The sequence below is a fragment of the Saccostrea cucullata genome, unplaced genomic scaffold (genome assembly GCF_032062105.1).
Source record: "Saccostrea cucullata isolate Sc308-1 unplaced genomic scaffold, CSIRO_AGI_Scuc_v1 ctg978, whole genome shotgun sequence".
In the NCBI taxonomy this organism is placed as follows: domain Eukaryota; kingdom Metazoa; phylum Mollusca; class Bivalvia; order Ostreida; family Ostreidae; genus Saccostrea; species Saccostrea cuccullata.
Window position 1 is genome coordinate 1 of NW_026940388.1, and position 121025 is coordinate 121025.

The following is a 121025-nucleotide window of genomic DNA, read 5'->3' on the forward strand; positions in this document are numbered from 1 at the left end:
TTTCACCTACAAAGAAAGAGGCAAATCATTGGTAAATTATAATAATACTTAGTAGTCTGAAAAGCAAGATTACCAAAATTGTAATCCTTAAGAGCAATTTCAATATTTAGTTTCTCTATTTGGAATATCAGAATGTGGTTGCAGTCATCAAGTTTGACCCCCACAGTAAAACGATGCCTCAATACAGAATTTTCTGCCACACAACAAGTTATTCCAGTACAGTAGTCAGGTATGTTACATTTGACTGTAGATGGTAAGGCTGGCAAGTTAGATGTCAGGCCTGACTTGCACTCTGAAACAAAAAAGAGACTCATTGGCCACATTGCTCACCAGAGTAAGTTTGACCATGTTGTTCTTGACCCGATTTTCCCCTTTTTAAATCCTATTGTGACTCCATATATTCCCCAAGGGGTCATGATTAGGACGATTTAGAATCTACACTAGCCCAAGGTGCTTCCACAAAAGTTTCAGCTTTTCTTGCAGAGTAGTTCTTAAGAAGATTTTAAAGATTTTCATACATATTTAATATTTGATTTTTTTTGATTATGTTAAACCTGGATTCCCTATTGCAACCCCCATTACCCCAGCGGGTCATGAATTAAACAATTTAGAATCTATACTATCCCAGTATGCTTCCACATAATTAAATTTCAGCATTTCTGGGTCACTGATTCTTGAGAAGTTTTTAAAAGATATTTCCTATAGTATATATTTCAATAATATTTAACTTGATTTTCATATTATGGCTATGTCCTACTCCTGGGGATCATAAATTGAACAATTTAGAATTTACATTTCCCCAGGATACTTCTACATGAGTTTCAGATTTTCTGAGTCAGTGGTTCTTGAGAAGATTTCAAAGTGTACCTATATATTTAAATGTAAAACCTGGATTCCCTATTGTGGCCTTGCATTATTCTCAGTGACCATGATTTGAACATTTTATAATGAACACTTCCCCAGGGTGCATTCATATAAGCTTTAACTTTTCTGACTTAGTGATTCTTCAGTAAAATTTCTTTGAAAGAGTTTTCCTACATATTTTCAGTGTAAACTTGAAATCCCTACCATGGTCCCGCCCTACCCCGAGTTCATGAATTGAACGATTTAGAACCTACACTACCTCCATGATGCTTCCATTATTTATATATTGAACTGACGACAGATTTTTCCATTATTTCCAGAACATGACAAGGAGCACACGGTGGGTGTGACTGGTCAGCAGGGGATGCTCACTCCTCCATAGCACCTGATCCCACCTCTGATGTTTCGGAGGTCCGTGTTTGCTCTGCTCTATTTTGTATTGTTTTATGGACTTTGATATTGAATGCTGTTCGTTATCTCCATATCTTTCTTTCACTTAAGTTTCAGCTTTTCTGGCTAAGTAGTTCTTGAGAAGAATTTTTACTTTATATTTCATTGTAAAACTTGGATTCCCTATAGCGGCCCTGTCCTACATCTGAGGGTCATGAATTGAAGAATTTATAATTTACACAACCCCAGGATGCTTCCACATAAATTTCAACGTTTCTGGCTTAGTGGTTCTTAAGAAGATTTTTAATTACCCCATCTTATTTTGGTCTTTTCATGATTATCTCCCCTAGGAAGGAAGAAAAGCCCTTTATTTTTACATTTATATCAAACTAACCTTTACACAAGGATGTTTTTTTTTTACCAACTTCGGCTAAAATTGGCCTAATGGTTCTTGAGAAGATGAAATTGAGAAAAGTTTACAAAGGGAAGGACAACTAGAAAAAAAGTCGTTGCGAGCAACGAGAGGTCTTCCGTCCGATTCTGAAAAAACCCCCCGCAAAATCGAGCTGAAAAAGTTATGAAACTTTCATGGAAACAAAGGGGATTGAACCCGGGTCGCCAGCATGAAAATCCAAAGCGCTTACTATTACGCTATTGGGACCACAGCTCTTCTAAATCTACTTTTATATACTTCTGAAACAGTACATCTGTCTTAGAATAATGAAAGGCGGTCACTATTAATAATTTTGCACCAAACGCCACAAGTAAATCTTCGCGCCTTTTCTTTGGAATGTCCAATTAAATAGGTGTGATAGCTTCAATGGAAATAAAACAGAACGTTCTGATAGCTAAAATTTCAAGGTAAAGAAATTGTTTTCAACACATTTACAAATTCTATGCATAAATGGATAAGTAACATCAAATCAGCGAAACTGCTATAATTTTTTTACTTTTAAAAATTTTCTGTTTATCCCCATACTGAACTGTCCCTTTTAGTTAAACTTTCATGAAAAGTTTGAAATGTTTCGCCGAAAAACATGTGTCGCCCTAAGACGGCCAAGGAATCAGATACCATTTATGTTCAATAACTTAAATCTATCTTTGAGACAAGAATATTAATATAAACTCAATTCTTCTAAAAAATAGTTTTACTATGTTTGTCTTTCCTATTAGTTTAATATGACTCAAGTGTGCATGAGCAAAACAGTGGATACGTTCAATACTTACTATATACATCGATATTGTTTCTTAAAACTATTATTTGTATCTATGATTTAAGATCTGTTTTTTCCACAAAACAAATGATAGTAGGTATGTTTTTCATTTGCACATTTAATCTTTTCTTTTTCTTCTTTGAGAACCAGCCAAAACCAATTGTAGAAGACGTTTGAGACGACCATCGATTTAAACTTAGATTGACACAGAATTGCAATGTAACTAAATCGTGATAATCCCAGTATTCCTTTACATTTCATTTATCCTTATTTACTTTCGTTCAAGCAAACGCTTGGTTGCCTCTGAAAACCCCTATTGCGAAATGTCGGAGTTGACATAGGCAGCAGCCATATTGGACCCGCTTCAGATTTTTAAATGTTAATATCTGGAGTTAGGATTTATGAATGTTCAAACAAATTATATATTTAGCATTATAAGAACGGTTTCTATTAACATTCCAAAAATAAATGAAAAATATTGAAAAACAAAAAAGTTAGAAAATACGGACTTTTTAAATTCGCTTCCGATAGCAACCGGAAGTACTAACGACACACGAAAAGGTGATTTCACATATTTAAAAGTCATCATCTATTATCTCTAAGAAGTCTCCAGTTAATATCTTAGACCATTTTCGTAAAAAAGGGGGGGACAAAAATCCATTTTAAAATCAGAAAAATGTCAATAACTTGGTACCGAAGGTGAGTATTCCAAATTTTCCTTCTGATGAACAAAGTTCATATAATGACACATAATTCCTGAAAGTTTCATAGAAAACCACCGAATAGTTTTCGAGATATCGCCTGCACAAAATTTTGGGAAAAAAAAAAATAATAACTAGAAACTCTTGTTGCTAGACCAACAAAAACGGTCTTCCGTTCTCCTCTATTTATCTGCATGAATGAGATTTTATGTGTTAAAAAAGGCATATAATTTAATAACATTTACAAAAATCATTTTCATTAATTCTTTCTTCTATGACGACTGGAAGTGACGTCGGACGCATCTTACCCTATATCTGTTGCCCAATCTTCATGGTTTGTTATTCATATAAGTTTAGTGTCTTGATCTGTTGCAGTTTAAGAGATCTCGTAATTTTAACTTCTCATTTTGAGGACAAGAAATCACGTGACCGGAAGTATTTTTTTGAAAAGATATTTGAGGTTACTCTAGACATTTCAGTCTGAATAACATGTCCTAAAATCATTTCTATTACTCTTTTTATAAAAGGGATCTATGGGATAGTATGAGATTAAATTTAGGCAGTTTTTCTCTCATAACCGGAAGTTGTCGTTACTGTTTCCAGTGGGACTGACATATTTCAAAACTATAAATAAGATGCTATAATGTATTACTAAGAAATATTCCATAAAGAAAAGTTGAAACTTTTGATTTATTTGATCACTTCCTGTTACAACCGGAAGTGACGGCGGACGATGTCAACCCAAATGGATTTGCCTTCTCATCAAGATCTACCATATCTATAAGTTCGGTGTCTTAATCTCTTACTGTTTACGAGATCTAGCTATGATTACTTCTCATTTTGAGGACAGGAAATCACGCGACCGGAAGTGAATTTTAAACAGATATTTGACGTTATTGTAGACATATACAGTCTGAATAACATATCCAAAAATCATAACAAATACTTTATCTATAAAAAATATTTATGGGAAAGAAAAATACTCAAATGATGTAGTTTTTCTCTTATAACCGGAAGTTTTTGATTCTGGTGGGACTGATATATTTTAAAACTACAAAGAAGATACTATAATGTGATGCAAAAAAAGTTTCATAAAAAAAATTGGAAATTTTCGATTTCTTTATTCACTTCTTGTGACGATCGGAAGTGACGGCGGAAGATCTTATCCCTGATGGTTTTGCCTACTCATGAAGATCTACCATTCCTATAAGTTTGGTGTCTTAATCTCTTACCGTTTACGAGATCTAGTTATGGTAACTTCTCATTCTGAGGACAGGAAATCACGCGACCGGAAGTGAATTTTACAAAGATATTTAACTTTACTGTAGACATTCGCAGTTTGAATATCATATCCAAAATTCATTTCAAATACTTTATCTATAAAAAATATTTATGGAAAAGAATAATACTGAAATTATGCAGTTTTTCTCTTATAACCGGAAGTTGTCGTTTTTGTTTCCGTGGGGACTGATATATTTTAAAACTACAAATACGATACTATAATGTGATGAAAACAACGTTTCATGAAAGAAAAGTTGAAATTTTTGATTTTTTGATCACTTCCTGTGACGACCGGAAGTGACGGCGGACGATCTTATCCCTAATTTTTTTGTTAACACATCAAGATCTACCACTCCTGTAAGTTTGGTGTCTTAATCTCTTACCGTTTACGAGATCTAGCTATGATAACTTCTCATTTTGAGGACAGGAATTCACGCGATCGGAAGTGAATTTTACGAAGATATTTGACGTTACTGTAGACATTTGCAGTCTGAATAACATATCCAAAAATCATTACAAATACTTTATCTATAAAAAATATTTATGGGAAAGAAAAATACTGAAAACATGCAGTTTTTCTCTTATAACCGGAAGTTGTCGTTTTTGTTTCCGGCAGGACTTACATATTTCGAAACTGCAAATAAGATGCTATTATGTGATGCAAAAAAAATTTCAATAAAGAAAAGTTGAAATTTTCGATTTCTTGGATCACTTCCTGTGACGACCGGAAGTGACGGCGGACGATCTTAACCTAAATGGGCTCGCCTACTTATCAAGATCTATTACTCATATAAGTTTGGTGTCTTAATCTCTTACCGTTTCTGAGATATGACTCGGATAAAATCTTTCTGAAAAAAGCGGAAATCGGACATATCTGACGACCGGAAGTGAATTTTGAAAAAATGAAAAACGCCTGAGCGTATTTTGGTTCCTATCATCCCTGAAAATTTCATGAAAATCCGTCCAGCCATCTCTGAGAAATCCTACTGACCAGAAAAGGGGAAAAAAATAAAAAGAAACAGTAGAATCACTAGAAGGTCTTCCGTCTGAAACGGAAGACCTTAATAAGAAACAGTAGAATCACTAGAAGGTCTTCCGTGAAGACGGAAGACCTTAATTAATACTGATCAGGAAAGCTCACTTGAGATTTCAGCTCAGGTGAGCGAAAATGAATCATAAAACCGTTCAAAATGCCCAATTACCATTTATATAGTAAGCTAGGCAATAATAATAGATACTATATGCTAAAATTAGTTGACAGCGATTTAGCAGTTTACTAGAAGAAGCTCAAATCATTTAGAAGTTTGAGCTGACAGATGCAGAGCAAAAAAGAACAGGTGGTATGATGTCACTTACGAGATTTATGACCTAAACAACAACAAATGTCAGTTAGCAAAGAGATGATCAACAAACTTTGATCAGAAAGGCTTATATTGTTCAAGTGAGCAGAAACTCAAATGCTTGGTTTGAGTAGGCTTAAATTTTATGAACCTACCATTTTTCCATCCTTTATTGTTGGCATGGCTGTATGTTGTAGATGTAAAGGAACATGGGTTCTTGTTAAGGTATGACCTTATGCCCAGCATGTCCAAAAGCCTGTCCTTATTCAACTGTGACAGAATGGAACCCTCTGTTAGGGAAAGATCTCTGTACCACTCTGATAAACTGAAATCTGATAAAGTTATGCCAATAAATGTGTATTACTCAACTTTACTGTCGGTTTGATGCAAGCAAAATTGGTGTGATCCAACTTTCCAAGTCACCACACTCTGAATTCATAATAAACCTCTATCTGAATTAAACTGATGACGTAGCACAGAGTGCATGTCATTTCTTCTTGTGTATCAAATAGTTTCTTGAAGTTAATGTTTTAATTAATTGACAAGAGTTGTATATTTGATCCCAAAAATTTTTTAAGCTAATTTGTTAATTATAAAAGGTATGTCATCTCTATTATTATAACATTAATTTGACCTGAAGAGTTGTATCATTTGTCTCATTGACAGAAGTATCTCGACTGATCTGATGATCTGCAGCTGTCAATGAGATTTGATATGACTTTTTCAAGTTATTGTTGTAATAATATATATATATATATTTGCCTTTTTCATTAGCTTTTTCATGATTTAACAAGAGGCCTCTTGGTCATATCTCTCACCTGAGGACAAAAACTAGGGAGAAATTCAAATCAGCTCAGTATTTTAGAAGTTTACTATGGGGTGGACTTGAATTTCAAACCACTCAAGAATGCCACCATATCACTATAGCATACATTTATAACTTTGCTGTTCTTGAAAAGAAAATTGAATGAGATTTTTTCCGACATGTTACAATGCAAACTAAATTGAACAAACCTGAATCTATACACATTAGGATCACTTATCATGGATTTGCTGTTCTTCAGAAAACTTGTAAAGGTGTCTTAGTATATATTCCTATGTACAATTTAATCTCACACTGTGTCTCCATCCTACTCCCCAGAGTTCTGATTTGAACAACCTTGTATCTACATTACTCGAGGATGCTTCCATATAAATACTATAGATCACTTAATTTTCGCGAGACCTTATTTTCGCGAGACAGTTATTGACACTTTATAAGCGAGACAAACTTTTCACGAATTGTGGTCATTGCTCTATATAATCTTAAGGAACTCTATTATACGCGAGAATGAAATTTTCGCGAGCATACCGTCTCGCATATTACGCAAAAATAAAGTCCTCGCGAAAGAAAAGTGATTTACATTATTCAAATTATGGCCTTGTTGATTTAGAGAAGGTTTTTAAATATTTTTCCTACATATTTCTTATAAAATTTTGATTGCCCATTATGGCCCTACCCTACCTACAGTAGTAGTGAAATGAACAAATTTGACTTTACAGTATCTGAGAATGTGCTTAATATTCATATCACCTTTTGCTTTTCTTGGGAAGAAGATTCTTTAAAAAAGTTTTCATGTATATTCCAGTGTATTGGTAAATTTTGATCTTCCAATGTGGTCCCACCATATCTCTGGGGAATCATAAATTGAACAAACTTGAATCTTCACTACCTCAGGATGATTCCACATGAGATTTGTCTTGAAAATATGAAAATGTTTTAAAGATACCCATAATTTTTCACATATTCATAATTACCCGCGCTTTGAAGAGGGTGTGGCCCTTCAATTAACAAACTTGAATCCCTTTTACCAAAAGATACATTGTGGAAAGTTTGGTTGAAATTGGCCCAGTGGTTCTTGAGAAGAAGTTGAAAATGTTATAAGTTTAAGACAACGACAAAATACAAATCAGAAAAGCTCACTTGAGCCTAAATTCCGCTCAGGTGAGTTAAACAGGTTCAGAATGGTCTACTTTGAATCATGTGATAAATAACTTCATACTAGCTGTGGAAAATCCTTCTGTCCAGTCACAGATTTTCTTGGGTAGAAGTGTGTTCTTGAAGATGTCAATGTTAATGATACATTGATTGTCATCTGAGGCCTCAAAACATGCCTTCAAGCCCATGGATACTCTAAACTGTCTTTCAGTTGGCATATCTTCTATCTTGTAGCTATGTAAGAAATATTTTGAAACTCAGTAATCAATATATATATTTTTTCTCTTCATAGTAAGAATAAACATTTTTTTTTATTGATAATAGCCACACTATATGCATGTGTATGTATGAAACACTTACTCAATACGAATCACACTGTTTAAGTAAAATTTGTTCTCAGTGCCTGAAAACAAAAAAATACAAAGCTGCCCAAATTCTACCCATCTAATAAGTATATTGTACAGTTAGTTTGTAAAATAAAATAATACATTTGTGGTATATTTGAGTCCTGTTGTTAAGGTATCAAAGAATATCATACAAACCAAATAACATATCATCCAAGCTGATGTTAAACGACAATTTCTCAATTCCTACAAATATCCAGTAGTTACAAGCATCGACTGTGACATAAGTTTCAAAAGACCTCTGTAGAAAGTCAATGTCCATACAACAACTGACTGCAGTGCATGTGTCCTTAATGAGACAGGAAACAGAGTCTGTGATTGGACTGGTCAATACGTCCATCTGGCAATCTGTAAAGCAAAACAGATTGTCTAAATATTGAAATGTGCATGCCTGCATGCAAAGTCTATTGATGTTATTCTTTTAAAAAATCCGAACTAGTCTCTGGATATTTTTTTTCAAATTTTAATGCAACTCAGGAAAACCAAAGTTTAAATATATAGCCTGTTTATTTCAAACATTAAATATCTTAAAATGTATGATAATGTCAGATCTGCAAACATTACAAAATGAAACAGCTAAGGAAAGTGTCCTTGAAGTGTCCCTGGCTGGAGATTTTTTTACCATTTTATTTTTACTTTTAAATTATTCTAATAGATAACGTAAGCAAAGAAATAGATAGGCCTAATATACAGGCAAAAGCTGTAGGGGCTTTGGAATTCTTTTTGTAATATTGAAGACTAACAACAGACAGTTACACAATTTTGGATTTCAAATTTTTGATGGAGAAAACACAAGAGGCCCATGGGCCACATCGCTCACCTTAGAATCTTTTGTCATATTGTTCTTTACAAGATTTCCCCCTTCTAATACATATTGTGGCCCCGCCCTACCCCCGGGGGTCATGAATTGAACAATTTAGAATCTACACTACCCAAGGGTGCTTCCACATCAGTTTTAGCTTTTCTGGCCCAGTGGTTCTTGAGAAGATTTTCAAAGATTTTTCCTATAGATTTCTATGTAAAACATTGATGCCCCATTGTGGCCCCGCTCTACCCCCGGGGGTCATGATTTGAACAATTTAGAATCTACACTACCCCACAATGCTTCCACATGAGTTTCAGCTTTTCTGGCCCTGTGGTTCTTGAGAAGAAGATTTTCAAAGATTTTTTCAATATATTTCTATGTAAAACTTTGATTCCCCATTGTGGCCCCGCCCTACCCCCCGGGGTCATGATTTGAACAATTTAGAATCTACACTACCCCAGGGTGCTTCCACATCAGTTTCAGCTTTTCTGGCCCAGTGGTTCTTGAGAAGAAGATTTTCAAAGATTTTTCCTATATATTTCTATGTAAAACTTCCCCATTGTGGCCCCGCCCTTCCCTCGGGGGTCATGATTTGAACAATTTAGAATCTACACTACCCCAGGGTGCTTCCACATCAGTTACAGCTTTTCTGGCCCAGTGGTTCTTGAGAATAAGATTTTCAAAGATTTTTCCTATATATTTCTATGTAAAACGTTAATGCCCCATTGTGGCCCCGCCCTATCCCCGGGGGTCATGATTTGAACAATTTAGAATCTACACTACCCCAGGGTGCTTCCACATCAGTTACAGCTTTTCTGGCCCAGTGGTTCTTGAGAAGAAGATTTTGAAAGATTTTTCCCATATATTTCTATGTAAAACTTTGATTCCCCATTGTGGCCCCGCCCTACCCCTGGGGGTCAGGATTTGAACAATTTAGAATCCACACTACCCCAGGGTGCTTCCACATGAGTTTCAGCTTTTCTGGCCCTGTGGTTCTTGAGAAGAAGATTTTCAAAGATTTTTCCCATATATTTCTATGTAATACTTTGATTCCCCATTGTGGCCCCGCCCAACCCGCGGGGGTCATGATTTGACCAATTTAGAATTTACATTACCCGAGGGTGCTTCCACATAAGTTTCAGCCTTATTGGCCCAGTGGTTCTTGAGAAGAAGATTTTTTAATGACCCCACCCTATTTTTGTCTTTTCTTGATTATCTCCCCTGTGAGGGGACTTGGCCCTTCATTTTAACAATTTAAATTTTCCGTTACCCATGGATGCTTTGTACCAAGTGTGGTCAAAATTGGCCCAGTGGTTCTTGAGAAAAGGTCAAAAATGTGAAAAGTTTACAGACGGACGGACAGACAGACAGACAGACAGACAGACGGACAGACGGACAAAATGTGATCAGAAAAGCTCACTTGAGCCTTCGGCTCAGGTGAGCTAAAAAGGCTTATTTGAGACGCATCAATCAAAAGATATGCAATTACGAGTATACATACCTGATTTCCATCCATTTACATATGGACTGTATGCTGGACCGGCCCTCTGACAAGGTATTTCCTGGGTGTATTTGGCAATACCAAGCTCTTCCAACAACTTTGCAGCATTAAGGTTGGACAACTGAGAACCAATGCTTGCACCAATGTCATTGTACCAGTTTTTCAGTGAGAAGTCTGAACAAAAGTAAGCTGAGTTGTAATTTTCATGCACTTATAATCTTTAACGGGTTTATAAATAGGACAAATCTTAAATATCACTGGAAATTTGTGAATTGTTATGACCCCTCTTAACAACCAATATAATTTGGTTCTTCATAATTTATAAGTTTTCATTCTTATTATTTCAGAAGTTGCCATTTCGACTTTGATTGATTGATTGCATACTGTTTAACGTCCCTCCCCAGAATATTTCACTGATATGGAGACGTCACCATTGCCGGTGAATGGCCGCAAATTTAGGCCTATGCTCGGCATTTACGGCCTTTGAGCAGGGAGGCATCTTTATCGTGCCACACCTGCTGTGATACGGGGCCTCGGTTTATACGGTCTCATCTTAAGTACCGCCCCATTTAGTCGCCTTTTACGACAAGCAAGGGGGTACTGAAGACCTATTCTAACCTGGATCCCCACGGGGCATTTTGACTTTGAAGAATAGTTTAATAAATATTTGGGGGCTATTTTTATGCTTTATTTTTTCACAGTTTACTAGGGGACAGTTTTTATAAACTAGATAAGTGTACTTATTCTTTAGGTGCAATTTATGATATCATGCAATTTATTGTTCATCTATGTTGCAAACAAAAAGAATAGTTTTTAAATACCAACTCTAACTACTGTAAATGTTAATACTTTTGGATATTGTTAATTACAATAATTACAAGCAAAAATTCAGTGTGTTTTTTAGTTCTGCAAATATGTATTTTTTACATTGACAAAGTCTGCTTGCAAAAATTTCAGTATTATAAAAGATTATGTAATAAGCAACAGAAGATGTCAAAAGTTTGCTTTTTAATTCAATTTGATTATCTCACAAAAATAATGAGTCACGAAAATTTCCCGATTTACAGATGACATTGCTCTTAGAGCACAATGACTCAATTACAGCAAAATATTTTAAGGAGGAAATCATACTTTTGTTTACTTCAGAATACATACACTGTAACAAGAGGTCTGTGAGCCAATTCTCACCAATAATACCCCTGCACTGATGTGAATAATTATATACTCTCATGTGAATTTACAAGTTATGATGTTTCGGAAATTTTGTAAAGACAGCATTAATAAAGAGGCGGTTGTCTCCAGATAAGTACCAGTTGGTAAATACAAAAAAAAAAAAAAAAAAAAAAGAAAAATAAAGAATCCATATGGCATAAATGTCAAGCATCTACCTTTAGTAGTTTCTTGGAAATCTGTGACAAAATTTTGGTATACACAGTTTTACCAAAAACAAAGGGAGGTAAAATTTTAAGAATCTGCAATACCAAGTTGCTGAGAAAACTGTGACAAAAATGTGGTACAGAAAGATGGATATGGAGATAACGAACAGCATTTAATCTCAAAGTCCATTAAACAATATACAAAATAAGAGCAGAGCAAACACGGACCTCCGAAACATCAGAGGTGGGATCAGGTGTCATGGAGGAGTGAGTATCCCCTGCCGACCGGTCACACCCGCCGTGTGCTCGTTGTCATGATCAGGAAATAGCATAAAAAATCCGTCGTGAATTCAGTGTATAAATAATGGACTAACAATTGGTATGAAAAACGTCAGTCAGCATTTGACTCAATGATAAATTGTATTTGCTGACAAGGTCATTGTATCGACCATAGAACTTACGAAATGATGACTTTAAACGAGACTGTTTATATTCTTGTTTCATCAACTTGCTTGTCAGTAATTTACCTCGTTTAAGAAATTGTTTATACGTAGAGCATGCTCTTGCGTATCGAATCAACTGAGATATATATATACTCCGTATGCAGGTGATGAAGGTATATTGCTGCATAAGTAAGGGAAGTTGACGATAGAAAAGTTAAAGTCATCACGTTTATCATATAGCTTGGTTGTTAGATTACCATTTGTGTCTTTTTCAAGTAGAATATCCAAGTATGAAGCAGAAGTGTCGGACTCTGTGGTATCTTTTATCTCAAGCTCACCAGGATATATCGTATCGACGTAGGAATGGAAATTATCATTATTAATTGACAATACGTCGTCGATATACCTAAATGTCGAGTTGAAGGCCAAAGCAAGTATTTTTTTCTTTTCACGCATAAGATTTTGCATGCATAGATAAACAAGAATTTGATACTGTACTTGTACAAAAATGAATCCAACAATATGACATGCATGTAAACAGTGTCAAAATTTCAGGCATCTGCAATGGGTTGTTGCTGAAAAAACTGCAACAAAGATTTGTTACAAACAGAGAAACAGAAAGAATCTCAAGCTAGGGTATAACAGTAAATCTCTCCAAGAATCACAAGCCAAGGTATAACTGTAAATCTCTCCTTTAAGGGATATAAATATTGCCTTAATGAGATATATAACCTGAACTTACACATGTGTTATATTTGAACCTGTTGCTTTTTATACCCCCCGCTTGAAAAGCGGGAGGGTATATAGTAATCGTTAATTCCGTCCGTCTGTACGTCTGTCCGTCCGTCCGTCTGTCCGTCCGTCCTTCCGTCTGTCCGTCCGTCCGTCTGTTACGCTTTGGGGTACCCATCTCTTATCCGCAACTCCTCTTATACCACTGAGTGAAATTTGATGAAACTTTCACAGAATCTTTATTACATATTGCCCTTGTGCACCTCCTATTTTACTTTTTGATCTGACATATATTTTGGATTTTCCAGAGCAAAACATGGACACTGCCATTTTATTCATATGGGAGGCGGGGGGTATCATTTAGTGAGCTAATTGCTCACAGTACCTCTAGTTTGTTTTGTTTTTTACTTAGGGGGAATCAACAGTTGTAGAATGTAATATATTTGAAATACAGTACTTGAAGTGGCAAAACTTAGCTTTCCCACAGTAAAGCAAACCTGGTATGGTATAAGTTAAGTCCCAGCTACATCCTGGTTTAGGAATGACCACTTTGTCCAGTAACATAACATCGTAGACACAAGTATTTTCTTCCAGACAGATCTTTACTCGCATGGATAGTTTTAGAACTGTCTTATTTACTTCATCAATTTGGTACCTGAAGACAATAATTATTGTTTAGTTAATTATACGATAAAACATCTTCAAAGGATGTTTGCAAAATGGTTAAAATAATCTTATTAATAATATTTTTTCATCAAAGTATAGATTAAACATGAAATATAAAAGGGATTCCTTACAGAATATATACTAAATTTGCAAGTTTGAAGTAATCCTGGCTGCCTACAAGTGAAGAAGAGTAATATATCAGAATTGTTTGATTTAGTGATCATTATTTTCTTGATAGATTTATTATTGTATTTTAGAAAAAAAAACACCTCAGTTAATGAGAACAAGATTGTAAATTATTTTTTAATGTTATTATTTTTATCTTTTAATATTGTACATATTATCATCATTGCATTAACAAAGCTGTAAATTATTTTTTTAATGTAACCATTTTTTATTTTTTAATATTGTACATATTATCATCATTGCATTAACAAAGCTAAACATACCATAGGAGTAAGAGAAGAGTGTCCTCTCATATGCATAATTTTCTATTCCCACTTTAAGTGTCTGTAGACAAAGGTCAAGGTCAAGGAAGAAGTGAATCGTTTGTTGTAGAGGATCCTGTAGATCTAGACAGCATTCTATAGCGGTACACTGACTCTTTATGTGACAACTCAGGGGTAAACTATTTTTAATCTCTGCTAAATTCCCTATTGCAAATGGGCAGTCTGAAAAAAAAAATCAGATCAAATCAAATCTTTGAATGAAAGTTGGCAACAAACCTCTTTTTCTGTTAAATACTTATCTAAATCTGTGCTTATACATGCTACATATTCAACATTTTTGATTGACTCCTTTAAATAATTTTGTTACCTAGCTAGTTAAAACATGTTAAAACTTCAATAAAAATACCTATTTTCCATCCATCATGGTCTGGAGATTCAGCTTTGTAAGCAGATGAGATTCTGTTACATTGTTTTACTTTGGGCAACAAAAAGTTGGTTATTCCTAGCGCTTCTTTCAAGATGGAAAGTTGGGTTGCTGATAATACAGATCCAATGGAGAGAGATGTTTTCTTGTACCATTCACTTAAGGAAAACTCTGAAAAGGTAACGTGTTCAATTGATTATCAGGAACTAAAAGGTCACACATTAGGTGGATATCATTATATGTACGAGTACAGTGAAACCTTGTCCCATGTACTAGGACATAACTTTGTCAAAGTAGACAGTACTAGTGTTTCAGATCAGATATAGCACAGTATAAAGATAAGAAACCTATGTATCACATCACTCACCTAAGCACATGGGCAAGGTAATAACACAAATCAGCTTAGTATTGAAACGGTTACCGGATGTGGGTGAGTTTATAACTATTTGAGAAAGCCACTATTAAAGAAAATTAAAAAAAAATTCCTACACATCAACTTTGTAAAAAAAATTACCTCCCATTGTGGTCTCTCCCTCCCCCTTCCCACTGGGGCATGTTTTGAAAAATTGAATCTTTACTACATGCGGATACTTATATGTCAGTTTGACTTAGCATAATTTTTCTATTCTGGAGAGGATTTTTTTCCCCTAGGATACTTCTATTAGTTCCATATAAAAAAATCACTAATCATAGATTTGCTGTTCTCCAGAGAATTTTAAAGATATTATAGTATACTAGTATATTTTAGTATGTAAAAATTAATTCAACATTGAGTCCCCACCCTATCCCCATTCCCCATGAGTTTTGGTTTGAACAATCTGTACTCTACATTACCTGAAGATGCTTCCATATGAATATCACCAATAACATGGATTTAATTTTTTTTGTAATTTTAGATTTTTTTTCTACATATTTCTCTATAAATCTTTCATTGCCCATTATGGCCCCACTCTATCCACAGGAGGTCAAATGACAACTTATTTTACACTTCCTGAGGATGCTTCCATATGAATATCAGCGATCAAGGCTTTGCTGCTCTTGATAAGGTTTTTAATGTTGGTTCCTAAGTATTCCTATGTACAATTTTGATAATCTGTTGTGGCCCAACCCTACCCAAGGGGTCATGAATGATGAAAATTGAATATACACCCACTGAGGATGATTTCACATGAGTTTCATCTTTCCTGGCCCAGTGGTTCTTGAGAAGATTTTTGTAAAAGATGCCATTAATTTCTCACTAACTCATAATTATTTCCCCTCGGAAGAGCGTGTGACCCATCATTTAAACAACTTCAACCCCCTTCATCCATGGATACTTTGTCGCAAGTTTGGTTGAAACTGGCCAAATGGTTCTTGAAAAGTAAAATGTGTACGGTAATGACGACAAGATCGGACAAATTTTGATCAGAAAAGTTCACTTAGGCCGAGATGAACTAAAAATAGAAATTAATGAAATTGGAATGAAAGCAAAGGCCAGATTATACAGTGAAATAATTTGAACATATTCCATCACACAGACTTTAATGTTTTAATCTCAAAACTCGTGAATAACTAACCAGAATGGTCTAATGACCAGTTACACTCAAGTTTTGGAAGGTACAGATCTTTTGCAATGTCCTGCGAAAATACACATGGGTTGTTTTTCTCCAAACAGACTTCCACTTTCATGTTCACCAAGTACCTAGCATATCCAACAAGGTCCTCAACACTATATCTAAATGAAAAAAATACACATCATTAGGAACACCTGACTATCTCAACTGCATCATCAAATCAAAATGAACAATAAGAAAAACTTGATAATCAGTTTATTAAAAAAAAACCAAACCAATCAATACTGATTAAACAGAAATTTAAAATTGGAGATGTTTTTTCATTGTTTTCGTTGTCAACAATTCTCAACGAAATTAGATCCCACATTAACTTTGAACATGGACTTTATTTAACTAAATATAATAGGCAGAGTATACATTTACAAAATTTAATGCCCAGGAAACCCTTTCTTATGGCAAATCAACAAAATTTTAACCCAACAAAATGTGTGCTTTTACAGTAATATGCAGAATATTTTTTATTATTTTCATACTATTTTTCCAATATACATTGTTAAAATTAAATTCAATGGATTGTTTTATCATTAATAATTTTAAGAATTATATCATTACAAACATACTCAATCTTTATAATATTCTGCAGCCAAAACTGTCTCCTTGTTCCTGAAATAGATATCAGAACAATAATGAAATAATTGCAACTTAACAACAAGAAGTCCTTGGGCAATACAATCACCAACTTAATTGTAATTATGAAATTGTTTTTCTAGCCACAAAATGTTTCGTTTTTATCCTTTTATATAACTTCAGAACACTAATAAAACCTCCATGTTCAAGGGGAAACTCATACAAATTCTAATTTATACTTTATGTACATCTTTGGCATACCTGCAACCTAGCTTATTTGAGATGTTCAAATTCATGTAAACTGCAATATAAGGAATTAACCCACATTCTTCATTTTAAGGTTTTTATGTCTATCCCTCGATAACGAATTCTTTTAATATTAGTTTTTATGCAATTGGAGGAAAGTCAACTTAATAAGAGCTTTATAAAAATTTATTAAATTTATACTTTACCGAAAGTGTAGTTAAGAAGGCTAAATTTTCCTCTATACTGCTCAATTCCAATAACCAGTGTTTTGTTACATGTATCAAGGTCGAGATAAGTTTCAAAGTTTCTTCCTACTGACATAACATGTACACAACAGTGAATTTCTGTGCATCTAGAAGAGATAGAGCACAAAACTTGTAGACCTGCCAGGCTTGGTTTCTTGTACAGTTGTGATTTTGGACATTCTAAAATAAAAGTACAAATTTGAGTCCTAAAGGCACAAATGCTTAAAAGTTACATTCGCCATGCTTTTCTTCTCAAGAAATTTTAAAACCTCTTTATTCAAATATTATTATTTCCTAAATTACTTGAATTATAATATTATTATACAGATAATACAGATATGATTAATCATTGCCATCCTTGACTAGAGATGTATTTTTTTCTCATCATATTCCAAAGTAAATCTCTCATCCCCAATTGTGACCGCCCCCCAAGGCCATGACTTGAACAAACTTGAATCTGCATTACCTGTGAATCCTTACATTTTCACTGTTAATGTTCACCTACCATCAATCCATCTCTCGCTACTGCTGGCTTCAATGTTTATAGTGCACTGTGGTCTTTTCAAGTACCCAGCTATCCCTAGATGTTCCATCAGCTGATCTATCACGGTTGGCAGAAGATGTTCCGTTGATACACCGTAAGATTCTTTCCATTTATCTAGTGAAAAGTCTGCAAAGAAAAAATCAATTTTTTCAAGAAACAAGATTTGTGTGTAAAACAAAAATGCCAACAAGACATGTTTGTGAAACACGTATGCCCCCTCTTCCTTAATAATTTGATTTTTTTTAAGTCCAAGGGCATAACTCTGACTCATAAATATGTTCGCACCCGAACAGAACTTGAACTAGATATTCTTGTTATAAATCTGTACAACAAATTTCATTTCAGTATGTATAACTACTGTAAAGAAAATGAAAGGAAACTTAGTGGACCAACAGACTGATCAACCAACAGACAGCAGCAAAGCAATAAGCCCTCCCTTCGTCGAAGAGGAGCGTTAATACAAGTAAATATTATGCAGATCACATTGGCGATGTTAAACAGGAAATCCAAAACCACATCCATGTAAATTTGTTTTAAGGGTTTATAGTCTCTTAGAAGAGACATGCTCTAAAATACTAACTGTTCACTCATCTTGAAAATGTAGGCTACTTAAATCTAAAAACCCAAAGAAAGTTTGGTAGTGTACAACATAGCTGCATCATCTGCGAATGTTTAAACATGACAGTGTAAATACTAATCTACTATAAAAACATAAACAAGAGGCCCATGGGCCACATCGCTCACCTGAGCACTAAGGGTAGGAAAAAGTAGAAAATGGCTTTTTATTGTAAAGTTTAAATCCAAAAGTAGTCCCATGACCAATCATGGATTTGCCATTTTTAGAAAATGATTTTTAAAGAATTTTCCCATATACTCAGTATATATCTTTAAAAACTTTGGTTGGCCATTTTGGCCCCGCCCTACCTCTGGGGGTCATGATTTGAACAAACTTGAATCTACACTACCTGAACATGCCTCCATATAAATATGATGAATTATGGCTTTGTCATTCTTGAGGAGAAGATTTTTAAAGAATTTTCCTATATATTTCTGTGTAAAACTTTGGTCGGCCATTTTGACCCCGCCCTACCCATGGGGGTCATGATTTGAACAAACTTGAATCTACACTACCTGAACATGCTTCCATATAAATATGATGAATTATGGCTTTGTCATTCTTGGGAAGAAGATTTTTAAAGAATTTTCCTATATATTTCTATGTAAAATTTTGGTCGGCCATTTTTGCCCCGCCCTACCACTGGGGGTCATGATTCAAACAAATTGAATCTACACTACCTGAGGATGTTTCCCCATAAGTTTCATCTTTCCTGGCACAGTGGTTCTTGAGAAGAAGATTTTTAAAATATGCCACTAAATTTTCATTAATTCCCAATTATCTCCCCTTGAATGAGGGCGTGGCACTTCATTTGAATAAATTGGAATTCCCTTCACCCAAGGATACTTTGTGGCAAGCTTGGTTGAAATTGGCCCAGCGGTTCTTGAGAAGAAGTCGAAAATGTGAAAAGTTTACAGACAGACAGACAGACGGACAGACAGCTAGACAGACAGACGGACAGACAGACAGACAGACGGACGGACGCCGGACAAAATGTGATCAGAAAAGCTCACTTGAGCCTTCGGCTCAGGTGAGCTAAAAACATAAACCAGTTGTTCAGAAAAAAATCATTTGAAACAAGTATGATATTGTTTATTTCTAGATGCATCACCCATGCAAGTTAGGTCCATGTTCAGCTTATAAGTACTTTAGAATGGACCTGCTCCTGAAACTTTTAACTCTGACGCCAATAGTTATACAGAATAACACTCAGTCTAACCTTTAAATTTAGTGCATTTGAAGCGTTAAATATTTACTAAATGGTAAAGCCAAATACAGTACAAGTTTTCTGCACAAGGAAAGAAATTAAGACAGGATAAACAATTATGCATCTTTTCTTTGATTTTGTATGTCTCTGTGTGTGTGTGTGTGGGGGGGGGGTAAAAAAAAAGAAGACCCCAGAGTCTTGAAGGTCAGCAGAATATAATAATTTTCTCAGGCTATAGCCAGTTTATCACCATATTGAAATGGAACCCTGACCTCATGTAGCAAACATTTATTTTTATTTTTAAACAGATTGTTAGGGACATCATCAATTTCATACAGTTTATATCCTTGAACAACAGAAGATTACCAGGGTACATGTAGGTAAATTCATAATAAATTTCAATTTATCTCCAACTTAGTCCAAGGCTTGATCCCTGAACCCACGAACATGAATTTGATAATTTTGGAAAGGGCTATAAAACATCAGACAAACCTGGTATTGCTTCTACAGCAAAATCACACACTTTCTTGGGTAGACGCTTCTCGTGGAAAATATCTATATCCAGTAAACAGGCAGAATTTGAATCAAAGCAAACACTAAATCTGAGGTTGACAAGATACTGGTTCTCAGCTGATAAATCCCAAATCTGAAATCTGTCAAGTTAAAGAAAACTTGAAACAGTTTGTTTTTCAAAGTTTTTAAACTCCTATCTGACACACATCTGGTTGTGGGATCACGACACTTTGCAAAATGCAAATTTAAACTGAATATTTCATTTTTGAATACACCAGTTCAGGGAATTTTCAGGAAAAAAGCCAAAGAAATCTAAAGTTAAATCTGAAAAACATTTTTTTCAATGATTTTCTGACCTTGACATAAACATAATAGACAGGGGTCATAGGGCCCTAGAGATTTAGGATATAACAAGAGGCCCATGGGCCTTATAGGTCACCTGAGCATTATGCAACAACTTTCCAGTGATTGAATTTGATTCATGTTTTAAGCCAGATGCCATGGCATTCACAATTTTGAAAGAGGCACCATTGATCATCATAACAATACACTTAGCAGTTGCTTAGTTTGTTTACTTAATACCCATATGCAGGGTAAGGGAACACAAAATGCATTTCAACTAATCAGTAATATTCAGCAATAATCAGTAGTGCCCCTACCATACATGAACCCCTGACCCTTAGGCCTTGATATTTGATTAATACCAAGGAGCAGATTTCAAACCATTCATTCATTTTCAGTATGTAAGTACAACAACAACAACCCCTCTCTCTATGGTACCCCTGACCCTGGGGCCTTGAAATTCACAATTGTGGAAGATATGGGCCCTTGTCCATCATAACTATATTGGTAGTTCATCTGCTTAATACCCTGGAGCAGAGAAGAAAATTTTCAAAGGTTTAATGTATTTTCACTATATAATCAATAGAGCCCCGCCCTAACACCAGAACCCCTGACCCTGGGGCTATAAAATTCAGAATTAAGAAAGAGGCATTCTTGCTCATCATAACCATATACTTAGTCAGTTTATTTATTTCCTAGGAGCAGAGGAGAAGATTTTCAAAGAATTCATGTATTTTCACTATATAATCAATACAGTCCCACCCTAACACCAGAACCCCTGACCCTGGGGCCATAAAATTCATTATTTTGGTAGAAGCACTCTTGCTCATCATAACTATGCACTTAGTTAGTTTATTTTTTTCCTAGGAGCAGAGGAGACGATTTTCAAAGAATTCAGGTATTTTCACTATATAATCTATAGAGCCCCGCCCTAACACCAGAACCCCTGTCCTTGGAGCCATAAAATTCATAATTTTGGTAGAGGCACTCTTGCTCATCATAACTATGTACTTACTTAGTTTATTAAATATCCAGGAGCAGAAAAGATGATTTTCAAAGAATTCATGTATTTTCACTATATAATCAATAGAGCCCCACCCTAACAGCAGAACCCCTGACCCTGGGGCTATAAAATTTATCATTTTGGTAGAGGCACTCTTGCTCATCATAACTATGCACTTAGTAAGTTTATTTAATACCTAGGAGCAGAGAAGAAGATTTTCAAAGAATTCATGTATTTTCACTATATAATCAATAGAGCCCCGCCCTAACACCAGAACCCCTGACCCTGGGGCCATAAAATTCATAATTTTGGAAGAGGCACTCTTGCTCATCTTAATTATGTACTTAGTTTATTTAATACCCAGGAGCAGAGAAGAAGATTTTCAAAGAACTCATGTATTTTAACTATATAATCAATAGAGCCCCGCCCTAACACCAGAACCCCTGACCCTGGGGCCATAAAATTCATAATTTTGGTAGAGGCACTCTTGCTCATCATAACTATGTACTTAGTTAGTTTATTTAATACCCAGGAGCAGAGAAGAAGATTTTCAAAGAATTCATGTATTTTCACTATATAATCAATAGAGCCCCGCCCTAACACCAGAACCCCTGACCCTGGGGCCATAAAATTCACAATTTTGGTAGAGGCACTCTTGCTCATCTTAACTATGTAATTAGTTGGTTTATTTAATACCCAGGAGCAGAGAAGAAGATTTTCAAAGAAATAATGCATTTTCACTACCTACTTATTTAGCCCCGCCCTAGCACTAGAACCCCTGACCCCAGGGCCATGAATTTCACAATTATGGAAGAGGACTCATTGCTGATTACAATCATGCAAACAGTTTGACTGCTTGATGTCCAGGAGTAAAGAAGAAGATTTTTAAAGATTGCACTAATTTTAGTGGTTTTGGCCCCACCCCACAGGCCCCAGGCGGGGCAGGGATCATGAAATTCACAATTTTTGTTCCCCTTCAACCATAGATGCTTTATGCCAAATTTGGTTGAAATTGGTTCAGTGGTTGCAGAGAAGAAGCTGAAAATGTTCAAATGTTAACGCACGACACACAACGCACGACGACGGATGAAAACAGATAGCAATAGGTCACCTGAGTTTACTCAGGTGACCTAAAAAAATTAAAAAGGCTGTTGTCAAGTTGAGATTCCATGTTTATGATAACTGAAACTACGAAAATCTTTTCACATTGAAACAGTTAAATCTGAAGCCCCCTCCCCCTAATTGTGTTTTGTTTGTTTGAAAAAAGGGTACACGAATTCTGTTGTATTAACACTTTCATTTCATTCAACTTTCTCAAATAAAGCTATTGATAATGAGAGAAAATGAGTTTCTTACTTAATGCGAACAACATTGACCAATCTGACATCTTTTTCCACTCCAAAACTGTACTCCTGCATGTAGATCTGAAACTGGAATTTGTCAATACCAAATCTGATGGTGAAGTTACATGGATCTATGTCAAGGTAGGCATGGAAGTTGTGGTGGATTGGTTCTGCTCCGATACAACAGTCAACACCTGTACAGGACTCTGTGATCTGACAAACCATGTTGCTCGGAAGTGTTGGAAGGGAAGAAATGTCCTTTGGGCATACTACAAGCCAGAAAAAAATATTTTACTCATTCATAATCATTTATAATTCTGTTTACCTGAGAGATTTTTTTTTAATAGTGCCAAAATGTTATAACCTTTTTTGATTCCACTGATATTTGGTACAAAGGCAGAGCCTACCAATGAACAAGGGGGATCATTCAAAAATGTAGGAAGACCAAGTGCCTCTTTCAGTTTATCAAGAGCAAGACCTTTTATTTGATCATAAGCTGTTATTGCAGCGTTGTCCATAAACTGCTTCAGGGAAAAATCTGTCAAAGAAGAAAAACTCTTTATTATAATTTCCCTCTTATATACGGGAATAGTACTCAAATAGGACAACCACTATGTTTAATATAGTTTTTATATTTATTTGATTAATGGTTAACAAATAATTTATAACTTAATTCACAATTCATGATATAGTCTTAATTAACACCCACCTTGGCTCAAGAATGATGTTCCCCAAATGCATGCTTGCTTAGACAATTTGAATTGATCTAGGATATTTGTGTTGATGAGACAATCTCCTCCATCTTCAAAGCAGATTGCTAGGTCTACTGTAACCACATAAACACCTTCCCCTTCATTGTCCCAAATGGTGTACCTTTTGAGTGAATACAATATTATTCTTTTGCACTGGTTAACAGGTATCCTTTCCAATTACCAGACAAGAAGAAAATAAAGGATCTTTATGTTGATATTAATAAAATTATATCTTAAATACAAATTACTTCTAATCTCAAACAAGAGGTCCTTGAGTGACAATGCTTACCTGAATCACTTTTTGTTCTGTGTCAGCCCCCCCCCCCCCCTTATAAACATATATTCATAAGTGTAATTTTTATTTACAATTATGGACCCGCCATATATACAGGAGAAATGATTTGAACAAAAATTAATCTACACAACCAGAGGATGCTTTCATTGATTTATCATAGCTACGTCGCTCTTAGAATAGATGAATTTTTAAAAGTTTCCCCCCGGTAATCCCTACTGGGACCCTTATCCTAACCACTGGGCCAAGATATGATCAATTTAAAATCTACACTAGCTCAGACAGATTTCATATAAATTTCAGTATTTCTGCTGCAGTGGCTCTTGAAAAAAATGAAAATGTAAATCTTTGATTTTCCTATTATTGTCCACCCTATCCCTATGGGCCATGATATGAAACATTTACGATCTACACTTCCTCTGAGAATTTCCACATATATATTTTCTAACTCAGTATTTCTTCAGAAAATATTTTTTTATAACTCAGTATTTCTTCAGAAAATATCTTTTCAATAATGCAGAATTCCCTTTATCTGGGGGTGCATTGTAACACAATGGATTAAAACTGGCCCAGTGATTTTCATGAAATGAAGTCGAAAATGTCATACATTTACAGAAAGAAGAATGGAAAGCTGGTGATCAGAAAAGCCCACTTGAGCTTTCAGCACAAGTGAGCTAAAGAACCTACCACATCTTGACAATGCCCATGATGACCACCTCCTTTCTTTTTCCTGTAAATATTAAAAAAAGATTTTCTAAACACTCCCACATAAATATTGTAAGTTGACGAATTATCGTTATAGCCCTTGTTTGAAAAGTGGGAGGGTATATAGTTATCAGGATGTCCATCCGCCTGCCTGTACATCCATCCGTTATGCTTTCGGGTACCCATCTTTTATCCACAACTCTTATTACGCTGAATGATATTTAATGAAACTTTCATAGATTCTTTGTTACATCTTACCATTGTAACCACTTATTTTACGTTTTGATTGGAAACATTTCGGGTTTTCCATAGCAAAACATTGATACTGCCATTCTTTTTATAATACTGAAGGGTACCAATCTATTATCCGCAACTCTTCCCATACCATTGAATTGAATTTAATAATAGTTTCACAGATTCTTTATCACATAATTCCAGTGTGCATGTCTTATTTTACTTTCTTGTCTGAAACTTTTTTTCAAATCCCCCAGAGCAAGAGATGGACTTCGCCATTAAAATCATGAGGGAAGCGGGGGTATCATTTAGTTAGCTCTCATTGCTCACAGTACCTCTAGTTTTATTTGTGTGTATATAAATAAAATGATACAAAGTAAATGAAATGAGAGGTAGAACAAATATTGATTCCTAAACCTCACTTCATCTTTTTTTCATAACCTTGTAAATTACACTTATGTCAGACCCCCTTTTCATATTATGCACTTTATAGAGTAAAATTGCAAAATATTTTCATAACAGAATGATATGAGGTATGGATATGGTGAAGCAAATCTGAATTTTTGGAACAAAAAGTTTTTCTTCTAGAGTACATAAAACATAAAATCTACCAATTTTGAAGGTAACGTTAACTTATGTTAGTAGGAGCTGCAAAAAATATCTCTGTAACAATTTTATCATCTTCTCTGGTTAAAACCCTGAAAATACATTGTAACAAACTGATCCAGAGTAAGGATCGATTATCATTTTCGATTAGTTATCGATTTCTTTAGATCATAATCAACAATGGTATAAAGTCAAAGTTTTCAATTATAAAAAGTATGGGGTAGATGTTAGTGCATAAACAAATGGATTGAAACTTATATATTTAAGTATAATACAATATATCTTTGAAAGTCTTAATAAATTTTATCTTTCTGCTTTTTATGATGACAAATAAAGCAATGTGGGGAAAGCAAAATCCTAAATTTATACCATACTCAAATCCCTGGAGAGAAACAGTCTCTGTAAGCTTCTCTATACCAAAAGTCAGTTTCTGGTTACAGAAGTCTATGTCCAATTCAATCTCAAATGTTCTGCTGACTTTTCCAACCTCCACACAGCATTTGATAGCTGTACATGTGTTTTTGATGTAGCAGGCAGTTGTTCCTCTTATTGTTGGCAATGACATTTTAGCTGGACAGTCTACAAAATCAAATTCTAAATATATATATATATATAAATTTTATTCATAGTACTATCTCATGGAAACTTTAACACAAATTGTCTGATACACATTGTACAGCATGCACTCATATTAAAAATCAATACAGGAGAAAGTAATGCACAAAACATTAAGCTCATGCAAATATTTGAAGACAATAGAAAACAAGAGGCCCAGGGGCCACATTGCTCACCTGCGCAACTAGCTAGGTAAAAGCAAAAATCAGTTTAGTATTGAAAAGTTTAAATATATCATAAAAGTGTGTAAGAGGGAGTAGGAGATTTGAACAAACTTAAATCTACACTTCCTAAGAATGCTTTTGAATAAATATGACTCGAAATGGCTTTGTTGTTTATTGTTATGATCCACTTTAATGATGCTTTTAAATTGATGATCAATCATGGCTTTCCCGGGGGTCATGGTTTGAACAAACATGAATCTACACTACCTGAGGATGCTTCCATATAAATATGACCAATCACAACTTTGCTGTTCTCAAAAAGAAAAATTTTAAAGATTTTTTCTTTGTAATCCTACTCTGATCACCCACAATGACCTCACCCTTGCTTCAGGGTTCATGATTTGAACAAACCTCACTACCAGAGGATGCTTCCATATAACTATGAACAAACAAAGCTTTGATTTTTAAATTTCCTATGTATTTCTATGTTTAACTTTGATACCCCATCGTGTCCCCACCCTACCCAGGGTTATAATTTGAGCATACTTGAATCTTCATCTCCCCTTGGAAAAGGGCGTGGCCCTTCATTTGAACAAGCTTGAATCCTCTTTACCTAAGAATACTTTGTGACAAATTTGGTTGAAATTGGTTCATTTGTTCCTAAGAAGAAGATGAAAATGTGAAAAGTTTATGACAAGGCCGACAACGACAACAACGCAGACGACGACAGGAAACGGACAAATTTTGATCAGAAAAGCTCACTTGAGCCTTCGGCTCAGGTGAGCTAACAAGAGGCCCACGGGCCTTATAGGTCACCTGAGTATTGTGTAACAACTTTCAAACAATTAAATTTGGTTCAACCGGAGGCAATGAAATTCACAATTTGCAATTTTGAAAGAGGCACCATTGCTTATCATAATTGTTAACTTAGCATGCTTACTCTATTTACTTAATACCCAGAGGTAGATCAGAGTAACAAAGAGAAAATGCACTTCCACTTTATAACCAGTTGTGCACCTCACCCCAAAGGAACCACTGACCCAGGGCCATACATTTCAAAAAATTTTGCAAATTTTATCATAAAATGGTTGATTAATACCAAAGAGCAGATTTCAAAGCATTAATTTATTTTCAGGATATGTATCCCCCCCCACCACCCACCCCCCTTTGACCCTGGGGGCATTAAAAACCACTTTGCTAGATGCACCTTTCTTCATCATAAATATATATATACTTGGATCATTGGCTTAAAACCCAGAAGCAAAGAAAAATATTTACAAAGAATAAATGTAATTTTACTATATAATCAATAGAGCCCCGACTTAACACCAGAACCCCTGACCCTGGGGCCATAAAATTCACAATTTTGGAAGAGGCACTCTTGCTCATCATAACTATGTACTTACTTAGTGTATTTAATACCCAGGAGCAGAGAATAAGATTTTCAAAGAAATAATGCATTTTCACTATATTATCTATAGGGCCCCGCCCTAACACCAGAACCCCTGACCCTGGGGCCATAAAATTCACAATTTTGGAAGAGGCACTCTTGTTCATCATAACTATGTGCTTAGTTAGTTTATCTAATACCCAGGAGCAGAGAAGATTTTCAAAGAAATAATGCATTTTCACTATATAATTTATAGAGCCCCGCCCTAACACCAGAACCCCTGACCCTGGGGCCATAAAATTCACAAATCTTGAAGAGGCACTCTTGCTCATCATAACTATGTGCTTATTTAGTGTATTTAATACCCAGGAGCAGAGAAGAAGATTTTCAAAGAAATAATGCATTTTCACTATATTATCTATAGAGCCCCGCCCTAACACCAGAACCCCTGACCCTGGGGCCATAAAATTCACAAATCTGGAAGAGACACTCTTGCTCATCATAACTATGTGCTTAGTTAGTATATATAATACCCAGGAGCAGAGAAGAAGATTATCAAAGAAATAATGCATTTTCACTATATAATCTATAGAGCCCCGCCCTAGCACTAGAACCCCTGACCCTGGGGCCATGAATTTCACAATTTTGGTAGAGGGCTTAATGCTCATTACATTCATGCCAATAGTTTGCCTGCTTGATGTCCAGGAGTAAAGAAGAAGATTTTTAAAGATTTCATTAATTTTAGTGGTTTTGGCCCCACCCCTCAGGCCCCAGGGGGGCGGGGACCATGAAATTCACAATTTTTGTTCCCCTCTACCCATAGATGCTGTATACCAAATTTGGTTGAAATTGGTTCAGTGGTTTCAGAGAAGAAGCTGAAAATGTTCAAATGTTAACACACGACACACGACGCACGACGGACGACGGACGAAAACGGATAGCAATAGGTCACCTGAGTTACTCAGGTGGCTAAAAATGCGAAAATATACATTCTTAATAAGCATCATTTTTGTGTAAGGAGTATATGCATTAGAGTTACACAACTGCCATTTTTATGTGAAATAAAACGATTAAATGGTTTGAGGGATGCTCACTCCTCCATGACACCTGATCCCACCTCTGATGTTTTGGAGGTCCGTGTTTGCTCTGCTCCTATTTTGTATTGTTTTATGGACTTTGTTATTGAATACTGTTCTTTATCTCAATTTCCTTCATGAGACTCAGAAACAGGTTGTGAAATAAAAAAAAATAACTTTCCCCAAAATTGATGAAGTGAATGTGGTAACAATTCACCTTAATATGCAAGACTGCTGGAAACTTCAAATTTTCAGTGGGTATCAATTCTTCGCTTTTTTTTTAAACTGACTATGATCAAACTGTTAAAATTTTTCACCTGAGGACCACCCACTGATGTCCACTTTGTTGACACTATAAGGTGGTTCTGTCCTTTCACATGCTGGACTCCTCAAGAAAGAATTAATCCCTAGCTTTTTAAACAAAGCAGTAGCTAGTGCTGTAGACAAACTTCCATCAAATGACAGACCATGATCATCCATCCACTTCATCAGAGAAAAATCTATGGAGAAAACATTTCTTACAACGTTTAAAGTATTAAGGAATAGCAATTTTAAAACAAAAATATCAAAATATACAAATCCCACACGTAAAGATGTATGATAATGCATTTTTTTTTTTGATAAAAAAAAATTCCCACCTTTGATATTAAAATCCATGGTGAGGTCACAATTGAGAATGGGAATAAGGACTTCTTTTAATATAGGAATATCCAAATCACAGACTGCAGGTTCTAAACACACAGAAACCCCCATGTCTAAAACATATTTCTTAGATACTTCCAGCTGAGTGGCTTTAAATCTATAAGAGAAATTGTTATATGACTTACATCTTTATTACCATCATTTTAAGAAAAGATACTACAGACAAAACAAAACTAAACACACTTACTTGATGAAGACAACATTTCCAATATTCATGGAGACTTCTCTACCTAGATTTTATAAGAAATAAGAAAATTAATAAACAAGCATAGACTTTTTATGAGGTCAATCCATTGAAATAATGAATTCACAGTGAAGCTTATCAATAGAACACAAACCCTTGGCCGATCATGCTAGCTGAAATGTAGATTATTTTAAACAAAATTTGACTGTATTCAATTTTTTTGGCTCATAAAATCAGTACTTAATTATACCTGGTTAAGCAGCCATGTGTATTTAGTGCTAGTTCTTTTGAGAATAAGATAAATGCTGAAATAAAGAAAACTGAAAACCCAAGAGAGAAGAGGAGACAAACATGAAAAATGATTAATTCTCTTGTTACCGACATGTCCTTATATACTGAGCAAAATAAGTTTAGCAATTGTTTTTCCATAGGTATAATTTTAAAAATATTTTTCAAAATTGTTTTATTTTGTTTCTACATAAAATCAATTTTCAAAAAGGTAACAAAAGACACACTTCTTTTTTTAACTTGACGCGCAGAAACCGCGTCGTCCAATTTTGTGAAAATTCAACAATACAAATGGACATGCTCGAACGCGCATGGTCCTGGAAGAATTTTTTACTTGAAAAGCCCTTCAAACACGCTTTTTAAAGAAAACCGGTGAAAAATTGCAAAAACGTCTAATTGGGAAACGTCCAGGACTTTTAAAAAATGAACGTCAAACAACTATAGAGATGCTAAGGCCTGTTGCTCACAAAAAGATGTCGTTGAACACTTTCTTGTGCATCCGTTAACCATATGTCGACTTTTAAACCGATCCCGGACCACATGACATATAAGTGATTATCAGCGCTCAGGACGTTCACGAAAAACGACGGTTAGTCAAGATCGTCTTACTGTTACAACGTCGAGACGTTACCGTTTCATGGCTGCTTCTTAAAGTTACAGAAGAATTACGCCATGCAACTGGACTGAGGTTATATGCACAAAGTGTAAGAAACCAGCTAGGTTTAGCAAATCTTCGAGCTCAAAAACCTCTCGTAGCAGTACCACTAACTCAACGTCATGGACAATCCCGCCTCGCATGGGCAATGTCCGTCCGCATACCGCACGACACACAAACTCTCCTTCGTCAGAATGATGTTAGGATCTTTGATTGGCTCGCGATATTGCCAGATTTGTCAGCAATTGAACACGTTTGGGACATTCTTAGTCATCGATTAAGACAACGACATAACGTCAACAACGTAGGGGAACTGACCCTTGTCCTGCAGCAGGAGTGGAACCAAATCACTATGCTAAAATACAAAACCTTATAAGGAGCCTGAGACCCCGTTGTGTTATTGTTATTGCTGCAATTGGAGGCCTTACACAATATTGAAATTGAATCTTACTTTCCAAACCCGTACGTATCAGTTATCAGTTTCACGATATTTCTTACAAAACAATACAAATTTGCCTCATTTTGATTTGTGGTGACACGCTCACTTAAAAATTTAATTGTAAGTGCTGTGTCTATTTTTTAAACTTTTTTTTATGATAAATATCTTAAATTGCTAAACTTATTTTGCTCAGTATATACTGAACTTACAATATAGCTGGGCAATTCAAGTAAACAATTATACCCTGCCCGTTTTGTACTCCAACCTATACAACTGACTTTAAAATGAATTCAGAACACTTATATCACTAGTAGTACCGGGGTAAAGTAATTAACTTTCATTTAATACTACAAAGATATTATACCCCAGAAATTGTTGAAATCTAGCAATCCATAACTGAATGTTTTCTTTTCAATTCCTCCAGAGATGACATAGTTACACCTATCAAAGTGTAGGAAGATATGAAGTTTGAGGTTCAGCAGACTGAAGTCCACACAGCAGTCTATCCGTGTACAGTTAGAGGAAAGGCTGCATCTCACTTTGTCTGAGGTAATCTGGGGTAAAACTACCCAGTCCAATGGACACTCTGTAGTGAAAAGACATAGACTTGTTTAAAAGCGATGTTCAATGGACATTCTGTACAATTAACAGAAAAAAGATTAACCATTTATCATAACTTGAACTAATTACCTCCTCTATTTCTTATCACTGGAAATGAAACATATAGAATATCCATATAAATTCAACTCACCATTTTTCCATCCATGAACATTTGGAAAATATAGATCCCCAGATGCATCACAAGGTGTTTCTAAAAGGTATTGTTCAACACCCAGTTGCTGGAGCAGTAAAGTCTTGGCATTGTTCTTTAGATCACTCACTGAAGGTATGTCCATTTCTTGTAACCAATCAGTAAGTGAGAAATCTGTAGACGAATAGTATTTAGGCTGTTTAATAAAGGAAGAAAACTCTGTAACTGCTCTAATGTATTCCGTTGTATTTTCTACATAAACATAAATTCACAACATCCATTTTCTATCGTCTTTAGCAGAGACTCATCTTTTATTACATACTCTTGCTTTCTCCAGTGATAATGGCTCTGATTGTTGGTAGCCTGGTATTTCTTAAAATGGGGATGTCAATTGAACACTCTCCTCCATTCAGACACACAGAGGCATGAACATTGAACACATACACATTCTCATTTGTTATTGGCTTTACACTTAACCTAAAGAAGAATTTAACATTCAAGCTAGCATTTATAAACAGATATTTACATTTCCAATGTTTTTGTCCAAGATAAAATTACAAACAATTAATGTACTTTATTTCTTAATAAATGCATTGGTTCATCAATAGGCGCGGTTAAAAATCATGAGCAAATAGAGACAGAAGCGGGGCTTGTAGCACCTAGATTGGCGGAATTAAGAGCATGTAAATATAAGGAATAACTGTCAGATTTTTTGCTTTCATGACGATTATCAATCGATTGGGTTTCATAATAATTCTATGCATAAATGCCTTCGGCGTTTATGCAAATTATCACACAAGCCACTCGATTGATCACATCATGAAATAAAAAAAAATTAGACAGTTATTCCTTACATGCTAAATGGCTGTTAAAAATATGAAAGTACTTGTTCAGTTTATACTACTTATTTTAAATTTTGCTTGTTCAACTGAATTTTGATTAGTTCTTTTACATAGTTTATTTACATTTAAAACAATTACTTTGTTTCAAAATTACAAAGTAAACAAGTTTATAAAATGGATTTCTTTTATTCATAACTGTATAATTACTAATTAATCAAAAAATTAGACACAAATGCTCCTAAACGAGAAACTTAAACATACCTTAGTTTGATAAGACCGTCAGCCACACTGTAAGTTTTCACTTCTCCCCACACATAGTCATTAAGTTTGATGGTCTCTTTTATGTTTTCCATTCCTATTTGTAGTTCCAATTTGTCCAGGTCCAGAAGAGCAAACACATGTAACCCAAGGCCAAGGACAGGAATATCAGCACAGCACTCTATCCCTGTACAGTAGTCAGGTATATAGCAGGACATTGGGTCAGGGATCTTGGATGGTAGGTAAAGGATGGTCTTTGCACATTCTAGAAAAAAAATGCAAATGTGTGTATTCTGTAGATCACTATATTACATGCATCAAAACATCTATTTTTTTTTACAAGACAGTCATTGACTCCATTTTAGTGAGACAAAATTTTCATGAGTGGTGGCTAATGCTCAATAATCTCAGGGAATAATAAAATATGTGAGAACGAATTTTCCGTAGGAAAACTGTCTCACATAAATACACGAAAATAAAGTTCTTGCAAATAAAAAATTATTTACAGTATATTCTTTATTCCTGGTTTAATAATCTGTCACTTTATTTCAATTATTGTCACAGCTCTCGCTCTGTGATTTGGTGTTCGAATCATGGCCAATACTAATTGAAGTCAAAAAAATTAGTCGCAACTGTTCTTCGCAAAAGCACTTGGCATTTTGAAGTGAAAGTCTCTGGGTCTTTTGGATGAAACCTAAAACCCCAAGGTCTTGTGGCAAGGTAGGCATTGGCATGGTAAAGACCATTACTGTTCAATTAATGGCCTTGATTCTGAATTCTTTGTATTATTTCAGAATTTTTTTTCTTGTATTATTTTTATATTAAATTTTATTTTTGACTTGGGTGTGTAAAGGTCTTAATCTGTAGTCCTTCATACAGTGAAGTCTCTATGTAAAAAAAAACTCAAACAGGACATAAAACAGCATACAATCAATCAATCATAACTCACATCAAGAAGTAGGTTCACTAACTCCATAAAATGGTCCTGTTTATATACCAATTAACTGACCTAGTCCCAATGTCCTATTTCAAACATCAATATAAAGTAGGGACTTGCATTTGGTGCTTTTATTTCTCATAAAAAATCATAAGTATTGATAAACAGGCTTAATGAAACTGAAATATTTTTTTAAATTAAGAAGAAAATGAGTGAATTAGAGCATCTTCTACTTACATGTATAATGATTAAAATATGTAATTAAACATTTCAGATCAGAGGTTAGGGGCTATGCAAAATGTTCAAAAACGGCTTACATTTTTGCCATTTATAAAGAAATTTTCAAACTTCATGACATCATAATACGTATTAGACTGAAGAGAAAATCATATCATTTTTAATTGTTATGTACTCATCAAGGGTTCAACTGAAATTTAACATATTGTCAAGTAAATTCAAGCAGTTCTAATTTTTCAGAAATTCACAGGGCCAAAAGCCGTATATACATAAGTGAACTCTGTTCCTTCAAAGTAAATAAATACATTTTCTGTCTATATACTTGAACATCATAGTTTATTTACATTAAATTCTTCTGATTATTTCTTTCAAAAATACATTTTTATTAAATGTATCTTGTCTACAGGGGTTATAGAATTTACTACCAGAAGTAAGATTCAAAGAAACTTTGGTTTACATACTATTGTGTATCCCTTGTATAGAGGGTATGTATGGCATCCTGGTTCTGTCACATTTGGGTCTTTGGAAGAAGTCAGTCAGATTAAGCTGGTCCAGCAGTAACATCACAGCGCCCTCTGCCAGCTGTTCATTGAGATCCAGTGATTTCTCCCTCATCCAATCAGTCAATGAGAAGTCTTAATTCAAAGGAACTTATAAACTGAGAACTATTTTCCCTTTATACTAAATAGCTTGAAATGGAATACAAGTTCATCATCAAAACATGTGACTGTTGCCAAAATGCTGCATCATCTTTTCCTCATATTCTAGATATTTGCAACCAAGCTGTTCTTATATATAAACCTATTCACTAATCTACTAAAAATATGAATCTAAAGATCCATTTCCCAAACACAAGTTGGGTCAAAGAAGGAATTACGTTTAGTTAAAGCACTGCTACATTAAAGGATTATAAATATACCTTTGCGCAAAGCATACTCACTCCTTATGTCAATCAACTGTCTCTGATCACAAAGTGGAATTTCCTGATTTTTAAGAAGATGAAGACCATCATTTGTTGGAATACATGCAACCTTCACGTCAAAGTCAAAGCAAATGAGTATTCTTAAATCCACTATAAAGCCTTTGTTTCCTGGAATTTGCTCTATCTTGTATCTGTTTGATTATAAAACAATTTTAAAAAATAATAATTACCTCTGAATATAACATGACATAAAAAATGAAGCTTCAAAGTACAAAAAAAAAAAAATTACAAAAAATTATGTCCTTTTCAAGGAAAGAAAGATGGTCCTATCTCAGCTAGAACCCTTTTTTCTTATCTAAATAGCGTTAAACTGTGTTATCTAGAATTTTAATATTTTGAATACCATGAATTCGCTGGAGTTAGTTAAGACCCTTTTTCTTTTGTTAACTTCAATATTTTGAATCATCAAAAATATCAACCTTTTTTCTGGACCCCATAGGGTTTGTGATGGCTAGGTTTAACTGTAATAATTAGACAATGACAAAGAAAAATAATAAAAAGGAATCATTCTAGGCAGACCCATTTTGATAAAATCCTATAATTTGATACATTTGGCATATTACGGATCAAAATCTGAAAGTTCAACTTAATCCAAACTAATACCAGGAAGATTTTGATGCAAAGCATTTATTTTCATGAACTCATTAACCTACGTAATTTCTACTGGAGGTGGATTTCCAGAGCCAAGTGTCAAAATCTGTTGCTTTCCTGAAAGTAAAAATTATTGACTATTATTAATGACACACAAAATTTATCATTCATTATAATAATGAAATGAAATATCTTGCGGATTGAAAATAAAAGCAGTAAACATTTTATTACTGCACACCTACCATACTCATATTCTAATATATGTGTTTTCAGAAGCATCTTATTTCCAAAACCAATGTCTAAGGAGAAATCACATGGGTCTAACTTGAACCAGAATGGGATGTTCTTGGTTATTTTGGTATCTCCCAGGGGTATGTTGAAAGTCAGCTGAAGACAACAGTCAATTCCCCAGCAGTTAGGAGGCTGTTCACATGTTACCATCTCCTTCAGCTGTTCTGGTAAATTCTTTCGCACATCAAACTCAGCTGGACAATCTACAATCATGCAAGAGTGAAACAGTTATTAATGTTATTATCAATAAGGTTATAAATTAAAGATATAAACATAAATTCTAAGAAATATAACCAGGAAATCCACCTGCAAACAAAATATGAACAATATTACTTAACTGAAAGATGGCAACTTAATTCATTAGTGATATGTGTGCCAGCTGTTTCAGTAAATACCAGTCCTTAAAAAAATTGAATATATATCTCTTTCATAATAAATTAAAATCTCTGTGACTAATTCAACCCAGATATCATGATAAGTCACAGCCGTTTAATGTTTTTTCTTTGCATGAATATGCTAGCTGTTATTCAAAATGTTTCTAATAAATTTTTTTCCTACTAGGCATGCACAAACTAGATCATATTAGAACTGTTTATCATCTACATTATGTTTATTTCATACTCAGTGAACTATGCTACATTTTCAAGTACGTTCTGAAATATCTTTCTCAGCTTTGGTACACTTGCTCTCAAAGTATCAAGATTTTCACTCTTTATATCTTCGGATATATGATGGTACAATCAATGCAAGAATTTCATAACCGTGAGTCTCAAACTAAACTTTCAAAAATAACATTGGATCAAGTTGAAAACAATTCCAACTGTATTAAGTATCATTATTGGTTCAATTTCCTGCTTCTTTAAAGTTAAGTTTGAAAAAAAAAATTATGGTCAGAGCATTGTATGTCAAATATTAACATTCACAATACAATTACATGTATTTTCATCACTTACTTTCTGGAGCAGGTGGAATACCGGGGCATGGTCCTGATGTTATTACATCCTGCAAGATTAAAATTTATTCTTGAAAATGGTTACCTATTGATATCAAAGTAACAAGCTATAGGATATAACTATCTTTCTTCTGAAGAAAAACCACCAAATGTAGTTATGCTTACATTCAGATTAAACTTTTTAAGTACAAGCTCAAAAGCTTCCTCTGTCATCTTTCCTCCAATTTTTTCAAGCAGTCCAGCAAAGGAGCCATTTCCTAATTACAGGACAAAATAAATAAATCTTTCTCAAGTTTCTTATGAGTAATTCATTAATGCTTTGCACTCAAGAAAATATATTAAACAAAACATATCCTACATATGAAATTTATTCCATATAAAAATACAAACATTGCATATCCTAAATATCCTCCAAATTTGTAAGTATGGAGGTTATATGTAATGTAATGTAATTTACAGAAAAACTCTTTTTCAAAATAAAATTTACTTTTGTAAATTTCCGAAACTTGTATCTCTGAAAACTTGTACCTGGAAAAACAAAGTCCCTGCATACAGGAATAGGAATCCTCAAATCTGTGAATAAATATTTGTCTAAAATGCAATCTGCTGGTGAAGACAAACAAATCATAAGTCCAAACTGCAAAATGAACACTCCTTCATCAACATTTCTGCCAATGCTGTACCTAAAATGATATGAAAATATTTGATATAACTTATTTCTTCCTCAAACCAAGTTATACTGTAAAATGACAAAGTCCTGAAAAGTTGTCTTTTAATTACACCAGAAAATGGTTAACTCCATTACAGACAATCTCAATGTACAGCGAGCAACTGTCAGAAAATCAACACATATGTATGACCAACCAAAAGGTGTTTTCCTTAATCATACTCACATGACTTTCACATTTGAGCTTATTTCTGCAACTTCATTTGTTCCTATTTAAAAATTGGATAATTTTACAAAGCAATGATGATTTAGTATCACATTTTGATCTTTAAATAAAAATAGCTTAATAATTATTTGAAATGAAGGAAAAACAACAACAACCCCTTAATATATATTTCTTTTCGGTGAATTTCATTCTCAGGGAAATCACAAATGCATTTCTTTTGTAATAATTTATGGTTACAGGTTTATAGACTGTTTTTAGCTGTATCTAAATTCTTACCCCAATTGTAATTCAATAGAACTTTTGTCCACAGGTATTTTTCAAAACCAACTTGTACAACAAAACTGCACGGATCCAATTCTATGAATGCAGACAAAGTTCTACTGAAGGAATATCCCAGAAGTTTTACATTAATGTCTGCCCAAACATCTATCCTCAGACAGTCTTTCTGAATTTTATAGTACAGAATATTGGCAAGGTTTCCTTGTAGTTCCTCTAAAGTAATCTTAGCACAGGCTGAAATTCATAAATTAAAATCTTCATATAATAACAATATTAAAACCAACAAGGCCTATGGACCAAAACCTTCACCTGAGCCATGCTGTTCAACCAAACAGATCCCCCGCCCTCATCCTGGTTAGAATGCCTCCCATATATTCACAATGTAGCACATTGCAGAATCACATCAAAACGATTTTGAAGAATGTAACAGATTTGTAATGAGAATAACTACCAAATTAATAATAACAAACATTTTTTGAGGTTGTATATGTCCTTCAATCTAAAATAATAATCCGTATAAGGATAAAAATTTTAACTTAATTTCGTAAGTTTATTCTCACTTCAACTTTACACGCCATGGTGACATTCCGAACTGTCTGGATTGTTCAGGATTCTTCTAACATTTCGTGTATTTAAAAATTAATGAAATTTTCACAGAATCAAGAGGAAAATATCGCTAAGCGATGGTATCAATGAGATTAAATTTGACCGTTTAATATTAGAGGCAAGGTCAGATCAAGGTCATTACCTTTTTCCTGGACATTAAGAATAAAAAAAATACTGTTTCCAATCATGCGATCCCTACTTGTTATTCAAAAGATTGAATGTTTTTCTTTTTGCATAAAAAGATATTACCATATAAAGCCTATATGATAATATATATTACCAAACTGACATGGATAATTTAAATAAAATGGATATTTGCTAATCCGAATTTCCTCTACTTTTCCTAAATTTTTAGGATTTATTACTTATTTTTATATGCTTCCTATATTTAACTTTTTCCAATTTTCACATATAGTAAAGTTGTCGTATACAGGTATAAAATGAGACAAAAACTAAAAGTTTTGATCGTTTACTTAGAGAGAAATAACACATTTTTACAGATTTTTGGCTCAAATTTGTACTTAGATTTGAAGCATTTACAAGCCAACATAGTTCTAGTATGTGTGCAAAATCTTATTTATTTGATATATTTTGAAACTTTAGTCCCTTATTATTAATTTAACTTACAATTGAAAATTTCATCTAGTCTTTGATTGTGAAAAAATTATAACTAAATTCAATGTTCTATAATAATTTTGAGAGGCAGAAAAGAAGATATTTTCCTACGCCTCCATTCCGCCAATAATATAGTCCCTGCTGGTTTTCAAATGCAGTTTACCATTTCTATTTTAAGTTGTATAATTGTGAAGAGGAAAGAAAAATATGGTCTTTTAAATCTCTTACATCTTAATATAAAAGACATATCAACAAATGTACTTTGATTATTCCATCTAGTCAGAAACCAGAGATGAACCCTACCTTAAGGTTATCTTCCGTGTTTTTCTTTGCTACATTGGCTTTATATGTAAGTTTAGAACAAATTCTATGTTCATCTGAGGTAGCTTTCTCGAAATCTGATTGAAATTTGCCTTAACTCTGAGATTAAAATATGGAAAAGTAATGAAAATAACAACATATGATCGACATATTTCAATCAAAAAGGTTCATTTGCGCCTTTGGCTTGGTGAGTTAAAATACAGTATGGAAGACTTTCATAAGATTACATAGCCAACCTCAACATATGTTTTTTTTTTCTTGAAAAGCAAAGTCCCAAAACACAGTTATAATCAGTTGTGTCAATTTGTACATTCCTAATTGCAACATTTCTGCCATTTAAGGAGAATGGACACAGTTTCAGTCAAAAATTTTCAAAATTCTTTCTTCATGTTTTTATACTTACAAATATTAAACTAATGTATTTCTGAATCCAATCATCAAAAATTTGAATTTCATTTGTTGAGATTGATTTATTGTACATGTATATTGTTAAACGTCGGTTAGCAAAAAAATTCCACTAAAGAATGAACCTGCTCAAAAAACTTTTAACCTGGTCACGTCACTACTCCAGAAAAGTAGGTCAAATTCATCATCCAAAGCAAGTCCAGTGGTGTGCATCCTTAGATATATTATACTTGCAAGTTTTTTTTATCTTATTTTAGGATTTAACTTGCTTAAAAAGGTTTAACATGGTCCTTCCTCCATAAAATTTAAATTCAGAATCCAATGCAAACCTGGTAATTTAATGTGTATGAATCCTTAGCACTATCACCCATGCAATATAACGTTTTAATATAATTATGCTGAATTGAGACCTTGTCTAAAAACTTGAACCTCATTAAAATATTACTGAAAGAATTTCGATATGAGACGCCTATGCCAATGGCATTATAAAATACCAAATTCATTGATGTGAGCTAAATATATCAAGTTCAATTCCTACACAAATCATCCAATGAAAGGCGTTCATTGAGATCTGATCTTGAACCATCTGTTGATAACCTTCTCCGTTCCAGCTCTGCAATAATCTGACCATGTGTCATCTTATCTGGCTTAGGTGATTGAATATCCTCATTAAGCTTGTCCTGAATAATATAAAACATTATTTTTGAAAACAAACTTAGCAACATTTATATGTTTAAGGTAGTTATACCACCTTTTAGTTGTTATTATAAAGATCCCCTATTCCCAAAAATGTGAGTAGTTCACTTTTAAATTGTAGCTTAGAATCCCTCTTGAGAATTTTTCACTCATATGGAGACGCCACCACTTGCCGGTGTAGGATTGATTCCTTACTCCAAGACTCTAGAGCAGACTGCGCCACACAGGCTACAGGTGGGTAGTTGAATAGCCCAAGTGTCTCAAGTGGCCTGAATTTGTAAATACTAGAACACACAAAACTTACCTTTGCCATTTTTAATAACTTCAGAAATTCATCTGTCAGCTCAGAGGTAACTTTTTTAATAATTGCTTTTCCTTGCTCTTTCACTTGCCTAAACAGGGCTTCTTTCATGAAGAGATTTTTGAAATTCACTGCAAGCATAATATGAAATATTTAAACATAATGAAAAATATAAAAGCATTATTTTTAGATTTGGCTTGTTTGCATTTCAAATTCCAAGGCAAGAGATGTTTGTTAAACCCTTACGCCCCCCCCCCCTCCATGGGCAGACATGAGTTGAAATGAACAGAACCGGCAAAAGGAATTTTTGTAAGTCACAGGTGCTAAACTCTAGAAAAATCATTTAATCATACCCAAAACAGATCTTTATCTAGATATTCGTATGATAAATCTAATATATATCTGTACATAATCTCATTTCAATAGAAGCAACCTCTATCTGCACAGAAAATGAATGAAAACTGCACATTATTGGAATTTTTCTAAATGCAAGGGATATAACTTTGTAAAAATTGCTCGATGCAAATTCTGCAAAGAAAATGAATAGAATCTAATGGTGGACCGACAAACAGAGAGACAACAGCAAAGCAGCATGCCCTCCCTTCTCTGAAGTGGGGTATAATAAAAAAATATTTGTTGCCTTATCAAGTCATACTAATCTAGCGATATATCAATATTTAACTTTGCTTATAATGTATCATGATGCATTTTTCAATTCTGACATAAATTTAGGTTTTAATGTTTGAACTGATTGTGGAGAGGGCTTATATAGGCTATGCCTGCTGCCCAATCCCTTTATGTATTTTCACATAAAATATGTTCAAATCAATTCAAATGTTTGAACTGAGCTAGACTAACAGTTTCTCTTCTACCTTAACTTAAATTGCATAAGGCCTAGAGTGGGCAAAAATGCTCCTGAGTCACATTTACCACTTTTTCCTATCAAAAGAAAATTTGAAGAAACCCCTTCTTTACAGTGGCACCATTTATTATAAACATGTATGAAATGATGTTTATCATACTTAATCTGATACATTTGGCAGTGTTTTCATGTTCTCTAGGATGCCTATAGATTTATTGTAAATATTAAGATACCTCTAAATCATATGTATTCATATTGTCATATTGTTTGATGATTCTTCTGAACAATCCCTCCAGATTAAATCTTAATGACAGTTATGTCTAGGAATTTCTATTAAGATGGTCAAATTACATTACCACAATATTTCTACGTCATGTTGTTTAAATGTATGCTTACACATGATTGATACCAATATATGGTTCTTGATGACGATCAATTTTATTGTATGGCTGTACTACATGCACTTGTAATAAGATTTTTTTTAGCTTAACTCTGCAGCCAAAACCTTTTTATTGTGCGTCAGGATAGAATCAGTCAATGTCATTAGATAACAGATGTTATATGCTTGCCTTCAATTTTTCTTTGGACATGCAATGAAGCACAAAATTTTGAGGCAACATGAACCTAAAAGATTATCAACCAAATTTACCAAATTTTATGCAAGGGTTATTTTCACCTTAATTTATCAAAATTACATCAATATTATTTGTCAATGCTGCTATTAAATTAAGAGTTGTGCCCCTTTTCAGTGAAATTATTATCAGTAGAAAACGAAATGATGAGTGACGGAGATTTACAGAGATTAAAAAAATCCTACATTAACAGTAATCGATCTCTGTTATAGGTTTGTAAGCTGTTTTTGGTACTTTATTGATAAAACAAAAGACTTGAGTTGGCTTCTGACAGCATTTTCACAAAGGTCATACCTTCTTTGGACTTGAAGCGGCAAAATCTTTTATACAAACTTAATAAATAATAACAAAAAACTTACACTGAGGCCACACCAACGATCCATCTGGTAAACAGGTTGGAACAGGTAGAACAGCATTGTCCAACAAGTTAATAAACACCAGGCAGTTTTCTGCATCATTAAAGCTACACAGTCCAACTCCAAATGTTGCCAGAGTTGCATTAGTTCCTTTGAAAATTTTGTATCTACATAAATAATAAAGGAGAAAAGTGAGATTAGAAATATAGTTTTGAAAAATGAGAAGTGAAATTCATGGCACTGTTTGAAACTAAGGCTAGTCCAGTATAATGATCAAGGTTAGTACATTTGCCAGGACTTTTGTACTAAACAAGTAAAATTTTACTTTCAGCTCTACTGAGCAAAAAGCTCACTTGAGCTTTTCCGTTCACATTTTGCCTGGCAACCATATATTTTTCTAAAAGAACTCAGGTTATTTTCAAACAAACTTACTAGAAACCTTGGATGAAGGGAATTCAAGTTTGTTTAAATGAATGACCAACCTAGTGCCAAGGGTAGATTATCATGAATTAGTGAAAAATAAATGTCATCTTTTAAAGATCTTCTCATGAAACATTGGGCGGAAAAACAAACATTTGGAAACATCCTCAGGTAGTAAAAATTTACCGTTTACCGGGAAATATTTCCACGTTTTTCCCCTTTTACCATACTCAAGTTCGTGAATTCAAGGAACACATATAATTTCTGTAAAGTAACTGTATCCCAGGAAATTTTAAATGGGGCAAAAATTATCTTGTATACATTTTTCAAATCAAGACCCTGGGATAGGGTGAGTCAACATTTAATGAGCTATCAGTATTACACAAGAATGTCTTCTCAGACCAAAGCTTTAAATAAAATGATGTGGTCCAAGGTTTCTTTTAAGAAAAAAAAGATCTAAAATTCAAATCATGCTTACCTGATGATCAACTCTACTCCTCCCAGCAAATCCAGTTTGTTTCCTGAATTCAATTCTCCTTCAAATCCTAATTAAAATCACGACAATCGATACTAAATTCTCATGTTCGTTAACTTTTAAAGCTAAATGCATTCAATTGTTATAAAATATTATCATACAATTACCATCATAACTGATATCTGTTGGAATCTCAATTTTGTATGTGTATGAATCTATTCCAAGATTAAACAACATTCGGGGGGAAGCACATGGATCAAAGCGTGCCCACACTTTGAAAACTTTTAGAAATATGGCAAACTTCATGTTGACACAACATTCCAGTCCTAAACACATGCTATCAAAGGTGCAGTAGACATTATGTTTTGGCATGGTGAAGGTCATCAATGGACATCCTATGAAGTATAATACCTGTTATATAAAATATCAGCAGAGAGAAAATTGACTGGTGAAAGTAATATGATATTAACTTAGAAATACACATATTGACACCTTTGTCTAATTTTACTAGTCTTTCAATCAGCTGTGCTCTTGATCCCTTTGTGTCTTTGCCTCTTTCAAGTAGTTCATTCACAAGCTGGTCTTCAGTCATTTCATAAGGATTTCTACATGTTGTATTGTCTATGATATCCTATATGTCAAACAGAAGTACAGGGTTATACTTGTTTATGTATGAGTGTTGTCCGGTAAAATCGTGGACAAGTTTTCTAGTTTGAAAAATAATCACTACGACGTTCTGAAAATTTTACTAATCTTTAGTACATATTTTTTATGAATAAACACAATAAACACAGCAAATTTCAGATAGTTATATGCATAAATAAACAAATTATGAGATTTTTGTTATGTATTGTTTCGCTTTACGGCGTATGGATGATAACGTCTAAGTGTCTAAAACAACATCGCGTTTCATAAAGCGTTTGCTAAAAATAAAGTTGGATGAGTCCCTCTATAATTTAGGAATTTCTGTGTGCACGTACTCGGTTCTCCAGACACGGTTGAGGAACCAATCTGGCACACTCTTGCGATCTTTTGAAGATTTATTAGAAAGTTACGGACAAAATTCTCACTATCAATCAAAATATCCAAATGCGTTGAAAATTTAAAAAAGACGACAAAATAGATCATGAAATTGTATGAGCATAATTTTTACCCCAATCTTATCTATTTAAAACTTTTATTTTCAATTAATACTCGTGTATTCTTTGATAAAATCTTGATTTTTTTACCTTGCGCCGTAGGGCCGTACACTGTGCATATTCAAGCTTAAAACATCTTTGTTTTTGTGTTTTTATCAATCAAATTATGAAGCACTTAAATATGATAAATAAACATTTACTTAAAATTTTAGCTTTATGCGCCCATATGTTTTTTTTTTTTAGAAAAACGCTTTGTCCACGATTTTACCGGACAACCCTAGTACACTGTTGAAAAGTTTGTATTCTGTATGCATTAATGAAGCCTAAATGGATTCAGGGTTTGATAAATATATAGTTACTGTGCTCCATAAGCCAGAGTTGTGTTTACAGTAGATTAAAGACATCTCTTCAAAAATGCTAAATTTTGTCATTATAACAACCACAAAATTCACAAAATGCTAACTTTAAACAGAAAAATCAATCCCAACAGTAAATTAATTCCTCTGAACAAAATTATTCATCAGATATGAACATTCTCAGCATAGACAAGCTAGATCCATGGGACTAGTTAACTTTTCAACAGATAGAAGTATGCATGTCTAATAACGTAAGATTTTATCCTTCAATTTTCTTTGGTAATGCAGTATTAACTTCTGAAAATTTAATCCATAAATTGTGCATTTTTCAAGCAATTTTCCACACATATTATTTGTTGTAGAGTCTAAAAATAACTTGTTTTAAAACTTTAAAAACTCAAATCATTTCATCATCAAGGGGAAAATAGCAGCATACCTTTATCCCCCTCATAACTCTTGCCATAGCATCCTTGCTTTTTGTCATTCCAAATCTTTCAAGAAATTCCAAGATTGTGCCAAATTTCAGACGTCTGATTTTGAATTTCTTCAAAAATTTGTCCGCTGTCTTCAAAAGTGTTGTAAAAATCCCTGAAACAGTCATTTTCCTCTAAATTTCTTTAATCAAAGATTTCCAACAAAGAGTTTAAAGCTTCAGAAGTATATAAAGTAAAACTTCCAATCTGGTTCCAGAGAATTTGACTGGGTTAGACAAGTGAATTCATTCTACATGTTGTTGACATGGGTTTGCTGGGGGCACCTATGGTATATCAATCAATAAGTTTATTACCTTTAAGATGTTAAAAGTACCTTTTATAGGGAAAATGGATCTTTTTACATTGAGGGTACCAGTGTTCATAATGGCAGCACACTGATGATCATCTTCAACAAACTCTAAATCTGGGGCCTTGGGAATGTTTATGCGTGATTGCACTTTGTAGAAAAAACCACCTGGTTCATCTGAATAATGTAACAATTAAATATCAAAATATGAAAGTGATAATATTTCAAAATAAAAAAAACAAGAAACAGTGTCTTGACTCTTAAACCCTTAGTATGGTGCTTAAGGCCCAATGGGGCGGGGGATTCATCATGCCATCTTCCAACATGGCAGTGAACATTAAGTCAATGGCTCATACAGCCCAGCAAAATTATTTTAAAGCACTTTTTAATTTCATTTTCAAGTCCCTTTAAAACACTTTCAAACATTACAATCATGCAGATTAGGAAAAAAATACAAAAATATGGAGTTTTTTTCTTAATTGATGCAATAGCACTTTATCAAATTAGCATCGAAGATTTGAGCATTTAACATGCAAATTTAAACACTTTCTACTACTTTTGAATTTTCAAGAACTTTGAAGGACTGAGTCAAAAATCAAGCAATTTTCATGGACGGTATGAATCCTGTAGCCATCAATTTGTTAACAAAACATTTAAGACTGAAGTCTTTTTTTCTGGGAATTATCATAGGCGCTCCCCATGTATTTCTGTAAATGGCGTATGATAAGTATAGGTGTACCCCTCTATACTATAAAATAACCGGTTATTTTATAGTATAGAGGGGTAGACCTACATGTATATATATATATATATATATATATATATATATATATATATATATATATATATATATATATATATATATATATCATACGTCATTTACAGAATTACATGGGGAGCACGTATGGGAATTACGTTTAGCAGGATTGATTTCACACACCTGACTTTTATACAAACACAAAAAAAGAAAGAAAAAAAGATTTTTTTTCTTTTTTTCTCGATCCATATCAATATTTTCATAATTTTTTTTCAGTTCAAAATGTATCAATTTCTGATATTATCACAATTAATAAAGTACAGCAAAACTCGGTTATAACGAAGTCGCTGGGACCTATGAAATTACTTCGTTTAATCCCGCTTCAGACAAATTTGTAGATTACTGATTTTTTATTTTACTTTATTTCCTCAAAATGACTGATTTTCGTTGATAATGCTGGAGATTCTCAAAATAAAGAAAAAAAATAGATGCAGATGCAAATGTAAACTATTTAACCACTCATCAGGCTCATGTGTTTCAATAGCATTAATAACAGTTTCTTGACCGGAAGTCCGAGAGTTACTACACTACGCCAAGTTAGAGAAAATTCGACCGCTGTATCTGAACAACAGGCAATTAAATATGCCCAAGAATATTTACTTCGCTCAGATCAAGACATTAACAAGAAAACATTGATGTAACCATCAATTGTCGCCCGGGAAATATATAAAGTGAACAATGAATTAAACGAGTATTGATCATCAAACCGCTTCTTCAATAGTGAAAAGGCATGCGTCTAATTGATGGAGACGATGGTAGCGAATATTTTGAAAACTTGCAGTCAGCTAAAAATCAATCAAAAACGATACCATTTTAAACTTGATGAATTCCTCAAGTAAATGTTGGCTGCATAAATATAAATTGAAGTTAGACACACGCATCACCTATATTTAAAAATGTATTCATTTTCAATTTTAGAATATAAAACACGAACTGTGCATAGTACGTTTTTATCCGAGAAGTAAAATTCGATGTTCTAAAAAAAGGGACCTGTCGTTTTTTCGAAAGTTAATGATAAGCAACTTTATATATCAAATATGAAAAGCATATATATTTTTACAGATTCACTTTAGGAAAGTAAATATATTATGTATCTCGTAATTTTTGAACGGAAAGGACATTCTGATTAACAATCTTTTCAATGTTTAGAAAACCTTTAATTATAAATAACTACTCCCACCCCAATCCCCATATACCAACACTTAAACTTATATGTATAGAGCAGCCCGGTCCTCCGGGCTGCAATAAACCTAATGCATGGTAGAAATCGGACTGCGTACATTTATGTTGTACATGGCGGACTAGGATGTTTTGATTAAATTGTCGGAAGGGGGAGTGTTTTATTTAAATGTTATCTGTTCAGAGGGATAAAAAACCAACTTTCGGTAATGGAATGAAAACCATTCAACCATTAAATAACTGATCTGGCAAAGTAAAAGATGTCCTATATTGTTTGGTACATAGTTATATCCCGTATATAATTTTTCACCCTAAAAGTAGAGTGTTGCGTTTTCATTGACGGTGAGTATATGAAAATCGGGATTCTGTTCGAAGCGAACGTTATTGTAAATAAAAATGGCGGCTAAGAAACGGTTTGCGTATGTAAATTTCTTGTCACTTGTTTAACAAGTTGAACTTGTTATGATATTTAACGTCGATTGTTATTGAACTAAAACTTGATGTATTCATAATAGACTTAAAGATTCTTTTTAATATTCAAAAAGGTCTTGAAACGGGATAAATTCGTAACACAGTCAGTCATACGGGGTGTGAAATGGAAATCCGTATTGGGACTCGGCTTCGCCTCGCCCAATATGGATTTCCATTTCACACCCTGTATGAATCCGTATTAGGTCCCTAACTGACTGTGTAGCTAATAATATCCGTACTTCGTTATAACCGTATAAGAAAGTCATTAATTTTATATAGCTGGGGATCCAAGATGACTTCGCTATATTCGCAAATTCGCAATATCCGTGTTCGTATTAACCGAGTTTTAATTTTTAGATAGCAAATTAACATAAGTACGAAATGGACAATTTTATGGCTGTCACATCTCTCTAGGTATGATAATCATGAACAGATGAGTGCAATCGAGATTAGGTTCAACCGAATATTGCTACTGTTACATAATTATAAATCAGTTACACTTTCATTTTCATAATTAAACAAATTCTTAAAAGTCAATATTAATACTTAATTCATATTTTGTTTCTTTATTCAGGAGTTGGACAAGTAAGCAATGAAATTGCACAAATACAATAAAACATGTTTGCTGTTGCTTTCTTTTGGGTAATTGGATATTTTACTCAATTTTAAAGCCTTATTATAAAACCTATATTTTGAGTTTGTTCCTAAATTAAATTTACTCAAAATAGTAGATTTTCTTGAAACTGTGCATTTACTGTCAGTGTACATTTTATTTGGTATATAGAATTTTTTTCATTATTGATCAGAAATTTATACACAAATATTAAATCAACTTTCTCTTTGATGTTTAAAATATTTCTGTCATTTGTGCAAGTAAAATCCAGAAAGGTCATAAACAAATGAAAAACATTATTAGGTCTATTTCTCCATATTTTTTTTTTAAAAGTTTGCAATAAAAAGGGGTCTGGCCATTCATTTTGAATAAAACTTGTTCCATTTATTCAAAATAATATTCATAATTATAAAGTTTAGTTGAGAATTGCTCTTTGTTTCACAAAAAGTTTCCAATTTCACACAATTGTAAATGACACTAGAAATATGTCAACCGACTATTAAACAGACATCTATACAGAACACCTTATTCTTTCAAATTCCCCGAAATATTGACATTCAAGAAATGCAAGTGAGGGTTGGAAGAGAATTGAATAATTCAGCTTACTTTTTATGTCTTTTGTATCATCTGGATCAAAGCTGTTATCAGAAAAATCTGGAATAGGGAAAGCCAGTTCTGTGTTGGAAAGAATGGGGTCTAGATTTTGCTCATCTTTTCCATTCAGACCAACTAAGCTTCCAGCTTTTAATGTAACATCCTGAATAATATATAGAAGATTCAATTACAAAAATATTATTCAAAAAGACAATAAACTATTTATATACTTTCCATCAAATATCTTTTCAAACACTGAACGTGTTGTCTCCCTTTTTCATTGAATATATAAATTAAAAAAAAAAAAAAAAAAAAAAAAAAAAATTTTAGCTTGATATGTTGATTATGGAAGCCTACGGAAGCCCATTTAGGACTTATCAAAAAATATTTTTGAATTCGTTATAACGATTTTTAAAATTCGTTATAACGAATTTAATTTGTTAAAACAGATTTATTGAATTCGTTATAACGAATTTCATTTGCTATAACAGATTCATTGAATTCGTTATAACGAATTTAATTCTTTATTACAGATTTATTGAATTCGTTATAACGATTACTTCTGTTATTACAGATTTATTGAATTCGTTATAACAAATTCAAGAATTTGTTTTAACAAATTTTTGAATTGCAGCCAGTGATCAGAAAAGCTCTCATGGACTTTCAGCTTAGGTGAGCTTAAAAGTACTTTGATGAACATAATTTCAAAAAGCTATACTGGAGTTTCTACTAATACATACGGAATCAAATACATATGGAGTCTCTATGTACATGTATATGCATTAAGCACATCATTCAAGTAACAAGAACAAATAACATGATTAAAATAAATACTAGTTAAAACTATTCTCATTTTAAATACCATAAACACAAGCTTGTAGTCATCACAAATTTGTTTCCATTGAGGCACTTCAGGAATGATGGAATCAAGATACTTGGTAGGGTCAATATAATCTCCATCCTTCTGAAAGGCTAGATGAATATGATTGGCACAATTTGATCCGGTTGCAATACCAATGGTTTGACCAGCTGCAAACTACAAACAAACATCCATGTTGTTAAGAACTGCACACTATCAATTGCAAGTATTTCATATTGCTTTTGTTTAAAATAACATTTAAAACTCCTTGATTTAACGTACCTATTTAACTGTGAATTTATAAAATTTTACTGTACAGAAGGAAGATTTACTCACTGTGTAATTAGATATCATCAACTTTGGAAAAATGTCTTTGTAACAATGATTTGAAAATAATTACCCATCTACCCTCTTCAGTTTCAATGGTGGATTCAGGTTTTATATTTGTTATGAAGATTGTAATCCCTTGAAGTGAACCTCCTTCAGGTTTAATGACTACTGTGTCAGTAGCCTCAGCATCAACAGTTATAAAACCACTAAATGGAGCTACAATCTGTGATATATTGTATTAAGAAAGGAAATTACAAATCTGTAAAAGTACACTTCTGTGTCATTAATTACGAAATATGTGTAAGTATGAGTCTAAAAGCTCATTTTAGCCGCAAAATCTTTAAACAAAGTGAATTCTGAAACAAGTTAAATGTTGTTCGCCATTTTTTAAAAGTTACACTAGGAACCACGTATCAGAAGATGCAAACTTAGTATTCCCTGTCAAATTAGTTTATTGAAAAAAGCTCATAGAAAACAAAAGTAAACATCAGTTCTATAAAAATGTTATTTGTAATGTATGTTTTTGTGATCTTGACCTTTGGGCCTCAAAATCAATACTAGGCCATAAGGAGGTGTGAATTGAAAGCTAAAAGGCTTTTCAAAAAATATCAATCTGAAAATGAAAGTGTAATACAGAGACAAAGTGTCTGAAATTATTATCCTGGCATTTGTCTTGTTTGAACTCAAGAATAATATGGGTTTCTTTAATCCATAGAAAGATGTTATTTTAAAATTAATTGGTAAAAAAAATTATGACCTTTTTCTTTCTGACCACAAAATAAAAAAAGGTATTTATTAGACCAGAAGGAATTGTTATAAAAGTATGAGATTTATTGCATGTTTTGCCAGATAAAACATTTGAATATTGCAAGGAATTTGAATTGTCTTATTGTGGTCCCATGTGGCCCAGGGGCCATGATTTACAACAAATCCTACTCCAGGAAGTGTATAAGTGGGCAACTCATTTCAGATAATAACCCCATTTGTATGTTAAGATTTCTTTAAATAAATTTGTTTTATGTTTTGGTTAACAAAGTTTGGAAAACTGAATATAATAAGATCATAGTATAGGTCCAAATCAAAACACTGAATATCACCAATATGTATTATCAGTAATAAAGATAAACATATCTTGCATTGATACTTTCTTTCAAGCCAAGTAAATGTATGTCACTCGTCAGTATTTCAGAAAAGTTCACGCAGATCCTCTGTTTCTAAACTATTTATTAAAATTCAAATTTAATAACATTTTTAAATTCAATAATGTTAATGTTTTAATATTCAACGAAAAAACAGCTCAAAAAGCTACAATTAAATAGAATTTTGTTAATGAGGGAATATTTCTTGTGGTGGAAGGATATTTAGCAGATAATTCTGCAAATCTGCACATTTATTAAATTTAATATCTTGGAACTTTAGCCTCAAATACTTTTACTCGGAGAATATTTTCCGTTATGATATTGCTAGGAATATTTGATATAGATCTAAATTTATATTTTTAGAACAAGTTTTACACCTTCTTTCAACAAATTTTGCCCAAAAATAAAGATATGTCAAATAAGTCTTGATAAAATTTATACAATATCTTGCCTGAAATTCACATATTTTGACAAATACTTCAAAATTAACATCACTGACACCAACTTTTTCTTTCATTATTTTAAAGTACTCGATACTTGTGACTGATCAGCAATATAATTTACGCGCATTAATTTCCAAGATTTGTTCAGTGATAAATATTATTCAAACTATTTTATGTAAAATAAAATTAGATTTATTTGCCATGGTTACATCTGATAAGATATGATAAAGTTTAAAGTAATTTACCAAAGAGTTAAAGTTAAAGTGCAAAAAGGTCAACTTAATTATACCGTAGATCAGTAAGATGCATACTGACCCCCTATTTTCTCTGCGATTTTGAGTCATACTTTATGAGTACTTATCCAAAATATACTTCTCAAAAAATCCTTGATTTAACAAATTTCACGAGTGACATACCTAAATGCAATTTATAAAAAAAAAATCAAAGGGAAGATCAAGGTCATTTTTATGCAGTTGTATAGAATTCTACTCATATGTAACAACAAAAGAAATTTGATGAAATATCTTGAATAGTTTATTTAGAAAAGAGTTTTCAAATGTTTGATACATGCAGATGGGCAAACGGAAGGACAGAGGGACAGAAGACATGCATGCCCTGGCCATATTCATAGTAAGGCATAATATTTACCGGATCTCTTTCTTCTATTAATAAATCAAGTCCTTTATGCTTGTAATCTGTTTGGGAAGGATATAATCCACTTCCACATCCATATCCCTTCAAGCGCCGGTTTTTGGGGAAACTTGTATGCACTTTAGGTCCAAATAAGGCATCAATTATTCCTCTTGCTGTGTCATAACTAAATTATAATCAATAGTTAATTATTTTTTTTATTTTACTGAATACTGTAGACATACTTTTTTTTCCAAGTTGATGTTTATATTCACGCTAACTTTGCAGTCTGCGCAATTCATCCTCATGGACTTTTTAGTCCATGAGGATGAATTGTTCAATTATTTAGTCGGTATACATAGCATGTCAGAAAGCAATTAAATCAAAATTTGTTAACAAATGTGATGTCTACCTATTGTCATTGCCTCGTAGCTGTGCTACAAAAACACAAGCGGGTAGTTCAAACGATAATACAATCATTACTATGTCCATGCAATATCTGCTTTTAATAAAAAAAAATTAGTAATGGAGGATATGGAGATAATGAACAGTATTCAATCTCAAAGTTCATAAAACGATACAAAATAAGAGCAGAGCAAACACGGACCTCCGAAGCAATAGAGATGGCATCAGGTGCCATGGAGGAGTAAGCATCCCCTGCTGACCAGTCACAGCCGCGTGTGCTCCTTGTCGTGATCAGGAAATAACGGAAAAATCCGTCGTCAACTCAGTGTACAAATAATGGACTAACAATTAGTATAAAAAACGTCAGTCAGCATTTGACTCAATGATAAATTGTATTTGCTGACAAGGTCATTGAATCGATCATAGACCTTACGAAATGATAACTTTAAACGAGACGGCTGATATTCTTGTTTCTTCAACTTGCTTGTAAATAATTTACCTCGTTTTAGAAATTGTTCAAACGTAGAGCAAGCTCTTGCGTATCGAATCAACTGAGATATATACAGTCCGTATGCAGGTGATGAAGGTATTTTGCTGCATAAGTAAGGTAAGTTGACGATAGAAAAGTTAAAGTCATCAGGTTTATCATATAGCTTGGTTGTTAGATTACCAGTAATGTCTTTTTCAAGTAAATTATCCACGTATGAAACAGATATGTCAGACTCTGTGGTATCTTTTATCTCAAGCTCACCAGGATGTATAGTATCGACGTAGGAATGGAAATTACCATTGTTAATTGACAATACTTCGTCGATGTATCTAAATGTCGAGTTGAAGGCCACAGCAAGTGATTTCTTCTTTTCACGCATAAGATTTTACAAAAATTCTGCTTCATATGAATATAAAAATAGGTCCGCTAACAATGGAGCGCAATTGGTACCCATGGGAATTCCAATAGATTGTTGGAAAACCACATAGATATTGTCAATCAGAAACTCAAGCATCTCTTTGATGTCAACTTCAGAGTACTTGTGTGTGCAATCAGAATGTGCTTTAACAAAATAATTTTGCAAATGACCAATGACCAGGTAAGTAAATTAATATTATATTGTTTGAAAACAGTACACACTAGAAAAAATTTGAATGAATGTTAAATATCATCTAAACTGATGAAAGTACTTTCCATGAACTTTATTTAAGGTAGTTCATTAAAGTACTTTTAGAAGAAAGCAGTTAACAATATGGTTGCAATTGGCAGTTGTAAAACTTCATTTTAACTTGAGGCATCACTGGTTGTACATTTTACAGTTTTAGATGCTATAATTCAGCAGTATTTTGTACTTCGAACTTAAGAGAAAATAAAAATGCGCTGAAATATGACCGTGTAGAAATAATATATGTCTACAACACTCATAAGAGGATAATATTCTTATTTTAAAAAACAACCTGGAAAATTCATATAAAAATGATATTAATTTTTTTCAATTATACTAAAAAAGAAAAGAATTCGGTAAGTACCCATTCTTCAGAGTGGTATATGCATCTTTGATGTCGTGAACCAGTCCAAAAAGGTTCTTATACTGCCTAACAAAGTTATCAGCCAATCCTATTAAATCATTGAAAGGGTTCATCAGCGTTGCTTGAATACTTTCTAGTGTATGAACTGCCTCTTGTTTCACATCTTTCTGTAATTATACATTGTGAAAACATTCATTTTACTAGAATAGACTCCAAATGCAAACACAGATGTATCAGATCTCAGAAACACTGTAAATACGTTTTCAAGGAAAACATAGCTAGAAAATTTCAACAGACTGATAACCACACATGGCAACAAAATATGGCATATACTTTACAAGAGGCCCATGAGTCACATCACAACTTGAGCACTTTGGTTAAGGAAAAGTAGAATAATTCATTTTTGAAAAGTTTTAACTAACAGGATCCCCCGGTATTCATGATATAAGCAAACTTGAATGAATACTAACTGAGGATACTTTTCTACTAATGTTTCTAATCATGGCTTCGGGAAAAATATAAGATTTTGTTCTTTATATTTCTAAGTAAAAACTTGGATTTTCTATTGTGGCTACATCCCACCCTTCTTGTAAATATTTGAACAAACTTGAACTTTTACACTGTGTAGAACACAGCACGTTCAAGGTAACTAATGCATTAAAAAGTGTAAAATTAATAACAGGTATATTATTTTCCGATGGAGAAACACTAGTACTGCTATCCATATTTCACTGAAAGATTATTAATGACCCGTAGATATGAAATTTTTCAAAGTTATTTATTTTTGGCAAGTTTAAGGCAACATATACAATAATTGAAAGGGCCCTTTGATAAAAAAAAATGCCGCAAGTGTATGTAAGCTATTGTATTGTAAGTTAGCTCACAGTACCTCTAGTTTGATTAAATTTAAATCTACACTACCGAAGGGTGTTCCTGTATTAAATTGCCTAATAAGGCCTTACCCAATCAAAATTTTCTTGTTCTTGAGAAGAATTTTAAAAAAGGATTTTCCTTAAGGTCTTTCCACCCTCACAATATTAATGGTTCAAAGTATGAAAACTGCATTTATTTTCATTGAATATAGCTTAAATTTACAGATTACTGCAAAAAATATATAGGTCGGCATATTATTTAAGATGGAAATCATATATTAACAGATGTATATGACAACATAAAGAAAATCGTACATTTTTTGTAAACAGTATTATAAAAATTAGGTCAAACCTGTTTCAAATGCATATTTTTTATGTTAAAAGTTCCTAAATACTTGCTACTTATAAGATAATTTTGAATTGTGAAAATCAGGGATATTTCGTAATTTACATTAGAAGTACAATAAGCAAAATTTGAATGAAGATACCTGAGATGGAGTAATTGCCCTTGTAAACATTTTTATAAGATTAAATAATTGTTGAAATGAATAAAATATACAATTTTGAAATTCTTCTACTTAACAATATTTATTATTACACCTATTGAAAAACATTCTTCCAGAAGACATTGTTCTATTGGGTACGTATGAATTTAAATTACTAACAGTTTTTTCCAAAACCTATGACATAGGAGGATGGAATTACCTTAATGTATTCCTATGCATAACTTTGATAGCCCATTGTGGCCCAGGGTAATGATTGGAACAAAACTTCGATTTACACAACCTGAGAGCAGACCCAAGAAAGTTTTAAACTTATTTGGCTCATTGGTTCTATAGAGGAACATTTTTAAAGTCGCTTTTAATTTTTCACTAACTCTTGATTATCTCCCCTTGGAAGGAGGCGTGGCCTTTTGAACAAATTTGAATCCCCTTAAGATATGCTTGAAAAAGGCCCAGTGGTTCTTGAGAATAAGACAAAATGTGAAAAGTTTACACACAGACAGATGCGACCTTTCGTATGGTTCACACAATGCATGCAAAAGAACATTCATTTGGAGGAGTATGAATCACTCTGATCCAATGACAGACAAAATATACTCTTAGGATTTTAAACAAAGATCAGTTTGATCTTTTCTGAATTTTGACGTTTGATCTAGAAATACTGATTCAGCTGGTTTAAGCCCGAGGCACTCTAATGCTTATAAGACAGAAAAAAATATATTCCAGATCTAGACAAGCAATATTTCATGGACAGTTTGACAAAGAAACCGGTGGGAAAGCGTATATTATAATGAGGCAGGTTAAATGACATGTGAGTCAATGATGTCGTTTTATAAGTTTAACTATAATGGGAAAACTAACCAGTGTCATTCTGCCATTTGTAAATGTTTTAACCCTATCTTGCGAATCTTCTATATCCTCACTGATCCATCTGTCTCCAGCACTTTTTAAACTGGAAAATACTTTATCAGCCAAAGGCTTGTATTCATTCAGCAACGTTTGAATATCAAACCAATAAGGCTTATCATCTAAAAAAAACAAGATCAGTTTTTAAATTAGCACTTAAACCGATAAGGTTTTTCATCTAAAAAAAGAGAACAAAACAAGACCACTATTTAAAAGTACAAGTGTTAAAAGTAGAAAACAATTATTATTAGCACTCCCGGAAACTGACATGTATTCTTTGATATGCAATATTTTCAACCTTGTACCACAATACTTTTCAGTTACTATTTCTTATTCTATCCATATACACTGTACAACAAGCTTGAGTTACTATATATATATATATATATATATATATATATATATATATATATATATATATATATATATATTATTTTTCTTTGATTATTCTTTATCAAGTATAGTTACGCCATTTTGAGAGAATGAAACAATGTACGATTTCCTGATTGTCGTAATTTATTAGCATAATTAATTCGTTCAATTATGTAAATCGCACTTCACCCGAGTATACCCGATAGACCGGACGTATTTCATAGCGGTCCGAATTTCTTTCTTTAATAGTGTTCTTATAAATTTCCAATTCAACATGTAACTTGTAAATATATAGAATACGGGTCACGGGTCTTTGGGATATTACTTTAAAAACGTAGGTTCCGTGTCACGGTTGGCGTTGGCACGATAAAGAACCCTCACTGCTCAATGGCTCTGAGTGCCGAGTATAGGTCTAAATTTGAAGCCCTTCACCGGCAAACGGTGACATAAGAGTGAAAAATTCTCGAGGGGGACTTAAACAATAAACAATCAATCAATAAATAAATGCAGGAGAGATTAAAGCTTGGAATGGCTAAAACTTATACATTACCTCTAAGGAAAAAACAAGCCTCTTCTATTTTCTGCTTTTGTTGCAATAAAATCATAAAGGCCTGATAAATTCTACACAGAATAGAAATATAATACAAAATGAATGTATGCATATTTGAAATATTTTAGATGTTTTCCCTAATATATTCAAGAAATAATGTGCACAAAATGCATATTTTACTGTTCAAGATATCAAAATCATATTTTTCAAATAAAATAGCCCAAATGACCTCAACAAGGTGAAGTTTCTCTTCATTTACTTCAAATCAATTTAAGTTTTTTCAAGTCAGCTTAAATGATGCAAAATGTCCTCCCTCTTCATAAAACTTACGAAAATACTCCTTTTCCAATGCTTGTAATTGCTGCTTTTGGGTTTAACACTATCTTTGGGAATCCTTCAATAATATCTCTTATGCTCTCATACATGACTTTGGCTTGATGAGGGATAAGAACTTTAATAGTCTGTTCTACTGCCTGAAAAAGATACGTTAAATGCTTTTTCTAAAATTATACAGCTTATGTACATCATGTAAATTAGAACTTGATTTAGTTTGGTTTTACAATGACTAAAACATATTCACAGTCATTCATTACATGTACTCACCTATAAGTCGGTCCGCCTATGTCGGTTGTATTTTTTACTAGGTTAATTTGGAGGGATTTGCCATTGACCCGCTTATAAGTCGGTGCAACTTTTAACCAGACTCGTTTGACATTTTAAATCAATGCACTGAGGTTTACAGCTTGTTTACATTAATATTTTTCGAAATAACGCCAATATTTAATTTTACATCATTAAACAAGTAAGGAATGCACACTGAAGATAAAAACTATAAAAGTAGGTAAATACTTGTCCTTAATGTATAATCTTCGAATGCATAAATGATTATACGCAAATTGACTTTGTTCTTCATTAATTGTCGGAAATATATATAAAATGCTACATTTCACTGTCAAGAAAAATACCAATCTCTTTATGACTCGCCTGTAAGTCGGGCATAGAGTTTTGGATCAAACTTTAACTCCCCAAAAACCGAATTATAGACAAGTATATACAATAAAACAGAAACTTACATTTACAAATCCCATCACATGGGTTTTTATATCACCAAACAATTTTGAGACTTTATGCACAAAATTGATTGTAGGTGCAAATTCTGAGGGCAAGTCTTCAGGGTCATAGCGACCAATTAAAGCCAGAGCTTTCGTAGAATTGTCAATCAAGTATGCCACCTGTACAATTAAAGAAACACGAAAGATTAGAATAAAGGCACAAATGTATCATCTTAATCAGAGAATTGTCAAATGAAAGTACTCAATGTTCCTTTGAATCATTGATTTCGGTTAAATTTTTGTCTAATTGTTCTACAAAGGTAAAATGCTTTAGTAAGTAATTTTATTTTTAAAAAGGAATTACATATTTCTATGTAAATCTTTGATCACAATTTGTGGTCCCACCATACTAAGGGGATCATGATTTTTTCTATATATTTGCAAAATTTAACAAACTTTAATATTGGTATTAACTTGAACATTTGGTGATTGGGCTTTCATTGTATATTCCTTGTGATAAGAAATTTTCATGGGTACAAAATACTTTTGACCTTTAGATCATTGAGTATGCTATAGACTTTTAAACATTTTAACAGTCAGTACTAGGGATTTATGTTTCACAGGTCAATTCTCTTTGACAAGACCTTCCCTTGGATATCACAATTTTGACATTTTCACCTTGGCCTTGTATTTTAACCAATTCTTGAAAAACCTTTGCTCATACCCTTTGAACAATAGATGCCAGGGCTTTCAAATTTACAAGTGTATTTCTTGTGACAACCTTTCCTTGGCTGTATCCATTTGGATCCTTCGATATTGCCCTTTGTGGTTGACCTACTTTTGAAAACCTTTATATTTTGCATTAACTTTAAAGTGATTGGTGCCAGGCCTTTTTTATTTCACGTTTTTCCTTATGATGAGACTTTTTGTGGTACCAATATTCTTTATCTCTTGACCTTGAACTTCCAATTGCAGTCGAAAAACTTCAACCTTTGCATGAGCTGCTATATGGGGGAATCGGTGTTTTACAAACACAAATTGTTTTTTTTTTTTTAAATTTTTGGCTATAAAGAATTATGTTAGACTAATAAAAATGTCCAATCCACAAGCCCAATTGGCTAGTGTCTCAGAAAAGTTTTGTGAACACTATTATGATCAAGTAATCATGCATTTTATTACTTTTGCATTATTATCATTATACAAAATTTATAGAGCGCTTTATATAATAAACGCAATTACTCTAAAGCGCTGTACAACATAGTTCAAAACTAACTTGCCTTTTTTGGAATAATTGTAATGGCAGTAACTAAATCATCAACTATTTTCTTTATGCTGAGCTTGTTAGATATCAAATCCTTGAACAGCTCTACACCTGCTCTAATGCCCTTTACAATTTTTCCCAGCTTCTTTGAAAAATTTAGAGCCAAGTCGATAATTTTTTTCATTTCATTTCCCTGAAAATTAATTAATTTTTCAATTAAATTACAAATTATATATATATATATATCTTTCTTCTACAAAATATTTATTATTTAATATACACACACAAAATAACTAATTAAAATATGAATTGTTATTAATATCTTTGATTATTGTATTTCAAAGTAGACTGTCTTTGGAGACCAAATCAAAAGGCTGTCCCTAAGACCGGGGTAGAGGAAGGTGTTAGATTTCCCTGGTAGAGGAGGAATCCCAAAGTTTTAAATGTTCCCTACTATTTTAATTACTAGGTACAATCTTGTTATCAATGTTCAGACTAAAACTCTCTCTTTGCAAGATTACCCTTTAGAAAATTATCATAAAAGAACTCAATTTTAAACATTTTTATGTACAGAAAGCTAAAGAATAGATGACGCTCCAATATTTTGTGTTAATGTTTGCCACCAAAATTTCTTGTAGAATTTTTTTGGCCGAATTTCTTTAAGATCATGCAGTCTTTGCCGTGTTCAAACTGCAGCAACCTATTTTTCTAATTAAGAAAACGTTCGATATAGAGCTGTTTATATGAGTACAAGGCTAGAGGAACAAATAAAGGTCAAAAAATTAATTTTACGTGTACATGAAAAATGACAATGCAATATGTTCAGTTGCTTTGGAGTGTTTTTTAAGATTCAATTGATCTATTTCTCTTTCATAATTATAAAATGTAAATTGCACACAAAAAGGTTTTATTACCTGGAATATATTGAAGTTATATTCAAAGTCGCCTTTAAAACAAACTCTAGCAACAAAGAAATCAAAATTATATCCAAACATTCCAACATGTACTCTGGCATATGCCTCATCATGAACACGGACCTTCAGATGACCTTGGATTGGAGCTAAAAAAAAAACAAGAACTGTCATATTCCGACTAACACCCCTGCTGTGTAATTGCTGGGTAGCTAAAGAGATAGTGTAGCTTAATATTATTTCCAATAGACTCTCCCCATCTGCTAAAACAATGAACTGTAAATTTGTATGTTCAGTTTTTGTCAAGATGTAACTGGTTGATGTTAGAAACAACTTGGATTGTGGGCAACATTTGTGTTGAGTACAAAATATATGACTAAACATGAACGTAATTTCTTAATCCTGTGATCATGATATTGTCCAAAATAACCTTTGCAAAGGGTCAAGACAAACCTCCATGCAAGTTTACTTTAGGTAGGACTTATCTAGTTTTTAGCTCACCTGAGCCGAAGGCTCAAGTGAGCTTTTCTGAACACATTTTGTCCGGCGTCCGTCTGTCTGTCTGTCCGCCTGTCTGTAAACTTTTAACATTTTCGACTTCTTCTCAAGAACCGCTGGGCCAATTTCAACCAAACTCGCTATAAAGTATTCTTGGGTAAAGGGGATTCAAGTTTGTCCAAATGAAGGGTCATGCCCTTTTCCAAGGGGAGATAATTATGAATTAGAGAAAAATTAATGGGATTTTTAAAAAATCTTCTTCTCAAGAACCACTGGGCCAGGATAGATGAAACTCATGTGGAATTAACCTCAGATAGTATTGATTCAAGTTTGTTCAAATCATGACCCCCGGGGCTAGGGTGGAGCCAAAATGGCCGATCAAGGTTTTCATAAGATTGTATAGGTAAAATCATTAAAAATCTTTTTAAGAACCACTGGGCCTGGAAAGATGAAACTCATGTCGAATTATCCTTAGGTAGTGTAGATTCAAATTTATTCAAATCATGACCCCCGGGGGTAGGGTGGGGCCAAAATGGCCAATCAAAATTTTACATAGGAATATATTGGAAAAATCTTTTAAAATCTTCTACTCAAGAACCACTGGGCCAGGAAAGATGAAACTCATGTGGAATCATCCTTAGGTAGTGTAGATTCAAGTTTGTTCAAATCATGACACCCGGGGCTAGGGTGGGGCCAAAATTGCCGATCAAAATTTTACATAGGAATATATAGGAAAAATCTTTAAAAATCTTCTTCTCAAGAACCACTGGGTCAGGAAAGATAAAACTCATGTGGAATCATCCTCAGATAGTGTAGAGTCAAGTTTGTTCAAATCATGACCCCTGGGAATAGGGTGGGGCCAAAATGTCCAATCAAAGTTTTACATAAGAATATTTAGGAAAAATCTTTAAACATCTTTCAATTTAAAAATGGCCATTAAAGGTGATACTCATGTGAAATTATCCTCAGGTAGTGTAGATTCGAGTTTGTTCAAATCATGACCTCCAAGGGTAGGGTGGGGCCAAAATGGCCGATCAAAGTTTTACATAGGAATATATAGGGAAAGCTTATAAAATCCTGTTTTCAAGTACTTCAAATCCATGCTCAGTTATATTTTTATGGAATCATTCTCAGGTAGTGTAGATTCTAGTTTGTTCAAATCATGATCCCTTGGGGGTTAAAATTTAAGCCCCCCCCCCCAAGTACTGATCTGATATGTGCTTTTTCCTAGCCAATTGCTCAGGTGAGCGATGTGGCCCATGGGCCTCTTGTTTGGTCTTGGACCTGCTCCAGAAACTTCTACCTGTTCACTCATCTAGAAAATATATGTCAAATTCCCATATCTAAAGGAACTCGAGCATCAATGAAGTGCAAAATTAGTAAGCATAGGGTTTAAATTGTCTTTAAGAATGATTGTTCCAAAAACTTTAACTTAGTTATTCATCAGGAAAATGTAGGTTAAATTAAGCATTTGAAGCAAGAACAGTAGTGTGCATCCTTAGATATATCGCCCATAAAGGTTTAGTCCAGGTACTGTAGGCGAGTTATCATAAAGAATGAACTTGGTCCAAAAACTTGAGTCTATGGTCAATCATCAGGAAAATGTAGGTCAGATCTAGCATCCATAGAAAGTTTGGTAATGAGCATCTTTAGGAGTATCATTTGTGGTTTTTAACTTTTGCATATCTGAATCTTCATGGTGTTAATTTCTAAAACAGAAGTAAGCATTTTTATTTTTGCATACCTATAGCTACATCCAATGAATTGAACATGATTACTCCAAATGATGCACCAATATCTGATGTACCAAGTTCTTTTCTCCAGTCCACTTCTGGAACTTCCAGTCTAAAACTAATTCCATCCCACACACTTCTGCGAGTTCGCTGGGGACCAGTTGTAAGATCTATTACATCCACACCTGCATTATATGGATCATCCAGACTTGTTGTGTTGTCGAACTTGGTCTCTTCCCTGAAAAAAGTCTTTGCTTTCAAATTTATCAAATTAACAAAATAAGTAAATAAAAGAACCACTACATCTTCTTCTCTTTCAGATTTAGATAAATTGCTATTACACCAGCGTTGCCTTACCCTTTTTTATCCTATTAAATATCAACAATTAATAGTCAATGCTAATTCAAGCTAATATTGCCACTGCCAGATTTAAAGTAAGGCTTTTGTTTTTAAGGATATTACAAATCTAAGTTGAACACTTTGCAAATCTCAAGGCATTTTTTGCATTAAAAAGTTTAGTTGTGCATGTTGAATGAGGTGGTATATTTTAAGAAATGGTCAATGTTGATGTTACAAATAGCAATTGCTCAGCTGGCGTATTTCATGTTCACGCTCTGTAGCATATAAACTATGCCTGCATAAGAAAATAGTTTTTTTTTTATCATTACATATCACTGAATAATTTTGTTTTCTACTTACATTTGCAATTCATGATATGCCAAGAAAGATAAAGGAAGTGCTGAGATTTGTGAATGTCTGTCGCTATTTAGTACGTCTAGTACTGTTGCCCATTTTTTGTCTTTTCTTTTTGAATAAATATTCAATGATTAGTTTTTTAGGTGACTTGAAAATTATCACGATGGTTAAATATACCTGGCATTTATTGGAGCAATCACCTTTCCCTTGGGATGAGCCATAAAGAGAAGAGATGCTTCGTATCGTACTGCCTGATCCTCATCATTCAAAGCTAAATGCAATAGGGTCTCAGCAGCCTTGAAGTAAAAAAAATTATTTACTGAATAAAATTCAATGTAAGTACTGGACAAGAATTATATGACTGAAAAACAAGAGACCAACTACCATAACCATTAATGCTACTTTTTTAGTGTTAGTAGTTTTTATTTGACATTTAAATGAAAATCAATGTGTAGGTATGAGTTGGTCTGAAAATGAAGAAGGACAATGAGCTACAGTGCCCTTCATTGAAAAAATAGTAGATTTATCAAGCTATGATTTAACTTTCTATAAAAGAAAAAAAATTAAGATTCATTTCTTATCATTTATTATTTATCTTTTACTGATGAAATTCAGCAAGAAAATCAGTACTATTCCTGAGAAGAAAAATGTTACGTATTTTCTTACGTATTCCTTGTAAAACTTTGCCCATTGTAGCCCGACCCTACCCCTAAGGGTCATAATTTTAACAAAGTTAAATCACACAAGTTGCATATTTTCAAGCACAGTGGTTCTTGAGTTGAAGATTTTAAATGCTCCCATGTTTTTCATAAATCATAATTATCTCCCCCTTGGAAAAAGGTATGGCCCATCCCTTAAACAAATTTGAATCCCCTTTACCCTATAGTGCAGGTGTGGCAAGTTTGTTTGAAGTTGGGTCAGTGGTTCTTGAGAGGAAGATAAAAATGTGAATAGTTTACATTTACCACTACGACAGATAACCGAAAAGCTCACAAGAGACTACGGCTCAGGTGAGCTAAAAACAAATAGCAATTGGTCACAAGTGACTAAGGTCATCAAACCTTATAATGTCCATATCTAGAAGTTTTAAAACTGTGGGTTGTATAGTTAAATTTAATACAATTGAAGAATCTGTTTTAAACAAAAGGTCCATGGCCCTTTTAGGTCACCCGAGTATCATTTAACAATTTTCCAACAATTGAGTTTGGACCGAGTTTTAAAAAAGAGGCCATGAAATCAAAATTTATAATTTTGAAAGAGGCACCATTGCTTATCCTAACTATACATTTAGCATGCATACTTTGGTTACTAAATACTCAGAATAACAAAGAAAAAAGGCATTTCCACTTTATAACAAGTTGTGCACCCCACCCCACAGGAACCACTGAAATTGGACCAAATATTTCAAAAATCTTGAAATTTATCATAAATTTTATTTTTCATAAATCGTTGATTACCACGGAGCAGATTTCAAAGCATTAATTCATTTTCAGACTATGTACACCCCCCTCCACACACACACACACACACACACACACCAAGGGGCCTTGAAATTGACCATTTTGGAGGAGGCAGCTTTCTTCATCATAAATATGCACTTAGATCATTGGCGTAATACCAACGAACAGAGGAAAAGATTTTCAAAGAATCGATGCATTTTCACCTTATATTGTGATCATTAGAGCCCCGCCCTAACACATAAACCCCTGATCCAGGGCCCTGAAATTCACAGATTTGAAAGAAGCATCCTTCCTCATCATAAATTTGTATATACTCATTAGTTCATTGGTTTAATACCCAGGAGCAGTTGAGAAAGTTTTTATATAAATAAAATTTTCACTATATAATCAATAGAGCCCCTGATTCTAAGGCTATGAAATTCACAATTTTGGAAGAGGCAACCTTATTCAACATAAATATGTACTTGGTCAGTTTATTTAATAAAAACTTGGCACAGAGAAGAGAGTTTTTAAATAATAAATGTATTTTCACTATATAATCAATAGAGCTGTAATATCAATAGAAATAAAATCTATATAGCCCCGCCCTAGACCAAAGAACCCATGAAATGTGGCCAAGAAATTCACAATAATTTTGGAAGAGGCAGCCTTGTTCAACATTACTTTTTACTTTGTTTATTTAATGCTCAGGAATATAGAAGGCGATTTTGAAAGAAATAATGTACACGTATTTTCACTATACGCTCTATTTAGCTACGCCTGAGCTCTAGAACCCCTGACCCAGGGACCATAAATTTCACAATTTTGGTAAAGAATCAAATATTGATTACAATCAATCAAACAGTTTGACTGCTTAATGTCCAGGAGTACAGAAGAAGATTTTTAAAGATTGCATTAATTTTTAGAGGTTTTCCCCCATCCCTCAGGCCCCAGGGATGCAGGTACCATAAAATTCACAGTTTTTTGTTTGCCTTGACCCATTGATCCTTTATGCCAAAATTGGTTGAAATTGGTTAAGCAGTTGCAGAAAACAAGCTGAAAATGTTCAAATGTTAAGGCACAACGAACGACAAAAACGAAAACAGATAGCAATACGTAACCTGAGTAAACTCAATAAAAAATAAATAAGTATATACTAGTTACATGTATTACCAAGACTGAGATAAAAAACAATGATAATTGTTGCAAAAATAATATCTACAATCTACGACGGACGCAATTACATGGTCATGATGATAACTTCGGAGAGCATGACACCCAGCCCTCTTTATCCACGGTGAGTTCGTGCTGTTGATATGAGACAGAATGTAGTCATAGGATTCATCCAGCCTGGCATTCCCTAGAGTCTCCAGTAGGATCACTTTTTGATAATCATAATCCTCCATTTCTTTGAATGTCATTAAAGATCTTCTTTGCCTGTATTCCCAAGGGTCTGGAATTTGAAACAGCAAATTGGCAAGGCATTGGAAATGACCAAGAATGTATAAACATATATAGCTTTCAGAATACTCCTTCATATGCATTTTATTGCCCTTCAGAATGGCATTGCCGACCATAGAAGACAATGCACAAATGCACATGTGTTATCTAACATTTCTGCAGCAATATTGTATTTAGCATCAAAACTTATTACAGTAAAACAGTTATAATTTTTAAAATTCTAACCATGCAATCCCAGCTTTCCATGAAAAAAAATTATGATTTTTTGGGCTTCCTCTCTTCTTCCCACTTTGAATAATTTGTCACATACAGCTCCTAGAGCCAACATACATTGACCGAGTGTCTCATTGATGTAAAATTCTGTTGGGAATTTCTCTTGATGAAAAACTGCATCTTCTAATGTTTTCAGCATAAGCTGTATAAATGAAGATAATTAACAATTGCAAATTGTATTCTCTTTAAACATAATTTTAGCAATATCTTTTTACAATGAAGCACATTGAAGTGTTAATTTTAATTGAATGCAGTACTAGTATTTGGGTCTTGAGCATCAATTCTTACATAATACAACATGCCTAATAGCAACAAGAAAGAAAATTTTTTCACACTATTTTAAGACAGCCAACGCAATGCAACTGTTAATAAAATTTTTGCTGATATATAGTTTATTAAGGAGAGAGAGAGAGACCTCTGTATGTACAACTCATGTATTGCAAGTAATATGTAAATAATAATGAATCTATTATGTTTATTAAAGTTATCACAACTCATGTATTGACTGAACATGTGTTAACAGGGTGATAATGTAGGCTGCCAATGTGATTAGCAAGTGTATTAAGCTGTTTTACTGATCTTCTGTATACAAAGTTCCTATTCTATCATTTTATATACCTCAGATGGAGCTTTATCCTTGATTGCAACATGAGTCAAAACTCTACTGACAAGATCGTGATCAGGAGTGGGACTCAGTAGAACTTTCTCTGCCAGTAATCTCTCAGACAATTCTGTGTTCATTGTTCCAAAAGCATCAACCATATTCTCTGTAGCTTTTCTGTACTTAAAAATCCTAGGATTTGGGAATAAAACAATCAATACACAAATCAAAAGCACTGTTTTGCCGTGTGTTTCCTTATAAGATGAATTATAACAATGACATTAAGATACATATGCAGATATATCCTGACAAATGTCACCCTTAAGATATTCAGTCTTTCTTTACAGACCACAAAGTTTATTGGTTTCACCTGAGATGAGACTCAAATGAGCCTTTTTTTATCATAAAGTGTCACCTAGAAACTTTGCTGAGACTATGGAATGGCTATGTTATGTCAAAAGGTACTTCATAACAGAACGAGTTATTACAGTTAGTTTACTTTATATCATTCCTACATACATTTTAATTACAAATTGATCCTTTGAAAATTAAACTTACGATGGTGGCAAAACCGTAAAGTAGAATTCAGCTATTTTTACTACTTCTTCATCTGGCAACTCCAAAAGTTGATTCACAATGTTCCGAAAACAGAATCCACTGATTGGAGAACCTTTAAATATTTATTAAAAATATTATTTAATTATAAATATAGGAATAATGTTTGGGATTCGGTGGCATATATAGATGCTCATATTATACTATAAAAGATATTTTTTTTAATAATTTTTCAGTTTTGATATACATGTACAATGTAAATAGCATATTTCTTATTTAAAGTAAGAATGGTAAGAAGAATCTTCATACCTTGTTCAGGCTGATTTTCTATACAAGTCAGGTTTGTAATGATATGTTTTCTACATTCGGATATATTCAAATGTTTGTTTGTGCGTTTTACCTGAAAAACAATATTTATACAGGGTGATCCAAAATATCTGATACTACTTTGACTTTCAATAACTTTGTGAAAAGTTGTTCTACATATTTCATTTATACATCATTTTAAACTTCTACTGTTCATATATTTCCAGACCTCGACGAAAATTATTCATAATGTTTATACATTTACACATACTCAAGGATTGAATTGGTCTGACATGAATAAATTCCCTTCGAATATGGACTACCTTTGCTCTACACTTCAATAATTATATACTTTATCCTGCAACCAGCACTTACATAAACTGAATAAAGAAAAATCCAATAAACCAAAGCTATATACGCTCGAGTTCAATACACATATACAGCCAAATACATTAATGATTTTCAATTCCATGTACATTGCATCACTTATGTCATACGGTATCAAATTCTCATGCAAAAGTATATTTCCGACGTTACATTAAGTCAGTTCCTGTCCCCTCCTCAAGCTCCAGGTAGGAACACTCTATGAAAATCAAAATTTTCATGCTCCTTTCAGCCATTAATACTATTTAGCAGAATTGATGACACAGTTCCATATAGGAGGGTTGTTCGAAAAATTCGTGGACGCTGTCAATCTTCGCTATAATACTTTAAAAAAAATTAAAATAAGCACAATGCAATATTTTAAAAAATATTTGTTTTGTTGGTCTTTTAAGTTTTATTACATTCAACAGAAATAATTTTATTTCATTTTAAAATCAACATGTTTCCTACACGTGATGCACACTTATCAACGTAACGTCAACACCTATAGCGTCAAAAATTTCTCAAAAATACTATACCAACTTTGGATTGATTGATTGATTGTATACTATTTAACGTCCCTCTCGAGAATTTTTCACTCATATGGAGACGTTACCTAATCCTGGTGAAGGGCTTCAAATTTTGACTTTTACTCGGCACTCAGGCGCCATTGAGCAGTGAGGGATCTTTATCGTGCCAATGCCTGCCGCTGACACGGGGCCTCGGTTTTTAAGGTCTCATCCGAAGGACCTGCAACTTTCACTTCAAAGTGCCGAGCGCATTGCGAAGGAACAGTTGCTACCACTTTTAACGACTAGGTCAGTCGCCGCCGAGATACGAACTCACGACCTCCCGATCACGGAGCGAGCGCCCTACCAACTGAGCTACCGTGAACGGTACCAACTTTGGATATTATCACCTTACATAAAAAAAAAATGATGGGAGTCCACGAGTTTTTCGAACAATCCTCGTACAAAGCTAAATATGATCAAAAGTTTATGACTTATGTACATGTATAATGTATGAGGACAAAGTTCATGAGTAACTCAGATGACCTTAAAATGTTGGCAGAGCTATGGCCTGCCAAAAGGAAAAATTATACTGCTTAAACTTCACAAACTTCACAAACTTTACATTAGTTCACTTTAAAAGATAATTAAGATGAAAAAGAATTCTTGAGCATTAGGCTAAAAAAAACTTACGGTGCCAATACGTATTGAAGCCATTAATAATACATCACTAGGCTTAATCCATTCTTTCTTGTCAATGTGTCTTGTTAGGAAACTAAGCCTTCCTTGGCTAGTATATGACATTTCTGGGTACTCTGTGTTTTTATAGAAATTTTTGAGAATCATTGGTTGAATACTGTTAAACTCATATTTTGCATACTTTAGTTTTGTATATCCTCTATATGATGTGTAATTTCAATTACTTCAATATTATTTACAAAATGATACATATTTAAACGTGAATAATGTAAAACGATCTAAGGAAATTCACACCGAGTTCTAATGCATAATATAATTTACTATATTATACATGATTGTTTGAGCTGCTTACAATTTTAGATTCATATAGAATCTCTATCATTTCTTAATGCTTTCATAATTATAGAGAATTAAATTACCTTCTGTACTGAATTCATTTACAGACTTTACTTTTCTCATTCCATAAAAAGGATCAAAGCTAAAATTACAAAAGAATCAGCAGTTTAAAATGAAAAAAGGCATGTGGACAACAGTCATCAGTTAACTATTAAACATTTTCATACCAAGGGAATTATGACATTATAGCATCAACGTCTCTCATAAACATAAGTCACCGGCATTTCATAGAGCTCAAAGAACACAATCTTCATTTAAGGAAAAGTCCCAGAGTCAACCAATATTACAGTTCTGAGCATCCATAGACCAAACATTTATGCAGCAAGTTTAGTCCAGATAGTGCTTGCAGATTTGTCCTTAAACTGGTCACTAATCCAAAAATCGAAATGCACAGCAAGTCTGGTAGTTTGTATCCATTAATGCATCATTCGCACAAGGGTATGCCTTATATTAAGTTTGGAATGGATCATTCTGATTAAACAAGAGACCCAAGAACCACATCACTCACCTGATCGCTTTTTCCCTATGTATATTCCTATGTTATATTTTGATCCCCCATTGTTGTGCCACACTTACTCCCAGGGATCATGATCTGAATTAACTTGAATCTACACAATGCAATGGAAGTTTCATAGAAGAAAATTACTGGCCCAATGGCTCTTGAGAAGATTTTTGAAAGATCGACGACACCAAATTTTCACAAATTCTAAATTATGACCTCATGAAAGAGGATTTGGTCCTTCATTTGAATAAATTTGAATCCAATTCAGTAGAAATGTGATGTTTGGTAAGTTTGGCCATAATTAGCCCATGTGCTCTTGAGAAAAAGTGAAAAATGAGAAGTTTACAGACGAACAGACAGATTGATTGAAAATTTTTTAACGTCCTTCTTGAGAATTTTTCACTCATATGGAGACTTCACCACTTGCCGGTGGAGAGCTTCAGATTTTCTCCAATACTCGGCACTCAGGGCCATTGAGCAGGAATGGAATTTTTTCGTGCCAGCACCTACTGCGACACAGGACCTCGGTTTATACGGTCTTAACCAAAGGAACGGTCTCCATGTCCCATAGAGGGATTTGAACCAGAGACGTTAGGCTCAACTCCTTACTTCGCGACTCTAGAGCAGACGCTCTGACCACTGCACCATGGGCGCTTGAACAGACAGAAGACAGACACCAGATGAAAATGTTATTGGAAAATCTTAATGGTCAGGTCATTTAAAAACTCAAGGATACTTTGTGGCAAGTTTTGTTGATATTGGATTTGTATTTCTTGAGAAGAAATTGAAAATAAAAAGTTTACACAGGGACAGACTTGGGATCAAAAAAGTTCTTTTGAGAGTTTGGCTCAGATGTTTTAAAAATGGATTATGATCTGTCTCTTAAATGTTCAGTCTTCTCTTACTCTGGAGGTGTCTTGGGAGATGTAAAGTTTTCCTCAATAAGGACACTATGAATGGTTCCAAGGTATGCATGGTAAGTCATTGTCTGAAAAATAGCAAGTTAAATATGACCAAAATCAAAGCTCGTCGGATTTTACAGTCAATTCAAGGTGGTGGAGAAAGTTTTCATCCCACATAACCAGTTTATTTCATATACTCACCGTCAATAGAAACGCAACACCCTAATTTAAGGGGTGAAAATTATGTACGGGATAAACTTCTGTATAAAGGGAAATTTTCGCCCCCGTTCAATTTTCGCCCCTTTCGCCCTACCCTCATTTGGGCGAATTTAAAACGGGGCGATATCAAAGAATACAGTATAATTTCTTTTTAAAACTATTACTGGGCGAATTTAAAATGGGGCAAAATTGTTTGCATGTGTTAAAGGACGAAAATAAGACGGGGCGAAAATAACACTGTATACAGTATGTACCCAAAAAGTCAATAATTTTATTAAAAAATGCTAATTTTCGATTTCTGTTCAGGGGGCTAAAAATTAACTTCCGGTAATGAAATGAAAATCATTCAACCGTTAAATAACTGATTTGGCAAAGTAAAAGATGTCCTAACTTTTTTTGTACATAGTTATATCCCGTACATAATTTTCACCCTTAAGGGGGCCGACTATAGTTTTTTTGCGTGAAATCTACAATAGCGAAACTCTTCATTTTTATACCATATATAACTTACATTAACTTCAGTGTACATGCAAAGTTTGGGGGAGGTCTACCGTCCAGGTATTTTGGGGGACCGTCTCAAAATACAGGTACATTTACTATAGGATTATATAGGGAAATGCCAAATTTTATCACTTTAAAGCAAATTATACAAATACTACAATAGACATTTTGTTCAAATTATAATATTTGATGTGTAATACTATATTATACAATATATGTAAGAAACACAAAATTCTACCAGAGGGGACATCTCAAAATGCAAAAAATTTGCAAATTTTACTATTTTTATAGAGTATTACAAAATATGGCGTACACAATGGATTCACATAAAAACATAATAAAAATATTAGAGATATTCTCAAATTTCTATGTTTTAAATTTCAAGAGCGTATGTTTATTACTTTTTCTTTAATAATATTATTATTATCCCTTTCTTTAAGAGCTACAGATTATCATAACGTCAAAAACACACTGCAACGACGTCAACCTACCTATCAATTGCAAAATCGGTTAAAAATAAGTTATATCAAATTGTAATTACATTTCTATACCTATAATTTCTTAATTTTGTTTAATTTCAATAATTAAGCGAAAAAAGTTGCATTAAAACAGTAAATACGCTTCATTTTACTATGATGCGCGAAATATTGCGCAATGGAAACTATAGTCGGCCCCCTTAAATTATGGTGTTGCGTTTCTATTGACGATGAGTATATTCAGCAGACTTAAGTTTTTGTGCAATATCTTATTCAACCTGATATTCATAAAACTACCTACACGAGCAACTTGCACACTACTCTATTTTTTCATAGTTATATATTACATGTATACATGTAAATAAATAGTATATGCTAAATTTATATTTAGCCTATGCATTTCATTTTGTGATAGGTTGGTAAATGTCATTCGTCAGCACAATACATTTTTAACAAGACTTGGTTTTAAAATATTATATAAATTAAGTTAAATTGCTGCTAAGTGTCTTGAAACATTCTTTTTTTTACACTTTAAATTTAAAAATTTGAATACCAAAATCCATTGAGAAAAATATATCTAAAAAAAATAGAAATGCACTAGTGTTCAATTTTGTGTCACAGACAAGAACATATCTTTGTGAATCTTATTTTATTAAACAACTGATTTACCTTTTGATATGAGGCCTTGGCATTTTTCACAGGATGGTTAAGTCTTCTTTTTTTGAACTCTACTCCATTTTTAACTGGCATCACTGCATATGTTGCATTATGTTCTCCTATATAAAATATTGAAAAGCAAAATATTTACCCGTATTCCTTTTGTTGCCTTAATTGTCAAGCAGTGAAAAAAGAGAATAAGCAGAATAACTGAACAACTTAGATTTGGCTTGTCCTCAAAAACAGAATTTTAATTACCTGCGGTATACATCACTCGTGAAATCATGTTTGTTCACTTTATAAAGATGCAAATGATAATTTACAATCCATGCCTTAGAATTGCAAATAAATGTTTTACTAATGCAATATTTTTCAATTAAAGTTGTTGCTGTGCCTTAGCCACCATGTTGCCTGATTATTGGGACGTTAGAATTTTTTGACATCTACTAGTATATACATGTGTATATAGGGTTTGCAATGTGCGGATAAAATGACCAGAGTGTGCATCATTGTGGATCTAATATAAGGTTGGTTGGTTGTGTATTGGTTAAAGTCCTTCTAGAAAATATTTCACCCATTCGGAGACGCCAACACTTGTAAGTGGAGAGCTGCAAATTTTCTCCTATACTCGGTACCTAGGGCAATCGAGCAGGAAATGATCTTTTTCGTGCCAGCACCTACTGCTACACGGGACCTCAGTTTATACGGTCTCATCCGAAGGACCAGTCTAATTATAAGGGAGTAAAACCAATAAAAATACCTTTTAATCGGCCTGCTTGCTCTGAGAGTAAAAACCATTTTGAGCAGCAAATACTAGTTGTTGTTGGTATTAAAACTTAAATACATGTGTAAAATATAAAGATGAATTATTAATTTTTTTATGAAAAAAATAACTGACTTTTTTTTTTTTTTTTTTTTTTTTTTTAATTCTCAAAATCACTGTAATAAAAAGGTCTAATGGATTATCAGATTATTATATATTCAACCATACTTTAGTAATTCACTTATTTCATTTTTATTTAAAACAGACCTTCATTTCCATCCTCAGAAACATGGTAAATAAAAACACCATCCCTGTTTTCACCGGGCACCTACAGAAGAAAAAATGACTGATCATATCAAGATAAAAAGTTATCAAATGCTGGTCAACTTGCTTGGTTTCTTGCGTTCATATAAAACTTGTACATATATAGAGAGAACAAGTGAAAAAAAAAATCTTTTTAAATATAAATACTCAGATGAGAACTATCCATAGGACATAGCTGAATGCCTTAATTGTCTATGGCTCATAAATGATGAAACATGAACATTTGTAATACAAGTAGCTGAAGTTCCGCAAGAATATCTGCAACATTTTCTTTAAAAACTGATTATACACAATAAATAGATCATCGGGAAGGCTATGCCAAACCAGAAGTTTCTGTCGAAACTGTAGCTCTACTGGTGTATACTTAAAACAAGGGAAGAGAAAAGTAGCAGTTGGGACTTGAAACTTTAAAACAGCAATAAATAGAAAAATGATCCTTACCGCTCATCGAAATAAAAACCGATGCACAGAATTATGTATCTAAGTATAGTCTACTTGTTGCCAAGTTATATTGAAATCAGACCAAATCTGTAGGAGGAGTAGCATTTTGAAAGAATTTCACAGAAATTTCTATTCTTTAATAACCATGGTAACACAGTTCATCGAAATCAAAGACCGATGTATAGAATTATGTATCTTAGTGTAGTCTACTTGTATGTCAAGTTATATTGGAATCGGACCAAACCTGTAGGAGGAGTAGCATTTTGAGAGAATTTCACATAAATTTCTATTTTTAGTAACCCTGGCAATACCTTTCATCGAAATCAAAAACCGTTGCACAGGATTATGTATCTTAGTGTAGTCTACTTGTGTGCCAAGTTATATTGACGTCGGACCAGAACTGTAGGAAGAGTAGCATTTTGGAAGAATTTCAAAGAAATTTCTATTTCTAGTAACCATGGCAACACCGTTCATCGAAATCAAAAACCGATGCACAGATTTATGTATCTTTGTATAGTCTACTTGTGTGCCAAGTTATATTGAAATCGGACCAAAACTGTAGCAGGAGTAGCATTTTGAAAAATTGTTTACAGACAGACATACGGACAGACAGACAGACAGACAGACGGACGGACTACGGACGCATTACTATCGCATAAGCTCTTCTGGTCTCTGAACAGTAGAGCTAAAAATGACATACTTGATAAATTCTCACCCTAAATTGTGTTAGTGCAAAATCTTGCAAATTTAATATTGTTATACAGTCATTTCATTGGTAAATTTAGGTGAAATGTGGATTATATACAGGGGGGATGCGCTTATAGAATTCTTGAAAAGTAATCCTTATTAAATAGGAATTAACTTATTAGTACTGGTGATGTTTCTACACCGAGTTACAGGTGATAAGACCGGATTATAGAAAGCTGTTGTAGGTGTTTATTCACCAGAGCTGTTCTAAAGAAGAGTATTGGTGATAATTGTTGGTGGCGTCGATTCACCACAATTTATTTCCAGAGTTATACAAAAATTTCACCAGTAATTTTCTTTAATAATATTAGGGTAACAAATAGTTTAATGGTGTTTGAATTTATATATTATTCATTTCCTTGTTTTATCAACAATTCCAAATCATCTTTATATTTTAATAAACTTCATAGTGTCTTAGTATTCTGGATTTCTTTTGTGAATTCTTCAAACTGAGGAGGTTACGCTACATTACGCATTTGGCTCTTTAAATATCCGAACCCAAACTTTGTTGACGTTTCGAGCCGCGTCACAATATTGACAATAAATTGAAGTTAATAAAAATATTTATTATGGTTTGTCTAAAACTATGCAAAACACAAATTTTGATGGAAGGCAGGAAGGAGACGGATGAATGGAATGACCGAAGGACTGAAGATTGACATGAAAAACACCATATGCCCCTAATATGTTAATAGAGGAACATAACAAAAAGTCTATGCTGAGACTGTAGCTCTTCTTTTTTGCATATTTCTAGAGAAAAAAGTAAAATAAAAGTTGCACTTGATTTTGAAAGTTTGCAACAGCAAAATAAAGAATTATTTATCTTAATGTAAGTCTACTTGTGTGCCAGCTAGGTTGAAGTGAAATTTGAGGAGTAGCTATAGGCAAAAGTTGCATTTGAAAAAATTACCGAATTGTGTATTTTTTTTAAACCAAAGTAAGACCATTCATTGTATGTAGAAAAATATATCTTGGTGAAATCTACCTGTGTGCTAAGTTATACATATATTCAAATCAGAACGAAACATTTGGAGGAGGAGTTTTTTGAAAGTATTTCACAGAAATTTCTATAATTAGTAATCATGGCAACATATCTCATCAATACCCAACTTATGTATCTTATTATGTATCTTAAGTGAAGTCTACATCTATGCGTAACGTGTTGCATTAAAATTTGACTAAAAATAAAGGAGGAGTAGCATTTTGAAAGTATATCAAAGAAATTCCTATTTCAGTTACAACAGAAACAATGTTCATCAAGATCAAAATTGATGTGGAGATTTATGTACCTAACTGTACATATCGTCTACTTATGTGCCAAGTTATATTGAAATCAAATCAAAAATGTAGGAGGTGGAGCTTTAAAAAACTGTTTACCGAGAAACAAACAACTAGACAGATGGATGGACAATTTAATGTTATGACATATGCTCTACTGCTCTTCAGAAGAGTTAAAATGTTGTATAAAAATGATTGAAATTGACAATACATTGATAATGAATTTATCAATTATAACTCTAAATTAAGTTCTTTCCTTACCTCTCCTGCTTCATGGAGTTTGGATGCAAATACAGAAGCAAGGTTTTTCTTGATGGCCACCACTTCTTCCTCTTCTCCTTTTGGATGAAACACATGGTTCACTACTCCTCGTGTGGATATTACAAAGGAAAACCTATTTTATAAAAAAAAATCAAGTCTCCGTAGTGTTACTACTTTGTACATTTAGCAGTTATAAGTAAATTATATGGTTTCTGTCCTTAATGTGACCTTTTATCAATATTTTATCTTTTGCAATACCTTGATTTTATTTACGTATTCTTATGCTTATATGCAAACTCATTGCAGCTTGTTTTTGCTAATTTTGTATAAGTCCAATAAAACACTTTCATAGAGATGAATAATGTCATTTATTAAAATGACGGTATAAATGTGAACAACTTAACAAACAAGAAGGGGATCAGATTCAAAAGCTTTGATTAGCAGTTACGTAAAAATATGATAATGTCTGATTCCCCAAAACTGACTAGAAAAAGTATCTGTAAGACAAGACATTGAAAACTTCATGAAAAAGTTAGCGAAAAGATGGCACATCAAAACAAAATAGGCCACAAGATGTGACATGCAAGTCACATCCATGTTAGATATGACATGCAGATCACATTCGTGCTTTATTTTCTTAAATAGGGATTATTCCATGGTAACGGAATTTTAAGAAGATAATCCTCTATTGATAACATTATAATAGTATGTACACACCCAAGTTTGCTCAATATCGTCAACATACACGCAAGTTTCATCCATTTTTTCAATATCATAATTACATGTACGTACATGAGTAAATCATACATTTAGATCTCTACATGCGAAATTTTTTTCAACACGGTAGAACATATCATTTTGGGTAAAATTGTTCTTTATATCTTTTTTGTTTTACCAAATGCGCTTTGAAATAGAATAGCCAAAAGTAATGCTTTAATGGCATAAATGTATCTTTTGCAGCTTCCAGTTTAATTTAATCAAACCAGAGGCTAAAAATAATGAAGATTCTAAATCGATTGATAAAATAAGTATTAGATACACAAAAATGTGTGAATTACATTTTGTATGGTTTTCAAAATGTTTTCAAGAGATATGGAATAGTTTTATTTCGGACTAACACATAGCCAAGGTTCATAAACAATTACTGTACATGTAATACCTACCATTTGGAAAAGTCATAGTTGGAACTCTGTACATCTAAAATATAAATAATTAATAAATAAATTGAATGTGTTCACAAATTGGAATGTATTCATTGTTTGAAAAAATTCTGAATTCTAAATGAAATATCAGGTTAATAAATCTTACTTGGATGCTGCACTGGGGCAACATTTAAGGTGTGCACTTTTAATAGCAGTTCTTGTCCTTCATTCAAGGAAAGGATATTGGTATAACTGACCTGTAAAATAAATATCACACATAGGTTTGATTCTAACCGTTAAGTCTGTTCTAAATTCTAGAATATTGTATTTTCATTCTAATATTGTTTCTATATACCCCGGAAATCGTACTCAAAAATAGGGCTCCCACCCACCCGAGGGGAAATCTAACAAAAGAGAAGATGAAATTCTAATTTGACAAATTAAACCTCAAAGTGTGACATGAATGCAAAAATTGTCAAGTCAGCAATAGCCAATGGTTAAATGGTATTTTCAATTTCTATTTGTTTTCTCTGTAACAACTCTTTGAAAGTTATAGTTAAGTTGATTTCTTGATCATTCTACGGGAATGTAAATTTCGCCAAGGAGGCCATATGTAAATCTCGATCGTGCGTCTGTCTTTGCCTCTGACGCTAAGGAGGCCTAATATGCATGTAAATCTCATATTTTGTTTGACTCTCTTTCTGTTCGACGTCAATGGGCGGTGACTTTTGAAATTGACATGTGATGCTTTGGGTAAATCTATCAGTCTACATTTTAAAATCTGAATTTACAATTTTATTTCACAATTAAATAGAAATTTAAGGAATCACTGTCTAGTAAGTAGAGTATGCAAGGGACATCAACCATAGTTGGAAACGTGGGATAATTTATGCATAACGCGTATTTCCCGTTACATGTATGCAAATTATCTCATGTTTCTAGCTATGCCCCGGCATACTCTACTAACTAGACAGTGATTTCTATCAACTCTCCTTATAAACCCTTGGCATACAGTGCTGACAAAAGCAGGGATTGTTTTCGTCTCGTTATCAAATTTTTATCGGTGGCTCCATATTCTTACATATGAATACCTGTAAAAAAAAAATTGGGATTCATTGAATGAAATCAGGAGGAAAAAAAAATAATTGACTTAGTATAGCTTGATATCATTGACCTTAGTTATGTATAAGAACGTAGATTCGGATCATCATTTGTTAGTCATGGCAAAACAAGAACAGCAAACCCAGAAAGACGGAACATTGCGTATTGGTTTATCTCAAATAATCATCGCGTAATTTCACGAAAAGCACCACTCGCGAAATAAAATTACTCGCTTATATTTTTATGGCGTTGAAATGTATGTAAAATCTCTAAATCAAATGTCTTCTCCCGAATTATTGTTCTCGCGATTTGATTGATTGATTAATTGTATACTGTTTAACGTCCCTCTCCAGAATATTTCACTGATATGGAGACGTCATCATTGCCGGTGAAGGGCTGCAAATTTAGGCCTATGCTCGGCACTTATGGCCTTTGTGCAGGGAGGGATCTTGATCGTGCCACACCTGCTGTGACACGGGGCCTCGGTTTATGCGGTCTCATCCGAAGGACCGCCCCATTTAGTCGCCTTTTACGACAAGCAAGGGGGTACTGAGGACCTATTCTAACCCGGATCCCCATGGGACAGTTTCGCGATTTGACATCTAAGGGTCATTTCACAATATAAAGTATTCGCGTAAAATAATGAAACTATAATATTGACTAGAATGTTGAAAAACTTAAAGACACAAATCAAAATTCTACATCAAACTTAAAGAAAGATAGAATTTGAAGTCTAAATACTGCAGAAGACCTGGATAATATAAAGAATGTGATACAGGCGAAGTCATTTTCAAAAATACGTGTTCAAATTAAGACAAAAAAGATAAGATTGCAAACTTAAGACATAAATTGTTATCTAAACAAACTATCAGAAATTAATGAATTGGTAAATCGGTATCTCGAGGAACAAACACATCAAAGTACATGTTCTAATAAACATAGAAAGACAAGAAAAGCAAATGTTAAGACCGTTAAATAAACTATAAGAAGTAGAGAGAATCTCTTAATAGTGAAAAAAGGGATTAATTATCAAACTACATAAAATACTAATAAAGGGATTGACCTGTGGAAAACTGGATACACGTATGCCTTGACCCGTCCAAAATCATTTTATATTACCTCAACAAATTCGAAAAGTGTTTGGTTCCATTAATAGACAGCTTCCAGTTCAGATGGTTAACATGGTAAAGATATCGAATACAAATGTTTAAATAATTTATAAAACAAATATGAATGAATTGAATCATTTATTGTTAAAAAAAATCAAACTGACAATTAAAAAAACACTTGGGGTTAAAAGATATTAAAGCAACCCTTTCAAAAATTCACGATGAATACGATTTCCCTTTCCGTTTTCAGAATATATGATCAATAATTTGAAGAAAGAGATGTATAAATGCATGCTTCTTTTCTATGTTAGATATCAATATTTTTTTTCAGAGTGTAAGAGATGATATATTCACGCATTATATTTATTGAAAATAATATGAAGCTTTTAGAATAATAAGACGCTATTGGTTAAACTTTTGAAAACACAGATACTAGATTAGTGTGTGTAAATTTGAAATAGTAAGGTTATTTTCAGTGTATTTTGCTTCCGTCTTATAGAGGAAAAAAATGTTAACTAGACTTTACTTTAGTTCTTTTAAAGAGATTTTGTTTAAAAAAAAATAAAGGATGGCGTAATATCGAATATAATGTGTCACAGTCACCGCCTGAGGAGAGCCAATGAAGTGCATGCTGTGCATAAAAGAAATAATTTAAAGGAGTTGCCTGCATTCTTTACTTCTGATTGGCGACTGAGCGAACAAATCAGGTTGAATAAAAAACATCTATAATCTAAAAGGATGGCTAAATCCCAAAAAGGAATAAGGTCAATGACTAATTTTTTTTTGTATTCATTAATGTGAAAATATATTGACCACAGAGAAAAGTTTATGTATGTATATGCATGAAATACATCTAATTTTGGTAACTAAGAATTATACACGATGAGTTCTGATGTCCTTAAAAATGCTAAATAGAATTATGTACATTGAGTTCTAATGTTGAGTTCAAATGTCCCCAACAATATTAAGTAGAATTATAAACAATGAGTTGTATTGTTCTTACATGTAAAAATGTTAAAAAGAATTATATACGATGAGTTCTGATGTCCTGAATAATCCTAGATAAAACACAAACTTGGGTAATAAATATCTTATCTTTATCGGATAACCTTAACGCAAAACTTGGGTTCATTTTCCTTTTTTAAAATATATCTAAAAATATTTAATGTAGACCAACTTAGCATAAAAATATTAATATTTTTTTCAAAATACTCAAATGAAGTTTTATGAATACATGTAATTCCCATTTCAGCAAATACATAAAAGAACAATGTAAGAAAAAACAGACTGAATTTTGCAAATAACTATCTCTAACTATTATTTACATACTATTATTTGCTTACTATTTCTTCTATTGTTGAGACATTAATATATGCATACATTTTCCCCATATTCTTTAAATATTAATCAATGCTATTTAGGTATTGTGAATTAGATAAATAACACGATCCGTTTGCACTGGCCCCTGCTAAGAAAGCAGGTAACAACAATGTCTTAATTTGTAAGGCTATTTTTTTTTAAGGATATCCGATCCTCAGCCAGGAAGGATAACTCCAAAAATTCATATTTAATTTGAAATGCATAAAAATGAAGGCTGAAAATGAAATTTTTTCATGCAACAATTTTCATTATATTCATCTTTATAAGATTCAAGGTTTTTGGAAGTCTTAGAAAAGTTTTTATAAAAGTTGACATTTATACCCTATGAAACGAAAAAAAAAAATAGTTTTAGAGAAATAAGATTTTCTTGAATCCAGCCTTAGATACCAATGATTATTAGCATGAAATGAAATGAGAAATGATTTGTGGTGTTTTGCAATGATAGCAAAAGCCTTTTACAATATGTATTATAGAATACATGACGGAAATAGAAGACAAAAAATACCAAATAAGTATGAAAATCATGACAATTTCTCTGTATGCCTGGATACATATCGTTTTATAACTTAAAATATATTTTTTGGTCAATTTGCAATTAGAAAATGCATAGCTGATATTCCTATTCACTTTTTCTGCAAAAAATATTGGAGATTTGACGATTTTCCCTATACAATATGATTAACTTTAATCTTTAAATTAAAAGAAATACTGTAGATAAATTAACATAACTCTGTGGATTCAGAGATACTTTTATGAATATTTTTGATTACTTAACTGCTTATTTTATGAACCTGAGGATCGGACTACCTTAATTCGTATTTTAAACGAACTGGGATTCAATTTCTCTATTGGTACCCATACCAATGGTTCCAATTCTAAGGAGAAAATAAATTCTTCAAAATCATGTCAGTTTTTAATATTTTAAATATTTCCAACAAAGAAAATAAATTTGAATTATCGTATAACTTGAATTGAAAAAAGAGATACACGAAGAATGAATAACTTCGCAACCTTAGAAATACATCTCTAAAATTTTGTTTTCAATAGGGGCCAACTGATAGGATGATTTAAAGATGTCTATTTTTTCCATACATTTTTATGAATCATGATTGGTTATCTATTAATAATACAAAATTCAGTCAAGTCAGGGACGTGACTTTGAAGGTTTAAAATTAAAATAAGCTTTTCATAAAACGGATCTCTTTAAAGAACTGACATAGTTATGTTTATCTTATATCCAACTGCGTAGAAGTTCAATTATGTTAAAAATGTAACTGCGTAGAAGATATGCACTAACTCATCTATTGTACTGAGTAATAAGTATTGAGCTTATTTCAGTGAACACTTTGTGTTTAGACCATTGACACCTTGAACAGAAAACGCAGGTTCTCGACCTATTAAAAATAAAAGGGATTATCCTGATTTCCAATAGCATTGATAATATATATTGCTTTCGTTGCCTTTCAGTGCACTTAAGTGCTTATTAATTTTACACAAAGGGTCTTAACGTGATCATTTAACGTGAAAATATTCCAGAGTTTCGATGGTACAGTTCTTTTGTTATAATACAATGACTATTTAGGAAATATTTGAAGCATTTAAATCTTTCTCATACTGAGATGAATAAGAACGAATTAAAAATAGTTGACATTTATTTAGATTGCTGCATTTTACATCTTAAAATCCACTGAAATACATAAATTAAAAATTATTTTTTTATGAATAGATTAGATTTGAAGGAAAACGGAACAGATACTCAAATGCCTTTTGTTTTCTCAATTGCGTACCATCTTTGATCATTTAAACATTTAATATTACATACACCATATGCATCTTTTGTGTTTGGAAGGTTGAAGATGCAATGGGTTAACACGTGCCAGTTCACTGAGATTACTTAAACAAGGTCCACAAATAGTTTAGAAAAAATATCTACGCAGTTCCCTATAACAAAAAACTCTACAACATTGCAGGCCTTTAAAAAGATGTTTTATGAAAAGCTCGAATGTAAATCTATCCCGTGACTTAGTTCGGTATATACAGTATATAACAAAGCGTACAAAGATTTATCAAATATGGCAAAGTACGACATATCCCAGTTGTCTCCTTTTTCGCCCCTTTCTTAAAACTTCTAAAGTAATTCTTATCTACAGATTTTGTTGAAATCGAAGTAATTGTTAAATGATGCTTTTTTGTTTCAACTTTAAGACAGTTATTCTTACGAGCGTCATGAAATTACAAAACATTTATCCTTTAATAATAAATCTAGCAAACTGGTACGAGACACTAAATCTGCCCCCTCCCCCCTTATGTCAGATTTTTTTTTTATAAAACTGATTATGTCTAATTACCTTAAAAAATGCAACCGGGTTAACCTTTAATTTTTTTTTTATGTCAGCGTCCATTTGAAAAAAATTGACATGCAATTAATTTGTCGACATGATATATTTATGTCTACGGCAACACAGAAACGATTAGAGCAGAGAAATTATAATTGAATATAATGAATTTTCATTTAAATTTAAAATATGTCAACACTGTATTGTAAAATATGAAGCAATTTTAAAACATTACACGTGCGTTATATCATTTATATGTACATGTGTTATACAAGTTGGAAAAGAGAAACTGAATCACTTGACATTTTCTCACGAAAAAGATCTCTAGTATTAATGCTAACTCAAAAACAGTGGCAATGACTGACTCTGCTGTTTTATTTCTTCTTAACTAAACATAGGAGATAGTAAGTTTTACATGCAACATTGTGAAACATATCTCCTTAGTAATGTTGCAGGCAAAGTGCACAATATATTATGTTATTATTATTATGCGAAATATATATGAACGCAAATTAATCAGTTGCATCTTCAATATAGCTAAATTTAATGTCGACATCATTTTAATGTGGAAACAGGAAAAAGAGGGGTCTGCATCTTCTCACCAACCGTATGATCTTGGTAGTAGGAGATCATACGGTTCATGTACTAAGACAGTAAAACCAGAATCCAGTGAATCAATACCAGATAGATTGTGGATGTGGATATTGCAATTGACATCAATTAACTACTCACAACACACAACACAGATAACCACACACTCAGAAGATTTAGTCATGCTTGGTATCAAAAGCTCAAAAGACTGGCCTTAAAATAAAGATTTTTAGATTGTATGTTGTTTAACGTCCCTCTCGAGAATTTTTCACTCATATGGAGACGCCTCCGTTTGTCGGCGGAGAGCTGCAAATTTTGTCCTATACTCGGCACTCAAGGTCATTGCGCATTGAGGGGTCTTTTTCCTGTCAGCACCTACATTGACATGAGACCTCGGTTTATACGGTCTCTTCCGAAGGACCGGTCTCCACATCGTACAGCGGGATTTGAAGCCGCGACGTACGGATCAACTCCTTACTTCTCGACTCTAGAGCAGACGCTCTAACCACTGCGCAACGTGGGTGGCTATATATAAAGAGCGAAATATCAGAGATGATAAGAATCAATAACAAATACTTGTACATTTAATAGGTAACAATCCAGTGACATAAGGACAACATCACAAAAACCGACAATTCACCAGTGCTAGATGCCGAATTAACAAAGCAAGACGTGCTTTGACCCCACCCACCCCCAAAAAAATGGAATTCTAAAGCACGTTCCATCAACAGCAAAATTAAGATTTTCAACACAGATATCAAAGCAGTTCTTTTTATGGTTCTTAGACCAAACCGATAAGAAATTAAAACTCCTTTTTATGAATAATTTATCCGCCATATGTAACTTAACAACAGATGACCTGATACTATCTCAAACAGCAAGCTATGGAAGAAAACCAACCAAACCAAATCAACATCGACATAGAGAAAAGAAAATGGAGATGGATGGGCCACACACCACTTAAATCTCTAGATAGTATTACAAAACAGGCTCTTGATTGGTACCTGCAATAAAAGAGGTGGTTTTGGAGAAGATCCGTGGAAATGGAGACAAATAACATGTAAAAGAGTCACCATTTACAATTGCAAAATATGACCCAAGACGGTTGCAGCCTCATGCTCCTCAAGGAGCGAAAAGGAAGTAAGTTAAAAAGCAGTTCTAGCCGTTTGTTCTAACCAAGCACTTCCAACAAATTAAGAAAAGGCAAATAACAATATGCATGCCTAAGAAGGAAAATAAACCTATTCAGTACATACTTAGTAATAAATACAGGATAATTGCATATATATGTGATATGCCTGTTGTCGCAATTGCCGTATCAGCCCTGCAGGGCTGATATGGGTCTGTGGGGCTGATAGGGATTTGTATCACACCCAAGTAAATTAAACCTCATAAACAGCATACTAGTAAGCGATAATACACATACTTTTTGGTACACATTTTTGGTACACATTTTCTTTATTTTAACTTTTGATTGTTAGGATCACCTGATTGACAAAAGATTACTAAAAAAAACCCACGGATAAGGTACATTTGAAATAATAAAAAATTAGAAATATACCCAAACCATGTGAGAAAAAAAGCTATATACTTGTCAGAAGTCCGAGCATGATTATTTTTTTTCCCCTCAAGTTGATGTGTACTATATTTTTTTCTTCAGTCAACATTTGACTTTATGATAGACTGTATTTGCTATCAAGGTCATTGTACTGACCATTATAGAACTTCGATTGATTGACTGTATACTGTTTAACGTCCCTCTCCAGAATATTTCACTGATACGGAGACGTTACCATTGCCGGTGAAGGGCTGCAAATTTGAGCAAGAGCCATCTTGTGCATAAAATGGCCCTGTACTTATATCAATTAATTAGCTATCACCCTCTTTCCTATTTCATATATCAAAATAAAATAGACACTTGGTGCTTTCATTTTCAATAATAAAATTTTGTTTTAAGAATCCAGATATTGGAAAACAGGTTTAAGAAATTGCAATGTTCTTGAAATTTGCAGAAAACATGCGTATTTGACTACCTTCAGCAAAGAATTAAAATATGAGCACAGCCCACGATCCAAAAAATAAAACATGTTTTATGATCTTCCGAAACAGAGCTTTCATTATGTATTTACATATTTTGGATCAGAGGTTGTGCTCTACATGTAATATTGAAAAAAATGCTTCAATTTTAGGTCATTTTCAAAGGAATTTACAGGATATGAGGAAAATTACGCATTTTATGACGTCATAATGCATTGACTTGATAGGGAATTACGTCTTAATTAATAGATACGTGGTCACCAACACTCAAAGTGATAAATTCTGCATTTGCAACCTAAACTGAGCGATTTTGATTTTTCAGAAATGTCCAGGGCCAAATAAGGCCCAAAGTGGCTCTTTCTCGGCACTTACGGCCTTTGAGCAGGGAGGGATCTTTATCGTGCCACACCTGCTGTGACACGGGGCCTCGGTTTATACGGTCTCATCCGAAGGACCACCCTAATTAGTCGCCTTTTACGACAAGCAAGGGGGTACTGAGGACCTATTCTAACCCGGATCCCCACGGGGATATAGAACTTCAAAGTGATGACTTTAATCGAGATTGCTTGATATTCTTGTTTCAGCAATTAGGAGCAGAGCAAACACTGACCCCTTTAACATCAGAGATTTCGTCAGGTGCCATGGAGGAGAATTCCCTGCCGACAGGTCACCTCTGCGTTGTGCTTCTTGTCATGATCGGGAAATAATGGGAAAATCCGTCGACAATTCAATGAGTAAATGATAACCTTAAAAATAGGTATGATCAACCTAATTCAGGGAATTCATGCCCCCGTTGAGGGAAAAAAGAAGAGCTCGCACAGTAAGGTGGGTGCGGATCCCCCTGAATTTGTAGAATTATTAAATGTATGCATGCATATTGAAGCAAATAAAAAAATGCCAATATGGATATAAGATATGATTGCTCATTCTTTATCATGTGCATAGAATATTCTTTTTATATAGAATATTTTTCACACTATAATAATGATTGCATGAGTTTGTACAAGCCAGACGTAATATCTTTTTTCATTTCACATGCTGAATTTTCATTTCATCAGGATTCGAACCGGGGACGTCTCACATGTTAAGGGAAAGTCTTTTTTTATTCTTTTCTTTTTTATACGAGATTCATAACCCTACACCACGAAGCCACTTGCTTCTTTCGTAGATTATATGCAAACACATACATGTATATATATATTCTCGTTCGATACTGTCAAAATTTAACACAATACATGGTGTCTAAATTACCGTTTACTAAACATGTCTAATAGTTGTAATAAGATTATAAAGTACGCCGACAACCTTTATTATATGTTACAACTCTCCACACGCCCCAGTGCTAAAAATAGTGCCAAGCGACATTTAATGCATTGAATACTAATAAAACAAACATAGTGGGACATTTGATAAGGGTAAGAGAAGCCCTAGGGAGTTTTGTATAAAACTTCATTGCAAAAGCTAAAAATCTTCTTGAGATATTGCCAGGAAACGAACGTTTTACACACAGAGTAGAGAATGTATAAATTTACTACCTTGAACTTTGACCTTTTCCTGACGGACGGACGATCAGAACGACCCAAATTAATACCCCCCCCCCCCCCCGCATTTCAGTGAAAGCGAGGGACAATTATATCAGTGAGCATTTGATCATTTGATAGACTGTATTTTTAACTAGTTATTATCCATAGAGTAAAGATATCAAAATTACAATTATTACAGTCTGTGTAGAGCTGCTGAAATGTAAAGAAACAAATTACATGTATCTCCTTTTTGAATAATTTTATTTAAACAACAATATGCAACTTTATTGATTAAATTTCAAATGAAATGGATGTACATGTATTAATGATTGATTGTATATTGTTTAAGTCCCTAATATGGAGACGCCACCACTTGCCTGTTAAGAGCTACGAATTTTGTCCTATATTCGGGACTCAAGGCCATTGAGCAATGAAGGATCTTTTTCGTGCCATGAGGTTTTTACAAGAATGTTGTTTATAGATTATGTCTAGATAAAATTAGAAAAGTGGTATATGTAGGGGACTAGTTTTTCTAATGCAATATTCCCAAAGTACGTGTTCAATTTAGAGTGTAACAATTAATTAAATATACAATATACTTAATAAGAAATTCACTTACTGACTTATCGCGAGACATATCGGTATATAATTTTAATATGATTAAATAAAAGTTCCTCATTTTATTTTAGCATTCTTTCATGCTAATCAGATTATTCTGACGTGAAATAATAAAATATGATTGTATTTTCATGAAACATTGATTTCATATTTTTTCTATCGATTTATTGATTTTCACAAAATTTGATTTTGTTACGATCTTCATTTGTCGTAATAATAAATTGGTTGCATTGATATATTTTTTCGTCCGTTTGGGTTGGGTATATACTGTATACATTGCTAATTTCGCCCCGTGTTATCTTTGCCCTTTCCCACTTGCAAACAATTTTCGGAAATTTTAAATTTGCCCAGAACATAGTTTTGTTTAAAAACTTCAGCTGTATTCTTTGCAATGGTCCCGTTTTAAATGAAGGTAGGGCGAAAGGGGCGAAAGTTTCCCTGTATATTATATATTCTCGTTTCTATTTAGTTATTTAAGCCCTGTATTGATTAAAGAAATAAGATATCATTTTTATTGATTCATTGCGGTATTACATGAAGTTGGTTACGAGATCAAAAAAGGCACTAAAGTAGATCTGATCAGCGGCCACGCGATTTATAAAGCGTAAACTGTCCTAAGTTATGTTAAACAATAAAATGCTTTCTTTGTTTGTTAGTAGGCTCTAAATCGCTCTTGTGAAATATTTCTCTTGTAAAAGTCATAGGTCAATATGAACACAAGAGCGAATTTAGAGCCAGTACTGGAATTACAATGTAACGGAAGCAGCTGTTGCAGAAAAAATACATATGTAAATTTTTTCTGCAACAGTTGCGACCGTTAATTCCAGTAATTACAAAGAAATAAAGACATTTTATTGTTTTTATTTATATCTGTTTAAATAATCATTTAAAGTAGGATTAAACAGATTTATTATTGTGTTAAGATGCGAACATCTTTATACGTTTCATTGATGGAACATCCACTGATCAAGAAATCTGTACAAGCGACATGACTACTGTAGTTCATGTAGTTCATGCAGTGATTAACACAATGGGTTTTCTTAAGAAATAAAGGAAAAAATATTCAGTGGATGTAAATATTTATATCGTGAAACACGAGTTGAAATGCGCTTCATTCCTTAAACAGTTTGATTGATAGATTGATTGATTGATTGATTGATTGATTGATTGATTGATTGATTGATTGAATGTATATTGTTTAACATGTACACCCCTGTTGAGAATTTTTCACTGATATGGAGACGTCACCTTATGCCGGTGAAGGACTTTAAATCTAGACATATACTCGGCACTCAGGGCAATTGAGCAGTGAGGGTTCTTTATCGTGCCAGCGCCTATCGCGACAGGGGACCTACGTTTTTAAGGTCATATCCGAAAGACCTGACTTTCACTTCTAGTGCCGAGCGCTTGGCGAAAGAAAAGTGACTACGTATGTTTACATCTTAAGTATGACGCGCCGCCGCGAACGAGAATCGAACCCGAGCCTCCCGATCACAAAGTGAACGCTCTACCACTAGGCTTCCGTGACCGGTTTTATTAGTTTGAAGATGCCGTTATGGGAGATATATTGTTTTCTATACTTAATGATTGAAAATTTAATTATACAGAAATAATTAAACAGCAATCCATGTTATACTGTTATAACCTAGGTAAGAGCAGTTTACGCATTTTTATAAACCGCTTCGCGGGTTGTTATTAATTCATTTCTCAAACAGAAATTACTTAGACTTTGCTTTGGAAATGCAACATAATATATCATCTACGTCATGTGACGTCATAAACGGAACTTTCCAAATGCTCGTGCCGTTTGTTTTCCTTGGGCAACAAAAACTGATCATGTGACCAACTGTATGTCATTGAAAATTGAATTTTAATTTATTTAGCATTGTTATATAAGGAAATACATCAGCAAATGTAAATTTTTCATGGAATTTGTGCATTTATTTGACTGATTTGCAATTGCACATAATTATTGTGGTGTAAGGAATGGCTGTTAGTAGAGGAATGCAGGTGTAATGACGAAACGTGTACCCGTAGAATATTGACCGGGGATCATTTTCCACGTAAAAACTTGATCCCCTGGTCAATGTTCTACGTAAAAAAATTTTTAAGTATAAATTATGCCTTAAGGGACATTTTTGGAAAAAAGAATAATGGCCAAGCGTCCTCTTCTGATACTGAAAGCTGGTTTTGGTTCACGTTGTTTAAAGCGTGAAGACTTAAGAATTATAGAAAGTCCATGTACACATCCGAGAAAAAAAATACATACAGACTCTAAAGATGACATCAAAAAGCTGCTTGAGTTTCTTATTGACAATATTTATGTGGGTTTTGGAGACCAGGTCTTCCAACAATCTATTGGAATCCCCAGGAGTACCAATTGCGCTCCATTATTAGCAGATCTATATTTGCATTCTTCGACATTTAGATATAGCAACGACGTTTTGTCAATTAGCAATGGTAATTTCCATTCCTAATTCAATACGATATGTCCTGTTGAGCTTGATATGAAAGATACCACAGAGTCTGACACATCTGTTTCATATTTGGATATTTTACTTGAAAAAGACGTTAATGGTGATCTAGCCACCGGGCTCTGTGATAAACGTGATGACTAACTTTTCTATCGTCAACTTTCCTTACTTATGCAGCGATGTGCCTGCGTCGCCTGCGTGTGAAGTTTGTATCTATCAATCGGTTTGGTGCACGGGGTAGTGCTCTGCGTGCGGGCGGTTTTTGAAACGATGTAAATCATTGAAAAACGGGTTGATGAAACAAGAGTGCGGACGTTCTCGTTTCACGTTCTCGTCATCATTTCGTGAGTTCTATGGCCGATGCAATGGCCTTGTCGGCAAATGCAGTTTGTCATTGATACGGATGCGGGCTGACCTTATTCACACTGGCTGTAAGTCCATTGTTTATAGACCCTGGGTTGACGACGGGTTTTCCCATTATTTCCCGATGGTGACAAGGAGCGCACGGCAGATGTGACTGTTCGACAGGGTATGCTCGCTCCTCCATTGCACCTGATCCCACCTCTGATGTTTTAGAGGTCCGTGTTTCTCTGCTCCTATTTTGTATTGTTTTATTAAATATTGTTCGTTATCTCCATACCCTTCATTGCGTATGATGCTAAAATGCATGTAAAAAACGTCGAATGACATCATATATTGTGAATGTGTTAAGCCTGTGATATATACATTATGACGTCATAATTAAGAGCAAGAGCCACTAAGGGTCTTTTTGGTCCTGAGAATTTCTGAAAAATCTAAGCTGCTCAAATTAAGTTAAAAATGCAGTATTTATCACTTAAACTGTTTATGACCATGTATTGAACATGAAGCAATTTTCCCTTTAGTCAATGCATTATGACATCACAAAAAGCGTCATTTCCCCATATCCCTTGAAAATGGTCCCATATCGCTTGAAAATGGTTTTAACTTGAAGCAATTCTTCAATATTTCATTTAGAGCACAACCTCTGTTCCAAAATATGCAATTGCATAATGTAAGATCTATTTCTAAAGATTAAAAAGTATGTTTTAATGTTTGGATCGTGGACTGTGCTGATATCTTAATTATTTGCTGTAGGTAGTCAGATACACATGTTTCTGAAAAATTCAAAAACATTTCATTTTCCCAAAGCCTGTTTTCTAACACACAGATTCTAAAAAAGAAATTTTAATTTAGGAAATGAAAGCACTATGTCTCTACTTTATTTTGATATATGAAATGGGAAAGAGGGCGATAAATTATTAAAGGAATGGAGCTTACTTTAACTTATATTTTACGATATAACATAACTTGGGGCAGTTTAAGCAGGTTAATAAAAAACGTAAACTGCCCCAAGTTGTATTATATCGTATAATTAAAGTTGAAATAAGCTTCAGTCTTTATCATTTAATTTCAGAGCAGACAATAAGACAATTTTCCCCCCAGAAAAGGCTTCAAATTGAAACATTCAAATTGGGCAATTTACGCTTTATAAACCGCGAAGCGGTTTATAAAAAAGCGTAAACTGTTCCAACCCAGTTTATACCGTATATTATTAAATGATAAGGAATTTTGGTGCTCTCTGATTGGTCTAGACGCAATTTACTGGTGTGTACATCAGAGTGAGTTCACCTCAAGTGACGTTCTGGGAGGTTTATTCGGGTTTTCCCTCTCGACCAACCATAGATTTGCTTACAGCTTTTTCGACTAATCAGATTGCGTGTTTCAAAGCATGTGTCGGTGTGAATGTAAACATGTCAGACGCCATTACCAAGGAGAAAACGAACATTTGAAAGTAAATGGTTGAGTATTTATTGTTTATTAATATTGTTTTTAGCTTTTTAACTAATATTTGTTTAGCTGTTGATGTATATCAACATGTAAAAAGTGTAATTACACTTTACATTATGGATGTTTATATTTGATGGAGACAAGAAGGAAAGAGTCAGCAGTGTTGTAAAATTCCTCATCATCTAATAAAACGGTTATTGACTTTTGAATTCGGTCTACTCGTGACTATACATACCTGGTCAGGTATTGGTTAACCTCGGCCTTCGGCCTCGGTCAACCAATACCTGACCAGGTCTGTATAGTCACGAGTAGACCTCATCAAAAGTCAATAATTGTATAAAATGGGTAGCTTTTAAATTCATTGATTATAATTTAATTTTCATTCATTTGATGTAAGATTGACTGATTGATTGTATATTGTTTAACGTCCCTCTTGAGAATTTTTCACACATATGGATGCCGATGCCGGTGAAGGGCTTCAAATTTAGACCTATACTCGGCACTCAGGTCCATTGAGCAGTGAGGGTTCTTTATCGTGCCAACGCCTACCGTGACACGGGACCTTGGTTTTTAAGGTCATATCCGAAAGACCCGTGACTTTCACTTCTAGTGCCGAGCGCTTGGCGAAGGAACAGTCACTACCTATGTTTACGTCTTAAGTATGACGCGGCGCCGCGATCGAGAATCGAACCCGGGCCTCCCGATCACGAAGCAAACGCTCTACCACTAGGCTACCGTGACCGGTCATTTGATGTAAGAAAAAAGGATGATTGTTCTAACAAAATGATTTCAATTTGTACAAAATTTTAATGTAACGTCAGGCAGATTGATACGTTTTTGACGTAAGTCATTGTAACGTAGGCAACCCATTTTATACGATATAAAGTAAATTTTTTATCCAATCAAATACAGCGTTACAACCAGAATTAAATTATTTAAGCATTGAATTCATATTTTGGTGTGTTATAGGACCGAAGACATCCCAAAATATGAATTAAATACTTATATTTACATTCTTTAATTTTTCCTCTTCAAAATTGTTTATTTCGGTAATCCTTGATGTGAATTTAACCCCCTTCAAAAGTCGTGTGCTTTATAGACAAATTAATATTAAATGCACATTAGTTGTATTTTACGTTAATTCAACTGGGCTAATTTTTAAAAATTAAATTGTGTCAAACAATGTACATTTTGGTGTTCATAAAATATTGAAAATGCATCTATAGTTCCTACTGTGTATTCTAAGGCGAGGTGACAAAGTTTCGCGTGTGTTATAGAGATTTGAACGTCATGGATTTCTCATGAATTTCATAAAGAAAGTTACACTGAATGTAAATATCTAAGCATTGAATTCATATTTTTGGCTGTCTTCGGTCCTATAACACACCTGGCCGTGCCGACAAATTGAATACCACGCGTTAGCGCGGTATGATAAATTTGTCGGCACGGCCAGGTGTGTTATAGGACAGAAGACAGCCAAAAATATGAAATCAATGCTTATATTTACATTCTCTAATTTCCCTTTGTCATAATTGCTTATTTCTTTAATCTTTAATGTGAATTTAGCGCCCTTCAAAACTGACGTGGTTAATAGACGTAAGAGCCGTTTGTGACGTCAGATGACGTTGTAAAGTTAAATAACGCAAACATTGCGAGGAAAAAAAATGACAAATTAATTTTAAACGCACATTTGTAGTATTTTTACATTAATTTAACAGGATTATAGTTTTTAATTAAATTGAGTCAAAACATTGTACATTTTGGTGTTCCTAGAATATAAAAAATGCATATAGTCCCTAGTGTGTATTCTAACGCGAGGTGACAAGGTTTCGCGTGTGTTATTTAAGGAATGTTTTTTAGTTTTGTGTGAGTTATTCGTGTGTGAATCACACAGACTTGTCACGTAAGCATATTTCATGAAGCGCGCTAGCGCTTCATGAAAAATATGCCTATGTGCAAGTCTGTGTGATTCACACACCAATAATTCACACTAAACTGAAAAACATTCCTTATATTTACATTTTAACGTTTTGAGGCAACTAAAATATACTCAATATTTGAATTTCTCGCTGTCCTATATTATTGCATTTTACTAACGTCGCTGCAGTCTCATTGTGACGTCATGTTAACGCACGTTTCTCCGTGTATATTTCTACGCGTGAGTATACACGAAAATGTTTTTCAAATCAATTTCACAGTAAGCTTACTAGAAAAACGCAGCGAATGTAAATATAGAAATTTGAATGTCATGGATTTCTAATGATTTCCATAAGGAAAAATACACGGAATGTAAATATTAAGTTTTTAAAAGTAATGTCAAGCGGAGTAATACTTTTTTGACGTAACTCATTGTGACGTAGATAAGTCATGTTATACAAAATGAATAAAATCTTTTTTTCCAATCAAATGACGTGTTACAAGTTAAATTAAATTATAAATTGATATAGGGACAGCGCCATTTTATATATAAAGTGAACCTATCTCTTTGATGATACTTTTCCCCCTAACTTAACAGCTTCAATAAAAATTGCAGATAATAAAGCATTCCGAAATTCATGGAATTCAATTCAAAATTGGTTTTAAAGCTAGATGACTTACAATTTCTAAAATTAAAGAAACCTGTAGGCACCTTTCATTTATTACATCTCGACCCTAGACTATCTTATGTGATGATATTAGACAACTTATTGTGATAATGTTAATGACATGCAACTATTTTGAAGAAATACAAAAATTCTAAGAAATCTTCAGTTCCCAACTAAAAAGAATATCTTAATGAAATGTGCCTGAGTCAAAGATGTTTTGTAAATTGTGTTTAAATTTTGTAATGTCTACAACTGTATCATGAAATGATATGCATTCCTTTTCATAATTACTTGGTCGCCCGCGAGGCGCAGTGGTTAGAGCGTCTGCTCTAGAGTAAGGAGTCAACCCTTACGTCGCGGGTTGGAATCCCACTGCGGGACGTGGAGACCGGTCCTTAGGATGAGACCGTATAAACCGAGGCCCCGTGTCGCAGTAGGTGCTGGTACGAAAAAGATCCCTCACTGCTCAAAGGCCCTGAGTGCCGAGCATAGGACAAAATTTGTAGCCCTCCACCGGCAAGTGGTGGCGTCTCCATATGAGTGAAAAATTCTCGAGAGGGACGTTTAACAACATACAATCAATCAATCAATCATAATTATTTGCTCATGTTTATTATAATGGATTGTGTTTTATTACAATTTTTCTATCAAAAATGATCTTTTTAAATAAAGGAAAATACAATTTTTGATACATATTCAAATTATAAATCTGAACGTAACCCCAAACAGTCATATGGTAATTTAATCCCGTGTAAATGCAAAAAGGTCAAGAAAATAACATTGATTTATAAAGTACCCATCTCTCATTCGTTTACTGTGAAAGGTATATATTTTAATCAATTCATGTACTCGTTTGGGTAGGTTCTTCAACATATATTAAGGATTGAAAACATTCTGACAAAGACCTCAGAAAAATATCTACAGATTTAGGGTGGAAAATTGACTTTAAAAATAGAGTTTAATTGCCATTATTTTTTCAATGTGGACTACATAAAAAAAATTATTTTTGAGTAAAATAGCTAGAAATACTGTTCAGTTAATAAAGTCTATAAATGACGATATTTAAAGAAGTATTTGTGTTATTTTTTACATTCATGACAAGTATCCATAAAAATGGGAGACATTGTGTTGTTGCAACATATGTATTTACATAATGTACCATTCAAAGTTTCCCATGCTGTACTACATTTAATACCACTGAAACACGTTTTATGCTTCTGATGACTGATTGATAAACAAAATCTAAATAATTATTTTGAAAATTCAAAATCTTGTGGCAAAGATTTTTCCGACATAGGTTCTACCTTTTACAATTTGGCGTCTTCGAATGTTTTTGCCAAAGTAAGCTCTTCTATTAAATAAAGAATTTACAGTTGTACAGTTGTACAGTTGAAAATTGTAATACATAAAATGCACCTACAGTGTGTATACTTTCCCCAAAGATTTTAAATATTATAGATTACATCAAGTGATAAAAGAATTTATAGCGTTCATTTCAAAATAGCTGAATCCAACCCAACACCCCCACACTCCCCACAAAAATCAGGAATTCTCCTTGTCTGTATTGGCTGTTACATATATCCCGATTAAAAAACAGCTAAAACAAACAAAAATTACAAAAAAGGTTGAAAAACAAACGATTGTCTATAAAAATCATACCTTTGCTTTAACTATGAACTTCCCCAAGTCTTTGACGGTAATATGGCCTTCATAACTGTAAAAATATTCATAACCGCTTTTGAAATTTATAAATTTGGACTCGGTTATTGGTATCACCAAGATGATGGCTAATGCACATAGAGTGCATACAGACAAGTTGCCCATGTTAGGGCCACTGTCAGACTCAAGATCTTGATTCTAAATAATGATTTAAATTCTATAAAGGTAAATGCTACTGCTATGGGCATGCATGCATGAATTGGAAGGTAGCATTTTGAGGGAACTTTAAACTTTTCTATACTTCAAGCTACTGGAATTTTCCGGTTAAAGAATAATACACATACATACTTTAAGGAAGAAAAAACAGTCAGGTTATTTGTGTGCAAAATATATACATGTAGTTATTATCAAAGACATTGAAATACAAAAAGTGTATCAGGAAATGTAAATTGCAATTGGTTTTAAAATATCTAAATCTTTAGCAATTTTCTCAGTTTTTGGAAAAGCGAACCCAGAGATTTTTTTAGAAAAGGAAACCTAAAATTAATTGGAGGTAGAAAAATACCCACAGGAGTATTTTTGCAATTAGTTTGGCTTTAGATATAAAGGCTCTGGCATTTGTTTTCTTTTAAAGCAACATAAATGTAATGAGTCAATTCAGGTGCTTCTTTTAAAATATCTGTATAATACAGCGAAAGATTTAAGAAAAAGTATAGCCAAAATATGACAACTAAACTGCACTGTAAAGCAAATAAAAACTGCACAAAAAATATGTCAGGTCTACCTTTTCGTTTTTTCGTGTATGTCAAGGTCACGTCACTTTTATTTTTAGTTCAAACTTGTAAACAGCATTCAACTGGAGCATGCATAGTTGAGAAATAAGCTCTAACAACTTCTTTTGAAAATTGTATTAAAATTCTTTGTGCACCTACATTCATTCTTACGTACTTAAGATCATTGTAACCATGGTAACTTCTTCAACTTCAACTTCCACAACTTTCTGCGCACAAAATTTTCGGGCATACTGAAATTATTTTTACTTATATTTTTCATTTTTTTCTCCATAAAAGTAAATTGTTTTAGGTTCTGAAACTTTTTTATTTTATGAGACCATGTAGCTTTTAATAAAAAATTTAGTTACCATGCTAACATCATTCTTCAAAATAAAAGAAAAACAAAAACGACAATTATGTATCATAGTGTTGTCTACTTGCATTCCACGTTGTATTATACTCAGACTAAAACTGTTTTGGAATAGCATTTTTAAAGTATGTCACAAAAATATGTCACAAAAATTCCTATTTTATTGACCGTGGCAATACTGTTCATCGCAATCAAAATCTATCTTAGTGTAGTCTACTTATGTGCCAAATTATATTGAAATCAGACAAAAACTGTGAAGAATTAGAATTTTTGAAAATATTTCATAGAAATTTCTATTTTGAGTAACCATGGGAACATCGTTCATCGAAATCAAAATCCCATAAACAGAATTGTGTATCTTAGTGTAGTCAACTTGTGAGCCATGTTATATTGAAATCAGACCAAAACTGTATGAGGAGTAGCATTTTGAAAGAATTTCACAGAAATTTCTATTTTTAGTAACAAGGCAACACCGTTCATCGAAATCAAAAACTGATGAATAGAATTGTGTATCTTAGTGTAGTCTACTTGTATGCCAAGTTATATTGAAATCAGACCAAATCTGTAAGAGGGGTATCATTTGAAAGTATTTCAGAGAAATTTCTCTTTTTAGTAACCACGGCAACACCGTTCATCGACATCAAAAACCGACACAAAGAATTATGTTTCTTAATGTAGTTTACTTGTGTGTCAAGATGTATATAATGAAATCAGACCAAAACTGTAGGAAAAGTCGCATTTTGAAAAATTGTTTACAGACAGACAGCTAGACAGACAGACAGAAAGACGGACGGACAGACAGCTAGACAGACGACGGAAACAATATTATCACATAAGTTCTTCTGTTCTCTGACCAGTAGAGCTTAAAATTGACCATTTTCTAATCAACCGTAATAACATTTCAAACCCAAGCTTACTGTTGTAAAAACTGCAAATAAATAAGTTATAAATTTTATTTCCTTTGCAATATATAAATGAATTACATGTAACACGATCCCGAGATAATTTGGTGTTTTAATCAATGTTTATGAGGACAAAAACGTTATTTGTATATATAGAAAAAACAAGGTTATTAATGAAAAACTTTTAGCGCGCATCGGTTGTGCTTTAAAATCAAACCAGGTTTATCAGAGCATGAGACTTTAACGGGTACCTTTAAGAAAATATAAACCACATCTAAATTTCAATCAGGAAGAATTTTCAAGTCTAGTTTTTTCCAGTTCCCTTAGAGGAACATAATGGATACAAGATATTTTATTGTTTTTCTTTTTATAACGTTTTGGAACATTCCCTTTGTCCAAGGGTAAGCAATATCTTATATGTTATAAAAAGAAATAAATGTATAATAACTTAAAATTAAAGTGAGAGATAATTTTTTAATTAAAAGATTAGATTATGTTTAAACATTTAGAATAATTATAATAAAACATTTTACATTCATTCTTTTTCACTTAATAGGAAGTGACAAAAGAATCACTACTACATGAACTGTATGTTTAAGTTCCGCCAGACAATATTTGTAACAAACTTGTTTGATTATTGTAAGACTTATTGTTTCGACTGTAAATTCAATATCCAAGAAGAACTTGGTTTTAATTTTAGATCTGGAAATCAAGCTTATACAAAGAGTTCATATTCTAGGGATGAAATTCTCCCAAAAAGATTTTTTGGTTTCTAATAATTATAATCAAATATAAAAGTGAAAGACACGGCTCAAGCAAAATGTACATTTAAGACCGCGGAACATTTACTGGCAAGATTGAAAATATGCAGTTTACGTCATTTCTATCTGTTACAATCAAAACATCAATGATAGACAATACAAGCAAATTCAAAGAATTGTGGTCCCCCGCTTTCGGTGTCTTTGTGGGTGAGATGTCATTTTTTATGACATATTGTGTCTTATATGAACAACCTATCATATGTCATTTATTTAGAAATTATCACTGAAGTTGATATGTGAAGAATAAAAATCCTAACCCTAACCGTTCAAAAGATATAGCCAAGATAATTTTTTTTTAAAGTAGGTCAAACTCCAAGGTCAAGGTCAAAGGGTTATAGTTCTTTGGTATCCATTGAAAGGTCTTCTCACAAGGATTACATATTTGAAGTATAAAAGCCCTAGCCATAACATATGTGAAATGTGAAAGTCCTAGTATCTACTGTTCAAAAGTTGTGGCCAAGGTTAAGCTTTTAAAAAGTAGTTTAAACGCCAAGGTAAAAGGGTTTTCTCACAAGGATTACATTTAGTATGAAAGCCCTAGCCCTTACCGTTCAAAAGTTATGGTCAAGGTTTGTTTCCAAGTACTGAAGGTCAAAAGGTTAAAGTTTTTGGTATCCAATGAAAGGTCTTCTCACAAGATTACATATTTTAAGTAAAAAAGCCCTAACCCTTACCATTCAAAAGTTATGGTCAAGGTTAAGGTTTTTTCGAATGAACATAAATCTCCAAGATCAAGGTCAAAAGGTCAAAGTTGTTGGTATCCAATGAAAGGTCTTGCAACAAAGAATACGTATTTTAGATATGAAACTCCTAGTATCTACCGTTTAAAAGTCGTGACCAAGGTTAAAGTTTTTAAAAAGTTGTTAAAACGCCAAGGTCAAGGTCAAAGGGTGAACGTTTTTGGTATCCAATGAAAGGTCGTTTCACATGGATAACATATTTGAAGTACGAAAGCCCTAGCCCTTACCGTTCAAAAGTTATGGTCAAGGTTAAAGTTTTACATAAGTACAGATATCTCCAAGGTCAAGGTCAACAGGTCAAGGTTATGGGTTTTCAATGAAAGGTCTTGCTACAAAAAATATATATGTGAAATATGAAAGTCCCAGTACTTACCTTTCAAAAGTTATGGCCAATTTCAAGGTCAAAAGGTCAAAGTTGTTGGTATCCAATGAAGGTCTTGCCACAAAATATACATGTGAAATATGAAAGTCCTAGTATCTACCGTTCAAAAGTTGTGACCAAGGTTAAAATTTTTAGAAAGTAGTTAAAACTCCAAGTTCAAGGTCAAAGGGTCAAAGTTCTTTGGTATCCAATGAAAGGTCTTCTTACAATGATTACATATTTGAAGTATGAAAGCCCTATCCCTTACCACTCTAATGTAATGGTCAAGGTTAAAGTTTTTTTCATAAGTACAGATATATCCAAGGTCAAGGTCAACAGGTCAAGGTTATGGGTTTCCAATGAAAGGTCTTGCTACAAAAAATACATTTGTGAAATATGAAAGTCCCAGTACCTACCATTCAAAAGTTATGGCCAAAGTAAAAGTTCAGAATTTTTGTGTAAAAGTGGGTCAAACTCCAAGGTCAAGGTCAAAAGGTCAAATATGGTGGTACCAAAAGAAAGGCCTTGTCACAAGGAATACACATGTGAAATATAAAAGTCATAGCTCCACTAAATCAAAAGTTATGGGCAAGGTTAAAGTTTTTGTGACGGACAGACTGGCAGACTGACGGACAGACGGACAGACGAATGAGACTTAATGTCCCCTCGCTTTTGCCAAAGCGGAGGACAAAAAATGGGCGGGTACAATTCGACGCGGACAACCGAGAAAACATTGGATTGAAATTCTAGTTTGAAATTCATTTTCAATCCAACTGAGATGTTTTCAAAAGCAAAGTGTGAGTGTGAATGTATTATCAAGAAAACAAATATAATTTTAATTTCCACATACGTGTTGGTTAAAATTTATATCGATATGAGTTTATAGCGTATAATATAATCTTAAGGACACTGGTAAAAGTCATAGAAGACAATTTTTTATGAGACGGCCAATTGAATCTAGAAGGGGGGGGGGTAAAAATTGTCGAGTCAGATCATGCTTTGTACCAATACATGTTTAGGATAACAAGAGCTTTTTTAGTGCTGTCTTCAATGATGTTAAATGTTTGACAACTTTCTTATTTATTTTTCTAAGATCATTAAGCCCCCCCCCCCCCCCCCCCACACCAAAGCACACATAACACACAAAATTATACCGAACAGAAATCAAATATATGTCACATCATATATTTCTTTAAAACGCTGGACAGAAAATTTCTCATTTATATATCATTTTCAAGCTATACCGAAAATGAAATTATTTGTCGTCTGGGTCAATTAGTAATAATCTGCATTCTAGCGTAGATGAGGTGGATTGAAAATAAATTTCAAACAAGAATTTCAATCCAATGTTTTCTCGGCCGGCCGCGTCGAATGGTACCCGCCCGTTTTATTGTCTATTATTAAATGTTTTGATTGAACAGATAGAAATGACGTAAGCTGCATATTTCCAATCTTGCCAGTTAATGTTCCGCGGTCTTAAAGAACGCAAATCGGGAACATCTCGCAAAGGCGAAACACCCAAAAACATCTGGGATGAAATCAGCTGCCATGTAGGAGTGAGCATCTCCTGCCGAACTGTCACACCCGCCGTGCTCTTTGATATGATCGGAAAAAGGGAAAATTCAGCGTGTAAATAACTAAATAAGGAATAAGAAGGATATGGAAATAACGAACAGTATTCAATCTCAAAGTCCAAAAAACAATACAAAATAAGAGCAGAGCAAACACGGACCCCCGAAGCATCAGAGGTGGGATCAGGTGCCATGGAGGAGTGAGCATCCCCTGCCGACCGGTCACACCCGCCGTGTGCTCCTTGTCATGATCAGGAAATAACGGAAAAGTCCGTCGTCAATTCAGTGTAAAAATAATGGACTAACAATTGGTATGAAAAACGTCAGTCAGCATTTGACTCAATGATAAACTGTATTTGCTGACAAGGTCATTGCATCGACCATAGGACTTACGAAATGATGATCATGACTTTAAACGAGACTGCTGATATTCTTGTTTCGTCAACTTGCTTGTCAATAATTTACCTCGTTTTAGAAATTGTTCATACTTAGAGCATGCTCTTGCGTATCGAATCAACTGAGATATATATACTCCGTATGCAGGTTATGAAGGTATATTGCTGCATAAGTAAGGGAAGTTGACGATAGAAAAGTTAAAGTCATCACGTTTATCATATGGCTTGGTTGTTAGATTACCATTAGTGTCTTTTTCAAGTAAAATATCCAAGTATGAAACAGAAGTGTTGGACTCTGTGGTATCTTTTATCTCAAGCTCTATTCCCGTCAACGAAGCTGTGTTTATCTTTATATTAACTTCAGAGTATTTGTGTTTACAATCGGAAAGTTTCTGATTGTATAACCCAAATACTCTGAAGTTAATATGTTTGGCTTCTGATTGACAGTATCAATGTGGTTTTTGGAGACAAGGTCTTCCAACTACCTGTAGGAATTCTTATAGGTACCAATTATGTCGCGTTATTAGAGATTATTATAGACCTATTCATATGAATTTTAATGCAGCAGAATTTATTCAAAATCTTAAACATGAGCATACGATAGCTGAAAACAGCAAAAAATTCCATATTTTATGATATGCTGACCTTTAATCTTATGGCAAAGGTAAAGACTTAATTACAGTTGTTTTTGATTTCTTAAAAATGTTAAAAACATAACATAATCAGCTATAGCGCATACAAGAACTTTCAAAAAAGGCTGATGAATACATTTGCAATTAATTGCTCTTGAAATCTTAAGTTCGCGAAAGACGTGGGTAAAAGTTTGGTGTCTCTATCACCAAAAACTGAATATAATGTTTTAAAATATATCTTACGAGGGCTGTTCGAAAAATATTGAGACAATTACATTTACTCCATAAAGGACGGAGATATTTTCATGAAAATTCATGAACATTTTATAAAGAACGAATAAAACACTTATGCAAAATGTTTAATTCCTATGATAATAAGAAAAGTTTAGGTGAAATGATAAATATGCATATGTCTATCGACCCGGAGCAGCATCACTACGTCATTTAACGTCATGTCAGCCGGATATGGTTTCGCATGTAAAATGATCGGGAAGCGTTTAATCCTTTTTCTACTTTGTAATTAGTCTCTTTCTTAAATTATTCCTTAAAATGTATGCTGTTGCTTCCCGAGTGTAAAATTTTCATTTGTGGGAAAAGATGACTCAAAATTTTGCAGTGCCGATTTATGCAACGCGGGTCAACGATATTAATACCGTAACGATAATTATACCGTACGTAATAACTGATGGTCGTCCGGAGCTTTTGATTTTACTCTGGTTGAATTAATTGTAAAAAAAAAAATGTATAGCAATGAAATAACAAACCCTAACACATTATTTTTTTCTCGTTGTTATTGTTTTAGCAGGTCGTCGGGTCTGGAAAAGAGTTCTACATTGCGCTACACAAAAATTTAGGAATGTTCGCTGCTCCGCCCTTGACGTCAAAATCCATCTTTTTGTTCTTAGCAGATTTCTCTACCACGCTTAATTTTTTTATGATTTCCGTATACCTGATCAAAATTCTAACAAAGTTGCACAACATGAATTTGAATTAAAGCTGAAAAATTATACACACAAACAGAATTATTTTCGCTCTTATCATGGGTCCACGAAGAGTTAAAACGTTGGTGTTACATATTTTCAATATCTGATTTCAAGACTGCTCCGGGTACCCCTACTGATGACGCATTTATATACCATTGTACAGAAAATATTTAATATTTGTAAAATATTTTTTGCTTTTATTAATTCTTAGTGTATGTCAAACGTATATACAAATTTTCACCGAAAGACGTTCATTAGAAAGCAAAATATACACAATGTCTCAATAATTTTCGAACAGCCCTCGTATTTTGAACCTTAAAAATATTTCAAAAATTTTTCTTGACAAAAAAGCATATCTTTATTTATTCTTCGATAACAAATTATTAAAATTTGTTGTTAAGATCAGCAGAATTTAGAGCCATCTGCTTTTAGTTTTATAAAACATTCATTATTCGTTTCATTTATCATTTCTACGTTTTGAACATATTTTATGATGTAAGAAATACATAAATGGATTGGACAGCAGGCTTAGCCTATATAAGCCCTCTCCACAGGTACAAAGTTAATTAATACACATGTAGTAACAGGATCATATATCACCAATGAATTATATTTAGCTGACACAAAATTAATATAATTTTCATTTATCATTCTTTCATAACCATCTCTTTAAACCTTTTCACAGAATATGTAATCAAAGTATCAATTTACTTATTGTTTTCTTAGAATTCTGATGAGTTAATTTTACGTGTCAGATACATGATCCGCCACGTCCTTATATATCCATGTATATATCAATTTATTGTTCAAACTAGTTGTCTAACAATTAAAAAACTTTAAAACATGTACATTTTAAAACCGTATTCCTCTTTAGTTTGAACTTAATATCAATTCTCTATAAAAATCAAAATTTCAAATAGGGTCGTGGACATGACATGTCTCCAATTTAGCTGAATTTCACACCATTTACTACAAATGGCATATCTTTAATAAATATGATGTTAAGGGGGGACCTATGTCTGAAAAGTCTTTGTGTGAAATTTTCAAAACTTTGACATTTCTTTCCTGACCACTTGCTCTTAATTTTTAGGTATTAAAAACAATACCTTTATATGCTTATTTCTACACAGGAGCACGTGCAAAAACAGTGTGAAATGCTAAAAATAGATTATTTTCAGACATTGTTGTTCTACCCCAAATATGCGCTAAAAAGAATCAAAAATGTCAAATTACATTCAAAATCATCAAGTATTTAAATCATTTGACTTGTATCTTTAAAGTGAAGGCAAAATCATTGTGATTCATCTCGCATGAAAAATTGAAAAGGAGCACAAAGTAAGTGTTACCCCATTTTTCTTGTCGTATTTTATACAATTCCGACATGCATAAAAGGTAATATCTTAAAAAGTCTTTGTGTGAAAATGTTGTAATTCATATTTTTCGAAAGGAATCAATTATCTCTTTATTCTAATAAAGAAAAAAGTATACCTTTATGATAAAATAAACGAGAAATATGAAGTTTTCTTTTTCGTACTCTTGTGTCATAAATATTGACCTTTCTGCACTAAGACAAAGGTAAGTAAGCACTGACAAACACCTAAATATAAAACTATTTTGCAGAAAACAAGTATTTTGTTTAGATTAGTAACAATCTACACTGATTAAATCTTTTCTTTTTGATTCCAATCATTCTGTCCCCCCCCCCCCCTCCCCACTCTTCCCGTCAACAACCAGCCCCTATAAGAATTAACCTAGGAATTACTTTATAAAATTATATATTAATGTACTAATCAATAAGCAAGTATAGGTACAAATACATTTCTTAATTTGTTTCTTAGTTTTATCGAGAAAATACATTCAATTAATGGTAAACATAAAATTAAACATACATTTCCTTGATTTTAAGCCGCTTTCTTTTATCTTTTTGCACTTATATCAGCATATTATCGAGGTATTTTCTCACAACTGAAATTGCTATGAATCCAAAGGAAGAGATTTCTAATATTAACAAACTCCATTAATCAAATAAAACTGCTATTAATGATGTATAAATTTTCTTTTTGTAAATTGTGTAAGTTATTAATTATTAACAATGTTATCACAGTTGCAAAAGTCAACAATTAAAAACAAACGTCGCTATTGTGACGTCACATAACGCTGCTTTGACGTAGAACGACATAGGTCCCCCCTTAAAGTCTAACTTTTCAATTTGGTTGCCATGGTAACAAGGATGTTATATTTAGAACCCTCTGATTAAGCAAATTTTGCTCTGTTTTAAATTAAATTAGTGCACATTCTATAAATTTGTGTAAATTCACATGAAAATCATATTCTCTGAGCTCATATTACTTAAATCTGAGAAATAAATTTCATTCAAGATATTTGAACGGGGATTAAGCCAATTTTCATCGCAGCATTAAGGCTGTTAGCAAATTGGCAATTTGCCAAATTTGTCCTTTTTTAGTCATATTCAATGAAATTTTTCACCATTTTGACAACTGATATACGGAAGCCCAATAGTGCAAACCAAAAATATATAAAGAAAAACGAAATTAATATATAGAGAAAAACGAAATTATTAAATAAAGGAAAACGAAATTAATATATAAAGGAAAACGAAATTATTAAATAAAGAAAAACGAAATTAATATATAAAGAAAAACGAAATTATTAAATAAAGAAAAACGAAATTAATATATAAAGAAAAACGAAATTATTAAATAAAGAAAAACGAAATTAATATATAAAGAAAAACGAAATTATTAAATAAAGAAAAACGAAATTAATATATAAAGAAAAACGAAATTATTAAATAAAAAGGAGAGTGAGGGAGAAAGAGAAAATATCAACTGAAACAAATACTTCAATCTAATGTTTGAAGTAAATTGTCAATAATTGTTTAACGGTATACGTAATTTGTTAATGTGTGGCATTATGCATAGAGGATCATGAGGGTGGCTGTTTCTGCTTGATTAAAATTAATGACATCCAATTCAAAAGAGCACTTGAATCGCAAAAGGTCAAGACCTTGCGTATCGTATTACTGGATTCCCACGAACTTAACCTAGCGTCCGATCTGTGTACCCATAAATCTTAGATTGTTTAAACTATAAAAAGAAAAATGATTTGATTACTTTGTGGGATTTGTTATTTACAAGAGTGTGCATTGTTTGTTCACAAATATCACCGACTTATAAATACACAAATTGAGAGTTTGTCATTTAAAATATATGGGAACACGAACTATAGTACCACTGACTTATAAATAGTACAGATTGAGAGTTTGACATTTATAATATGTGAGAACAAGTACTAGTAGCCAGTACATCACCTCTAATTATGCGTTGATAAGACCAAGGAATCAACTGAAGGTGATTTGCTTTACTTCTAATATAGTAAGCAATCATTAAAATCTACTTCTTGTAACCTCTTTGACTTGTTTTACTTTTTGCACCTGTTCTCTTTAAACAATTTTTTATTATGTCAAACAAACCCAAGTCCGATCGATAACGTATTATTTTATAGCATTTTCTAATGAATGTATTGTGCGATAGTTGAATAATGGATAAGGGAATTTCCTTAATGTTAAAAATTCAACAATTACGAGTTGTAAACAACGGAATCTTAACGTTCATGTTTTCTTAAATAGTTGTGCAATTAGATATCAAAGGTTAAATTCTCCCCATCCATGAATTGTAATGGATATGTTTTCGATGTAGGAAAAGGTGAATGGAAAGGCAAACATCTCGCTCGTTTATTGTCGAAACAAAATCAGGTCCATCAGACGCGGTGCACTAATGATTTATGGGTTCAGACCCTTACCGTGCACCTCTATAAATTCCGTATTTTAGTTTCAGTTTTTCTACTTTTAATAATTTCGTTTTTCTTTATATATTAATTTCGTTTTTCTTTATATATTAATTTTGTTTTTCTTTATATATTAATTTCGTTTTTCTTTATTTAATAATTTCGTTTTTCTGTATATATTGATTTTGTTTTTCTTTATTAAATAATTTGGTTTTTCTTTATATATTAATTTCGTTTTCCTTTATTTAATAATTTCGTTTGCCATTATATAATAATTTCGTTTTTCTTTATTTAATAATTTCGTTTTTCTTTATATATTAATTTCGTTTTTCTTAATTTAATAATTTGGTTTTTCCTTATATATTAATTTCGTTTTTCTTTATTTAATAATTTCGTTTGCCATTACATAATAATTTCGTTTTTCTTTATTTAATAATTTCGTTTTTCTTTATATATTAATTTCGTTTTCCTTTATTTAATAATTTCGTTTTTCTTTATATATTAATTTCGTTTTTCTTCATTTAATAATTTCGTTTTTCTTTATATATTAATTTTGTTTTTCTTTATTTAATAATTTCGTTTGCACTATTGGGCTTCCGTACTGATATATTTGAAACCATGTATCATTAAATAAACTATATATTCTAAGGTTTTATGACAATAAAAAAAAATAATGGGTAAATCAAAAACTTTCAAGAAATTATTGCATGAAAATTGGCAATCTGCCAAAATTAACTTTTTTAGTCATATTCAATGAAATATTTCACCACTTTGACAACTGATATATTTGTAACAATGTATCATTAAATAAACTATATATTCTAAGGTTTTATGAGAATAAAAAAATTAATGGGTACATCAAAAACTTTCTAGAAATTATTGCACGAAAATTGGAAATTTGGCAAATTTGTCTTTTTTAGTCATATTCAATGAAATATTTCACCACTTTGACAACTGATATATTTCAAACCATGTAACATTAAATAGACTATATATTCTAAGGTTTTATGAGAATAAAAAAAAAATTCATCGGTAAATCAAAAACTTTCTAGAAATTTTTGCATGAAAATTGGTAATTTGCCAAATTTTACTTTTTTAGTCATATTCAATGAAATTTTTCACCATTTTGACTACTGATATATTTGCAACCATTTATCATTAAATAAACTATATATTCTAATGTTTTGTGAGAATAAAAAAATTAATGGGTAAATGTACAGCTTTCTAGAAATTATTGCATGAACCCCCCCCCCCTCCATTAATCACATATAACAGAGAAGATCATCTAAGAACATATGCATGTTTTACCAAATTGAACAAATTGTTATGTAATATTAATATATGTCAAGTATTTAAATTTCTTTTTAATAATTAAATAGAACTTCTGCAATTAACTCAGTAACAGGTAAATTAATATGTTGCCATGGAAACAAATAAGGCTTCTAGTTATTTTATTCTAAATATGAAATAAAACAAGTGAGTTTCCCACAATTCTTACAAATCTTATAATGGCCTGTAATTGTTTCCAATCCTTTTTGATTTATTCACTAAAATATGTTCAATTCAAAAAAATTGTTTTCTGGTTATTTTATGTATAATTAAGGTAGGATTCGTCTCTGGTTTCTGACTAGATGAAACATTCATAGTATATTTGCTTTTATGTCTTAAATATTGAGGTGTAAGGAATTTAAAAGACCATATTTTTCTTTCCTCATCACAGTTGTACAACTTTAAATAGAAATGGTGAACTGCGTTTGAAAACTAGCAGGGACTATATTTTTGGCGGAATGGTGGCGTATGAAAATATCGTCTTTTCTGCGTCTCAAAATTATAATAGAACAATGAATTTAGGTACAATTTTTACGCAATCAAAGACTTGGAGAAATTTTCAAATGTAAGTTAAATTAATAATGAGGGACTAAACTTTCAAAATATATCAAATAAATATGATTTTTCAAACAAACTAGAACTTTGTTAGCTTTTAAACGCTTCCTATGAAAGTGCAGATTTGAGCCAAAAATCCATAAAAAGTATTTTTTCTCTCTTAGTAAACGATCAAAACTTTTTGTTTTTGTATCATTTTGTACATTTATAAGACTACTTTATTATATGTGAATATAAGAAAAAGTTAAATATAGGAAGCATATGAAAATAACTAATACATCCTAAAAAATCAAGAAAAACAGAGAAAATTCGGATTAGCCAATATCCAGTTAAGTTAAATTATTTATGTAACTTTGGTAATATCATGTTATAGACCTGATATAGTAATATGATTTTATGCAAAAAGAACAAGCATTAAACTTTTGAAATAGAAGTTGGTATCACATGATTGGCAACAGTTATTTTTTATTCTTAATGTCAAGGAACAAGATAATGACCTTGACCTGACCTTGCCTTTAATATAAAATGGTCAAATTTAATTTCACTGATACTGTCACTTACTGATGTTGTCTTCTTGATTCTGTGAAAATTTCATTAATTTTTAAATATTAGAAATATGAGAAGAATCCTACCTTAAGTAAAAAGGCAAAGTCATATTTAATAAATGATATGAAAGTATCTTACGAAAATATGAAACTAAGTCAGACAATATAATGTCAAAACAAGTTGGCAAGACCATCTTGATTATAATGTTTGTTTGCCCTCTCCCAACTTAGGGTAAAATTATTAGGTTGAAAAATCTTTTTCCCAGAAAATTTCAAAATATTTGTTGACAGATAAGATACATGTAGATAAAAAGAAATAAAAACATCCCGTCTTGCAATGTAAAAAAGTTTTGAATTTTAGTCCATCTGTTGGGGGAAAGGCAACCAATTTTTTTAATGGCCTTATATGCTAAATATTGTGGAATTAATTCTTATTATCACAATGCTTATCAGCATATTCGGATGATCAGTTATACTTTTATGTTCTTTTAATGGGTATAATTATTTTTAACCATTTGACCTTGACCTTAGATATTGACTGACTTAAAAAAAAAACTTTAACCTTAACCACAACTTTTGAAGTTGGACTAGATTTTCATATATCACAGGTGTTTTCCTTGTGCCAAGACTTTTCTTGGGATACCTCATGGGAGTCGTGGCATAAGCTGCCATGTATGGGGGAATCAGTGTTGCACAATTAATCTTGTTCTCAGTTTTGTTAAAATGTATTCATATTCCAATCATACATGACATACTGTGTGAAGCCTGCCAGTATAAAACTTTAAAAATATGAGCCCATGTGGGCGTTTATAATAAATCAGTATACCACCTCTCCTGCAGAGTGGGGATATAAAAAGGGAAGAAACTGCTTCTTTTCATAATATTGCTTTTATATAAAAGAAATAAACATGACATTGGAATGTATGCTACACTTAAAATAGTGATATTTTTTGAAAATACAAGAATCAATTTATAATCAATTTAGAATACACATATTCTGTAAGGAAAACAGATGCTCTGCTTAAAAAAGAAATTCTGCTAAAATATGTTCCTTCATATTCTTTCATTTGAAGTCAGCTTGGTTTCCTTGAATTCACATTTCTTTATGTCCTTTTGTATTAGTTTGAAAAGTAGCTCAGCCTAGCAATTTGCTGTGGATTTTAGTAATGATCTTTAGAAAACCCTCTCTATATCCATCTTGCACCAGTGACAACTTTTACTGGATCTCCTTTTTCCTACTTCGTATTTTTCATGTAAAAACTACTTCAAGTCCACTGTGATTTTTTTTTTGGGGGGGGGGGGGGGTGGGGGGGTGGGGGGCTGTGTGTCCTCTGCTCTGGTCATTTCTATCTGTTCGCATGAAAATAAAAAAAAATACCATTAATTTTTGGTCAGTGTGGATAAAAATTCATTAAAAAATTATTTTAAAAACTTAAAACTGGAATCTTAAAATTTTTATATATATTAAACATATACATTTTCAACCTCTAAACATTATTATCTCCCTTTATGCCATGGCAATCATGTCTAAGTCACCATGAATTAATACACAATACATGTACCTGTCTGGTCTCCTTGAAAGAGGATCTGTAATCCTGAGAATCTTCATTAGGAAAATCTTGCAAGGGCTGCAATGATCAATTTAAATTATTTTTTAATTTGAATGTTTGGGTTAAAATCCTAAACATCATATATATATTACATGTACCTGATATTTAAATGTTATCCTAAAAATTTTCTGAATCATGAGGAATGATTGATAATGGATGGGATTCAATGTTGTCATCAAGCTTTTTTTTCAATTTACACATAGTTAAAGCTTTTCTGCAGTTTGGACAAATTGCTGGAGATCTAGAGTCGAAATGAATTTGACAGCAATTAATTTTTAAAGTGGTAAATGAAATGTTATCATATCATGATGATGAATAAATTGTAATAAAAACATACATGTTTTATGGATACTACATGTAATGTGGTATCATTTATTTTGTTCTTTAATGTGACTATTTTTAATTTGTACAATATGTCCTTGACATGTAAAGTACACAGCATCAGAATGATCTCATCCGTACGGATCACTAATGTAAAACTAAAACTGTTCATAAATGTGTGCAAGATTGATATGCCTGCAATATATAGCTGAAAAACGGTGATCAGTAAAAAAAAATTATGATGAGACAGAAAGCTGCATCTTAGAAAAGTCAATAAGTCTTCATGACAATTAACTAATTTATAAGAACTTTAAGTACAAATGGAGTTGTCACATTCTAACACCCTTGGATAGATTTCTTTACCTACTTTACAATACATTACTTTGCAGAGCAAATAACAATTGTATTAAGGTCTCAAAAATAATTTCACATCGTATGACAAAGTATATGTACTTAGATCTAGAACACTATTAGCAGCTGTAAAGCTGTGTGTCTGCATGTACTGTGTTAATTTTCATAATTTTACACTTACACTTTTTTTTTTATCAATTCTTTGAAATATTCTATGCTCCTGATATTGCTTAAAGTTTCAAGAAATCTAACCCACTATTCAGTTATCATTGTCAAAAGTCAAAGGTTTAATATTTCTGTGGCATGATTTCTACAAATGCTGTTTGTTAAAATAGAATGGATACAAACATATTATCACTTGGAAAAATAAATTTATACAAACAATTAATTTTCTTCAAATATACTAAATTTTATAGAAAATAAAATACTGGTACTCAAAACGGGCACATATACTTCACAATTATATAAGTATATGATTCAATGTCATGTTCATGTAATATTTGCAAATGTGCATCTAAGTTTTCATGGTTTTGTTCATTTTTAATGTATTATATTTCAATATACAGTCAGTTTTACCAGGTACATGTGACACCTGAATAGAATTATAAATAAATAAAAATACTTACACATTGCAATGGGGATCGGTCGGGGACTACCACACCACTACATGTATCTCTCGATCTCTATTTCAAAGACATCTTGAAGGGAACAGTGAAAATCCTCTCGGCCTTCGCCCCATACCACCCTGATTTACTCATATTTTCCTTTCTACGAGTAGCTATACGTGTAATACTCATCATGTCCAGATCAACCTTTTGGCTTTTCTTAAAGATTATCCCTACTTTGTTAACTGTTTTTCATCAAATTCTGAGTCTCTTGAGGTAGAATTTTCCTGAACAAGATGTTTCAAAACAAGAAGAAAAAATGTAGATTTTATTGTCTGCCATCTTGTTTACATTTTACACATTTTGTATTCTCCAACAAGGGAAATAACTCGGATAGAGAAATGCACATTTAGATCAACTTTATAGTGTAATAAAATGTTTATTTTTCATTTACCCATAAATTTTTGAAATGATATTTGCAAAATAACATTTCTTGAATCTAAATCTCCCTACTAGGATTTTCACATCATTTGTCAAAGTCTTTAAATATTAAGTCTAACAAGGGAGGTAAAGAGGACTAATTATTCACTTTTTTGGCATCAGAAAATTAGAAATTGTAAAAACTTTGTGACATACACTATTTTTTTACATAGTTTTGATTGTCATGAAGCATATAAAAAAAATATGCACGATAACGGCTTTGCCTAGTAATTTTTTTTTTGATATTATTGATAAATAGCAAAAGCCACGAAAATTTACACCTTCTAGCCCCGTTTCCATGGCAACCGGGTAAACTACCATGCTTTCTTTCATATAGTCAATCTTTTCATTCATTGAAGTTTCAGTAAGAAAAAAATTAGCTGAATCCAAGACATCGCGTGGCCAAGTCATTTTGATTTTTATAGAGAATTGATATTAAATAGCCCTGACAAAGCTTAACTCCCCTTCCCTTTCCTACCAACATTCATTCTCTATTCAACATTATATTTTAGACCCACACTCTGTTAAGTGTATAGAAATTATCCGAAATGTTCTTTTAACAGCAGTTTATTACCAAAATCATGTATATCACATTTACTTAAAATTATCGTCTCTGTAAACAGTAACCAAACACTACTGACTACTGGAATACGATTCAAAACATCCTTTGCACAAGTCAAATGATAAATGCAGTAATCAAAATCCATCTGTCTGAAAATTCGATCTCTTAACGTACTGTAAGTGTATTAAATTTACCATGCATGATATTTGTCGGAAATTGATTTTTGAACAAATTAGCGAAGATCTGATTTAGTGCATTTTTCAATGTTTATTTACGTCTTTGTATGTTTATATTAAAATGTTACGATGCTGTCTCTCCTCCTTAATATATTGTCCCTCTCATTGTATCGAACTCTTTCCTATTTTAATTCATATGTCATCTTTTGTTATATAGAGATTAATATGTGCTTCTGACCAGTTTGTATATAAAATGTATACAGTTATTTGAACCTTATGTAGCAATCTTGGTTTGGGTGAATAAAATGAACTTGAACTTGGAGACATTTAGCATTGTACTTGAATTAGCGTAAGTTTCAATCTGCCAAACGCGCTAAATAGAATACACAGCCAAATGTAATATGTTTACAGTATTGCTATGATATACATCCATCCACATAATTCTTAAAATATAATCACAATCTCTAACCGATTTCAAATTTTTCCCCATTTTTGCATTCCATCTTTAAGACAAGTGACTTTTGTTTGAATGTGATTTTTGTTCCACAAAAAAATATTAATTTAGAATCCAGAAATTTCGAATTTAATTACAGCGTTTAAGTTGAAAGATTCTTTATAATTTCAGATGTGGTTTAATTTATTATACGTATTACGTCTCAACAGCATACACGACGGACTGCTCTTGGGGGTATTGGACCTGGGGAAGATGTAGAAGAACAAGGTAATAATAATAGGTGAAAAAGTTTCATATAAGTTTGAACTCAGCAAATATTTCAAATTTTAATGGATTCTTCGGTATTTTTATATACACCTGAAACTAAAGTTCCAGAAATTGTATGGAAGTATAGGATATGTTGATGATTTACGCTACCGGTATACCATGACAAAAGATAAAATAATAAACCATAAACTAGAGCAAAGCTCGTTGCAACGAGTAGGTCCTCCGTCCTGTTTGACCGGCAGTAGCTTTCATTTTTAACAAAAATGAGAAATAACGCCCAAAAATGCTTTGAATCCTCTAAAGCTATGTTAATTAATGCAAAAATAAGCCATTTTTTGCTACTTCCGGTTTGACCGGAAGTGACGACGACGCACGGAAATTTAATTTTTAAGCTCCCAGAGATGTACGCCTCGTATGTTACTCAAAAACTTGTCAAAAACGGCAAAAACACGCTTTTTCCGACTACTTCCGGTTTGGCCGGTAGTGACGACGCTGGACGTATTTTGACGATTCAATTATATTAAGCTTGACATTTTCAACAACTTTGCTTCTTTGATGTATAACAAATTCTAAATGCTTCTCGAGATATCTGAAAAAAACTGTTGGCCCCTCTAGATCCCTTAATTTAGGGGTCAGCCCTTTTTCCGACATATCATTTGTTTGCACGTTGGAAACGGAAGACCTTAAATATCTTAGGACAAACATTCTCAAAATGCAACATAATGATATTCACTTCTCTAGAAAAGAAAAGAACAGCCTGTCGATAATAATAAACTCTAATCCTAAAGTTAATATCTAAAAGAAACTGCTTAAGGGTAATCCAAACAATTTTCGCACGGTATTTTTTCATGCAATAGAGGAGAATATCTTTGAATACTTCAATATTAACTTTTAACTTCAGCTGAAAAAATATCAAAATCTGTCCTAAGGTACATTGCAATGGGCTAAACTACTTGTAATATCTGTTTCTCCTCACAGACAGAAGGCTCTTCAAGGATGGAAATGTGCCAGTGGATGGACCTCAGGTGGTTGCTGTACTGGTAAAGTTGACATATCTTTTGTGTTTATTTTTCTTGTCGCGTGATCAATAGCTTTAATATGTGTTTTCTTATCCAAATTAGTTTTATTACAATCCGCAATTCGTATTTACTATTCATGATCTAAAAACAGAAAACTCAGCATTAACAATTTTGATACCTTACAAAATTCCATCCCACAATGACACTGCTGAGAAACATCTTAAACAACGTATGAAAATTCTGTTATAAACTTCGTCCCAGAACGAGCTCCCAGATATTATCTAGGTAACGGGTATGTATAGGGTTTAATCCCCGAGCAATAAACCAATCACTAAGTTCAAGAAGGATGAACAATTTCCAATGTGTTTTATATTAATTATGTCATTAGAAAAGCATAACTATAACAAATACCAGGAGAAGCGATTGAAACATAAAAAGGAGAGTGCGATTTTCAGTTAATACCAAAGCTAAGCTTTTATCGTCGGAGTGACAGAGTAGTTAGAGTGTTGGATAAAAAGTTGAGGAGCGGTTACTTCGAATCTCACCGTGGGACGTAGAGATAACGGGTCCTTCGATAAAATTGAATAAACCGAGGTCCCGTGTCGCAGTAAGGTCTGGCACAAAAAGATCCCTCAGTGCTTTATGGCCTTCAGTACCGATTATCGATGTAACTTTGCAGCTCTCCGACGTAAGAATTTAAGAGTCAAAATCACGTGTGTGTGTTTTTTTTTATTTTAAGATGTCTGTATCATACAGCGAAAGATTTATAAAAATTATGAGTTTATAGCAAAGATATGACAACGAAACTACACTGTAGATTATAAGTGCTGGAAAAACATATATTGTATCCACCGTTTCCTTTTTTTGTGTATGTCAATTAAGGTCACGCCACTTTTTTAAAGATCAAACTTGTGAATAGAATTTAACTGGAGCAGGCAGATGATAGAAAAATGTTTTAAGAACTTTTTAAAAAAAAGTTATGGAAAATTTGGTCTACCTACATTCATTATTTTGATTTTTTGGTACTTGAGACCATGAATATGGTAGCCGTGGCAACTTCTTCAACTTTATTGTGCACGCGTACAATAAAAATGAAGAAGTAAAGCAATATATTTTCGTTCTATGGCAAACTGAAATTATTTTGTTTAAAATCTAGGTTAATTCTAAATTTTTTAGATTCTGAAATCTACAATTTTCTGAAACTTGATACTTTCAGGATTTGAAAAAAAATTACACGGGTCATGCAAAAATTCTACGTTTGTCAAGTTTCCCGTCTGTGCGTCACGGTGTCTCTTTAAACAAAATAGATTATGACAAAATATTTTATCGTTTGAAAACAGACGCGAGAGTAAACAGTAGAAACAATTTGATCATATCTTTCTTTCATTGTGATATGCTACAGCAATATGTGACGGAAAGACTAATCCCACTGGGGCCTGTAATCAAACCCAGTGGATTTCCACAAAACATGGAATGAAATGGATAGCACCAAATGGTCGATGTGATTACCCAGATGATTGCACCCAATGCAACAAGTATTATTACAACAATGGACCAAGGTGTACAGGTAATGGAATTTTATTTTAAAAGAGTATTCTAGGAAATATGATTAGAACGAAGAGTTATAAAGCTGAAAAGTTAATTGAAACAATAAAAATTTAAAGCAGAGTAAAACTAAAATAAATGCAGCTCTTAAAACATCAGCAGAAATAGTATCCTGCGAAATGCTGTAGGGCTTATTGATATATGTATTATTATAAAGGGAGCTTAGTCAGCTCCCATTCCTGGAACCTGCCCTACACATCACTGTTCATTGTTATGAGTCTTGGAAATAAATGTTGCAAAAAAGGAAAAGAAGAAATGGTATCAGGTGTCATAGAGGGATAAGCTATCCCTGTTCACTGGCCAGGCTGAAAAATCGGTAACAAGTCGTTGTGAAATATTTACATATTTTTATTGTTTATCATGTTTATTGAAATAAATAAATAAAATCCTATAGATAAAGGTATCAATAAAATAATTAATGAGATGTACCCAGTACTTTTTAATTTTTTTGTAGTTTGATTTAAGTAAATATCCTAAAAAATGTATAACTTCTTTGATAAATTACTGTTAGACATTGCACTGTGCAGTATCATTTTAAATAGAATTTTATATACTTTTTTTTAAACCTCTTTTATAGCACATAGAATAATACACTGATAAGTTAAGTGTTTTAGAGATGAATTAAAATGAGAGTTTAAAAAAACATTTAATTAAATTTTCTATTTTACTGATAATTATCTCTCTCTTAAAATAATGCCCCCCCCCACCCCCGTTTTCCTTTCAAACGAAGAATGCGCCATGTTCCCTTTAAAAAAAAAGATTTTCTGCTCTAGCCATCTGCGAAAGTATTTTTAACCTAAACTTTCTACTCGATTTTGGACATTATTTTACCCCCGCTCCGAGTGACTGTCCATCTGTCCGTCTGTCTAGCTGTCTGACTGTCCGTAACAAATTTTCATCGCAGTTTTCTCAGCAACTCCTCTTCGCAGTTACATGTACTTGAAATTTAAGCACATTCTTTGCTGAGGCATGCCATATGTTTGAATTCACTTTTGTTCTAATCCGATTTCAAGTTTCTGTTATCTGTGCCTCTGTCCGTACCATACATAACATATTTTCGCCGCGGTTTTTTTCAGCAACTACTCATTGCAGATGCTGGAAATTTGAGCAGTCTTTGCTGAGGCATGCCATATAGTGGAATCCATTTTTGTTCAAATTCGATGTCAACTTTTTGTTTATCTGTTCATCTGTCCATGACTGTATTAACATGACTGTATTAAGATGATACGGTGTGGTCACGTCAGAGGGGGAGGGGTATTATTAATGAGTTTTGGCTCACAGACTTCTTGTTTTTCCTCTTGATCATTTTAAATATTGCTTTCTTTCAAAATAAGAAATAGGTCGCTCATATACTTTGCTCCCAATATTTTTTTTCTAAAAAAAAAATTCAAATTGTTTTAATATTTAGCCTGTCCATCCATTCCATTTTGTCTGGAGACTCACTGTGGTGAAACGGCTCAATCAAAAATATGTGCTAACTGTGAAGGAGTAGTAATGGATCAACCATATCATAGAG

At 33.0% G+C, this 121025-nt stretch overlaps 1 protein-coding gene and 1 long non-coding RNA gene across 2 annotated transcripts; both read right to left on the bottom strand.

Annotated features, from left to right (window-relative positions):
• Nucleotides 1-73: 73 nt before the first annotated feature.
• Nucleotides 74-92769, bottom strand: LOC134255325 (uncharacterized; the record flags this gene model as incomplete). Its single annotated transcript, XM_062737847.1, has 67 exons — nucleotides 92638-92769; nucleotides 79220-79310; nucleotides 79075-79108; nucleotides 77912-78044; nucleotides 75128-75188; nucleotides 74110-74216; nucleotides 72248-72330; nucleotides 70864-70922; nucleotides 70439-70560; nucleotides 68877-68967; nucleotides 68571-68682; nucleotides 68030-68204; nucleotides 67469-67553; nucleotides 66922-67130; nucleotides 64416-64534; nucleotides 63554-63780; nucleotides 61360-61460; nucleotides 59161-59319; nucleotides 58418-58560; nucleotides 58088-58158; nucleotides 57121-57287; nucleotides 54885-55051; nucleotides 52980-53148; nucleotides 50820-50972; nucleotides 50423-50596; nucleotides 49573-49723; nucleotides 45914-46063; nucleotides 45543-45694; nucleotides 44104-44242; nucleotides 43779-44006; nucleotides 43615-43681; nucleotides 42772-42883; nucleotides 40408-40534; nucleotides 37920-38156; nucleotides 37644-37686; nucleotides 37279-37433; nucleotides 36916-37007; nucleotides 36752-36800; nucleotides 35750-36001; nucleotides 35570-35624; nucleotides 34875-35047; nucleotides 34396-34569; nucleotides 32780-33025; nucleotides 31661-31834; nucleotides 31274-31495; nucleotides 29531-29573; nucleotides 29280-29440; nucleotides 28959-29141; nucleotides 25766-25975; nucleotides 24539-24581; nucleotides 23517-23680; nucleotides 23172-23345; nucleotides 22821-23076; nucleotides 20099-20259; nucleotides 17745-17909; nucleotides 17239-17419; nucleotides 16125-16282; nucleotides 14551-14739; nucleotides 14298-14366; nucleotides 13827-13869; nucleotides 13527-13684; nucleotides 10479-10652; nucleotides 8311-8520; nucleotides 8129-8171; nucleotides 7833-8002; nucleotides 5946-6122; nucleotides 74-292 (listed from the first exon to the last, which is right to left on the bottom strand). Coding segments are annotated over exons 1-67 (9493 nt in total), but the record flags the coding sequence as incomplete, so codon positions are not given.
• A 20604-nt stretch (nucleotides 92770-113373) lies between these two features.
• On the bottom strand, nucleotides 113374-115249 carry LOC134255324 (uncharacterized). The gene is made up of 3 exons (XR_009989516.1): nucleotides 114968-115249; nucleotides 113622-113687; nucleotides 113374-113409 (listed from the first exon to the last, which is right to left on the bottom strand). It is a non-coding gene; the product is annotated as an uncharacterized LOC134255324 (long non-coding RNA).
• Nucleotides 115250-121025: the final 5776 nt, after the last annotated feature.